This window comes from Panicum virgatum, chromosome 6N (genome assembly GCF_016808335.1).
Source record: "Panicum virgatum strain AP13 chromosome 6N, P.virgatum_v5, whole genome shotgun sequence".
In the NCBI taxonomy this organism is placed as follows: domain Eukaryota; kingdom Viridiplantae; phylum Streptophyta; class Magnoliopsida; order Poales; family Poaceae; genus Panicum; species Panicum virgatum.
The window spans coordinates 30,400,140-30,544,318 of record NC_053150.1 but is presented as its reverse complement, the minus strand read 5'-3'; the positions used below and the strand labels follow the sequence as shown (position 1 = coordinate 30,544,318).

At 46.1% G+C, this 144,179-nt stretch overlaps 4 protein-coding genes, 1 long non-coding RNA gene and 1 pseudogene across 12 annotated transcripts; 4 read left to right on the top strand and 2 right to left on the bottom strand.

Moving 5' to 3' along the window:
* The first annotated feature begins 41,730 nt into the window (after positions 1 to 41,730).
* LOC120679742 (fasciclin-like arabinogalactan protein 6) lies at positions 41,731 to 42,785 on the top strand. The gene has a single exon (XM_039961395.1). The coding sequence runs from the start codon at positions 41,797 to 41,799 to the stop codon at positions 42,586 to 42,588; it is 792 nt and encodes a 263-aa protein (XP_039817329.1). The 5' UTR covers positions 41,731 to 41,796; the 3' UTR covers positions 42,589 to 42,785.
* A 3,316-nt stretch (positions 42,786 to 46,101) lies between these two features.
* On the bottom strand, positions 46,102 to 46,925 carry LOC120680122. The gene is made up of 2 exons (XR_005677481.1): positions 46,671 to 46,925; positions 46,102 to 46,148 (listed from the first exon to the last, which is right to left on the bottom strand). It is a non-coding gene; the product is annotated as an uncharacterized LOC120680122 (long non-coding RNA).
* A 12,829-nt stretch (positions 46,926 to 59,754) lies between these two features.
* LOC120679959 lies at positions 59,755 to 99,258 on the top strand (annotated as a pseudogene).
* A 1,592-nt stretch (positions 99,259 to 100,850) lies between these two features.
* LOC120679308 (OPA3-like protein) lies at positions 100,851 to 105,932 on the top strand. 4 transcript variants are annotated; one of them, XM_039960864.1, is made up of 5 exons: positions 100,863 to 101,216; positions 103,448 to 103,582; positions 103,961 to 104,047; positions 104,696 to 104,890; positions 105,678 to 105,932. In XM_039960864.1, exons 1-4 carry the CDS (start codon positions 101,088 to 101,090, stop codon positions 104,840 to 104,842), a joined length of 498 nt encoding a protein of 165 aa, XP_039816798.1. In that variant the 5' UTR covers positions 100,863 to 101,087; the 3' UTR covers positions 104,843 to 104,890; positions 105,678 to 105,932. The 4 variants fall into 4 exon arrangements, with proteins under 4 accessions (XP_039816802.1, XP_039816801.1, XP_039816798.1 ...); XM_039960865.1 differs by having other exon boundaries at positions 105,647 to 105,932; XM_039960867.1 differs by lacking the exon at positions 105,678 to 105,932 and having other exon boundaries at positions 100,859 to 101,216; positions 104,696 to 105,128.
* A 9,728-nt stretch (positions 105,933 to 115,660) lies between these two features.
* On the bottom strand, positions 115,661 to 123,988 carry LOC120679625. 5 transcript variants are annotated; one of them, XR_005677274.1, is made up of 12 exons: positions 123,665 to 123,988; positions 123,112 to 123,183; positions 121,505 to 122,129; positions 121,003 to 121,071; positions 120,799 to 120,894; positions 120,637 to 120,710; positions 120,405 to 120,511; positions 120,226 to 120,298; positions 117,966 to 118,051; positions 116,185 to 116,351; positions 116,047 to 116,081; positions 115,688 to 115,882 (listed from the first exon to the last, which is right to left on the bottom strand). XR_005677274.1 is itself a non-coding variant. In XM_039961261.1 (11 exons), the coding sequence occupies exons 5-11, from the start codon at positions 120,662 to 120,664 to the stop codon at positions 115,873 to 115,875; spliced, it is 522 nt and encodes a 173-aa protein (XP_039817195.1). In that variant the 5' UTR covers positions 120,665 to 120,894; positions 121,003 to 121,071; positions 121,505 to 122,129; positions 123,112 to 123,183; positions 123,665 to 123,986; the 3' UTR covers positions 115,661 to 115,872. The 5 variants fall into 5 exon arrangements, 1 of the variants encoding a protein (XP_039817195.1); XR_005677275.1 differs by having other exon boundaries at positions 120,641 to 120,710; positions 123,665 to 123,987; XM_039961261.1 differs by having other exon boundaries at positions 115,661 to 115,882; positions 117,966 to 118,071; positions 120,641 to 120,894; positions 123,665 to 123,986.
* Positions 123,989 to 128,010: 4,022 nt separating this feature from the next.
* Positions 128,011 to 130,536, top strand: LOC120679357. Its single transcript, XM_039960927.1, has 8 exons — positions 128,011 to 128,127; positions 128,213 to 128,296; positions 128,552 to 128,791; positions 128,939 to 129,049; positions 129,149 to 129,229; positions 129,340 to 129,455; positions 129,594 to 130,095; positions 130,185 to 130,536. The coding sequence occupies exons 3-7, from the start codon at positions 128,564 to 128,566 to the stop codon at positions 129,835 to 129,837; spliced, it is 780 nt and encodes a 259-aa protein (XP_039816861.1). The 5' UTR covers positions 128,011 to 128,127; positions 128,213 to 128,296; positions 128,552 to 128,563; the 3' UTR covers positions 129,838 to 130,095; positions 130,185 to 130,536.
* Positions 130,537 to 144,179: the final 13,643 nt, after the last annotated feature.

Sequence of the window (144,179 nt, the reverse complement as noted above, 5' to 3'; positions counted from 1 at the left end):
ACTGAGCTTTAACAAGATGATAGAAACTCAAGTAGCTCTTCTTGTCCTAACGTTAACACGGAGAAACTGCCCTGGCAACCGGAAGTAACCCCGAAAGAAAATGTTAGTGCGGTGACCACGCGTGGTGGTAAGACCATGCAAGAGCCACCTTTTCCACAGGATGCAGGAAAGCAGCGGAAGACCGTAATCGCTAGCCATACCGAAGTTGAAGACGAAGTGCAGGCGGAGGCCGTCGAATCCAACACTTATGCCACCCAGGAGGACCCCATGGAACCCCCTAGAACTTCACGGGACTATCACGACACAACTGTCTTACCGTTTCCGGAGCGGATAAGGAAGCCGGTGGCTGACGAATAATTCGGCAAGTTCGTCGAGGTAATAAAGAAGTTGTATGTAAATATACCGCTTCTTGACGCTATGCAGGTAGCCACGTATGCCAAGTATATCAAAGATATTCTTGGAAACAAGCGGACGCTGCCCACCACCGAGGTTGTGCAGTTAACAGAAGAGTGTAGCACTGCTATACTCGATCCTCTCCTGGTGAAGAAGAAAGACCTAGGCTGCCCTACCATCACTTGCTCAATCGAACGCCCTCTGTTACTTAAGAGTGAGCGTCAGTGTCATGACAAAGGTAGTTTATGACAAACTTAACCATCATGCACTTGCCCCTACTGCCATGTGTTTACAGCTAGTGGATCAAACGGTCCGCTACCCCGCGGGAATGGCAGTGAACATTCCGGCAAAAATTCGGAATTTCTTCATTCCCGTCGACTTCGTCGTGCTCGACATGGAAGTCGACACCAAGACGCCGCTCATCCTAGGTAGGTCGTTCTTGAGTACAGCAAACGCTCATATTGATGTTGGAGCTGGAGAAATTCAGCTCAACATCAATGGTCAGAAGGAGAAGTTCGCCTTCAAACCGAAGGTCGAACAATGCTCACAAGTCAAGGAGGTCCACCGGAAAAAGAGACCCGAGAAAGGGGCGAAGAAACCATCGCTTCCCAACATCGAATCCCTCATTGAGTTCATAAAAAGCCTGCGGATTCAGGAGGAGTTAAGAATTCAGGAGGAAGCGAAGTAAATCAAGCTTCGCAATCAAAGGAATGCCAAATGAAGAATCCAGCGTAAGAAATTTCTAGAGTCACAAAAGACAAGTGTCAAAACACCAACCACACCTAAGAAAGAGTGGCGGAAGAAAGTGTCATCACCAAAGACTTCATCTGGCGACGACAATCAAACCAAAGGAATGGAGAGTCCGGCTCCGGACTCTAAACCCGAGCCCTCTCCATGAGGTACGTGGCACATATCCATCATTGCATTGCATATAGGATAGCCAAATTTTTTTGCATAGATTTATTTTCCTCTTGCATAAGCATGTTTGAAATTTAACCAATGCATGTTTAAAATTCAAGAGTTTGCATCCATAGAACTACATAGAAAATCTCAAAAAAATTCGGCCGAGTACCAAGCCGGCCGGCCCCACCTAGGCCGGCCAGCCCCACTTTTTCTTTTCTGGCCAGGAGCAGCAGGGTGTGGGTTCTTTGATTAATCATGAAGCAAAGAGAAAAGGAGGAGCACTGAACGTGCAGGAGGCAGGCCGCCAGGCGCATACAGGCTGGCCGGCCTCTGCCCTCCACTCGAGTCCCATCACCACCAACGAAGGCACATTACCTACAGGTCTAGGGGCATAGGCCATCGGCGTGGCTCGCTGGCCGCCGCGCAGGGGCCGACTGGCCTGGCCTAGGCCGGTCGGCCTAGCCCGGTCGGCCTAGCCTTGGTGCCAGGCCATAAAAGCCGACGAGCTCGACGCCCCTCAGTGCACCAGAAGCTCAGGATCAATTGCCTCAGCCCGAGCTCCATCATTTCCTCTCCCTTCCTTGAGTTTCTTTGCTTGATTTAGCTCTTTTGAGTTGATTAAGTAAAGAACTTAAGTGCTAGCTCACCCCAAAAATAAATAAAACTTGAGTAGTAATTAGTGAAGTTCATAAACCAGAAAACACAAAAATATTTCCCTCCAAATAAAATCATGGCACACTGAACGTTGAACATTTGTGGTGGTTTAACGCCCCGCAAGAACGACTTACACTAAAGCTAACTCTCTTCTTAACTCCTTGTTTCCTTCGGGTATTGCTCGTACTAATCGTTTGCAGGCACCATGCTGAATCAAGCCAAGGAAAAGGTCAAGAAAGTTTTCTCGAGAAGGTCAAGAAGCTCACGGAGTTCGTCTTCTTCCCGGGATAATATGTTAGTCGACTCCGGTCACCGTTCACACGCATCCTGGGAGGAAGAAGAAATTCCCGCAGTCCCACGAAGCTGTTTCCGCATCAGGATCCTGATGATGGTTGAACAAATCGTCGTCAGGAATGCGAACAGAAAGCACTTGAGTTGCTGAAGAGGCAGACTTACGGCCATGCCAAGAGGTTCAAAACCCGCTTCCTCATCATGACAGGACTCATGCAAGACATGAACCAAGCCTTCACTGCCGTTGGATGGGAGAATTCCTCATGTCTCTTACCGTTGAATCATCCGGCACCAAAACTAAAGTTTATTTTCGGATCTTTAACAAACAATTTGAAATGACCCTTCAGTAATTTAGTGGCGCATTGGGTTTTAATAAAAGATGCATCCTTGACCCCAACACACTTGTTGAGCACTATGAGTATGACCGTAGCTCTTGGTGGAGTTTAATCTCAAATGAACCTATGAGTAGTAAGAACATCATAGTCTCAATTCATAATCCTACTCTGTGGTTTCTCGCCAAGCGGCTCGCCATGGTCGTGCATCCTCGCACAGACCTTTGCCTCTGCAGCTTGCCTGAGCTGCAGTGTCTGTACGCTATGTCAAAGAAGATTTGTTTCTCGCCCGTCAGGAGCATCCTCGCTCATTGGTAGAAGATGATTTTGGGCAAAAGCCCCATCGACATAACCTCTCTGGTCACTCGCGTGGCAACGTATGTCAAAGCGATGGAGGGCGCCAAAGTCCCAAAAGCAAGGTGACATGTCGTTGATCCGAAGCAACAAGTTCTCGACGAATCAGACGCGTTAACGAGGATCTACGGGCCTACCAGAGCTACCAAACCACCTCAAGATAGGCCCTTGCACATGTATATCACATGGGGGTCCACCTAGCAGCCACTTGACCGAAAACTGGGCCAAACAGGCCTAGCCCACGGTCGGCGGACCTCCAGGTCGCCCGACCTAGTGGTGACGGCCCACGGGCCCCACCACCTCTTAGATGACACGTGGCGAGGTGCTATTGGTCTTCCATGGTGGTTTGGGTCGGTTCTCGGACGAATGGCTGGTGGCTCCCTCCTATAAATACAAGGGGAAGGGGTGAGAATAGGAACACACACCACACCATCTCTTCTCTTGAGATCTCACTTGAGTGAGAGTAGTCTTAGGGAGTTTAGTAGTAGAGGTACTCAGGAGGGGCGCCGGCAACGGCGCTCTTCTCCAAATCGTACCTCTACAAGAGTGAGGGCGATAGTCGGGGGAAGTGTCGGGCTTGTCGGCGCTCTTCTCCGCTTGTGCTTCGACGGATGCTTATTCGGTTGTAAGTGTTCAAGACTTTCTTTGTTTATTTAGAATTAGAGTTTAGATCGCAAGTTATCATCTCTGCCTTATATTAGTTGATGTGTATGCTAGCGAGTTGCATTTGACTCTAGATTGGGCTCCGGATAGAAAAGGATAATCCAGATCGCCTCTAGAGTTAGTAGGGAAAGGCGTAGACGTGGTGTCTAGGCTGGACTATACCATTCAGTTGTCCGTTAGTCCCACGGTTTGTAGAGGTAGCCGGTAGGTGGTGACAGCCCTGTTCGAGCCTTTTAGTAATCCTCCACGTTCGGATATCGGATAGAGCATTATTACTGGAGGTATCGGTTTGTATAAGCCGGTCGAAACAGATAGCTCGAAGTATAACGACGACGTGATCTCTTCTTCTAAACATAGATTCTAGATTTTAGAAGTCCTCTCTTTCCTATCCTCCTACACCAGTGTGTGTGTCCTTGGACTGTCTGAAATCGTAGGTAGTGTACTCACGTTTCCTTGTGGATACGATACCCTGGAATACTCTTGGGTGAAAGCTACAGCGGTATCCGTGCGCTTGTGGATTTTATTCGTGACGTTACAAAATACCAACAAGCTTTCTAGCACCGTTGCCAGGGAACGGCAGCTACATTATCTTCGGATTCAGTCGTCCTCGTATCTTTTTTCTTTTCTTTCCTTCTACTTGTACCCCCGCTACCCTTGGAGCAGCTATCCTTTCCCTAGCTCTCTACCCCAATGGGCGAGTTCTTTGAGCCATCACCATCTTCCTCATCTAACCATGAACTCGACCCAGGCTTTATAGCCATGGTTCGGAAGCGACCCTTCTCTGGAGAAATTCATGAAGATCCCTATGAGCATTTGCTATAATTCGAGGAACTGTGTTCAGCTCTAGAAATCCTAGGCATGACACAAGAAGCCTTGCGGTGGAAATTATTTCATTTCTCTCTTATAGAGAGGGTGGAGCAATGGTACACCCGCACGATAGGAAATATGAGCGGTGATTGGGAGGAGCTTTGAGATGACATTTGTTACTCGTTGTCATTCACCGAACGCATAGACTCCCTACCGACCGACATCCTCGATTTTGAGCAATTAGAGAAGGAGTCCATAGGTGCAGCATGGGCTAGATTCTCACGCCTTTTGGCATCTATCCCAGACATGTCTATACCCGATGAAGTATCGTTGGAAGTTTTCTACTCGAGTTTAGACATGGAAACTGCCCTAGAGCTTGACGACGCCAGCGGAGGATGGTTCTTACAAGCAAACTCCGGAAGAAGGAAGAGACATCCTAGATAGTTTCTTAGAAGACTCTTGCTTCACTACCGACCATAGTGAACCCTGCCGGGAGGAATCCGCATCGAGCCATGAGAGTCTCTCAACACCCGAATCTGAGCTTTCATCTTTCACATCCCAATATTCGTCTGTTGAGCCCTCTCCCGAACCACGAACACCGAAGGAAGAAGAAATTCAACCTTCAGAGTTCTCTTCCCGATTCGAGGATGATCCTTTAGTAAACATCAGACGCACCTCGAATCTTAGGCACGAGGAGCCTATGAAATCGATGTGTCTTTATGAGACCCTCGATATAATTTCCCGCCATACACCCGCAATTGATTGGTAAAAGGAGGCAAAGCGTGCTTCCGAAGCAATTTGGATTAGCCCAACCTCTACAACCATCCCTTGTTTTATGAAGGGAAATGCCGTAGAAGCCATTCATGACCCTTTTGCTGAGGTTTGCATCATACCCGAGTGCCTTTTGGACACTCTCGTGGGTAACAAGCCTCTAACCCGAACCGACAAGTACTTTAAAAGTCCACCTGGACTGTACTTTGAATGTCGGGGGATTGCAAGGGACGTGCCTATCACCATAGAAAAACTCGAGGTGCATTTAGATTTTTATATCTACGATATCCTCGATTTTGATCTTCTCCTAGGCCTCCCGCTAGAAAAACTTCTGGCATCTCATGGGAGCCTAGATGAAAAGCTTAGGGAAACCGGCTCGGCCACTGCTACTCCTCATCTAAAAAATCTTATGGCCAGGCCTCTTCCCGAGCAAAACCTGCTCAAGGAGACGATGCATACATCTCCGTTCATATCATCCAAGCCTGTTCTCTTGGGAGCTCTAGAACCCTCTGAAGAATACGACTTGGAAGACAGCCTTCACTCTCATGAAGATGAACGATCACCATCATCCTTGAACGAGTTTGAGCCTCTTCCCGCTGGCCTAGAATATGTTGTTCTCGACCACGATCGAGAACCAACATCAAGCTTTCACAATGCATCTCTTGAGATAGAGAATCAATGGGCCATGGAATTCTGTGAGGCGCCGACTCTGGAGTCTAATGAAAAGGATTCCTCAAATAAGCATGGGAATTTCACTTTTGACATACCGCGTAAACCATGCTCATTCAATACAGCTCCAGAGTCAGGCATGCTTAGTGCACCGTGCACACACGAGGACTACAACCAACTTAAGGCCCTCTTCCGCAAAATCTTCAGAAGGTTGGTTGTAGATGTATATGTTTATCGTAAACATTGCAGATTTTGTGGGTGCACCATGGCACTAACCTTGTAGCTAGCTACAACAATTGGTGGTGAAACAATGACCCATCACCAATGATGGCTGCAACAGTTATCATGGTCGAGCTTATGACCAGAAACAAAGCACTGCCGGAAGATAGCCCGGACTATCTTTATTTATTTACTTATTTATTTCCCTTTCAATAAAAAGTAAGGGCATGTTCTAGGATATAGTTTTCCTTCGGGTATTTTTAGTCGCTAACCTTTCCAGGGAAAGATCAAGAAGAATGATGGACAAACAATGCCCACGAATATGAGAGCTACACCAACTACAACACCTTGATATGTCCTGTTGGAGGAACAATTACTGAAGGAGACTTGAACTCTATACACTTGAAGTTTTGCAAACTGCAAGTGTGGGGGAGGTATGTGAGTGCCCCGAATTGCCATGGTGACAATATTATCTCCATCAACAAGATGCCGTGGTAAGTACTCTCAATGTCCTGCTTTTGACATTAAACAAAGTCCTGCCGGGAGGTCGCCCGAGGATCACCAGTTATGTACTCATGCCTATCTCTCTTTGAATAAAGCTCAATCATGTCTCCTTGCTCCCTTTATCTGTTCGCGCATGCTCTAGTTTGAATGTGTTTGTTGCATCACACATTCATAGGCCTTTTAAATCAAGCATGGTATTTGGGTTAAAATGTCCTCTTCAGTCAAACTAGACCTTGTGTCAAGTTTGATTGATGTTCTAGAGTTAATACTTGTATAGATATTGGATGCATATGTGGACTAACCCCTGCAGAAAAATTAAATCCAATCAGGTGAGACATTGATGCTGAATTCAAATGGAAAGGTAAGACAAGGTTTTGGATTAATGTTGCACAACATACTTATGTTGATGCAATCTTAGTTCAGCCTTGCTTGAGTAAGTATCTTGGTGAGATTAAATTTTAGTTTCAATAAATTTTAGGAGCTCCCTGGTTCTTAAAACTGGTAGAGCTATTAGTTTGTTTCCATATTCTTGTTTTCGAATAAGCACCAGGTACAAGAACAAGTGTGTGGGAGATCTCTCAGAACTTTCATGCATATACACTCGAGATCTCCCACAACACGTGCACAACACCGAACGAACCAGAATTCAAAAGGCCAAGACGAATTAGAGTTAGTATTTTGCAGTGGAACACTAGGTTTGGCTGACTTGCACTAGCTCCAATCATCTTCATCGCGACGGTTTGTGCACTCTACCCCTCATACTCTCCCTAACCTCTGAGTTTAAATGAAATCTTGCTTAATCATTAAAACTAAACTCAAAAGGGTATCCTCTGGTTTTGTGCTTCTCTATGATTGGCTTGCATACCTTTTATTCTTTGCTAACCTGAGCTTGTGAATCATATCTTAGGGAACCCATAATTGTTAAGTTGTTGACTAGTGAGATATGATTTGATGGAAGAATCCGTGCTTTATCTGCTTATGTGTCTGGGAAATTTTATCAAAAGAAAAACTTCCATAGCTTTTACAACTCCACGTGCCTGTCCTACCAAAGCCATATGATGATCTTCATGATACAAATCTTACACATATGTGCCTTGTTGTTGCTTTGAGCTTCTTCAAACTTTGTGACCCTAGTGATATGTCTTTCATACTTGTTTGATCAAGATCATGTGCACTCCACCAGCTAACTTCTACACTGGAAGTCAGCTACGCCATTCCATCCATCCACAAAATAAAACTCCATGTTTAATGATCTCTCTCTCTAGTATCCTTCAAATGAGGCATGGGCTATTCAAAAAAGAGAGAGAGAGAGAAAAGATGGCATGCCCAAGAAGCATGACCCAAAAAAAATGGACACATCAATGTCCATGAAAAAAAGAGAGGAAAAATTACATATAGCCATGTCCTCATGTTATCCAAATAAAGGAGAGAGAGCTTCATAAAAGGAGTATTTCATTCCATCATTCACCTTCCACATATGTGCACAATCTTGATCAGCTTGTTTGATTTGTCATCTCCATGGATCCTTTGTTTGATTTTGCGATATATGTGACACAAGTGCTTGTTTGATTTGTCATCTCCATGGATCCTTTGTTTGATTTTGCGATATATGTGACACAAGTGCATGCTTCCATTTCCCTACCATGAGTTCCACATAAGCCATATTTAGAAGTAGGATGAAAACAAGCAATGCCTTGGTGAGGATATATATATATATACACAGTGAGCGACATGAGAGATCCTATGGAGAAGTAAAAGCTATGGTTGGTCTTTGCAAAAATATTTTTAAAACCCCAGACATATGGCAGGAAAGTGGAGGAGACTGAAGTCAATACCGTTTCGCTCTTCAACTTCCCAAGCAATTCATGGTAGACACATCAAAATTCACAAGCAAAGGTAAGGCCTAGAATAATCTGTATGCAGGTGTCATATCATATGAAGTCGGGTCCGCCTTAGTTCTTGCCTTTACTCGAGGACGAGCAAAGAACTAAGTGTGGGGGATCTTATTGACGCTCGCTAACGTCTCATTTCAAGGTTCACCTGGAGCCTGAAATCATGAGAATAAAGTCTCATACCTGCATACGTTATCCAGAAAGAGCCAATTCCACGTTTCATCTTAGAAATATTGCTATACCGGAATTCTGGCAGAAATGCCGGTAAAACAGGCTTCAAGCGTCAAGATACAAACCCGACCATCAGAGCAGGCTATCAGCTCCTGCATGAGCGTAAAAGGATGAGCGTCAACACTAGTGATAGGAGTTATTTCTAACAAATTCCACAGAGTGTTGGTGTATATTTATGTGCAAGTTGCTTATGCTTGGAAATGAGAGGAGAATGCAGTCCCAAAAGCAAGGTGACATGTCGTTGATCCGAAGCAACAAGTTCTCAATGAATCAGATGCATTAACGAGGATCTACGGGCCCACCAGAGCTACCAAACCACCTCAAGACAGGCCCTTGCACATATATATCACATGGGGGTCCACCTAGCAGCCACTTGACCGAAAACTGGGCCAAACAGGCCTAGCCCACGGTCGGCGGACCTCCAGGTCGCCCGACCTAGTGGTGATGGCCCACGGGCCCCACCGCCTCTTAGATGACACGTGGCGAGGTGCTATTGGTCCTCCATGGCGGTTTGGGTCGGTTCTCGGACGAATGGCTGGTGGCTCCCTCCTATAAATACAAGGGGAGGGGTGAGAATAGGAACACACACCACACCATCTCTTCTCTTGAGTTCTCACTTGAGTGAGAGTAGTCTTAGGGAGTTTAGGAGTAGAGGTACTCAGGAGGGGCACCGGCAATGGTGCTCTTCTCCAAATTGTACCTCTACTAGAATGAGGGAGATAGTCGGGGGAGGTGCCGGGCTTGTCGGCGCTCTTCTCCGCTTGTGCCTCGACGGATGCTTATTCGGTTGTAAGTGTTCAAGACTTTCTTTGTTTATTTAGAATTAGAGTTTAGATCGCAAGCTATCATCTCTGCCTTATATTAGTTGATGTGTATGCTAGCGAGTTGCATTTGACTCTAGAGTGGGCTCCGGATAGAAAAGGCTAACCCAGATCTCCTCTAGAGTTAGTAGGGAAAGGCGTAGACGTGGTGTCTAGGCTGGACTATACCATTCAGTTGTCCGTTAGTCCCACGGTTTGTAGAGGTAGCCGGTAGGTGGTGACAGCCCTGTTCGAGCCTTTTAGTAATCCTCCACGTTCGGATATCGGATAGAGAATTATTACTGAAGCTATCGGTTTGTATAAACCGGTCGAAACAGATAGCTCGAAGTATAATGGCGACGTGATCTCTTCTTCTAAACATAGATTATAGATTTTAGAAGTCCTCTCTTTCCTATCCTCCTACACCAGTGTGTGTGTCCTTGGACTGTCTGAACCCGTAGGTAGTGTACTCACATTCCCCTGTGGATACGATACCCTAGAATACTCTTGGGTGAAAGCTATAGCGGTATCAGTGCGCTTGCGGATTTTATTCGTGATGTTACAAAATACCAACAACCGTCACGACGGACGCCCCCGGTTCTTACCTCAGCCCAACCTGGGCCATCCACGCAGAACATGAGCTTCGAGGAGGCATACGGGCATTACACCTATGACCCGTATCAGGCCAGCGGTAGTGAGTTCGCCGGCGGACAAGGATCATACTACCCCGCAGGTATGCATCCATCATATGGTCCATAGGTGGGACCCTCATCATCAACACGATTCAACTATGAGGACCCGATTCTCCAGAGCATCTCCGATCTCTCGAACCACATCAACACCCTTGGCACACAGTAGCAGCAGATGCAGGACACAATGGAACACAACACCCAGCTCACTCAGGAGAGCTGGGGGCTGACGTCCGCCTTGTAGTACGATGTCTCAAATGTCTTCATTCACATGGGGCTGGACTATCAGCAGTTTAATTTGGAGATTTTGGTTGCATGAAGGCATGAGTTTAATTTCCAAAGTCTAAGTTGCTGCGGGATTCGAGATAGCCCAAACTGGAATTTAAGATGCTTGCTCTAGTAGGGAACCCCTTGGAATTCTTTGAAAATTAAAATTCTGGTAAAGGTTTCCCATGGTTAAAATGACCCATCTAGAGCCTTATATTTTTATAAATTGTTTGAGCTATCTGAAGTTACCTTGAGCTTTGTCGAATGGTGCGTCTGCTTCGAGAATAGTACTTGCCATCTACAGGTTTTTATCCCCCACAAACTCATCATTTGCTAGCCCAAAGATATCTGGCCTGTCAATCACCGATTCCGGGTATTAGCATCCACACTTGCCAGACATACTCCCCCGCAATCACAAATCCAATACATCATTCATCCCACAAAGATCTTCCCGATCAGAACTCCAAAGAATTCAAGTTATATCAGCAAGGGAGAGTGAAATTATCTTCTTTTAAAAAAAAGAGAGAAGAGAGAAAGAGAAGTCTACTCTCCATCCCTAAAGAGTTGCAAACTATGGAGTTCAAATAAATTCAAGTGGGAAGCCACCTACTTCATTCCCTCCAAACATTTCATCCTTCATAAGACTTGAATTTGGCTAAGTACCGACCCCGTCGTGGATCACTCTTCAGCTAGGCAATACAGGTGACCAAGTTATGCAAACATCTTCCTACCCACAAACTCCACATACCAGCTTTAGAAGTAGGAAGAAGATGGTCAGATACTTCGACCATGGGTGAGGATCATACACTCTGAGAGACTCGAGAGTACCATTGGGAAACCTAAACCTCTTTTGAAAATCTTGCAAAAACTCCGAGCTGGGAACCTGAACAGGTAGCAGGGGACATTCCAGTGAAGGTTGTTCAGTCCAACAACCGCCCAAGATCAAGGGATAAAAAACGAATACGCCCCATCTTCCAGAACCTTAGGTATGAGCCAACTTTTCATAAGTATAGACGAGAAGAGTAATATGATGTGCACAAGGTACCTCCAGGGGGTAAACATTAACGCAACTCTTGATCCACCGAGCCTCAATTTAAGCTTTGCTCGAGGACGAGCAAACGTTTAAGCTTGGGGGTTGTTGATGGCCATAAATTCACATTCTAGTCGTCAACTTCTCAGGAATAAAATAAGCTTTACACTATGTTCCATTCATATTTTGTTTATTTCTAATGAGTTCCTTGAGTTTTGGATGAGTTTTGATTTCAAGAACAAGTGTACCAAAAATGGACAGAACTGGGCAAAATTCCAGGCCGGGCGGCCTATCCTAGGCCGGCCGGACTGGCACCTCTGAAGACACGACCTCGGCTTTGATCCAGTGGCAATGTGACAAACTCATAATGCCCTGAGTCAAGGATTGGGTCTCAGTTTAATTAGATGGACCGAAAGGCATTGGCATTGATTCAAAGACCCACAAGACAGCCCAAGATCAATTGTAAATCAGTGATCCACCTCCCTGGACAAATCCCAATCGTGGAGTGAAACGCCAATGCAACAGAGGGCCGAGATGGGCCAGAAGGAGGCCAGCCGGCCTCTCCTAGGCCGGCCGGCCTACAACCTCGTGCGTTGAAGCCACGCAATAAAGGCCGACTCTAGGGAGAGATCAGGAGCGTCCAGGAGAAGGCGATGGCCAGATGGCCACGCCCCTAGGCCGGCCGGCCCCACTTGGAAGCCTCTCAGGCTGGGTCTTGGCGTGGAAGTTAAGCTCAACTGCCATAACTGCTTACCACTGACGCCAACTGTTATACCGGCCAGAAACCGACCTTGGAAGCCTATAAATAGAGAACCCATCCATCACTTGTAACACACACATTGGAGCTCTTCTCTCGTCACTTTTACTTTCTAGAGTAGGTTAGTAGCTTGGGAGTTAGAGTCGAGTCGAGCTTGCTCGGGATTCCGGAATTGTCGGAAGTCTGGTATAGCTCTTGTATCTTTCTTTTGACTTTATCAATATAAGTTATCTTCTTTACTTTTCTGAGTCAGCTTTACTTTCTGCTGTCCTTTATCTTCTCGAGTTTGAGTGTTCAGCTCGAGCACGAAAGTTTTCCATTAGCTTAGGCTAAGTTATCTCTCTAGTAATCGGGATCTTATCTTAGGGGTTTTCTTGACCGGACTAGAGTATCTCAAGTTAGTGCTCTAGGTTGAGGGGGATTTCTCTCGAAGGCCTCGAGAGAAATCCTAACACTGAGTGCAGACATGGTGTCTGACCTTAGTGTTAGCTAGAAAGTGTGTTCCACCCCATGGAACCGTTGTGGTAGTCGGTAGGTGGTGACAGCCCTATCCGTCCTTTGTAGTCCACCACGTTCGGGTGTTTTCATAGTAGTAGTGCAGGTTGCCGTTGGACTCCCCTCTCATCTCTTTCTGAAGTCTTTCCTGTTCCAGCCGCCGAAGTAAGCTCTACTTTCCTGAGAACTAGTTAGGTGTTTAGTCTAATCTGGAGAGGCTGGCTTGATAGTTCAGCAGTGTATCAGGTGTCTTTTCTCGCTCGTTGTCCTCCCAGATGCTACCTCTCTAAGGAGTTGAATCTCCATGTGTCACTCGATTATCGGCTGGCCATTTATCTTACCTATTTATCTGGCTCACCCCTGTCTAGTTAGTCAATTGATTAAGCTAGTACGGTTATCACTCGATTTACAATACTCTTTACCATAGTGCTTCCCTGAGGAAAAATATGATACCCTGGAATACTCCAAGGTGAAATGCTACAGCGGTGATTCTGTGCGCTTGCGGAATATCTATTCTATTGGGCATAAGGAAGGCCAACATCGGTAAATGTGTCACCCATTTCTCTCCCATGTGTGTGCCAAATGAAGCTCGCTTGCATGTTTAATATTTTTGCCCAAGCCCACTTGTTTGTTGAATGAGCAAAACCCTAGCTATCCATTTCCTTCCAAACCTGCCGTTGGCGCCCGTGCCTTCGTCACCAGCCCACCCATCGCTCCCAGAAACCTACAGTCGCACCCATTCGAGCCCTTCCCCATCAGAATCCTCCCATGCTTCCCGAGCCCTGCACTTCATTCATCACCAGAGGCCTTCCTCCTCCCATCCGCATCCATCAATTCACGACTCCCTGGTCATGCCCCCGTCAGGCACCGGGGCCCTACCTCCACCGGCTGCTAGGGCCTACCTCGCTGGCCCTATCCCTTGCAGCTACCCTCACCACCGGCTGCCTGGCCCTCCCTCCACTGGCCACCTACCCTACCCCCTGCCGCTGCCCCCACCGCCATCAGCCTGGCCCTTCCTCCATTGAGTGCCTGCCCTGCCCCCTGCAACTGGCCCCAAATCCGCTCAGGTCCCCATTGGCCCCCAAATCGTCCTACTGCACTCGCTGCCGATTAGGCTTCACTAAAGGTATGCTATCCTCTTAACTCATCGGCACTTTGTTCTATTTTGATGCTACTGCTTGAATCTGAGCATTGCTACATCAGTTAGTTCTATTAATTGGTGAATTTGACATCATTTTTTTTGCAAAAATATGCTGAATGCATATGTACCCTTATTATGATTTCTTTAAATTCGAAGTGGAACTGTGATTAGGTAGCACATGTGTTCTTTGATAATGTATTTCTATAAATGTATCATCTATTTAGGTTGGAAAGGATGTTATATTATATGCCATATTGAGGTCTGATCAACCTGTGGCTAAGGGTACAATTATTTCAATTGATCCAAACATTGAGCTAGGAGGTCAATCTCTAGGAAGGCAACATTGTGAAGTTGTTGTGAATGTTGTGCTCAAAAGGGATGCAATTCTGCCTCGCCTCTATGCTGAAATGGAAACAATGGCTGATGCTCATATGATGTCAATTGCGTGCCATACAAGAAAGTAAAAAAGTTAACTTCACTTTGTTTCTCATTTTGCTCTATGATGAGTAACCATAGTTGCTAATTACTAATATTTTTCATAGCTGATGGTTGGCAACAGGGCATCAAAGTCAACACAGGGTATTGCAGGTAATTTATTTTGAATTTACTTTCAACAACAACAAAAAACTGTCTTTTCCTGCCTTGTGTTCAGCATAGCATGTAGTATATTTCCATGCATTCTACCATCTGTTTACTGATGATTTGTCCCAAAATTGTAATAGATGCTACCTTTAGATCACCTGCATTTACATGCGGCTTGAATTTGTAGACATCTTACAGTTTATTCTTTATAGTACCATTAAACTATATCTTGTTGTGCTACAACAACTAGTGTCCTTCAGTAAATCCTACCATTTAATTGTAGCTGTGAAAATGATTGACCATGGATAGATACACAATATAGTATGCCAAATGATAGCATTTTTATTCTTCTTTTGAACTTCTGAAACTTGGGTGGAAGTAAATGTTGATTGAATTGTAACTCCGAATTTTCAGGGACTTCTAGGCGACACTAGAGGAAGGTATGCCCATGGATGCTCTACTATTTTGGATCTCCTAAAGATGAGACATTTTGTAAACAAAAGTAGTAGTGGTTATATATGCAAAGCCAGATATGTGAGATGTGCCAACCAAACTTTATGGTTGTGTGGACACTTAGTCTTTTTGGCTGCTGTGCAATGTTTATGTGTTGGCTGCTATGTACTGTTGAAGTGGAGTTAATAATACAAGCTCAAACCATTATGGCTTCAATGAACATATTTTGAGGAATATATATTGTTTGGTGATCAAAGTGGGCTATATATGTGTGTTTCTATTTAGCGAAATCAATTTTATCTAATGATACATGTGATCTTGTTTGGTTTGATTAATGTTAACTTAATTAGTGTCTACTATAATTAGTGTCAGCTTAATTATTGCCTGATTTGTAAGATCATCTGTCTGCTTCACGTCTAATTGTTTGTCGCTAAAGACAAATGTAGAGTCTAACTGTCAGTCGCCGTAAGTTTTAACAGATAGTCAGTCGGTATATGTATGTCAGTCGGTATTTCTCACTGTAGCGTCGAATAGTCTGTCAGTATAGGCCAGTCCGTTGGTATAAGGTTATACCGACGCCAGATTAAACGACCTAAGAGGTTAGTCGGTATAAGTCTATAGCGATCGATGGTCAGGCACTGATTCGACCTTTGCCGACCAAACTGTAGTCGGCATTTGGGGGGCTGCGGTGTAGTGATGTCTGGGAAATTTTATTTCAAAAAGGAAATCCTCCATAGCTTTACAACTCCTCATGTTTGTCCTACCAAAGCTATATGTCAACCTTCATGATAGAAACTTCATACATATGTGCCTTGTTGTTGCTTTGACCTTAATCAAATTTTGTGACTCTAGCGAAATGCATTTCATACTTGCTTGATCAAGATTGCTGACACTCCATAAGCTAAACTTCTACACTGGAAGTTAGCTATTCCATTCCATCTATCCACAAAATAAAACTCCATGATTGATGATATCTCTCTCTAGTATTCCTCAAAAGAGGCATGGGCTATCTAAACAAAAGAAGAAAAAAGAAAAAAAAAAGAGAGAGAGGACCCATGAAGGTTCTAGTGTAAAAAAATGAAAAAAAATGGACACATGAATGTCGAAGAAAAATAAATATATAAATATAAATAATAATATAGTCATATCCTCATGTTATCCAAATAAATGAGAGAGAGATTCATGAAAGGAGTCTTGTATTGTGAACATCCACCTTCCATACACTTGCACAATCTTGATTAACTTGTATGATTTGTCATCTCTATTGGGTATTTTTAACGATGCGAATTAGATCCGCAAGCGCACGGATACCGTCATAGCTTTCACCCGTGAGTATTCAAGGGTATCATTTCCACAGGGAATGTGTGTGCACTAACTCCTAACTTAGTTGGTCCAAGGACACACCAAGATTAAGTGGCAAGGCTGGAGAGGATTTCTGCGGTAGCACTAAAGATGAGTTAAAGGTCGAACTCTCGGGTAAGACTCGCTTCGGGCACCGGCTTACCCCTGAAATGGTCAGGAGACTCCGGCCAACGGCTCTACACTATATCCGAACGTGGAGGACTACTAAGGACCAATAGGGCTGTCTCCACCTGCGGCCTACCTCACAGACCGTGGGATATAAGGCAAACGAAGGTAACCCTTAGCATAGACACCACGCCTACACTACTGATTACTACTGCATTTTAACTATGTCTGATATCCCGCAGCAAACTACAACACTCTGTATAAATACGGAGCGGCGAACCCACGAGCAAGAGTACTAATCTCACCCATACAAAAGTACTATGCAATACAAGAATCATAAATAGAAACTTACTCATACCAGAGGAAGCCAGCATCCGTAGAGGTACAAGTTGGAGAAGAGCGACGACAGGCCGGCGCCCCTCCGAACTACTCCTCACACTCTTGCTACTCTAAGCACTAGCCTAGGCAGCGCCTCGCCTTTGCAATGGAGCACAAGTTCTACATGATGGTGGTGTGTCAATGGGGGGCTCTCTTCCTCCTTATATAGCCCTCTAAGGGTGGATCTTCGCCTCAGGTTTCGGGGTGGTACCATCCGGGATTGGCATAGGGGATGTTGTAAGCATCTAGGCCCTCAAGGTATGTTTCGGTGATTAATGACAACCATTATTGTGACTAATGAGTTTGTGCAGCTTAATAGATCATTATCGCTCATTTGGTCATATGTCAAAAGAGGCCCCTCAATTTCATTATTCAAAAAGGCAATCTCGGTATTCAACTCAAGATTAAAAAAAGACTAAGGATCTTTCTAGTCCTAAGTGTCGTAAGGTTGAGAAGGACACTTAGGTTAGTATAGGTTTTATAGTTTTGTAGTGATCGCACTATTAAGAGGGGTTAAGGCCAAGTAACTTGAGCATGGACATGGTCAATCAAAAATGGATGCACACTATGGTCACTCAGGTTTCCAGAAGTTCAAATAAGTGGTTTTCAACTTTTATCTCAAGAATATTTGGATTTCATTCAAGACTCAAATCAGAAAAGGCAAAATCAGGAAAAAGTCTATACACCAGTTTAACCGACGCTTTCATTTTTCTATACGTTGGTTAAACGAAGTCAGCGGAGTCTGGACAAGTCAATACACCGGTTAAACCGACGTGTTTCAATTTAACATCGGTGCATTAGTCCAGAGTTGGTTTTTCCAGGGTGTTTCAAGGCTCTATACACCGGTTAAACCGACGCTGTTTGAATTAAGACGTCGGTGCAATTGACCAGTGAGATGGTTTTTCCAAGGATTTCAGAAGTTGTACTCACCGGTTAAACCGACGATAGGTTTGAGTTAACGTCGGTGCAGTTGTCCAGAGACTTGGTTTTTCAGTTGATCAGTGGACAACTACACTCACCGGTTAAACCGATGATACATCGGTTAATCTGCCCAAGTTGTAATGGCTAGTTTTCAGAAGGGGCAGTTTACATTCATCGGTTAAACCGACGCTGGCTATTGGAGGTATGTCGGATTAACCGGCGCTAAGCAGTTTTTTGGCAGCTTTTCTCCAATGGCTCTATTCGTGTGAGCTGCCTATATATACCCCTCCAATGGGTCATTTTGCACACTCTTAACACCAGGCAACATTCATACACTCATACATTGTTGAGAGCCATCTTGAGCTTCATCTTCCACATATTTGTTCATTCAATCAATCAAGAAGCAAGACTAAGGACTTGAGTAGAGAGAAGCTTGTGTGCATCCGTTCTTGGTGATCGGTTCTTGCTCAAGTGAAGGCTCTAGCTTGTTACTCTTGGTGATTGGCAGCACCTAGGCGATCTTGGTTATTGAAGGTGTTTCTTCCGGAGCTTGCCAAGGATTGTGGGAGCCCGAAGAAGGTTGTACGTGGCTTGAGCTCCACCACGCCGGGATGGTGAACGGAGACTCTTAGTGAGCGCCCAAGTCTCGGTGACATGGGAGGTGACAAGACTCTTAGTGAGTGTCACAACGTTGATTAGGGGTGTGTGCCAACACATCGACACCACGGGAAAAAATCCGGTTGTCTCTTGCCCACTCTTTCATTTCAAGCACTTACTTTCATGCAATTATTCATGTGCTTGTCTTTAGAGATCATAACTTAGCTCTACCTTGCTCAGTTTCTTATCTTTGTTAGCTTGTGTAGTTTGCTTAGTTAGCCGGTTGGTGAATTGAGCCTTACTAGCATTGCATAGGTTAAGGTTGCTTTAATTGTTTTAGAAATTTGAAAAAGGCCCAATTCACCCCCCCCTCTTGGTCCATCGATCCTTACAATTGGTATCAAAGCCTCGTTGCTCATTTGGATCATTAGGCTTCACCGCCTAGAGTTATGGCCAAGATGGGTGGTTCGCTGCCTCACTTCGAGGGCAAGAACTTTGTCTATTGGAAAGTTTGCATGGCCGCATACCTTGATGCGATTGCCCCCGAAGTGTGGTTGGCAACAAAGACCGGGTTCACCGGAACTCCCACCACGGAACAACTAAAGTGGAATGCAAAGGCTAGAAATGCAATTTTCGAAGCCATTAGTGAGGAAGTCTTTGCTAGAGTAAATGGCATGGACTTAGCAAGTGATATATGGAAAGAGCTAATTGAAATCCATGAAGGCTCCACAAAAGTCCGTGAACAAAAATATCACTTGTTTAGAGCTAAGTATGATTCTTTTAAGATGCTTGCTCATGAAAATTGCAATGATATGTATTCTTGCTTGAATGTCATTGTCAAGGACATTAATGCTCTTGAAGTTTCTAAAATTGATAGTGGCTCCATTAACCGCAAGATTCTCATGCTCCTTCCGAAGCCCAAGTACAACATTATCAATGCTATGCTTCAAAAGGAGAATCTTGATACAATGGAAGTGGGAGAGCTTGTGGGTGAAATTCGCGCTCATGAAATGGGTATCCTTGGTATGTCCGAAGAGCCAACAACAAGCAAGTCAATTGCTCTCAAAACCAAGGCCAACAAATCCCGCAAGCTCAAGATGGTCAAGCAAGAATCAAGCTCAAGCAATGAAGAAGAAGATCATCATGAAAGCTCATCCGATGATGAAGAAGATGGAGAACTTGCTCTCATCCGAGAAAGTTCACACGCTTGAGCGACAAGATAAACAAGAAGGGTTACAATTTTGACCCTAAAAGAAGAATGTTCCGGCCATGGGGAGATGTCAAGAACAAAACTTGCTACAATTGTGGAGAAAAAGGCCACATCTCTCCCGATTACCCTAAGCCGGACTAGAGAAAGAAGGACAACAAAAGCAAACATCGCCATGATTCAAGCGATGATGAAGAGGATGAAAACAAGAACAAGAACAAGAAGGTTGGGAAGAAGAAGAGCCATGACAAGAAGACCAAGCTCTTCCCAAAGAAGAAAGGGCACACCAAGAGAAGCTTCTTGGTAGAAAAACAAGAGTAGGTGACCGATGTCTCATCAAGCGAAGAGTCAAGTGATGAGGAAGAAGATATCGTCACCATCGCCCTCACCAATGAAGAATCATCGCTACCTCCACCTCCCATGTGCCTCATGGCAAAAGGTAAAACAAAGGTATGTGAGGTGGATAGTGACAATAATAGTGATGAAGAGTTTGACCCTTATGAATTCACTAACCTCATTAATGAGTATACATCCGTTATCAAGAGGGAAAATGGCAAAGTCAAGATTCTTGAGAGCACTCATGCCAAGTTAGAGCTTGCCCACTCCGATTTGCTTGGCAAGTACAATGACTTGCTCAAAAAGCACAATGAGTCAATTGTACTTGCTAAGCAAGTTGAAGAGAGCCACAAAAAGCTTAAACAAGAGCATAGGGAGTTGGCTCACAAATATCAAGAACTTGAATTTGCCTATGAAGCAATTGACCCAAGTCTTGAGAACTTTGTCAATGAAACTATTGAAAAGGTCAATGCTTCTACTTCATCTGATGACCTACTCATTAATGCAAATGCCACTAATATTGTGCCCGAGCTTGTTCCTTCTAGGGAAAAGGAATTGATGGATCAAGTGGCAAGCCTCAAGAGTAGTGTGGAGAAGCTCTCAAGAGGAGAATACATCCACAACAAAATTCTCTTCAACAATGCACGTGACTATGGCAAGAGAGGTCTTGGTTCATTTCCGGAGCCAAATCAAGGCACCACTCCTTCTCCGGAGATCAAGACTAGCTTCATCAAGGAAGTTGGTTCATATTGCCAACATTGCCAAGTCACCGGGCACCACACTAGGGAGTGCACCTTACCATCACGCCCTCTTCCCACTTTACCAAAGAATTACTCATCAATGTTTCAAAATAACCATTTTCTCTTGAGTAAAGTGAAGGGAAAGGTGAAGGCCAAATTCATAGGGAAAATTGCTAAGGAGTCAAAGAAGAAGCTCCCCAAGCAACTTTGGGTCCCAAAAGCTCTTGTCACACATGTGCAAGCCCCAAAGCTTGTTTAGGTTCCTAAAACTCAAAAGTGAATTCTCATGTGTGTAGGTGAACTACAAAGCCGGTGGAAAACATTGGGTACTTGATAGCGGTTGCTCTCAACACATGACCGGCAATGATAGCATGTTCACCACTCTTGAAGACCCCGGAGATCATGAACATGTCACCTATGGTGATAATTCAAGGGGAAAAGTTTTAGGTTTGGGTAGAATAGCAATCTCTAAAGATTTATCTATTTCTAATGTCTTGTTTGTAGAAGCTCTTAGTTTTAATCTTATTTCAATTGCTCAATTGTGTGATCTTGGACTAACGTGTACCTTTGACAAGAATGGTGTTGTAGTAACTCTTGAAGAAGACAAGTCATTGGTATTCACGGGGTTTAGGCATGGCAACATTTATTTGGTGGATTTCTCTTCAAAGCAAACAAGCTCCATGACATGCCTCTTCACCAAGTCGTCTCTTGGGTGGCTTTGGCATAGAAGAATTGCTCATATTGGCATGAGCAACCTCAAGAAAGCCCACAAGAGAGGGATGATCACCGGCTTGAAGGACGTCACTTTTGACAAGAACAAGCTATGTAAAGCATGCCAAGCCGGGAAGCAAGTTGCAACACATCATCCCATCAAGACGATGTTGTCTACCTCCAAGCCGCTCGAGCTACTCCACATGGATCTTTTTGGTCCAACTACATACAAGAGCATTGGTGGTAACCTCTATTGCCTAGTAATCGTTGATGATTTTTCACGTTACATTTGGGTCATGTTTTTAGGCGATAAGGGTGAAACTCCAGAAATATTCAAGACATTTGCAAGAATAGCTCAAAGGGAGTACAACTCCCCAATTGTGAAGATCCGGAGTGACAACGGCACCGAGTTCAAGAATATGAAGATTGAAGAATGGTGCGATGAAGAGGGCATCAAGCATGAGTTCTCCGCCACCTACACGCCTCAACAAAATGGAGTGGTGGAAAGAAAGAACAAGACACTCATCACCCTAGCAAGAGCAATGTTGGATGATTATGGTACGTCCGAGAAGTTTTGGGCTGAAGCAATCAATACGGCGTGTTATGCATCCAACCGAGTGTATCCCCACCGACTCCTCAAGAAAACTCCATATGAGCTCATCACCGGGAAGAAACCAAATATATCCTACTTTCGAGTCTTTGGTTGCAAATGCTTCATCTATAAGAAGAAAAGGCTCGGTAAGTTTGAGAGTAGATGTGATGAAGGTTTCTTTCTTGGTTATGCATCAAACTCCAAAGCATATAGAGTATTCAATCAAACCTCCGGGTTAGTTGAAGAAACATGTGATGTGGAGTTTGATGAATCTAATGGCTCCCAAGAGGAGGTTGTTGGCTATGACAATGTAGGTGATGACGAGATTGATGAAGCATTGAAGAATATGTCCATTGGGGATATCAAGCCGGAAGAGGTGCATGAAGGCAATGATCAAGGAGGAGGACCTTCCTCATCTACACCAAGCACCTCCACGGCGCCCCAAGTGGATGAAGATTAAGAAAAAGATGATCCACTACCTCAAGAAAATGTGCCAACGCCAACACCCCAAGTCCAAGAACAAGAAGAGCAAAATGTTCCACCACAAGCACAAGTCACCCATGATCCACCCCAACAAGCATCCACGCAAGCACCGCTAGTGAAGCATGGTCGCATCTCCAAGGATCATCCAATTGGTCAAATCATTGGTAGTCCTTCCAAGGGAGTAAGAACTCGCTCCAAGCATGCTTCATTTTGCGAATATTACTCGTTTGTTTCTTGTATCGAACCCACTAGCATAGAGGAAGCATTTGAGGACTCGGATTGGGTAATCGCCATGCAAGAAGAATTGAACAACTTCACTCGCAATGAAGTTTGGGTCCTCGAAGCTCCTCCGAAAGACAAGAACATCATCGGCACCAAGTGGGTCTTTCGAAACAAGCAAGATGAACATGGGGTGGTGATATGCAACAAAGCAAGACTTGTGGCAAAAGGGTTTTCTCAAGTTGAAGGTTTGGATTTTGGTGAAACTTTTGCTCCGGTCGCAAGACTTGAAGCTATCCGCATCCTTCTTGCTTACTCTTCACAACATAACATTAAGTTGTATCAAATGGATGTGAAAAGTGCATTCTTAAATGGCGTTATTAACGAACTTGTTTATGTTGAGCAACCTCCCGGGTTTGAAGATCCGAGGAATCATAATCATGTTTATAGGTTGCACAAGGCACTCTATGGGCTCAAACAAGCTCCAAGGGCTTCGTATGAGAGGCTTCGTGACTTCCTAATCATGCAAGGCTTCAAGATCGGGAGGGTGGACACCACTTTGTTCACAAAAGACGTCAACAGGGATCTTTTCATTTGTCAAATTTATGTTGACGATATTATCTTTGGCTCAACTAATGATTCACTAAGCCATGAGTTTGCTACCATGATGTCTAGGGAATTCGAGATGTCCATGATTGGCGAATTGACCTTCTTCCTTGGTTTTCAAGTCAAACAATTAAAGCAAGGGACATTCATCCATCAAGAAAAGTATACTAAAGATATCTTGAAGAAGTTCAAGATGGATGAGTGCAAGCCAATCAAGACACCCATGGCAACCAATGGGCATCTCGACTTGGATGTGGACGGTAAACCGGTTGATCAATCCCTCTATCATTCTATGATAGGGTCTTTGCTTTACCTTACCGCATCTAGGCCCGATATAATGTTTAGTGTGTGCTTGTGTGCCCGCTTTCAAGCAACCCCAAAGGAATCACACCTCTCGGCTGTGAATAGGATCCTTCGGTATCTCAAGCACACCCCAAGCATAGGCTTGTGGTACCCCAAAGGCGCCAGCTTAGATCTCTTGGGATACTCAGATTCGGATTTTGCCGGAAGCCGTGTGGATCGCAAGAGTACCTCCGGGGGTTGCCACTTGCTTGGGCGTTCTCTAGTTTCTTGGTCGAGTAAGAAGCAAAATTCCGTGGCTTTGTCCACTGCGGAAGCGGAATATATAGCGGCCGGTGCATGTTGTGCCCAAATCCTATATATGAAGCAAACCCTTTTGGACTTTGGTATGAAACTAGATAGGATCCCACTCCTTTTATGACAATGAAAGTGCCGTAAAAATTGCCAAGAATCCGGTTCAACACTCTCGCACAAAGCACATTGATATTCGCCATCACTTCTTGCGTGATCACGAAGCCAAAGGAGACATATCTCTTCAAGGTGTGAGATCCGAGGAGCAATTGGCGGATATTTTCACAAAACCATTAGACGAGAGTAGTTTTGTAAGGCAAAGGAATGAGCTTAATGTGCTAGATGCGGCAAACGTCATATAAGTTGCCATGTCATATAGAAAAATGCATACATATAGGACACTTGTCTAACCATGGTAAGATAGTGATGAGCAAGGGTTTAGCTAGAGGTGGTTGTTCACTTGTTTTCCTCTAGGCTTGAAGAAAGGCTCATCATGAAGAGGCTTCCCGTGGGTTCAAACTTGACAAGTAAATCTTAAATTCTTGTTATGCATTTCTTGTCATATAGATGTGCACTTCATGTTTACTTTTACTTTCGCATATGGTTGTAGCTTGCACCATCATTGCATGCGTAAGGGTCACAAAGGAGATCACTTGATGAAAATGAGACTTGTTTCATATACAAGATCTTAATTCATGAAAAGTGAAAAGAGCAAAGTGTTAGGTGCGTTATTGCCTAGTGAGCAATGTCATGATGAGTTTGAAGCTTTCTATCTACAATATTCCTATGACATGGCTCATACATTTTTTTTTGGCGCTTTGTCTCGCTTTGCGGCTATTCCTTGTGTTCAAAAAGAAAAATATTTAAGCTAGTGTGCTATCCTATTTATTTTGAGGGGTAAAGTCGCCTATGCAAGTCCATTAACTTGAGTTTGGTTGAATTTTATAAGTTTATTGGACTTAGCATAGAAGTGTGAGCTGAGTGAAGGTTTTTGGATTCACCGGTTAAACCGATGCTTAAAAGGATTTAACTCATCGGTTTAACCGGCGATACTAAGTTTCAGCCTCAGCTCAGTCAAACCAGGCGTTCAACCGGCGTATACAAATTTCGGAGCATTGGATAAACTGGTGAACGTAACATAGATCTGACCTGTCAATCAAACGGTGTTAGCAGCGTTCAACCGGCGAGTTCAATTTGCATATCGTCGGATCAACCAGCATACAGATGGATGTTGTGCTGAGTCTCGGGTGAACTGCACCGATGCAATCGACCGGTGTTCTAAACCTAGTCATCGGTTTAACCGGCGTTAAGGAAAAACGCGGGCCCACTTGTCATATATGTGTCTTGCTCGTGCAGCCGCCCTCTCTTTCTTCTCTGTTTCGCCCGCGTCCATCCATCTCGAACCGCCGCCGCTCCCTCACCCACCGATCTCGCGCCGCCGCTCGCCCACGCACGCCGCCGTCACCACACACAGCCTAAGCCACCGCCGCTCACTCCGCCCGCTCGCGCCGCTCCACTCCACCGCCACTGCGCGCAGCCTGCACCACCGCTCCGCTCACGCGCCCACGCCCGCGCCGCCACACGCCGCACGTGCGCTGCCGCCACCGTGTGCCTCCACGCCGCCGTCAGGGTCAGAGCCGCCGTTCCTGCACCACATGCCATACACGCAGCAGCACCCTTCGCCGCAGCCGCAGCCGCAGCCACAGCGCCTTCTCGCTCAGTGCTCGCAGGGTGCTCGACGTTTTCCCCGAGCCACTACTTGCGCTGTTTTCGCACCGCGTTCGCTTTCCTGCACTCCTGCGCCACGTTCTAGCCACCGCCAGTCGAGATGGGTCGCGAGAAGATAAAGGGGAAGGAGGTTGTTGCCGAGAAGCCCATCCGCAAGCGGACTCGCGTAGAGAGAAAGGCCGAGAGGGCTGAGATGGTGGCCAAGGCCGCCGAGGAGCAGGCATCAGGCCGTGCTCGCCCGTTCGCGATCAGAGAGTGGCCAGCCAGATGCAGGGGCAGAGGTCAAGGTATGGGCAGTGTCAGAGGTGCCAGGGCCACCAGAGCCACGACCGAGGCAGCAGCAGAGTCAGATCACTCAGTTTCAGCTGCAGAGTCAGATGCAGATTCAGAGGCAGAGCAGTCTGAGCAGTCGCTGGGGCAGGGCACATAGGAGTCACCGACTTTATGACGTTCTGGCCGCACTCGGCAGACGTCCCCAGCAGGAGAGTCCTCTCCGGTGACCGAGCGTCGCACTGGACCGAGGACGCGAGGAGGTCACCAGCCACAGGAGCCTCGCAGGTCCGCAGCAGCAGCAGCAGCTCGTAGAGCCGAGGCCCTAGAGGCCGAGCGCGCAGTGTTCCGTATGGACACTGTTGTGCGTCTGGAGCCAGGTGTGCTGCTCCAGAACTTGACCAAGGCCAATGCGACGAAGGTCAAGAGGCTCAGGTGGAGTGTTGGGGAGGAGGACTGGTTCCCCGTGACCCGTGACAGCAGGGTCGACCGTAGGTTCTGGACGCTTCTTCAAGCCAGTTTCTACGAGACCTACCAGAGGCGAGGCCACAGGATCTTCCCGCACAGAGTGCTTGACTGGGTGTCACTGAGGACAGCCGCAGGGGGAGCAGACGTCAGAGAGCACTTCGCTCACTTCAGAGGCCTACCTAGGTTACTCCAGATAGAGCAGAACAGATATATCGAGGACTGGGTCAGAGTTTTCTATGCCACAGCCTGGATCTCTCCCGAGCGCAGAGCCGTACACTTTGTTTTTGGAGGCCAGGTCTTTGGTCTGTCGAGGGCGACGATTGCAGGGATACTTGGAGTTGATCTAGTTGATGTCTCCCTGCACGAGATGGTATACGGAGACGCAGATCCACCGCGCAGAGCTATGATTGGCGGGATTGCACCTTCTCACGAGGCGATCTCTCAGTGCTTCCGCCAGCCATTTCCAGCGTCGTATGCCAGAGTACCCAGCTTGCTGACCCCAGAGGCATATGCAGTACACATGGCCCTCCGGAGGACTTTGCTACCGAGGAGTGGATATCCAGAGGGGTTTACAGGTTTGCAGCAACTGCTACTACTTCACATCCTCACTCACGAGCCGTTTGATATAGTTGACTTCATTTTGGCTGAGATCGAGGATGTGATCACTGACGGGATGGGGGTCGTGAGGCAGTTCCCCTATGCACACTGGATCAGCTATATTTGTTCGATGAATGTACCAGCAGAGTCACCTGTCAGCAGTGTGTACCGTCAGGATGAGGCTCCCCGGTTCCCAGTTTACCGACCGACAGCACCACAGGACCGGAGGAGGGGCAGACAGGCAGAGAGAGCTGCCATGGCACAGTTGTCGCCTGAGGCACAGGCCCGAGTGGCACAGGAGGATGAGGCACTACTAGCTGCCGAGGCCCAGCTTCCCGGAGGAGATGATGAGATACACTGGTCAGAGATTGAGTCAGACTCCTCCGAGGACGTCGAGTACTTTCCTGCAGTAGCCCCAGCTAGTCACGACCATGAGATAGGGGGGTCCAGAGAGCCAGCCCCAGAGTCACCGGCAGCAACTACAGTCACAGAGTCACAGGTGACTCAGCCGTCCGAGCTCACCTCTCTTCTTCAGCAGCTTGTTACTCAGCAGCGAGAGGACCGGATAGCACAGGAGGAGGCCAGGAGAGCCCATGAGGCTCAGCTTGCAGCGATACAGAGGGAGGCCGCCCGAGAGTGTGCTGCAGCAGAGGAGCGATTTGTCGGCCTTATCGACAGAGTCTCTCAGAGGATAGACGCTCAGTTCCAGCAGATGCAGCAGGGCATGATGGCGATGTTCGGGATGATCACACAGTTGTACACTCACACCGGACTCGCCCCGCAGCAGCCAGGACAGCCAGGCCTTCAGGGTGTTGGAGCACCTCAGCTTGCAGTCACTCCAGCTCCAGCCCCTACTATAGCTCCAGCTACCTCAGCGACACCGGAGACCACGTTCTCGATGTCCGCACTACTTGGGTCTGCCGGTCGTCCACTCTTCTCACCACTGCCAGCGACTTCACTCTTCCAGGAGTCTCCTTCGGCAGTCCAGTCAGTCGCCCTCCCCATCGTACTACAGACACTACCTTCAGGGGGAGGAGGAGAGGGTTCTTTACTTCAGCAGTCGACACAGCCGGCAGCTTCAGCACTTACTACTTCAGATGTTGACACATCTTCTGCTGAGCCGGTTACCACCTCTACGGACCCTCTTCCAGGCAGTGCCAGCACGAGAGCCTCGACGACAGCTACACCCCCAGTCAGTTCAGATCCAGCAGGCAGTTCAGACCAGCAGCTCCCGTCCGTCACAGAGGGCTCTCCGTCCGACGACGACGACGACGACGATCCGGACCGCTTCCTTGCCGTACCTCGATAGCCGGATCAGTAGCTCGCCTTTTTGGTGCTTTGACGCCAAAGGGGGAGAGAGTCAGGGGGAGTTGGAGTCAGGGGGAGGGTAGAGATAGAGAGAGCTCGTAGTTATCAGGGCCTTGATGCTGTTTTATTATCATTTAATGTTAATTCATGGATATGTACATTTGTCGCTTGAGTATGCTGTGGTTTGAGACATATCTATGAATTTCGTTTGAGCCGTTGAGCTCTTTGGTCCTTTTTCGAGTTTGCTTGTGTTTATCCCGTTTTATCTTTCTCGCTCTCTCGTTATTTATGTTTGTGTTGTCATCAATCACCAAAAAAGGGGAGATTGTAAGCATCTAGGCCCTCAAGGTATGTTTCGGTGATTAATGACAACCATTATTGTGACTAATGAGTTTGTGCAGCTTAATAGATCATTATCGCTCATTTGGTCATATGTCAAAAGAGGCCCCTCAATTTCATTATTCAAAAAGGCAATCTCGGTATTCAACTCAAGATTAAAAAAAGACTAAGGATCTTTCTAGTCCTAAGTGTCGTAAGGTTGAGAAGGACACTTAGGTTAGTATAGGTTTTATAGTTTTGTAGTGATCGCACTATTAAGAGGGGTTAAGGCCAAGTAACTTGAGCATGGACATGGTCAATCAAAAATGGATGCACACTATGGTCACTCAGGTTTCCAGAAGTTCAAATAAGTGGTTTTCAACTTTTATCTCAAGAATATTTGGATTTCATTCAAGACTCAAATCAGAAAAGGCAAAATCAGGAAAAAGTCTATACACCAGTTTAACCGATGCTTTCATTTTTCTATACGTTGGTTAAACGAAGTCAGCAGAGTCTGGACAAGTCAATACACCGGTTAAACCGACGTGTTTCAATTTAACATCGGTGCATTAGTCCAGAGTTGGTTTTTCCAGGGTGTTTCAAGGCTCTATACACCGGTTAAACCGACGCTGTTTGAATTAAGACGTCGGTGCAATTGACCAGTGAGATGGTTTTTCCAAGGATTTCAGAAGTTGTACTCACCGGTTAAACCGACGATAGGTTTGAGTTAACGTCGGTGCAGTTGTCCAGAGACTTGGTTTTTCAGTTGATCAGTGGACAACTACACTCACCGGTTAAACCGATGATACATCGGTTAATCTGCCCAAGTTGTAATGGCTAGTTTTCAGAAGGGGCAGTTTACATTCATCGGTTAAACCGACGCTGGCTATTGGAGGTATGTCGGATTAACCGGCGCTAAGCAGTTTTCTGGCAGCTTTTCTCCAATGGCTCTATTCGTGTGAGCTGCCTATATATACCCCTCCAATGGGTCATTTTGCACACTCTTAACACCAGGCAACATTCATACACTCATACATTGTTGAGAGCCATCTTGAGCTTCATCTTCCACATATTTGTTCATTCAATCAATCAAGAAGCAAGACTAAGGACTTGAGTAGAGAGAAGCTTGTGTGCATCCGTTCTTGGTGATCGGTTCTTGCTCAAGTGAAGGCTCTAGCTTGTTACTCTTGGTGATTGGCAGCACCTAGGCGATCTTGGTTATTGAAGGTGTTTCTTCCGGAGCTTCCCAAGGATTGTGGGAGCCCGAAGAAGGTTGTACGTGGCTTGAGCTCCACCACGCCGGGATGGTGAACGGAGACTCTTAGTGAGATCCCAAGTCTCGGTGACATGGGAGGTGACAAGACTCTTAGTGAGTGTCACAACGTGGATTAGGGGTGTGTGCCAACACATCGACACCACGGGAAAAAATCCGGTTGTCTCTTGCCCACTCTTTCATTTCAAGCACTTACTTTCATGCAATTATTCATGTGCTTGTCTTTAGAGATCATAACTTAGCTCTACCTTGCTCAGTTTCTTATCTTTGTTAGCTTGTGTAGTTTGCTTAGTTAGCCGGTTGGTGAATTGAGCCTTACTAGCATTGCATAGGTTAAGGTTGCTTTAATTGTTTTAGAATTTTGAAAAAGGCCCAATTCACCCCCCCCCCTCTTGGTCCATCGATCCTTACAGATGCACAAGGGAACTACAGGAGAAAGTTGGGCCTGATTGAGCCCAGAAAGTGGTCGGGCAACCCAGGGGTACGGCCGGCCCCTATCTGAGGCCGTCAGGCCCCATCTTTGGCCTGTGGACTCCCTGTGGGCTCCCTGTGTTGGCATGTGGGTGTTCCCCGAAAGTTAAGTGGGTTAAGCTTGACAAAGCCTTCGGATCCTTGTGTCTGCTTCTGGCTTTGTTGGAAGTGTGTTTTCTCCTGGGCTTGAGCTGATTTGCTTCTGGATGTGGGCTCTCTAATTCTCATGCTCGTGTAACATGCTCTGAATTGTAGTGTTGGCTTCATTTGAGCATGGTTTCCCTCCATATGCAGACACGGTCTCCTGAAAATGGTCATTCACCAAAACTTGTGGAAATGATTAGTATTAAACTCCTATCTCTAGTTTGGTGTTTGATTTGGCATTGTTCTTTGCCAGAGTTGACGGTCAAATATGACACTTAAGGACCGTCAACAATCTCTATGGATCCACTGTTTGATTTTGCAATATATGTGACACAAGTGCATGCTTCCATTTCTCCTACCATGAGCTCCACATAAGCTATCTTTAGAAATACGATGAAAAAAAGCAATGCTTTGGTGAGGATATATACACACTGAGCGACATGAGAAATCCTATGGAGAAGTAAAGCTATGGTTGGTCTTTTCAAAAATCTTTTCCAAAACTCCTAGTCATATAGCAGGAGTGTGGAGGAGACCGAAGTCATCACTGTTCCACTCTTCAAATTCCCAAACCATGAGGGTAGACACATCAAAATTCACAGGTAAAGGTGAAGTTTACAATAATCTATATGTAGGTGTCATATCAAAAGAAAGTTGGGTCCGCCTTAGTCCTAGCCTTTACTCGAGGACAAGCAAAGGACTAAGTGTGAGGGAACTTGTTGATGCTCAATAATGACCCATTTTAAGTGTCATTTTGAGCTAAAAATCATGAGAATTAAAATCTCATGCCTGCATATTTTACTCAAAAAGGGCCAATTCCGCGTTTCCATTTCAAAATATTACTATTTAGGAATTTGGGCAGAAATGCAGGTAAATCATCATGCTCCAAACTACAAAACCCAACCAGTCAGAGCACGCCGGTTAGCATCCCATGGATCAGAGGGCCCACATACGGGCCACTGTCGAAGCTCCTACATGCCATGTCTAGGCCATCAGCTCCTACATGAACCGCATAGGATACGAGCATCAACATTTGTGGTAGGAGTTATTACTAAAAAATTCCACAAAGTGTTGGTGAATATTTGTGTGCAAGTTGCTTATCCTTGGAAATGGGGAGGGAACACATATTGAGAGCAATGGAAACAGATCATCAATCAAAGGTGACACCCTCTCGACCAATTAGGCATGAGCATGAGGCTCTATGGTCCCACCAGAGGGGTTAGACCGACTTAGGATGGCCGGGCCACGGACAACCAACCTTGGGACCCACTTACTAGTCACCCAGAGAAGTTTGAAGGCGGTTCATGCGACGTGGCGGTCAGCCAACTACCATGGTTGGCCGACCTACCACTAGCCTCGTTCGCCTCGAGCTTCCACATGTTGACTCCTTATTGGCTCTAGAAGGATGTTTTGGGAGGCCCAAGCAACTTCACCGGTGAAACACCCCTGGTTCCCTCCTATAAATATTAGAGGAGGGGATCCAAAATGAGACACACAGCACATCAACTCTTCGCTCTATTTTGGGGGTTTGGGGCTCTCCATGGAGGCTTAGTTCTGCCTAGGTAGAGCTTAGAAATTAGGGAGATAGTGAGGGGAAGTCGGGGAGGCACCAGGTTTTCCGGTGCTCAGCACCCTTCGCCTACTTATACCTCGACGGATGATTATCAATCATAGTAAGTGTTCGTGATCTTATTTGTGCTTTAGCTTCTTAGTTAAGTAGTGCTAGTTCCCTTATTGTTTACTAGATCGGTTGTTCACTAGTATTAGTGGATGCCTCTAGACTAGGACTCCTAATAAAGATGGTTAATCCTATACGACTCTAGAGTTAGTAGAAGATAGTGTAGACATGGTGTCTTGACTAGACTCTACCCTTCGATTGTTGTGACATCCCTCGGTTTGTAGTGGTAGCCTGTAGGTGGTTATAACCCTGTTTTGTGCCATCTTAATCCTCCATGTTCGGGTGTACGATAGTAGCCTTATTATCAGAACTTTTGGTTTTATTCAAGCGAAGCTGATAGCCTGAAGTAAACAACTAGTTAGATCTATCTTACCTTTGATTCTTACCCATAAAAATCCTCTCTACCGCTTACCTCTTTGGTAGTGTGGTGTCCTTGGATGAATTCGAGCCTTAGATAATATACTCACGTTCCTTAGTAGATACGATACTCTGGAATACTCCTGGGTGAAAACTCCGACGATATCTGTGCGCTTGCGGATTTTATTCGTAGCGCTGTGAAACGTCAACAATCACATTAGCAGCACAAGCCTTAGCTTTATGTTTGATGACTCTAGGTGTGTACAAGGCAGTGAGTCACCAAGCAATTAATCCTCATAATATGGACAAAATTCACCACAAGTGGATCAAGCACACATGTATTTGGAAGGCAAGTATATGTGCTTCTTTCATGATCAATGAAAACCAAATAAGGAGTTTAAGACATATTATGGAGAGCAGCCACACAAAATGATAAACAAACCAAATCTGAGTTTTAAATACACCTTTTTCAAGTTGGATTAGTGACATTGAAGTCAAGTGGCATGCTCACAATAAAGCACATTAACCTTGCAATCATGCATATGTTTTTCTACACACATAAAGCCTTGAAAGCAAGTTAGTAGTAAAGACACAAGATATGAAAGAAATGCACTTATGATCAATTTAGACACAAGAGGTGGCTTACTTCATACTTTGGTCAAGCTATTATGAGATAAGGCTGATAAGTCAAAAGTAAGCTCACAGTGCATTTGTTCCAAAAGTATAGCATAAATTGAATGACTTCTTGTCATGTATGAAACCACTGTCATTCCTGAAATATACTCAGATGTGATTTCTTTGGAAATTCGAAACTTATAAGATGTGATACCTGGAACTTCTGGGTTACTCTGGACACATCTTGACTAAGTGTAATCTAAGAATTCTTCACTCTACTTCAATCTTTAATGTTTGTAGATGCTCCATTAAAATGAATAACACACTAACTCCACCACAGAGCTTGTTAAGAGCATCATACGTCATATCTACATAAATTACTCAAATTGATAAAGTGAGCTAAACAGCTTTTATTTGAAATTACACACAACAATCTCAAATATAAGAACCTATAGTTAGCTATAGGAGGTTGTTGACGCTCCTTAGCGCCCCAATTTGTATACCGCAAGCGCACGGTTCGTGTAGCTTTTCCCTTAGAGTATTCCCCCAAGGTTTATCAATCCGTGGATCGACAAAGAACTACCTAAGGTTTTCCATCTAATCTAATGGATCTATCCTAACATGAAGCATTGATTGCATATAAAGGGTAAACCTTTAATAGATATGAGTGATATGTAAAAGTTGATCTCATCCATGAACATAGGCTTAATCATAGCAAAACCAAAGATATGACTAGGCCTATCGTCATCTAGTTGTAGTTCAAGCTAACGAGCGAATAAATCATGCATCTCAATCAAAAGCATCTTTAAACCCAAAATCTCCAATCCGATCCCTCGATACTCCACCTACTTAGTGGCAACGGCCTGTCACGACGCCACCCCTTTCGACAAAAGTACCCTAAAGCAAGTCGAACCCCCTTTGGTAGTTCCGCCATGAACCTCTAGCCACCATGACTACAAGATCATGCTAAGCGATCTATCTCGATAATAGATCTAGGATGAAGCAAACCCAAAGAGAAGAACGAAATCAAAAGAGAGAACATGGTCGCTAATAGATTCGGAAGACATGATTATCATTACTCACATAATAGACTTGTTTGGATCATCACCGCCATGTGCACACCATCGATGAATCCAACTAGCTCATGAACTCCGCCATGGCACAACCACGCAGGGAGGCCACGGCGGCTAGGGTCGGCCTAAGCCATCTCCTAGACAACTTCGAAGACTTGCGGCGGCCGTTGTCTCCCTCCGGTCTTGGCCCTAGGTTTTCGTCGAGTTATGGGTGGATGGATGCTCCGAGTTGAATAAAGTGCGAGCTATTTATAAGCCGAGGAAGCCACCGGTCGAAGGGGAGGCCGAACCGCCTCAGAAACGGGCCAGACCGGCCGGCCGGCCCCCTTTCGGGCTCGCCTCGGTCTCATTTTTCGCGTGCAGACTCCTCGCATCTTCTAGAGTTTATGTCCTTCACGATTGCACCCCTTTTGACGTCGCTATCTTGGAGATATCTTCGAGGAAAGGATAGAATAGGGAATCCTTCCTTAAATTTTCATTTGCTTTGCTTAATCCCGAAGTATCTTGATCTCATCTTCGTGGGCTTGGTCCTTTGGGCTCTCTTGGAGGATGGATGTGCATGAATGGGCTTCGAATCAACATGGGCTTTGGTCCTCCCTTTGGGCTTTGGCCTTCGTCTTTCTTCGTGTTAGCGCTCGATCACGGGCCTCGTCATTTCATGCTTCAAAATAGGCCAAAAACCTGCAAAAACAAAGTTCCTCCAAAATATATGTGCAAGTGTGAAAATGACCAATAATTAGGCCGGGGTTAGGACGGTTAGTGATTTTGATATTAAATTCATGCCATTATCAAGGATAAACAAGGGATAAAGTGGGTACTTAAGGAGCGCCAACATTCCCCCCATGCTTAAACCTTGCTCGTCCTCGAGTAAGTCCAGGAGCTTTGCTTATAAAGAAATCAGCGTTGCCCCTCAATGTCCTCTCTGCACTTAGTCATACATAACAAGACATATTGCTCTCTCAAGTATTTAGCATTTAAGTTCATGTTGTGACCGGCTACTTTTTCATTATGAAAGATAGACTAGCAATTAAAGAACAAGCCACAATAATAAATAAATGCAATGCTCTCAAACTTAAGCGAACTTCAAACATTTACCTTGTTTCATCGTGAAGAGTTTTCAAAAGAATGAATATCAAACATAAGTGAGGTTCTCTTGCAAAAGATCATGGAAATACTCATCTCATCAAGTCGCTCAAGCCTACGTTAGATTGTCTTCAACCTATTCTACTCATATATAAAAGTGGAAGGCTTATGTGGAGCTTGGTAGCTAAAAACAATCCTACCAAAACATTATATCTGCAATATTGTCAAACTAAGAGAGAGATCTATTGGATTTACTGAGACTAGTTAAAAAGGCCATTGGAAAATAATGTTGGAGAGGGAGAAAGATGAAACACACACATTTAGATAGGTGGACATGTGCAAGTGGCAAATGGATGATCCCGAGACACAAATGAAGTACCAATATTGTTGAGAGGGAAAAGTCGGATTTACACCCTCAAACTATCACAAAACTCCGATTTTCAACCTTCAACTACGAAACCAGTTATTATAGGTCATCCATCTGTCAAAACCACGCAAATTTGGCTCTTGGGGTGGTTTTGAATGTGGTTTTATATTTTTAAAAAATTGAAAAATTCTAATTAGATCTAAAAATCGAAACTAATTTATTTAATCATAAATATGAAACTAGTACCAAAACTGTTGTAAAAATATAACCTATCTATTATTGCTCTATTTGAATATTGGTTATTCAAAAATAATGGGCATGACCACAAACAACCAAATATTGTGAACATAAAAAAATGGGATCCAAATAATTTACTTGTATAGTGCCAATAGATAGGTTATATTCTTAGAAAACTTTTGATACCCATTTCCAATTTTTTGACTTAAAATGAATTACTTATGAAGTTTTAGTTTAAATTTTAATATTTTAAATTCTCACAAAATGGAAAACTACCTTCGAAACCAACCTAGCGGCCAAATTTGCTCGGTTTTGACTGTTGGATGGCCTATTCTATCTGATTTTGTAGTTGAATGTTGAAAATTGAAGTTTTGCCACAGTTTGAGGGTGTAAGTCAGACTTTTCCCTTGTTGAGATGAAGCTTTTCTTCAAATTTTCCAAGTCTCCAATGCTTCTCCAAGTACCTGCGGATTCTGTCAAGGATATTTTGGTACCCAAGCCACGTTGGGTCCATAAAGATTAGTCACCAAAGATTTAGAGACCCAAATAGCTCTTGGGCGAGTAGCTGATGAATTTATCATCCTACTTGCACAAGCACCATTTTCTCCTAGGGCTTGTATGAACATTATTGACCAAATCTGGCTTAGAAATGTTACCATTTGGACAATCCTTACCATGATGCCCTTTTCCTCGACATGTGTAACATACTTGTGCTTGATGTTGCTTGCTGGTTTGTTCTCCTTGTTTCTGATAGCCTTCCACTCCATGTACTCTTGAGCTTTCTTGAAGCCTTTGTTCAGCGTGTAGTGGTGTTGCACAGCCATTCCCAAAACTTCCGGTTTATCCAATCTGGAACTTCCATTTTTCGTAGACAACACACTTGACTTGCATGTACATGTTGTCATTTTGTGTCCTTTCATGCAGCAGCCAAAGCATCTACTTTTGGAAAGTCTTCATTGTTTCATGGAGAGTGTTTTCTAGCCTTCTAGCTTGATTGAGCACATTGAACCATAATGTCCCATGTTGGAGCACTTGAAACACTTGATATGATCCACATTCATCGTATTTGCTTGAGGCTTGCTATTGTTTGACTTGTGTACTTGGTTGTATGAGCTTTTCACGGTTGATCCCTTCTCTAACATTTTCACCATGGTTTCACGGTTATCTAGAGAAGGTTGTACAACACTCTTGCCTTTAAACTCTGACAAGTCCTTTGAGAGCCTCTCAACCTCTAGCTTGAGCACTTCATTCTCTTGAACTAAGATATCATTACAATCTTTCATAGTCACTTGCTCAAACAAAGATTGTTTCTCTTTGTTGCAATTTTGTGAGCAAGTATTGTCAATTGGCTGACAAGATTTCATCAGTGTAATCATAACCTCATGAGCTACCGCTAGTATGGAATATGATTCCACAAGCTTTTCATTAGAGCACTTGAGTTCCATATAAAGAGCCTACAAATTCATATATATATGCTTGCTAGTGAGCTCATCCATTTAAACCATGAGGGCTTGATTCCTCTTTTCCACTAGAGTAAGACACTTGATTTCTTCATCTTTCTTATTGAGAAGCTTCTTTTGCCTCTTAATCTCTTGATCTTGATCCATTACTCTTTTCATCATCTCAATCACAGTTGTTCTGACTTTATTTTTCATCTTTCCAAGTTCAAGCATAAATTCCTCGTTATCATCATCACTATCACTATCACTATCTGAGTATGACCTATTTTCATATGTCGCCATAAAGCATTGATGAAGAATAGGCAGAGGTGGATTTATCATTTGATTGACCTCATTCAGCATCATTGTCAAAACTGGAACTTCTGGATTGTGAATCCGAAACTTCCATTTGTTGTGTCAGCAAGAGCATGGTCACTATTTTCTAAAACATTGACCTCTGGATCCCTGATTGATATTACTTATGATATAGTACTCACTGCTGATGATACTAAGCAATCTTCATCATATAAATCCTCGAGTACTTCCCAAGTGAGATGAGCATCATCTTGTACTTCTTCATCTTCAAGGATGGTTTCATTAATTTTTGTACACACAACACTAAACAAATATAGAGTAACCAACGCATTGAGTTGCATTCAATCCAAATCACTTTGATTTTTCCAATCAATTTTATACCTACTTAAATTTGAAGGGAGGATGCTTGCAACTACAACCCGCTCAGCATGTGGACCAAGCGTTCTCAAATGATTAAGTACATGAATAGACCAGGAAGCATAGTTTGAGCCATTACTTACAAGTGGCTCAACGAATACCTCATAGGATATCGACATCATTTCTTCATGGCGGTTAAGTTTTGATGTGAAGCCTAGGTCTAATACCAATTGAAAGGACTGTGATTTCGTCTAAAGAGGGAGGGGTGAATAGTCGCACCTACAAATTTTTACTCAAATGCAGTGGATAAAATTCACTGCCTTCCAAAACTGGAACTTCCGATTTTGCAAATTTGAAACATTTGGATTTTAGGAGAACTGTAGGTGCACTTTGAACTTCCATGTTTTGCAATCTGGAATTTCAGGGTTCACATAGAGCAAAGTGAACACACAAGTACAATGCGAGTTAATGGATACAAGTTCAAACACCAAATGAAGGGTAGACTTAGTGAAGCTTCTTGAGCTGCACAGTACCTACACAGATAAAACAACAATCTTTCCAAGACAACAAATGTCTAATGAAGAGCTCGTCAAAGCCATAAGAAAAAATGAAATATAAATTTGACAAAAGGATTTAATTTAGCGAAGATTAGATTCACCACCATGAATCCTACTCTCCATTGAGAAACTCTTTAGTATGTGAGTCTTTTATTTCGACCTCACTTCCACCGAGTCGGGTCATACTCAAACCACTTCCCCAGTTCACTAAGCTTGCTTCTTCCCTTGCGGAAGAGAATCGCAATCTGCACAAGGTTCACGCGGCTCACCACACGATTGGAAGCTCGCTAGGCAACACCTAGCAATCTAAGAGCCATATCTCCAAAAGCAATAAATGTGAATCACACGATTTCGACCAAACTCAAGTGCTTAAGGTTTGTTGTGCTCTTTGGTGCTCGCAAACAGTCACTCTCTCCAACCCATCATAAAGATATGTCAGGGATTAGGCAATCTCTCAAAGAGAGATTGGGGAGAGCTCGACAATGGCTACCAAGCTTCTTGGGACGACTAGGAATCAACCGAAAGGTGTTTGGAATAGCAGCCCAGCAAGGAAGGGGTCAAAGGGTATAAATAGCTCGTCCCAAAGAAACTATCTGTTAGTTGATAGTTAAAACCTAGAACGTCCGGGTATTCAAACAGACTAGCCACATGTACCAAATCCGAATCTTCTAGATTGGCCCTGGCAGACAAGTTAAATGTGCACGTGAGGATTTTGCGTCTCTCTCAACTTACTTAGGTTACTTGCGCACTGAGACTAAACAAAAGATCATTGTGGTGCATCCCTCTTGATAGTATGACATACCTATACTCAAGTTCAAAGATAAGTTACATTTCAGCCATTTGATCTTCTCTTTTGTATCTCATATCGTGCTTTGATCATTCACAGTCTAAGGAATACCTTCACCTTTGTCTCTTTACTTTGAGCACATCTTCTTTGAGCTAGTGACTTGAACCTTTTGTCTTTGAATGAAATCTACATTTTCTAGTTCAAATCACCATCTTCACATATAATTCTAGAAGGATTGATACAAATATATTCATGACCAAGATTCTTCAAGTTGAACCAAAAGAAAGTTTTCTCACCGTAGCATTAGTCTCTCGGCACAACCGATTGCCCATCTCCAAGCATAGTACTTAGAAATACTATCACTACATCAAACTGGAATTACCTTGGCGGCCAGAAATTTGCTTGGCGGCCGAAATAAAACCGCCAAAAAATATAATGTTTCCTTGGCGGTAACAATGAACAGCCAAAAAATATATTTTCTTGGCTATTTTCATCAGCCGCCAAGGAAACGGTGCCTTTCCTTGGTTGTTTGGCTGAGCTGCCAAGAAAATGGTGTGTTTCTTTGGCTGTTTTGGATAGCTGCCAAGAAACCGATGTGTTTCCTTGCTGCTTCACTGAGCTGCCAAGAAAATAGAGAAGAACACATGCATATTTCATATTTCTCTTTTTAATCTGGAAATAAATTTTGTAATTGGTATTTCTCTCTCATATGAACTCCAAATTTCATGATTATTTTTTCTATAAAGTTTTCTAAAATCATGATCTTTCATTTAATGTCGTCTATTTGTATGTTAATTTTTGTTCTTGGATCTTTTACATATGACTTGTTTTCTTCCATCCAAATAGAGAATATAATAATATATTTTTGCATAAAAATTAGTTTTGTAACTTCAATATTTTTTAATATTATGGTAGAAATAAGATTGTGTCCAATTTGAGGTGCATACGAGTTTAAAAACATTATGGGGTATTCAAATCTCAAAGTTTCAATTAAATTATAAGAACTGTGTGAGAGATGTATCATTTTGAGAACAATGTATGATCTAACATTATTAAAACTATTTAAGTTTTTTATTGAAAGTTTATGAACCAAAAATATATTGCTATTTCAATTTATAGAATTTTATAATCAAACTTAGATACTATTATAATTATTATATGGTAAATTGGAGAAAGGAGTTGGAATTATTCCAATAAAATAGTTGAATTCTTGGCAGCCAGCAGCTAGTTAAATTCAATTTCCTTGGCTCTCTATTTTTGGTGGATTTTGCTTGGCGGTTGGCCGCCAAGGACTATTTTCTTGGCAATTTTGGTACTTTTCTTGGCGGTTTTTGGCCGCCAAGGTTATTCGGGATTCTGGTAGTGTATCTAGGATTCCAACTCTTCATCTTTTTATCGCATAGAGTTTCATTAGGGTGTGTAGGGACCCCTCCATATCATCATTCATCCCTCAAGCAATTCAACCCACCAAACATAACTTAGGATATTACAAATCTCGCAGGCCGAACCTGTCTAAACCCTTGTGTTGCTTGCACATCGCGTTCTTGATATCGGTGACTCCCTGTCTAAACCCTACCATCGTAGGGTATCGCTAGGTGGGCTTGCCAGTAAAACAGTGGCACCCTTCCCCTTCTCAGATTCCATTCTCTTTTCTCGTTTTCCCCCTCTCTCATGTTTTTCGGGGAAATAACATTTTCTTTTCTCGCTAACATTTTCTTTTCCAATTTTTGTATTTCAAATTTTCTTTCATCAATTTATTCTATATTAGAGCAAATTATGCTAAGTGTGATGTTTAGATTATTTATCTTTGTGTTTCTGAGATGTTCTTTTATGACACATATTTCGTACAAAGTATGCTAAAAAGTTATCTCTAGAAGTTGTATTTTTTTATTAAATTTGTATGGCGAACTTATGTGTTAAAGTTGTGTGAGAATTTTTCCGATAACATGCACATGGAAGTTATGTTCATAATTATTAGATTAAAAAAGTTATGCATAAAAATTGTACGTGTCATGAAAATTTTGTTTAAAATTATCCTATAAAAAGTTGATTAGAAAATAGTATAGGTAAAAGTTATGCATATCACAAAAAATGTGCTGAAAAGTTATCATCTGTTAGTTATGCTGAAAAAAGATCAACTAATAGTTATCTAGATAAAAAATTATACATGTTTATAATTTATAACTTTCCGAAATAGAATGTGATGGAGAAAAAAATTCTAGGAAAGGAAATTTGGATGTTGTCTGAAATCGAGCGGGTGCGCTGGCCAATTAGCAGAGGCCATCTAAACTGTGGCCAGCTTATTACACCGTAAAAAATAGCTCCAACTACATTTCACTGTTAGCAGTTGAAGTTTTATGTTGCCGTGTACCCCAGACTCATCACTCACGGAGATGCACCTCCCCTTAGGGGCGAAGCCAGCCTCCTAATCCACCGGTGTCAGCATCTTGTTTTACTGGTGTCATTGACCTTGGATGTAGTAGTTAAACAGTATTTACACTAAATTGACCTGGGGAGTCCCCTACAAAAACCCACCATGGCAGCACCCCACACTGGCTCAGTGTACCCTCAATTCCACAAACCACAGTGTCCCGAACTTCATCACCGAGCAAATGGTCTCTCACACCGCCCTCCCCCTTCTCCTTCTTCCTTTCCTCTTCGCTGCGGCTGCCGACGACCTCGCCCCTGGTCCATCCCCACCCGGCGAGCTCAACCTGACCAGTATCCTTGAAAGTGGCGGGCAGTACTCGACGCTGCTCCGCCTCCTGCAGGCCACCAAGATCTCCGAGCAGCTGACCAGCCAGCTCAAGAACACGTACGACGGCCTGACCTTCTTCGCGCCCAACGACAACGCCTTCACCAAGCTCAAGACCGGTACGCTCAACGGCCTCACCGACCAGCAGAAGATCCAGCTCCTGCTCTACCACGTCCTGCCCCGCTACTACAGCGTCACCACCTTCCAGACGGCCAGCAACCCGCTGCCCACCGAGGCGTCGGGCCCCGGCGGCATGTACAGCGTCAACGTGACCACAACCACCACGAGCCACCTGGTGAACATGTCCACGGGCGTCGTCGACGTGCCCATCAGCAGCACTCTGTCTGCCAAGTTCCCGCTCGCCGTCTACTCCGTCGACGACGTGCTGCTGCCCGTGCAGCTGTTCGGTACGTCTCACAAGGGCAAGGCATCAGCGCCGGCGCCCGCGGGACAGGCCGGTGCAGCGGCTGGGAAGGCGAGCGCGGGGAAGAAGGGTGGTGTCCCGAAGAGCGACGTGGCAGCGGAGCCGTCAGCGGCGGAGGAGGCAGAAGACAGCAACAACGCAGCGGCTGGCAGAGGGAGTGCGGGGTGGACGACCATTGCTGCTTTTGCTCTCATCATGGCCATTGTTAATCTGGTCGGCGCTTGAGAAGTGTATGCTTGCTTATTATTGTCCTTTTGTTTTTCTCGTATTTCACAGTCCATTTACTAAGTTTAGTTACTATGTCCTGGTTTTGTACGTACCATTGTGATTATGATGATATGGTTCACTTGTACTTATTATTCAGAACACCATTGATTGTGTTTCTGAATTTCTAATCAAAAGCCGATTAGTTGTCCGTCAAACTGTAATGAAAAACAAACTATACAGTACATTATCCAGGCCGTCTAATGCACGTTATCTTCAATAACATCCAGCCAGTCATCACATGAGTTGATATGTGTTGCACGAAGGCACTAATGATGATGTGTTGCTGCACAGCTATGCTGCAGCCTCGGCGCCGGCCGAACCCTGAGGCCTGACCGCCTGAGCATCCGTAGAAGCCCAAATGGACCACCCTAATACTGGCCTAAGCTCTAGCTAGCGACTGTTGGCACAATGGTTGAACTCAAAGCTTAGCATAAAAATGTAACAAACACTATGCAAACTTCATGCCATTTAGCTTATGAAATGTATTGTTTGAACCCATTGCTCTACTATTGAGAAATTGCGTAGAATTTTAGCAAACAGATCGAGAGGAAAATAAAGAAAAAAATCTAGTGACCTGGTGCTCTGGCCTCTGGGCTAGATACTGGCTACATCTACAGAAGGTACAATTAATATGTCCACGCCACTAGCTAGCCATCTGCGTGCTCGTGGTGCAGTAGTTGGTGTCAATGGTGCCATCTACAGGTTGCAAGAAAGGATATATATGGTGGAGCCGATGGCTTTGGAGTTATGGAAACGGCCTGTTAAGTGTTAACGTCAAGCTTGTGCGATAGTGGCGGAACTGGAAACAAAGTTAAATGGGGGCCCAACGTCCAACAAACTTAATGATATTTGTATACAAAATTTTTGCAAATTACACTATTGTTTTATTGACCGCTCTAATATACACTAGCTAGTCATAGTATTTATTATTTAATTATGCAATGACAATTCACAAAGAAAAATAGGATCAGGAGTCAATATATCTTGTTCATTTTAGTTTTGTCTTGGTTTCCTACAAAGATTAGGTTTAATTTTAAAAAATCTATTCTATTATGCAGCACAAAATCAACTATGTTTACATAGCATACCGTATGAACAATAAAATATTTATATAGGTTTAAATTGGAGAAATATAGATAGACACCATGGTTTTGATGACTAACACGATCGCATTAGTGGAACAAGTAGGTTTGTTGTTGCCGCCCATCTCAGCTGTTGCTGCCCGCCTACTTTCTGTCAGCGTCTTATCATGCATTCGTGCGATGCTAATTGTGAGATGTGAGTCCACTGGCTCCCTCCACTGAGATCCTGATGAGTTATGACTAGTGAGCAGCCACACATGAAGAACGGAGAGAAATTCCAGGGCTAGAGATCACGGTGGATTGTGGACTTTTGAGGAGCTGAATATATTGTGGGCTAAAGTGGGTTAAAATTAAGAGGTACTTAAAACTTGAGCTAAGATTAAGCTATGATTAAAGGATACTTAAAAACTTAAGCTAAGATTAAACTAAGATTAAAGGATACTTAAAAATTTGAGCTAAAATTAAGATAAGACTAAAAGGTACTTAACAAAAATTATGTTGTTAGGGGGGCCCTGCCAGCCCCCATTCCGCCACTATTGTGCAGCAGCAGTAGATTCCGACAACCAGGGCAAGACTAGGGAGAGAAGGACAATAAATGGCGGGATCAAGCGAGTGTAGGAGCGATTCAAAACTTCATGAAGCGATCGATCCTATCCATCCATCTCAGATCGGACGGCCCACAGAAGCTCAAAAGTCACGGGAACAGTATTCCCTGACTTGCCTTCAGCAAGTCAGGGAATCCCGATTGGTGTAGGAGTACCTGACTAGCTGAGTAGCTGTGTAACAAAATCGAGGAGAGAGTGACAGCCTCATCCAGAGGATTCAAATGACCACGGATTGCAACACATCCGCTAATTGTACATTAATTATATTTAATAGATTCATTTAGAGTTCTAATTGTAACTTATGCAATTAGTTTTATATTAAATTGACATTCGGACATCGAATTGACATTGGAACATTTGATGTGACAACTACTTGAAAAACTAAACGAGGTCTAAGAAAGTAACTTTTGAGGCAGCTAGCCCATGTATAAGTGTACAACACCTGCCTTATTTTCACGCAAACAGAGTGAGTATCCCTCGGGGCACAATGATGCAGCATATGGATAGGCAAGAAAACGGACATTGACCTCCAAGTTCCAACCAACCATCCCTTACAAGTTACAACAGTACCAATACAACAAGGGCAACAAAAGCAAACTTCAGTTATTTCGTCGCCCACAAACAGGGGCACGTTAGCTAAACATTTATCAGGATCTGTCAGTCTAGTCTATCGATCACGTACATACTCCCCTACCTACTGGACGACACATGTGTGGACTGAACGCTATGCTGGCCTGGCAGGCCAGGTAGGGTAGATCCGCGACGTGAATCTTGTCCAAGGTGACGTACGACGCTGGGTTTACGGTGACAGACACGCCTGGCCGGCCGCAGCCACCGGCCAAACTCGGTTTAGACTTTGTTTAGATGTATGCCGTAAAGTTTTTACAAAAAAAATCATTTCACATTTAGAATATTAAATATAGATTAATTATAAAATTAATTATAGAACTCGTCTATAAACTACGATACGAATTTATTAAGACTAATTAATCCATCATTAGCACATATTTACTTTAGCAATTTAGTGTCTAATCATGACTTAATTAGGCTCATTAGATTTGTCTCGTAACTTACAAGCAAACTATGTAATTAGTTTTTTTATTTCAACTTAATTTAATACTTCATGCATGTGTTGTACACATTCAATGTGATAGTTTTGAAATTTTGAATTTTGCATCCAAATTTCACTGCTTGGACCACCACACGGTTCGGCCGCGAAGTTGCGAAGCGAAGGTCCAGTCCTCTATGTGGATCAGTCCTGCCATGCAATTTACCAGGTCAGCGAGACAAGGCCTCTACCAGTCCTATATACGTCCATCAGCGAGACAGGTCAGCGGGAGCCGTCGTGTGTTCAGCGCGCTGTGTTGTCACATGCGCATGCGCCCATGCGCTGCTAGGCATATATATCGCTGGCCCAGCAAAGAAGGTAACGGTGCACCAGACGATGCAAGTCCCAGCGTCGTATGTGCTGCTGGTACCTTGGCGCAGCCTCCCGGCCGGCCCGCTCCTGTTGCTGTCCGGCTCGAGCAAACGACGAGAGCATGTGAAGCAAGGCGGACGGCGCTCGCGAGCTGTAGCGCGGGTGGCCTTGATTGTATTGGCGAGGTAGATAAAAGAGAGAGGACCTTTTGGGAGGAACCAAAAGAGAGAAAATTCTAAGGACTTGGCTGGCCGTAAATTAGCCCATTGTTACGGCCCCTCCATTTTTGGAAATTAGATTGTCCAGTCTGCTATTGTCGCCCCCTCCATTTCTGGCAAAGTCTGATAGTGTTGATTTTTTTTTGCAAGCCCACATCGCTCCATCCATGCAGAGTGGGCCCACACAAGATTCCTGCCAGAAAACACGTCTCAGGTTGGAAAAAAGCGTAGTTTTACAACTGAGAGCGGCAAAATTCAAATCTGATTGTACAGTTGTGTTGGCCTCAACAAAAACTTTAAAACAAGATCTCACTTCAATAGGTTTTGATGTCTTTACAGTGAGAAGCATTTATGTCAAAATTTGAAAGCATATTATGATAACTCATAAGCAATTTAGAACAAATGTACAAGCAAATGAACATGATTCAAAACAACGTTGTTTCTTCACTGAAACAATGCAAATAGAGACGAAATCCCCGTAAAAGTAGCATATTACTTCATAGATAGAACATCCACATAAAGTAGTTCTTCTCATCTCATCGTTGTTTAATTGGTCTTCTCAACCACATCCAAGTAGCATTTTACTTCGTAGACAAAAAATTCATTTAGTGAACAAACTAATGAACTACTCAATTGACTGGCCAAAAGCAAGCAATGATTAAATAATGAAACTAGCAGTAGCATCACCATAGCGTGAAAATGAAAATCCATATACCTGACATCTGAAACCTTGCTGGAGTGCTAATCTGCATACCTACCCAAGCTGATGATGATTGGCATTCTTGCTGTTGCGGTGACAAAACAACTCCTGCCGATGCTGCTACTAAATCAAACAATAGGAATTAAGTTATTGTTATTCCTGTCGCCCTAGAGCAGAGAGGTAAAACTCCAGTAAATTGTACTCCCTCCGTTCCAAATTATAAGCCATTCTAAGAATCTTAGAGAGTCAAAAAATTTCAAGTTTGACCAATTTATACAACAACATAATAACATTTATGATACCAATTAAGTATCATTAGATTCTTTATTAGTTATATTTTCATAGTATACCTATTTGATGTCATAAATCTTTGTGTTTTTCTCTAGAATTTTGGTCAAACTTTGAGATGGTTTGACTCTCCAAGATTCTTGAAATGACTTATAATTTGGAATGGAGGGAGTAGGCAATCCAATCAAGCAGCACAGTGCAAAAAGAAAATAACTAAAGTACCCAAAACTACCCAATAATTGCTAGCATTTTATATGTTGGTAAACTAACTCAGCAAGTTAGTGAGTTAAAATAGGATATTTTTAGAAACTTAAGCAAAGTGTACAAAATTATGATCAAAATAGAGCATGGACAACAACATTTTCAAAAGATAAAAAATGCATCGAATTGCTGCATCATTGGTTTGCATGAGCCTACTCTAACACCAAGCACCAAGCAGTAAGTAAACCGGTATAGGAAGCTGGCAAATCATAGCACAAAATGTTATACTCCCTCCATTCTCAAATATATGACGTTTAGGACAAGTTATTTAGTTCAAAATGAACTAAATAACTTGTCCTAAACGTCATATATTTGAGAATGGAGGGAGTAACTCAAAACTTAAAAGGCATAATTTTGCAATATTGAAATGCTTATAATTCCTAAGTTGTCTATCTGATTTATGATTCATTTGCACAACTATAGTCTTTATATTTTACTAACAAAAAGAGATCCGTTTGTCTCTATTCTGAAGACATATTTCCATGCAAACATGAATTGCCTATATCAAACTAAAAAAATGCATGACTAACCAATTAAAATGTTTATGAATTTTGTCAAAACTGCGTACCTCTCTAACATAAAAAAATCATATATTTAAATCAAAAAGAGCACAGATTGGTTACATCGTCAGTTTGTGTGTATCTACTCTAACACCAAGCACCAAGCAGAAACTAAACTAGTAGAAAGAAATGCCAGATCACCGGACCAAAAAAAGCTACCCAAGAACATAAAGACAAAATTTTACAATCTTGAAACACTTATATTTCCTAATGGTGTATCCTGATTTATGATACATTTATACAAACAAAACAAGATCCATTTATCTATTTTTGAAATCATATTTCCATGCAGATATAAATTGCCCATATTAGACTAAAAAAAGACATAACTAAACAAATTAAAATGATTATAACTTTTGCTAAAACTGCATACTTCTCTAACACAAAAAATCATATATTAAACTAAAAAACATAGATTGGTTGCAACATTGGTTTGCATGAGTCTACTCTAACACCAAGCACCAAGCAGGAACTAGATTAGTAGAAAATAATTACCAGATCATGAGAAACACAAAAGTTGCTACATAAGAACATAAAAGTTACAATTTGATAATCTTGAAATGCATATATTTCCTAAATGGCATATCACCATGAACAACTATAAACATTGGAGTTCTAACCACTACTATGCATAACCATGATAGATAATAATTCGCAGATATGTTCACCATGCAGAATCTTGAAAATAGTAGCTAAATTTACTGGAGTACAAACAACCATATGCTGAAATGCCATCTAAATAAGCATAAACGGAACTTTAACGAACAAATATTTGTTTAAAACATACTGTCTGAAAAATTCATGGAATCGGAGTATGGAACAAACAGTCAAAGATCTTTAATTGGTAACCAGTAAATGACACAGACACATGAAAATCTCTTTTTACCTTGATTTACAAATTCATTTGGTTTGCAGCTACTTCCAGCAGCATGCTGATCATTAGGTTGTGCTGTTGTCCTGGTTGAAGACATTATGTCGGATTGCAGGCCACAACCAAAACAACTTTTGCTCTATTGCAAACCAGGACCGGCCAATAAATGATTAGTACTTGATACTTGATACAAGTAACATGTAGAAATAATTAAGGGCTTAAACTGAAATGACATAGATGATTCCCAATACTGGATTAGTATAAGTTCTGTACCAGCTTGAGACCAGGCCCAGCTATATCCGATTATTCAGCAATTACTAGGAGGTGGTGTGATCATCTTCCACTTCCGGTAGGCACTAAGCATTTACAATCTAAGGCATGCAAAAACTCTTTTCCCTCTTGTTTAAACATGAGAACCGCACCCCCTACCCCAATCACAAATTCACTTATGATTTGTCTCTGCAAATGAAACAAATCTACCCCAAAAAGCAAGTTCACAGAATCCCCCTGCTAAAACATAGAACCAAAAACTGATAACCCACCCTGCTGAAAAAAGAGACTACAATGCCAAAAAAAAGGTGATGGGGATAGCTCACCTGCGATTCTGGCCCGACATTACCCCCAACTAATACCAGCATGCGTGCTCTATTGATGGCCAAGAAAATCAGCAGGTGGTGAGCGTGAGTGTCCCTTCCCCTGTGAACATCTCTAAAAGCAAACGCCACATAAAAAAGACCCAAATCAACACCTCGATTAGGAACATATGAGATGGTTTTTGGATCTGCACGGAAATAAATGAGAGGGAGAGAACACATCTGACTCTAATCTGCTTGTTGCTACAGGTGCAACAACTATCCATAATGTAGTGTCATTGCTTATCTAAAAATGTACGGATTGCGAACCATATTATTGCCTATCTAGAACAATATTATTGCCTGATCCCTACCTATTATTGCCTAAATCAGGTCCATGTTATTTGCCTAATGGTACGATCCTTTAAGTTGAACACATAAAAAAGACAACAAAACTAAAAGATACAATAAGTTGAACACACATATTGTTAAAATAGTGCCAAGATACAACCGTAAAATTGCTATAGCATAATAAAAAAACAGCTTAACCTTTACTTTAAAATGCTAGTAGATAATAGAAAAATTGCTTAACAGAATGCTAGATATCTCAATCATCAGAAAACAATCAGGTAACTCCAAAGCATAAAACTTATTGCTCACTCCATTCAGAATATATACTACTCCAACAAGCGATCAGATAACCTATGAGATAATGGTTTGTTCCAATTTAATAGTTCTAAATCATGTTCTAATCTATTTTTCAATTTTTATGATTATCTTTTAGTACATGGGGAGCAATGTAGTGATATTGGGGCCTTGATCATCCCATTGCTTGAGATATTAGTTTGACTTTTGTTTGTCATGTTTACATGTGTTGATAGCCAAAATTGGCATCAACCAGTCTGACCTGTCCGACCGAGACCGCTCGGGGCACAGTGGCCAGTCCAGCAGAGACCGATCGGTCTAACCGGTGGGTCTGACCAGTCTAAGGGGAGTCCGACTGTAAATAGAGTTCTTTGTAGATTTAGATCTGTAAAAGAGATTCAACATCAACATCAACAAAGCCTTTTAATCCCATGCAAGCTGGGGTAGGCTAGAGTTGAAACCCAACAAAGACCTTTATTCATGGTTCTGGCACGTGAATCGCGGCTTTTCAAGCACTCCTATCCAAGGACAAATCTCTAGGTATACTCCAGTCTTTCAAGTCTCTTCTAATTGTTTCTTCCCATGTCAACTTCGGCCGGCCCCTGCCTCTCCTCATATTACCGTCGTGCTTTAGGATACCACTATGCACTGGTGCCTCTGGCGGTCTCCGTTGGACATGTCCAAACCATCTCAGCCGGTGTTGGATAAGCTTTTCTTCAATTGGTGTTATCCCTAGCCTATCCCGTATATCATCATTTCGAACTCGATCCCTCCTTGTATGCCCACAAATCCAATACAACATGTGCATTTCTGCAACACTTAATTGTTGGACGTGCCGCCTTTTTGTATGCCAACATTCAGCACCATACAACATTGCCGGTCTAATCGCCGTTCTATAAAACTTGCCTTTTAACTTCTGAGGTACCTTCTTGTCACAAAGGACGCCAGATGCTTGGCGCCACTTCATCCATCCCGCTTTGATTCTATGACTAACATCCTCAACAATATCTCCATCTCTCTGTAGCATCGATCCCAAATATCGAAAGGTATCCCTCTTGGGCACTACTTGGTCTTCCAAACTAACATCTCCCTCCTCATGAGTGGCGCACTCAGTTTTAGTCTTGCTAAGTCTAAAACCTTTGGACTCTAGCGTTTGCCACCACAACTCCAGCTTCCTAATTACTCCCGCACGGCTTTCATCAACTAACACGACATCATCAGCGAAAAGCATACACCAAGGAATATCACATTGTCTGTCTCTTGTTACCTCATCCATCACTAGGGCAAAAAGATATGTGCTCAAAGCTGATCCTTGATGTAGTCCTATCTTAATCGGAAAGTCATCTGTGTCACCATCACTTGTTCGGACCCTAGTCATTACATTATTGTACATATCCTTAATGAGGGCCACATACTTTGTTGGGACTTTATGCCTATCCAAAGCCCACCACATCACATTCCGTGGTATCTTGTCATAAGCCTTCTTCAAGTCAATGAAAACCATGTGTAGGTCCTTCTTCTGCTCTCTATACCTCTCCATGACATATCTTATTAGGAAAATTGCTTCTATGGTTGACTTTTCCAGGCATGAAACCAAACTGGTTCATAGTGACCCGCGTCATCCCTCTCAAATGATGCTCAATAACTCTCTCCCATAGCTTCATAGTATGGCTCATCAACTTAATTCTCCGGTAGTTGGTGCAGCTTTGAATATCCCCTTTGTTCTTGTAGATCGGCACCAATATACTCCTTCTCCACTCTTCAGGCATCTTGTTCGACTGAAAAATACGGTTGAAAAGTTTTGTTAGCCAAACTATAGCTATATCACCTAGGCACCTCCACACCTCGACTGGAATACCATCAGGGCCTGTCGCCTTACCTCCTTTCATCCTTTTCAACGCCTCTTTAACCTCAGATTCTTGAATCCTCCTCGCAAAGCGCCTGTTGGTGTCATCAAAAGAGTCATCCAGCTGAAAAGTTGTATTCTCATTATTCCCGTTATACAGTCTGTCAAAATACTCTTGCCATCTAAGTCTGATTTCATCCTCCTTCACCAAGAGCTGATCCATATCGTCCTTAATGCACTTAACCTGGCTGAAGTCCATCGTCTTTCTCTCACGCACCCTTGCGATCCTATAGATGTCCTTCTCTCCTTCCTTTGTATTCAGTCGTTGGTACATATCCTCATAAGCCCGATCCTTCGCCTCACTCACAGCTGATCCATATCTGTAAAAGGGATTCCTTGCAGAATAAGTCCATCCCACCCTATAAATATAAAGGGTCACGGCCGATTGAGAATAATCCAATTGATCAAAACACAATACAATTACTACTTTTTATCGTCTTTACCTTTTCTCCAAAACCTAGCTTTTCCAACCCTCATCTGCTATTCTTCCTTCGTCCTCGCGATGTTTGAAGGCGTTCTAGGTGGCCTGCTGATCCTAGAAGAACCCTACGTGCGGTTGCCCTGACGGGGTCCCTCCCAGGCGAGCGTTCGTTGGCCGTCGCCGATTCTCACCGGCGACCGGTCTGACTGGTCCCTCTGATCGGTCTGACCGCTCCATGCAGGAGGAGCTCCATCGAGCCCCTCCTCGTGCCACTCGATCTAGTGCATTCGTGTGTTGACCCGTAAAAGGCGTCAACAAATTTTATGCCGACTCCGCTGGGGAAGAAAGATCTTGGTTAGCAAAAACCGATCTAATCTACCCTGAAGAAGATGGGCTCTACTATTGAAATCAACAAAGACAACATCATCCCTGCGACTTACGAGCATCTTCTTGAAGATGTCCACCAGAAGCTAGAGGAGCGCAAGAAGAAGCGCGACGAAGAAGATTTACAAGCGGTGCTTGCAAGCATCAAGGTCGACGACGCGGTAAAGTCACCAAGATCAAGGAGATCGACTTCGCTTCTACCTCCACGGATGCATCTACTGAAGTAACACTTGTTGCAAGTGCTCCATCTTCTGGTGTTACTATGGAACAAATTTAGAAATTGCTAGCTGAGTGTGATGTTCATTGGGTTAATTGGCTTAGTTCTAAAGATAGAGAATCAGCTGGTAAGAAACCAAAGATAGCCGATGAACCTCTATTTGTGTCTATTGTTGCTACTTCTGAATTTTATGTTCCTCAACCACCGGCAGCATCTCCTATGAGTCAACCTGAATATGGGATGCCGATGAATTACTTCAGTGGTCAAACTATGACACCCACATACACTGATCCCCTCCCTAATTCGGCCAACATTAGCCGAACAAATGAGCTTGTTGCATACATGCCACTAGTACCCCCAGGAGCTCTATGTCACCTATCGGTCCTATCTCCGATGAGATGTTTGACCGACGTGCAGTGCTAGCAAAACCGGCAGAGACCGGTCGAACTGACTTCCCAGTCCGGTCAGATCGGTTCCTCTCAGCCGATCAGACCGGTCCGACCGGTCCATCCGATCACATTGTTCTAAACCAGCACGAAGTATCTACATCCACACAGCCAAATTCTTCAAGTAGTTTTGATAAAATGCTTGCTGATTATAAGAATGATTTGGCTAATTTTCTTAGAAAGTTTTGGAGTGGATGTTAGAAGCAAAACTCGCACCTACCAAAAGTCGTATCCCACTTCATTTGATTCGGTTGCATACCCTGCTGGTTTTAGGTTACCTGAATTTGTTAAATTCAGTGGGGAAGATACTAGAAGTACTTTTGAGCATATTAGTTGGTATCTTGCCCAATTAGAGAAGTTGGTTCGATAAACAAGTTGAAAGTGCGCTTGTTTTCTTTATTTTTAACTGGAACCGCTTTCTCATGGTTTTCTTCTTTGGCACCTAATTCCATTGGCTCATGGGAACAATTAGAGCAAAAGTTCCATGAGCACTTTTTCTGTGGACATGATGAGCTTTAAATTGTCTCACTTGACATCGGTTAGACAGTTGCGTGATGAATCTGTCAATGATTACATAAGAAGATTCCATGATACAAAAAACTGATGCTTTAGTGTGAATATTACAGAAAAGGATTTAGCATGTTTGGTTTCAAATGGCTTACGCTCTCACATTAAAGAAAGATTAGAGGGCTATGATTTCTTTACTATTACTCAAGTGCATTAGAGAGCTTTGGCTATAGAAAACCGAAGCAAAGAGTCTCAAGAGTCTCATAGGCATCATCATTCTAGTTTGCATGCTTTAGATTGCAATTCAGATTGTTCGGACGATTAGTCTAATGATGTATATGCTGCTGAGTTTGTTTGGCCATCTAAAGCCAAACCATTTACTTGTTCTGCTCTTAAGCCGATTCACAAAAATCGGCAAGAAGAAAAATTTACTTTTGATGTATCCAAATGTGAAAGGATATTTGATGAGTTATATAGAATTGGATACATCAAGATGTCACATACTATACCGCCGCTTGAAGAATTGAAGCAGTGAGCATATTGAAAATTTCATAATACTTTTTCACATGCTACCAATGATTGCAATGTATTGCGTAGGCAAATTCAATTAGTCATTAATGAAGGATAATTGGTTATTCCTACCATGCAGGTTGATCAGAACCCCTTTCCAGTGCATATGTTGGAATTGAAGAATTCTAAAGTGCTAGTTCGGTCGAATCAAGCCGAATCAACGAAAGGAAAAAATGTGATTGTTGGTGACGAAAGGCCCGAAAAGAAGCTGACACAGAAGACCCCTGAAGCCACAACTTCAACACTCCGGGGGCAAGACAAGAAGAAAAAGTCCAACAACATGTCAACCGGTCGGACCGGCTCCAATGGCGGTCGGACCGGTGCGCCCAGTAAATCTGAGAATACCTCCAAAAACAAGACAAGGTCGAGCTTTAAGGAACTCTTGGCCAAATACGAGAAGGAGGGGATTGCTTAGAGACAGAAGAGGCGACCGAGCAAAGTCAAGGATACGGAGCCATCATCGAAACATCAAGAGCGATCGGGTCAAGGTAATTATGCTTCATTTAGTGGACCGATTGCTCCGTGGTATTGCTGGTATCCTTACTTTTATACGCTCATGGATTATAGTAGGATGCATATACAATCATATTATATTCAGTATCCTCCTATGTATTCAAATCATGCTTCCTGACAAAGACCGGTTGTTGTTAGCAATAATCTGGTCAAAAAAGATGTTGGTTGCAGCAAAGCCGATGAGAAGAGTGTGAAGCAAGATTCAAAGTATTTACAGTCGAGGTGGTGTCCCTCAAACTTGTCTCATACTCAGAAGCGAAGGCTGCAACATTTGCGCAAAAAAATCAATGGAGCAACAAGTGGAGGTGGTGCCAGAAAGGTCAACTAACATGAAGAAGGTGTGGCGGCTGAAACAAGTTGTTTCTACATAAACTTGAATAGAGCAAGTTATGGCCGATAGTTATTTATCGCCCTAAGTAGAAATAATGGCGGATGTAATATTAATTATCGCCCTTAGACAATTTTGGCTCAGAAGAATATTTTTTGGCAAACAAACTTTACCAAAAAAAATAGGGAGGCATATGTTGACAGCCAAAATTGGCATCAACCGGTCTGACCAGTCCGACCGAGCAGTCTGACCGGTCGGGGCACTGTGGCCAGTCCGGCAAAAAGCTGACCGGTCTGACCGGTGGGTCTGACCAGTCTAAGGGGAGTCCGACTGTAATTAGAGTTCTTTGTAGGTTTAGATCTGTAAAAGGGATTCCTTGCGGGATAAGTCCATCCCACCCTATAAATATAAAGGGTCACGGCCGATTGAGAATAATCCAATTGATCAAAACACAATACAATTACTATTTTTTATCGTCTTTACCTTTTCTCCAAACCCTACCTTTTCCAACCCTCATCTACTATTCTTCCTTCGTCCCCGCGACTTTTGAAGGCGTTTTAGGTGGCCTGCCGATCCTAGAAGAATCCTACGTGTGCCTGCCCTGACAGGGTCCCTCCCGGGCAAGCATTCGTCGGCCGTCGCCGATTCTCACCGGCGACCGATCTGATCGGTCCCTCTGACCGGTCTGACCGCTCCACGCAGGAGGAGCTGCATCGAGCCCCTCCTCGCGCCGCGCGATCTAGCGCATTCATGTGTTGACCCATAAAAGGTGTCAACAATGTGGTAACCTATTGCAGATTCTCAGGCTGTTCTATTGCAGCTGTTGTGTGGTTCGTTAGTACACAGTGAAAGCTAAAGAACCCAAGACAAGGTTACTGCAGTCTCAATTTCTGTTCAATGTAAATGTTTGCTAAGCAAGATGCTATAATCGACGTGTTTCAGGTGTTGTGTCAAATGGGATGAAGAGAACTTGAATGACATTGAGTCAAACAAACCAGAAAGAGAGAAGATCAACGAGCCCAAGACACCTTACCACCCAATGAGCAATGAAGATGAAGGTATGTAATCTGTGTTTTGCACACTGAATCCACATTCTTGCTTTCTGTAAATGCAACCACTAGAAATTCTTAGATGTCATGAATCTGATTATCCACTCTGATGGGTAGGGTCTGCTTCACCATTACAACTAAGTGAAGAGTTGGTGGATAAATCTTCTAATGCTGAAGCCATCAAGACTGCTCACTCTGAGATTACTACCAATATTTTCCCACCAAATTTATGTGGCAAATGAGTTGTGAGAACGTACAGACGTTGCTGCAGCTCTGCCTCCTCGAGCACGCCCGCCAGCGCGTCCGGCGCCGCGAACTCCGTCATGCTCGTCATCCACCCTGCACCGCGCCACCGCTCGGATTTGTGCCTCGTCACTCCAGCCACTGCAACACACGTCCACGCCGTGCCTCTGGATCTCTGCTCACAGTGGGAAAATTGTGAGATTGTCAACAACATTGCTTAATAATCTGTACTCTTATGCCTAGATAGAGAACACATTATTGTTTACAGGGGAACAAGGCAGAGGACGAGACCAACGATGAATGCGATGTAGAGGGGCCATTGCGGCCACCAGTTCCTCGCTGTCGGCAGCCTCGTTCGACCTCCTCGAATGCGTGCGGAATGGGGGCATTCACCACGCCTCCCGCCGCATTCACCACACTCATCGGGCACGACGTTGAGGCTGATGCCGCCACCGCCGCCCTGCTCCTCCCTCGCCGCAGCTACGGGGCCGAGCGCTCCAGTTGCTGCTAGAGAAGCACACTACCAGGCTCCTCCCCGCGGGTGGGGTCCTCGAGCACGGCGAGCGGCCACACTAGTTGGGCACGACTGATGCCGCCGCCACCACCCTCCTCCCTCGCCGCAGCACCGCACTACTACAATTCTGGATTTTGCGAAGCACTCGAAAAAAAGACCTATGAGGCATTTGTACACAAAAAGAAAACGCCTCTAATGCCCAGCATTAACAGAGGCATTTGTTTCCTATTAACTGAGGCGTTCTTGTGTCCGTCTCAGTTAATCAATTAACAAAGGCGTCCGTTTCCTATTAACAAAGGCGTTCTTGTGTCCGCCTCAGTTAATCGATTAACTATATAAAGCCCACCTCAGAAAAAATAGGACCAGCCCGTTGGCCCAGAAAGCCCGATTGCAAGCACACACATATATATAGATAGGATTAGGGTTTTGATTCATTTCTCTCCCCCTCTCTCCCTCTCCACCACCCTTAGCCGTCGGCGCCTCCCCTCCCTCTCTCCCTCCCCCCGCAGACTCTCCCTCTACTCTCTCTCCCTCCCCGTCTCTCTCTCCCGCAGATCCGCGCCAAGGGCGGACGGCGGCGGGCCCTCCCTCCCCGGCAGCTTCCTCGACCGGCCGTCTGCCACCCGCCGCCCTGCCGCCCCGGCCGCCTGGGCGACGGGCTCCACAGGTTGGGACTCCACGCCGGCGGCGCGCCACACGGCCGCGCCGAAGCCGGTCAGGCGCGGCGTCCAGGAGGACGCTGGAGGAGGTCACGCCGCGGTGGATGACGAGCGGCACGGCGCGGCGGTGCAGGTGCTCGACGGCGTGCGCCGCGCCCAGCAGCGCCCGGACACGCGCCACCCAGGACGCCGTCACTGGGGACGACGAGGACGCCCGCCGGCCGTGCAGGTGGTCGCGGAGGGATCCGTTGCTTGCGTAGGTGGTGACCAAGGGGCGGCCGAGGGCGGCGGCGCGGCAGGTGGTGGACGGCGGGCGGCCGCGGTCCTCAGATGGGCTCGGCGGGCTCGCCTGTTTTTTATTTTTATTTTTTAGATTAACATAGGCGTGCACAAGAACGCCTCTGAAAATGTTCCATTTATAGTGACTATAGCTCTGAGCCGTTTTGGAAAAACGCATCTGAAAATCTAAAATGCACGCCTCCGAAAATAAAAATTGTAGTAGTGCTGGGGCCGAGCGCTGCAGATGCGTCCTCGTAGGGCTGCAGCGGCTGGAGCAGCGCACTGCCGGTCTCCTCCCCGCAGGCGGGGTCCTCGTCGACGTGGCCCACGGCTCCCGCCGGCTTGAGCAGCAGCGGCTCCGTGGCCGCCTCGCGCACGGCAAGGGCGGTACCCTGCTCAGCCGTCTCGGCGCAGCCCGCGGCCCTTGCCGGCTTGAGCAGCGGTTCCGAGGCCTCCTCACGGTCGACTATGGCATGGAGCGCCTGTGACGGAAGGTCGACGGGACGTCGCGCCGGCACCGAGGGCCACCAGGAGGCATCAGACTACGGCAATCAGCGGGATGGGGTATGGGGGGAAGTGGAGGGATGGGGGAAGAGAGGTGGAGGAAGACTAATAGCAACCGCACACAGAAGATAAAGTTTGGTGGCGTTGGTGGTTGTGGGCCCAGCAGCCAGCACAATGCTAGCTCGGTGCGGGTGCGGGTGCGGGTGCGTCAGGGTCGGGGAACTGGGAGGCGGCCGTGCAGACGCACTAGCGTACAACCGGCTGATACGTAGTCTTTACCTATATATAATATCTATGCACACACATATGTATTATATTGGATCAAAATCTCTTATTTTCGGCTTATAACTCAACCCAACGCGTCTTAGAGCATTGCCCTCCTCAGCCCTCCATGTTTTCCACTCGAGCAAGCTCACTGGCCATAGCTGACAACCCACATCTACCACCCCGCCCGGCTAATTCATCCACGCTAGAGAAGCATTGACACAGACACTGCCACCTCCCGCTGTTGAGCGAGACCCCATCGGAGCTCACGCGTCATGTCCTTTCTTCCCCTAAACCCTTTAGCTATGCTTCTTATCATTATTTGTGTCGTTGTTGCCATATGAATATGACAAGCTTCTGCCATAGCCATTATCAGATTCTTTCTGCTCGCCGAGCTTCGCGGCAACCTCCATTGCCACGAGCGACCACCCCACACCGAGTTCCCACCTCCGCGCCGCCACAACCTTAATCCTCCCTAAATCCGCATTAAATTTTAATTCAAAAGTTTATTAAATTAAACATTCATAAGTAATATTTAATATATTTCAAAATTGATCAAAAAGAACCTGATTTGAAATAAAAACCAAATGAAATTCATGGTTCATGATAATTGACCGAAAAGAACACGGTTTTGGAAATTGGGGAGAAAGATAGAGGGTAGGAGACAATTTTTTACAAGCCATTAAAAAAATTTCTAATTCCATTCGTACCATTAAAATTGTTCTCGCTCACAACCAGCCATCAACCCATTCTACAGTCGACCGTGAGTTCCCAACCTCACGGTCGATTCAACTCCCACTCCCATCCCACTTGCTCTTGCCATCTCTCCTTTCTCTTTTCCCCTTTCTCACCCCCCTCCATTTTCTCCGGAGGAGGTGCCCTCCAGCGCCGCGCCCGCCACCTTGGCCCGGCCGCGCCTGCCGCGGCCTCTCCACCGCCCGGCTCTGGCTACCCCTACGGCCCCGGCGCCGGGCGAGCTGGAGGCTACGGCGCCTCGCCGCCGTTCAGCTCTTCCCCCACCCCCTCCGCCCCACCCTACGGCGACAAGCCCCCCAAGGAAGGCAAGACCTCCTCCTCTTCCTCCTCCTCCTCCTCCTCCGCGCCGCCCTACTACGGCGCCCCGTCCTCCTCCCAGCCCTACGGCGGCGGCGGCGGCGGAGGCTACGGAGGTGCTCACATAAAACCCGAGGAGATGCTGGCCATGTTCCCCAAACTCCCCAAGCAATTTCCATTTCTACCACCACTCTTCTCCTCGCAGCGCGCACCAACCAGCCGCCGCCTACTACCACTCCGCCTCCTCATGGCCTCCCCCACGGCCGGCGACGCCCCCTCGTGGCGCCCGCGCCGGCGGCCGGCGCGACGGACGCGACCCTCGCCGCCGCGACCGCAGTGCCGGATCCGGACGCGGAGTTCGGGTTCCAGCGCCCGGAGGTCGGGAAGGAGAATCTGGCCGGGACGGTGGGGTTCCACGAGCGCCACGTGTTCCTCTGTTACAAGGGCCCGGAGGTGTGGCCGTCCCACCTCAAGGCCGCCGAGTCCGACCGCCTCCCCCGCCTCCTCGCCACCGCAATCAAGGCCCGCAAACCAAACCTGAAGAAGACCGTGAGCATCTGTCTTTTCTCCGCGTGGTTTTTGTTCTGCTCTGGAGTTTGCTGGTTATGTACTGTGATTTGGTGTTTGTTACGTATTTGGTTAGATTTTTGGTAGTTGATTTTTGCTGGAAGTGCGAACTGGAAGCTGGTGATTTTGATTTTGAGCGTAGTTTTGTCAAGTGTTCAACTAGCTCGAGCTATCTGGTGATTTATTGTAGTTTCGTTTATGACTTTGTCTGCATATGGCAAGGCTAGTTCATGTGGGGGTTTTATAGTCCTTGCTCACTGATGAGTCGATTTATTTAGTGCTTTGGCGGATGTGTTGTTTGCTTGTTATTATGATTTTCGTTTGTGAACTAGCCATAGAATCTGGATGGATCTATCTTTATGTAGCTTAGCGATGTTGATATTTTGATGCTTTATGCTAGTTCTAAGTGCAATTTATTGTCTGCATCTAGAATGCCTTGGTTCTTTTCGCCTCATTTGTAGCTAGGGAATTGATGAAGATTTGCTCTTATTGATATATTAGTATATTCTGTTCGGTATTTGAATCGTGGCCTGGGGTTTGAGCTTGGCATATGATTGACTTTGTTCTAGATTTAGTTGCAGACTTGCAGTTTGGCGCTTTTGCTTTCAATTTATATGTTCTGGTTTTGGTTAAGTGGACACAAGTGCCCATGAATTATTTGATTTAACACACCCATCTGCCAATTTGGATGGTGCTTACATGTTTTGTATCCATTTTGGTATTCAGATCCTAACATTTAAAATGTATTTGCACATGAAACTTATATGGCCCCTCTGTATGGTTATTTGCTGATTTTATGGTTCCTTCTGGATCCTTGTCATGAATCGTGTTTTAGTAGTTTCTGTAGGACACCTGAAACGTGCTTTGCGCATTTTTGGACATGGCCCAGGAATTCACTTGAACACTAGTGAGCTCTGCGAGTCTAGATTTTCATTCTGGTTTAGTTTTTATTCGCTAACTCTATATGTTCTTTGTTTTTTAAAAAAAGTTCGCTGCCAGGAAAAGGTTGTAATTGAATTCAGTAGGTTTTTGCTAATAAATTTTGTTTATTGCTAATGACTGGTATATTCTACCATGACACAGACCAAATTGACCATCTGTGAAGGAGAAGATGGCACTGAGTCATCTAATGGAGATGTGTTGATCTTTCCAGATATGATCAGATACAAGTAAGCTGCAAGCCTTCTAACCAATAAGCTTTTTAGGCTTTTAAAGCCAACTGCTTCTTATTTTTCAATCTGTAACATAATGCTTTGCAGAGGTCTGACTCATTTTGACGTCGACAACTTTGTTGAAGAAGTACTTGTGAAGGATACTGAGTGGCTTCCTGGATCTCCTGAGGCTATCAGCGAGTCCTATGTCTTTGTTTGCTGCGATGCAAGCAGGGACAAAAGTCAAAGGTGTGGTGTTTGTGGACCTGCTTTGATTAAAAGGTTCAAGGAAGAGATAAGTGGGTTGGGACTTGACAGTTAGGTGGCTGTCAGTGCATGCTCACACGTGGGAGGTCACAAGTATGCAGGGAAATGTCATCATTTTCAGGTCTGATGGCAAGGGAGAAGTGACTGGCCATTGGTAACGACTGTAACCGACGTAACATTAACTCGTCATTCCCTCTGCATTGTGCGATTTTTCTTTTGCAGATGCATATTCTTGCTTTCTTATAATCCAATTCATTCTTACTACATATTACTATTCTAGGTACGGCTATGTTGTTTCTGATGATGTGCCTGTCTTGTTGCATAAACATATTGGACAAGGAGAAATTGTGGACCACCTGTGGAGGTATGCTCCTCGAACTGTTGCTGTACTCATTTCTTTACACCATGGGTTGAGAACTTGAATGGTTGGGATGTTTTTACATATCATTTATATCATATGACGTAGAGTCATGAATGACTAGAAACATGACAATTGCCAGCCTATTATATATTTCTTTTTTTATCCTAGGAACTGCATGCTTTATGCAAACATGTGTTACAGATTAGCGTCCTAGATTGATTGCAGTCTTAAAGTATTACTGTTAGTAATCTAATAGATCTTTTTAGCAATTAAATTAGTTTGAACATATATCATAATAATGTTTATTGTTGGAGTCTTCATTTGATTCATTTGTCGTGCATTAAACTAAATTGGTTCAAGACAATGAACTATTTGCAATCATGAAGTTGTGTTCTTGTATAATGGATTTTTTGTTCAGGCATGCTCATGGACATGAAGATGATTTCCTATATTATCTCATTTGTATTTCAAGTCCTTACTAAATTATATATTCTTCTTGGCCTGAGTTTATCAAGAATTTCCAACTGATTAGGGTGACTAACTGATTAGGGTCAGTCACGTCTACCTGCCATACTCGGCCCAATTGATTAGGGCCAATCACATCAACTTGCCATACTTTGGCCCAACTGATTAGGGCCAGTCACGTCAACTTGTCATACTTGACCCAACTGATTAGGGCTAGTCACGTCATCCTAGGCCCAACTGATTAGGGCCAATCATGTCATCTTGCCATACCCGGCCCAACCAGTTAGGGTGATCTGGGTTTTAGAGTTTGACTCTGTTACCATATGTTTGGAATTTTAGTATATATATAAAGGTTGACTTGTCATACTAGGCCCAACTGATTAGGGTCAATCACGTCCACCCTTCAAACTCCCCCACCCCCAAACCCCTCACACACACACTCACATGTTTTTATATTTTTTCAATCCATTAGATTTGCATGGAGAAGTTCTGCAAAGGCAAACTAATTGCTTTCTTTTCCAATATATCTTTCCTTTTTTGGACAAGTTTATGTAATATGAGTAATTTTCTATAAATTTTTCCTATAAAAAGATTTCCATCTAATAATTTTTTCACTATCTGCAATTTTTTGAAAACCTTTTTCATATCTAAAGTTTTTCGTATCTATCTGAACTAACAAAGTTCGCCATGTGCATTCTTTTTTTTCTTGAAAACTTTTTTCAATCCATTAGTTTGCATGGACCAGTTCTGCAAATGCAAAGTAATTGTTGTCTTCTCTAATATATATATATATATATATATATATATATATATTTATCTATTTATTTATTTATTTATTTATTTTATGGACATGTTTATGTAATATATGAGTAATTTTCTATAAATTTTTTCCTGTAAAAAGATATACATATAATTATTTTTTTCACTTTATCTGATTTTTTATTGAAAACTTTTTTCCATACCTAAATTTCTTCGTATTTATCTGGACAAACAAAGTTTCCATTTTGCAGTCTTTTTTTCCTGAAAACTTTTTTCCATTTGCACTAACTTTTTTCAACTTTTTAGTATATATCAAGGTTGAGATGCCATACTTGTGTCCAACTGATTAAGGCCAATCACATCCACCTGCCATACTCGGTCCAACTGATTAGGGCCCGTTATTTTCAAACCAGTCATACTCGTCCCAACTGATTAGGCCTAGTCACGTCAACCTGTCATACTTGGCCCAACTGATTAGGGCCATTCACATCATTCTGCCACACTCGGCCCAACTGATTAGGGTCATTCACATCATCCTGCCATACTCGTCCCAACCAGTTAGGGTGGTCTGGGTTTCAGGGTTCCACTCCATCACCATATAATTTGCCTACCGGGTTTTTAGTATATATCTGAAGCGTCCCCTCATAAGAGAAGACTTAAATGTGATACAAAACACCAGTCCCAGGAGGCTGATGCCACATTTATTACATCAGATGGTTCAAAACCGTACAAACCTTGGAGGACACTCGATACAGATAATGATAATAATTAACCAAGCTACAACATAACACCAGACCACAAACCACATGGGGTCTAGCACGGGCTCAGAGTATTGCGACAGCGGAGGCATCTCAACAGGGACGGTTCCACAGGCAAGGTTGGGTGTAGAACGATAACCCTACTCAGCGTCGTCTGGCACGAAGTCTGGGTCTTCTTCTGTAAAAAGTAAGAGTGGGGTGAGTACAAACGTACTCAGAAAGTCCAACCACACCCATGGAGGGGGGTTACATCAGAATAACATGCATAGGTAAATCAAGGATAAGGTTGCGGTTCAGTTTGCAGAAAAAGATATTTTATGCAGAGGTCTATTTAACAGAAAACCTTTTTGAAATCGGTTTTTGAAGTAACACGGAGTTCAAGTTTTAAACTGCTACCAGACTCCCCGTCCGTCGTAGCACATGGCACAACTGCCGGACACAAATCCAAAACAACTCACACCGGCCCATCCCAAGAAACACTAGTTATGTGACCACACCGTAACTCGCCCAATACCGTGGGCACGGCTATTCGAATAGATTCTTAACTCTGCAGAGGTGTGCAACTTTACCCACAAGTAGGATACCACAACTCGAACACCGTCGTGTCGGTGTAGATCCCAACATAGCCATTACCCACCTTAGCTAAGCCTGACTAGCCATCATGAGATTCACCAAGGGGTCATCGACCTAACTCTGAGGTATAACCGGGGTATAAGTCACACTGAGCATATCCCTTCTCCTTGGTCACCCGTTGCTCTCTGCCCTCCTGATGGCTATCACACCAACTAGTGGGATTTATGCTACGTCGTTGCCCATACAACGGTCGAGTGGTTTGCACGATAGTGGAGTTAGGTGAGATGACACACCAACTCGGTCCTTAGACACGACAAGATGGATATCTCCCTCCTTTGCCCTGCCATAACGGCACGAGCACACCAAATGGCAAATCCGTATAAATGCCATCCATCCCGTCAAGACTTTCTTTACAAAAACACCACATTTATCCCATCCCACATGCACACATTTTCTTTATAAATAGTATTATGAGTAAAGTCCTAGCGTTCTAGTATCAATTAACGTCCAAGCAAAATCAGACATTAATCTAGGTGGTCAAGGAATGGTCATCACAGATCAAGGGGTAGCTATCCAACTGTGTTTTCATGCAAGCAAAACGTATGCAATTTTATAAAACAGGCCATTGGGTTGTGTTTATAAAAACTAGGACAGAAACATGCATCAAAGGATGGGATTGAACTTGCCGTCTTCGTAGCCTTCGGGGAAGTCTTGTCCTTCGGGCTCGGGGTCGTGGAACTGATCCTCGTTCCTTTGCTCGCAGTACTGCTCGTTGATGGGCTCTCCTTCGTTCACTCCGTGGTCTACGACGCAAACAAACAAGCACACAATCAAGACATAGAAATAAAAGTTTTATCGATGAGCTCAAATCGGGAACACATAAAATATGGAGCATGGAGTAAGGTTTTCGAGTGGATTCCTGATGGTAGGGCTGAAACTGAGTTAAGAGATACTTGGTAAAGTTTCGGGTTGATCAGAGGTTGTTTGGTTCATGAAATAATAGGTTAATCAAAGGTTTAGGAGTTAATAATGATATAGGGACCTATTTGTAATTATATTTTGGGAAGGCAAGGGCTTGGTTCGTATTTTAGAAACTTCTTGGGTTATTCAAAAAAAAGTCAGGGGCTTGATTATAAATGTTTTCTCATGAGAGAAGGGTTTACTTCGAATTATGTTAAAGGAGGGGTTCTATTTGCAAAAGCATCAAGAGGTGGAAGGGCTCTTAAGGAAATAAAAGAAAAGGGGGGGGGGTTTTGGGCATAATTGCCCTTCTTCTTCCCCCTCCTCGCGACCAGAACAGGGGAGAGGGGGGCGGCGCCTGGCGCCGGCGATTCGGCGGCGTGGGGGCTTGGCGGCGGCTCGGAGTAGGGGAAAAAGGGATGGTGGGATGTGGGGGATTGATTCCCCCGCTCACCTCGGCTCGGGGCGTAGCGAGGAGGCGGGCCAGCGTGGGCAGGCGGTGGCGGCACTAGCGGCGTGCGGTGGCAGCGCTGTGAGGTGTGAGGTGAGGCGGTGGTGGCCGGGGAGGCTTGGGTGTGGAGGAGCGGCGCCGGTGGGGGCCTTTTATAGCCGATGTAGGTCGGTTGGGGGGGGGCGTGGCCAGTGGCCGCGGCGTGGTCACCCGGCGAGCTCCGCGGGCTCCATTAATGGCGATTGGCGGCTTGATTCGCGGCGTACAGGGGCGACAAGACCGCTTGGCAGCGGCGAGCGGCGCGCCGGCCACTGTGGCACGTGGGGTGGGCCGGGCACCTGTGCGCGTCGCCAAGCGGCGTGAGCGGCGAGGCGGCGGCCTGGCGGTGGCGCAAGCGGCGAGCGGCGCGGCGGCTGGCCCGGCCGCGTGGAGCACGCATGGTACGGGCGTGCGAGCGGGGCGTGTCGTGGCGCGCGCAGGCGACAGCGTGGCGTGGCACGCCGGGGCTCAGTGCACGCGAGCAAGTCTGGCAGCGCTCGCGCGGCGGGGCAGGCGAACTGGGCCGAGGCGCGTGCGGTGGCGGGCTGAGCAGCGGGCGGCGCGACGGTGCACGTGGGCACGCACGCGGGCGGAGCCGTGGTCAGAGCAGAGCGTCAGCGGCGGGTTTGGCGCGGCTCGGGCGCGGCGAGCGCTTGGCCCAGGGACGGCTTGGCACGGCGCGGTGCACGGCCGGGGAGGCGTGCGCGGGAGGGGGCGGTCGGGAGCGGGGTGCTCGGAGCGGGAGGCGGGGTGCGGCTCGGGGGCGAGCGGGGGAGGGAGCCGGCCTGGCGGGTCTCGGGGCAAGCGGGAGCGAGGCAGAGGAGGGAGAAAGGAAGGAGGGTAGAGAGAGAAAAGAAAAAGGAAAAAGAGAAAAGGGGAAAAAGAAATGGAAAAGAAAAAGAAAAAGAAATAGAGGAAAAGAAAATGGGAGGGAGGGAAAGGAAAAGGAGGGAGGGGGGGCGGTGCGCGCCAGCGGCGACTGCGGCCGCGGTCGGCCACGTGGGTGCGGGCCACGGGAGATGGGGCACGCGGTCAGGAGGGGGAAAGGAAAAAGGAGAGAAGGGAAAAGAGGGGGCGGGATTCGCGGTGGCCGGTCACGACGCGTCGCGTTGGATGGGAAAGAGATGGGACGTGGATTGAATTCGGGTGTCGGGTTGTTCGGGAGAGGCTCTGGGGATTAGGGTTCAGGGTTTGAGTCGAGCTCAACGACAAAAACAACTTTAGCGCATGATTTATTTTGGTGAGTTTTCGGGATGTTACAATATCAATGTTGACCTGCCATATTCGCCCCAACTGATTAGGGCCAATCACGCCCATCTCACACTCGTCTCAACTAATTAGGGCCAATCACGCCCATCTGTCATACTCGACCCAACTGATTAGGGATAGTCACGTCCATCTGCCACAGTCGACCCAACTGATTAGGGCATGTCACGTCCATTTGCCATAATCGAACCAACTGATTAGGTCCAGTCACGTATATCTACATACCCGACACAACTGATTAGGGCCAGTGATGTTCATCTGCCATACTCGACCCAACTGATTAGGGCTAGTCACGTCCATCTGCCATACTCGAACCAACTTATTAGGGCCAGTCACATCTATCTACACACCCGGCCCAACTGATTAGGGCCAGTCACGTCCATCTACCATACTCGACCCAACTGATTAGGGCCAGTCACGTCCATCTGCCATACTCGACCCAACTGATTAGGGCCAGTCCATTTGCCATACTCGACCCAACTGATTAGGGTCAGTCAAGTCCATCTGCCATACTCGGCCCAACTGATTAGGGCCAGTCACATCTACCTACCATACTCAACCCAACTGATTAGGGCTAGTCACATCCATCTGTCATACTCGACCCAACTGATTAGAGCCGTTCATGTCCATCTTCCGTACTCGAACCAACTGATTAGGGCTAGTCACATCCATCTGCCATACTTGAACCAACTGATTAGGGCTAGTCACGTGTATCTACCATACCCGACCAAACTGATTAGGGCCAGTCACGCCCATTTGCCATACTCGACCCAACTGATTAGGGCCAGTCACGTCCATCTGCCATACTCGACCCAACTGATTAGGGCCAGTCATGTCCATCAGCCATACTCGACCCAACTGATTACGGCCAGTCACGTCCATCTGCCATACTCCACCCAACTGATTAGGGCCAGTCACATCCATCTACCATACTCGACCCAACTGATTAGGGCCAGTCACGTCCATCTGTCATCCTCGACCCAACTAATTAGGGCCATTCATGTCCATCTTCCATACTCGAACCAACTGATTAGGGCTAGTCACGTCCATCTGCCATACTCGAACCAACTGATTAGGGCTAGTCACGTATATCTACCATACCCGACCAAACTGATTAGGGCCAGTCACGTCCATCTGCCATACTCGACCCAACTGATTAGGGCCAGTCACGTCCATCTACCATACTCAACCCAACCGATTAGGGCCAGTCACGTCCATCTGCCATACTCGACCCAATCGATTAGGGCCAGTCGCGTCTATCTACCGTACCCGACCCAACCGATTAGGGCCAATCACGTACACCTACCATACTCGACCCAAACTAATTAGGGCCAATCACGTGCACCTGCCATAATTGGGCCAACTGATTAGGGCCAGTCATTTTCAACCACTCATACTCAAAAAGTTTATTTCATATTTTTTTATATCAAATTTTTTTCTTTTCGAATATTTCCACAATGAACATTTTCTTTTATTTTGAATTTTTGTTCTCAAATAATGTTTCTAAATATTTTTCTTTTCAAAAATTTTCATCACAAATTTTGTTTCCAAAACTTTTCAAGATGAAGTTTTTATGTTTCTTTGGACTTGTGCTCTCAGTGTTTGGCCCCAAAATTTATTTACTTTTTATTTTGAATTTAATTTTTTTCCTCCTATTTTTCTTATCTCCATTTTTGTAATCAAATGAAGTCTTTTTTTCTAAAAAGTTTCCTAGATAAATGTTTTATAAAAACGTTACTAGGGAAGTTTTATATGAAAAAATTATTTAGAAAAGTCGTCTATATAAGTTACTAATAGGGTTTCGCCATGCCGGGGCGGGACCCCCATGGTTCCGCTCGTCATTGGGGAGGCAGGTTGTCGGTACCCCAGGACCGGGGTACCCCCTCTTGCTGTGTCTAGGCAAGGGTCTCGTAGTTATCCTTAACTACGCCCTGACGGCCGAACAGCCGGACCCCTGTGGTCCGGAGCCCTACTCTCCCGGCAAACGGCCCGGACCCTATTCCCGCTTGCGGAAGGTCCAGTGGTGCCACGTGTCCCGGAGGAGGTAGCCCTCAGCCAAAACAGCTGGGGGCCCCAGACCTCGCAGGGAGTACCGGACCCCCGCCGGGTCCCGGATCCCCATATACTATCCGACACCCCACCTGGGCTGGTCCGGAGCCCACACGTGTCCGCAGGTGTGGGCACGCGCGCGGAGCCGCATGGCTTCCACTGGAAGACTCGCCGACCTACCGCATTCAATGCGGTAGGCGAAAGTGAGCTCTGCCACAGCAGAGCCCGAGGCGGCTTTTGCCAGGTTGCACTATTGGTCTCGTGTACCAAGGTGCACAGTGCAGTCGTTGGCACCGCCCACGCCACATATGTCAGTCTACTATGCCAGTTGGACGTGACGGCTCGGCTTCGCCCATTATGACGCCTACACGGCAGCCTTGACAGACTACACCGCAAGCTACATTGCCCCAACGGGCGCCTCGCCGATGGGGCAAATAAAGACTCCCCTCGGTCAGAGAGTCTACAGGGCGATGAAGCTTATCCAGGAAGAGATTCTCAGCCGCTGTAGCTCCATAGAAGCTTTCTGCGCAGAATACTATACATCCACGTTAGACCCACCTGTCGGGGTCTGAACGCCTGTGACGCGTCCCCTTGGTCTATAAAAGGGAGACGCTTGCTAGAGGAAGATTCAAGTCCCGGCTGGGCAGAGGATAGACTCATTCATACTAAGAGCAATACATCTCACAGTGGACGTAGGGTATTACGCTCCGGTGGCCCGAACCACTCTAAACCTGAGTGTTCTTGCGTTCTTGCCCCCAAACTAGATCGGCCTAATCGCTTAGCACTTTCCCGAGTACTTTCCCTCTGGGATTAGGCGGGTGCGTTCCGCCACCCGGCAGTGGGTACCCCCAAAAGCCCACGACATTTGGCGCCGTCCGTGGGGAAGGTGCAGGCGTTGGCTAGATGTCCAGGCTTTTAAGGCTGAGCTCATCCTCTGCAACGTATTCGACGAGAAGATGAAGAGGGGCATGGCGTCACCAATGCCGCATGCCACGGCGCTGAGACGACGATGCCCTCGGTGCGGCGGCGCACGGCAGCGGCGCCTGCTGTGCGTCGCCACTACGACACCTCAGAGCTGGCGCGGCAGCGCGCAGCAGAAACACCTGTTGTGCGTCACCCTACAACACCTCTACGTTGGCTCAAGGTTTTCTCTCAAGCAACCACCAGGACTCCCCTGCGACGGCATGGCATCGGCTCAAGGCTTTCTCTCAATATGAAGCCTGGAGCCGACCGCTGTGGTCCGGGGGAAGTCTACAGTCGTCTCCTCCCTCGCCAGGACCGAGTCTCTCCCGGTGCTGCTGCAGACAGGATCCCGCCACCAGGCACGGGGGCCTAACGCCAGCACCAAGGTCAAGCCGGCAAACGACCACCCTTCTCCACGCTCCGTGCTCATCCAAATGAGCACCCAGCTCGTGATGAGCGATCATCGGGCTGGCTTTCGGCGGCAGATGGCGGCGGCTGGGCCACTCCCATTCAAAGCCAAAAATTCGTCTCCATCCTACCTAGGCATATGACAGTTCTTAGGAAGGGAAGGGCCCCCGACCTCCCGAGGTGATGCTGGATTATGTAGTTCAGGCACATCCAGGATGCCTTCGCCTCCGACGACTGTTGAGAACTCAAAGGTGGCAATTCCACTCCGGTTGGGAATATGCATGCCTTACAGAAGGCGGCCGTAGGTTACCCCTAGATAGGACTAAGAGAGTGCATCCTTGTAATAACATGGTGCCTGCGTGTGGTCCGGAGCGGTAAAGGTCCGCCCTTGTAAACCCGATCTCTGACTTCATCGCACAAACAGGCAACGCCAGCAAGTGGTCCAGAGCGGTAGAGGTCCGGCCTCGTAATCCCGACCTCTGATGTACACCACGATAACCACAATAAAGGAGAATTGCTTTCTCAGTCTTATCTGAACTTTACCTTGGTTACACTTATCCATTTTTGTTTAACTGTGTCTTTCTCCCAAACGGAGTCTTTTCTTTAGTTACTAACGATCCAAGTTGAGTTGCTGGCTTGTGGTCAGGTGGGGACACCCCTTCTAGCTGGAAGGAAGTTCGGACCCCTAGGGACCTGATCAGGAGAAGTGGTGCCCGTATCCTGGGGTAGAGAAGCTTCGCGTAGCTTAGCCTGGTAATGTACCCTAAGCCTATATACTTCACTACCCTGTTACGAGTCCCCTAGTATCCGAGACTGCTGTCCCTAGATGTCCCGGGCTCCTTTCTAGTATAAGGCCTGGTTTCCTACACCTTGCTGCAAGGTCCGGTGGCGTAATTCATGGGATTGTCAGCAATGACTCAAAGTCCACTCCGGTGGCCCACTCCGGCGGAGACCGCTCGCCACGGTCGACTCAAAGTCCACTCCGGTGGCCCGCTCCGGCGGAGACCGCTCGCCACGGTCTCTCAAAGTCCACTCCAGTAGCCCGCTCCGGCGGAGACCGCTCGCCACGGTCGACTTAAAGTCCGCTCCGGTGGCCCGCTCCGGCGGAGACCGCTCACCACGGTCGCTCAAAGTCCACTCTGGTGGCCCGCTCCGGCGGAGACCGCTCGCCACGGTCGACTCAAGTCCACTCCGGTGGCCCGCTTCGGTGGAGACCGCTCGCCACGGTCGCTCAAAGTCCACTCCGGTGGCCCGCTCCGGCGGAGACCGCTCGCCACGGTCGACTCAAGTCCACTCCGGTGGCATGCTCCAACGGAGACCGCTCGCCACGGTCACCTGGATCCAGGTACAGGGAAGTGGTGCATGCTCCCTGGGCGGTCCGAGGTCCGTGCAGCTGCTTAGGTTGGTTCCGTACCCTAAGTCTGCACCTTCGCCGCCCTACGGAGAGCGCTCTAGTACCTGAACCAGGCAACATGTGCTCCGGCCTTTAGGGGGTCCGGACCACCCGCTCGCGACATGAGCACGCCAACACAGTCAAGTTGCGCTAGAACGCGTCAAGATAATGGCCCCACCTGCGGGTCCGTACCTCCACCGAGGTGGGCCCGAGGGCCACTGTCGGTACCCAGGACCGGGGTACCCCCTCTTGCTGTGTCTAGGCAAGGGTCACGTAGTTATCCTTAACTATGCCCTGACAGTCGAACAGCCAGACCCCTGTGGTCCGGAGCCCTACTCTCCCGGCAAACGGCCCGGACCCGCTTCCCGCTTGCGGAAGGTCCGGTGGTGCCACGTGTCCCGGAGGAGGTAGCCCGCAGGCAAAACAGCTGGGGGCCCCGGACCTCCCAGGGAGTACCGGACCCCCGCCGGGTCCCGGATCCCCATATACTATCTGACACCCCGCCTGGGCTGGTCCGGAGCCCACACATGTCCGCAAGTGTGGGCACGCGCGCGGAGCCGCGTGGCTTCCACTGGAAGACTCGCCTACCTACCACATTCAATGCGGTAGGTAGAAGTGCGCTCTGCCACAGCAGAGCCCGAGGCGGCTTTTGCCAGGTTGCACTGTTGGTCGCGTGTACCAAGGCACACAGTGCAGTCGCTGGCACCGCCCACGCCGCGTATGTCAGTCTAATATGCCAGTTGGACGTGACGGCTCGGCTTCGCTGTAACACCCGGTTTATAAAAGAACATAAACCGAGCAATCATATACGTGCCAGGATCAAGTCACACGTATATACAACAGAATGAACAGTATATCATAGCACATATCACGTAAAAAGACATAATAAAGCGAATACGAATGTTATTTACTACAATAATGACAAAATGTCTGATACAGCGGAAGCGAAGTACAAAATACGATAAAAGCTCTCCGAAGCTGAAGCAGGGCGCCACAGGGACGTCGACTGGGAGACGAAGCACCTAGAAGTCCTCGTAGTCCTGGTAGCGCTGGACGAACTCCCTCGTGTCGGCAGGAACTGAGCAGCAGTAGCGTAGCCAAGAGGAAAAAGTAGAGAAGAGGCAAGAGTGAGTACACAACTTGTACTCAACAAGTATAACACAAACTATGAGGCTCTAGGCTGGCTGACTCAACTGCATTAGCTTTTAAGTGTTGGCAAAATTTTATTAAAACTATTTACTACGAGTTGATGAATTACCATTAACCCAGTTACATAGTAATTAATCAGAATTAATCATACTACTACTGAGAACCATACCAAAACCAAGCCACTAAGGTAAACCCCGAGAAGCACCTCCCTCGTCGGAAGGAGATAACTTCACTAATCAAAAGGAGGATCTGGGCCGCTCATAACCGTGAGCACGGCTAGTATACCAGTTTTACACTCTGCAGAGGTTGCACATCTTTACCCACAAGTCGTGAGCTACGCCAGTTGTTCATCACACTTCCTTAGGTGAGATGGCCAGCGACTCACTACGAGGCCTTTAAAAAGAATCTCGTTGGTAAGGCGTAACCGCGAGAGTTAGGTCGGCGACGATGGGGCCCACCTCCGGGGGTACAAGCACAGGAGCGCAATCCAAGCACAGACCAAGCCGGAGGAGCAGGGACCATTGAAGCTTGCTACTCTTGCCCCGCAGGTAAGTTACTCCAAACCAAAAAGATCTAGTTATTACGCCAAGTCTATCCCATTCTAGCCTTGTGGTAGCGCTGTTGTCCCAGGTTGTCGCTCTATGAACCGGTCCTTATGGAGAGTGGCCAACCAAGCACTAAGCACCGTGCTGGCCCCCTGAACCATGTTTCTAACAAAAGCCAATTTTAACGAGACGTGAGCCACTCAAGCCACACAGAGTGCCACTCTCAGGATTAGATTCAAGTAAACCATTAATCAAATTAATTAAAAAGGACCAGAGTGTGTTATAGCGCAGCAACCTAGCACAACTAACCAAAATGCAACCCAAGGATATATATAAAGGATATAAACTGGCTAGGAAGTCCTTATAGGCATACAGTATTAAAATGCAGTATGAAAATGTATTTAAAAGTGATGGGTTGTTCATGTTACACTTGCCTTCCTCGTACTGCTCCTGCTGCTGCTCAAAGTGCTCGGAAGACGGCTGCTCCGGGTACTGGTACTGAGGCTCCTCAGACGGATCAACGTCTACTCACGAACACATGGCCAAAACAATGCACAGGAATAAGCATTCAAGCAAACACTAACAAAAACTAAGAAACAATACATCAATACATAAAAACAGCGCACAAAACTACTCTAGAACTATTCTACGCGTTACAACGATCGCGTGGACATAAAGAACGCTAAAAACGGAGTTAAAACGCGTTTTCTAGGCTAAAAACAAGTTCTAGGGGCTTATTTGTAAGAAAACTGAAGTTCCAGGGGCTTTTCTGCTAAAACCGAGGACTAAAACGCAATTACTGAAAAGATCCAGGGGCTAACACGCAAAAGGACTAAGCCTGGACGGCGGTTTCAAAACTGGGAAAACCCAGGGGCTAAAACGTTAAAACTAGGACCTCTACGTAATTATTTTTCAAAAGGGCTGGACTGCGGGTTGATTTCAACAGAACCGGGGGTCTCTTTAGCAAAAGGGGCGGGCCGAACCGGTATCTTCGGATCTGATCCGTTGGATCGAGATCCGGCGGATTAGATCGAACCGGTACGCGATCTAATCGCGTCCGTCCGCGACGGATCGTGCGGTCCAGGGAGATTGGGCGCGCAGGGGCGGCGGCGCGATACCGCCGGCGAGGAATCCCGCGGCGGCGCTCGTCGGGGGCTCACCGGAGCTAGCAATTCCGGCACTCCGGGGGTCATTTCGACCCGGGTCTGGGTCGGGAAGGTTCGTTGCGCGATGCGTGAACCACCTAGGGCATCAACTGGGCTTGGCGGGGCTCGAGGCGGTGTGCTCGCCGGCGATGGCGGCTCTGCGGCGCAGGGCTTGCCGGCGAGAGGCGTGAAGGCCACTCTTGGCGCGGGTTGTGGTGCAAAGAGGGTGCTCGTGCGCGTGCGGGGTCAGGGCGAGCCCAAGCCAGGGACACGCGGGACTGGGGTGGTCTGCAGAAGGCCCGCCACGGCGGAGCAAAGTCGTGCGCGGCGGCTGAGCGCCGGCGCACTGTGTCCCGGCTGTAGGAGTGGCCTAAGGGCTAAGAAAACTAGCCTAAAAGGGAGAGGGGGTCTGGGCGGTGCTCACCGTGGGCCTGGATCGGGCGAGGGAGCGGCGTAGGGTGGCCGGCGACGAGGACCGGCGGCGAGGTCGTTACGGGCTCGTGGAGGAGGAGAAGCGGAGGGTCTTCGGGCGTCCCAGGCTTCACGGATCGGTGCGCGGGGTTCCTGCGGAGAGGTTACAGGGGTCAGTGCGGCCTGTGGCTCGCCGGCGGCTAGGAAATCAAGCGAGCGGCGCGTCTTACCGGCGGCGACTCTCCGGGCAGAAATCAACGGCGAGAGGGCTGATTTCGGGGCTTGGGCAGCGGCGGCGGCGTGGATGGGATGCGCAGGGGTGCGGGGTGGGGTTAAGAAGGGCAGGGCCGAGAATCTCGGCGTGCGCGCCCGCGGGGAAAGGATCGCCGGGATTGTGGCCGGGGATTTCGGCCAGGGGGCGGGGTTGTTGCGCTGCGGCAGGGGTGGAGCTGGCAGGCGGGACCCACTGGTCAGCGGGCGGCGCGCGCGGTGCGGGCGAAGTCAGGGGGGACGCGGGGCGAGCGTCGCGCGGCGAGGCAGGCCGGGCGCGGGAAGAGCTGGGCTGCGGGGAGCGGGCGGAGGCAGGCCGCGGCTGGCAGGCCGGGTCGCGAGCTGGGCCGAGCGGTGCGGGTGGAAGCGGCCCAAGCGGGGAAGAGGCTGGATCGGAAGAAGGAGGGGAGTGGGCCGCGGCAAGGGTTGGGCCGACTTGGGCTGCTGAGATGGGCTGGGCCCATGCGGGAGAAAAAGGGCCACGGGCAAGGGATGGGCTGGACTGGGCTTTCTATTTAACTGGTTTTTCTTTCTATTTTCTATTTCTCTCCTTTCTAAATCTAATTCAAACAAAGTTTGAATTCAAATTTGAATTTGAATTCAAACCACACTCAAACAATTAAAGCTATGCACCAGCATGAATGCAACCCAAATTTTAAACCTATGGTAAAATTTTAATTACTTAAGCAACAAAATTGAATTAAATGCCAACTAAACACAATAAACCTTAGAAAATTATCTAAAGCCAATTAATTTATTAATAAATACTGAAGTTTAAAAATAGGGTGTTACATACCCTACCCCCTTAAAGAAATCTCGTCCCGAGATTTAGCTGGGCTGGCTAGCAAAGAGATCCGGATATGTCTTCTTCAACTCATCTTCTCGCTCCCAAGTAGCCTCAGCTTCACTGTGATGACTCCACTGAACTCTGCACATCTTGATGCGCTTGTTCCGAGTAACCCTCTCTGACGTCTCCAGAATCTTCACCGGATGCTCAGTATAAGTCAGATCCTCCCGGACATCTACTCCATCCAGGGGTGCCTGCTCCTCGGGTACTCGCAAACACCTCTTCAGCTGAGATATATGGAAGACATCATGAACTCCCGAGAGACTGAGAGGTAACTCCAGGCGATAAGCAACTTCGCCTTTCCGCTCTAGCACCTTGAATGGCCCCACATACCGAGGTGCTAACTTCCCTTTGACATTGAATCTGCGGATTCCTCTCATCGGAGACACCTTCAGGTACACATAATCACCAACACTGAAAGTCAGGTCTCTCCGTTTGCCATCAGCATAGCTCTTCTGCCTGCTCTGTGCAATCCTCAGATTTTCTCGCACAGCCTGAACCATCTGCTCTGCATCATCTATGATCTCAGGACCGAAGAGCTGCTTTTCACCAATCTGATCCCAATAGAGAGGAGTCCTGCACTTTCTGCCATACAATGCCTCAAAGGGAGACTTCTTCAGACTGGCCTGATAGCTGTTGTTATATGAGAACTCAGCAAATGACAGGCACTTATCCCAACTAGTACCATACTGAATAGCACAAGCTCTCAGCATATCTTCCAACACTTGGTTGGTTCTCTCTGTCTGCCCATCTGTCTGAGGGTGATAAGCTGTACTGAAACGCAGCTTCGTATCCAATGAGTCATGGAGCTGCTCCCAGAAACGAGAAGTGAACTGAGACCCTCTGTCAGATATGATCTTCTTGGGCACACCATGCAAGCAGACAATCCGAGAGATGTACAACTCTGCAAGTCTAGCACCGGAGTAAGTAGTGTTCACTGGAATGAAGTGAGCAACCTTCGTCAGACGATCCACTACTACCAAAATGGAGTTGTACCCTTTCTGAGTACGAGGCAATCCAACTATGAAATCCATCGTGATCTCCTCCCATTTCCACTCTGGAATCTTCAAAGGCTGTAATAAACCTGCTGGCCTCTGATGCTCAGCCTTGACACGCTGACAGGTGTCACAAATAGCCACGTACTCTGCCACTGAACGCTTCATCCCATACCACCAGAAACGTTCCTTCAGATCATAGTACATCTTCGTGCTGCCCGGATGAATAGAGTATGCTGTATCATGGGCCTCACTCAGAATCAACTTCCGAAGATCATGCACATCGGGCACGCAGATCCGGTTCTTGTACCACAAAGTACCCTGATCATCCTCTCTGAAATGAGGAGCCTTGCCCTTCTTGAGCAACTCACGGATCTCCTGCAGCTTCTCATCATCTTTCTGATGCTGCCTGATCTCTGACTCTAGAGTCGGTACTGCCTCAAAAGTTGCACTGGAGGTATGATGCAAGAAACCCAGACTCAACTGCTCGAACTCCTCGCATAACTCTGGAGGCATCTGGAAAGCCACGGCCATGTTGACATAACTTCTTCTGCTCAGAGCATCTGCTACAACATTGGCCTTGCCCGGGTGATAGTGAATCTCCAGATCATAGTCCTTGACCAACTCTAGCCATCTTCTCTGCCGCATGTTCAGCTCATTCTGCATGAAAATATACTTGAGGCTCTTGTGATCAGTGTAGATATCACACCGCTGCCCATACAAGTAATGCCTCCAAATCTTCAGAGCATGCACAACTGCGGCTAACTCAAGATCATGAGTAGGATAATTCAGCTCATGCCGACGTAACTGCCGTGAAGCATAAGCTATCACTCTGCCCTCCTGCATTAGAACACACCCAAGACCATCCTTCGAAGCATCACAATATACCGTGAACCTCTTCGTCTGGTCTGGCAGAGTCAGGACTGGCGCCGTAGTCAACCTTTTCTTCAGCTCATCAAAGGCCATCTGACGCTCATCAGTCCATACAAAAGCCACATTCTTCTCTAGCAAGGAAGTCAAAGGCTTCGCGATCTTGGAGAAATTCTCAATGAACCTCCGATAATATCCTGCTAAGCCCAAGAAAGATCTGACTTCCTTCACTGTCTGTGGTGTCTCCCACTCGAGCACATCCTTCACCTTGCTCGGATCAACAGCAATGCCTCCCTGAGAGATAACATGACCGAGGAATGGAACCTCGTCAATCCAGAACTCGCACTTGCTGAACTTGGCATACAGCTGATGCTCTCTCAATCTCTGCAATACGAGTCTCAAATGCTCCTCATGCTCTTCTTCTGTCTTGGAGAAGATCAGAATATCATCAATGAAAATCACCACGAAGACATCCAGATAATCCATGAAGACCATGTTCATCAGATGCATGAAGAAAGCCGGGGCATTAGTCAAGCCGAAGGACATGACTGTATACTCATATAGCCCGTACTTGCAGGTGAATGCCGTCTTCGGAATATCCCCAGGACGGATCCTCAGCTGAAAATATCCCGAACGAAGATCAATCTTCGAGAATATACGAGCACCTCGAAGCAAATCGAAGAGATCCTCAATACGGGGCAGTGGATGCTTGTTCTTGATAGTGACTGCATTCAGCTCCCGATAATCCACACACATCCTCTTCGAGCCATCCTTCTTATCTACCAGCAACAATGGAAAAGCCCAAGGAGAGAAGCTGCGACGGATATAGCCCTTGGCTAGCAACTCATCAATAGTCTTCTTAACTTCTTCATGCTCTATAGGTGCCATACGGTAGGGCCGCTTTGCAATAGGAGCTGTGCCAGGCAAGAGATCAATACAAAACTCAATGGCGTGTTCAGGCGGCATACCTGGCAAATCATCCGGAAAGACATCCGGGAATTCAGACACCACGCGAATACCGTCCGTGGGTCTAGCCTCCATCTGATGAAGAAATCCCGAAGGCTCTACTGCACTGATAACAACCTCTTGGCCACTGGAAGCTGATAGCAAGACTGTCCTCTGAGCACAATCTATCCGAACTCCCCATTTGGCCAGAGTCTCCATTCCCAGAATGACATCAATGCCCTTGGTGTCTAGCACCATAAGATCAGTACAGAACTCTACTCCCCTCAAAGAAACACTGACTCTCGGGCAGTAAGTATGAGACCTCAACTGTCCTCCCGGTGAAGATACTAATAGGCACCTCTTTAATGTGCTAGTATGAATACCATGATGCTCGACAAAAGACTGAGTAATGAAGGAATGCGTAGCACCAGTATCAAAAAGCACTGTAGCTGGATATGAATTAACCATGAACGTACCAATAACCACGTTGGGAGCCTCGGCCGCTGACTCGGCCGTCACGTGGTTCACCCTGCCCTGTGCTGGCGCCCTGGGCTGAGCTGGGCGTCCCTGCTGTCCCGCCTGCGCCTTCCGGGGGCAAGCGTTGGCGTAGTGCCCCGGCTGGCCGCAGTGAAAGCAGGTGCGAGGAGGTCCCTGAGCCTGCTGTCCGGTAGGAGCTGCCGGACGTGGAGCCTGCGGTGCCGGTGGAGCTGGTGGAGCACGAGCCGGAGGTGCTGGTAACCTCGGGCCCTGACCTGCCTGCTGCTGTCGAGGCGGGTACTGCTGCGGTGGCCTCTACTGGTACTGCTGAGGAGGCCGGTACTGAGGCTGGTACTGCTGGGGCTGCTGGAGTCGAGGACGAGTGTTGCTGCCGGAAGCAACGGGGACAACCTTCCTCTTCTTGTCCTCCATCTCCAGGTGCTTACGCTCAGTGTTGAGCGCACTGTCAACCAGATGGTTGAAGTCGTCGAAGCGGAGGTTGAGCAGCGCGTACTGGAGGTAGTCCTCAAGACCCTCCATGAAGTGCTCCTGCTTCTTGCGGTCATCCGCAACCTCGGCAGGGGCGTAGCGAGCCAGCTGAAGAAAGCGATCACGATACTCCGTGACCGACATAGTCCCCTGAATTCACAAAGACAGATAGATATCGGAAGATTAACTCAAGATTCATAAGGATAGAACAAGGGGCATTAGCTCAAAAGAAAACGCTGAATGATTATACTTAAGATTACCTGCTTCAGTGCAAGGAACTCCTTCTGCTTCATCTTCATAACGCCCGCGGGGACGTTGTGGCTACGGAAACGCTCCCTGAACTGGAGCCAGGTAAGAGACTCACGGTCGTGAACTGGGTGGGACTCCCACCAGTCCAAAGCTGCCCCTCGCAGCTGTCCTGCTGCGTACAAGACGCGCTCACGATCATCGCACTGGGCGATGTCCAGCTGACGCTCCACTGCACGGAGCCAGTCGTCAGCCTGAAGAGGGTCGGACGTGTGAGAGAACGTCGGCGGGTGACCCCTCAGGAACTCAGCACGCCTGTCGCGAGGCTGCGGCGGTGGAGGAGGCGGAGGCTGAGTGTGGGCGTGCTGAAGAGCCTGAACAGTGTTGTTCAGGGTAGCCATCATCTGCATCTGGAGCTGGAAGTACTGCTCCGGAGTCAAAGGCGGCGGCATCGGGATCCCAGTACCCTGGTTGTTCTGACCCTGCTGCTGGCCAGAACCGGAACCGGTGCTCCTGGTGTTCACCATCTGATTTGAACAAAAGATTTCACGAGTAAGGATATTGCAGGAATAAATTCAGATGGATATGATAACTTTTTGCGGAAAAAGACTCAGCCATGATAAAGTAGACAAGATAGAGTTGACTGTTTTACCCCCAACGATCTAACTCATTTTATTAATTAGTTAACTTTAACATCTGAGTGATTTTCTTTAAACAAATTTAAGCTACTAAGCTATGCAATCATTCAAAAATCCAAATCAACCATGTAGCATAATAACAAGCAGACAATTTTCACAACTTAGCCGAGTTTAGCAATAGACTCGACTAACACAACGCGTCGCAGAACGTGCTATCGTGTTATTATAAAAAGGTTACCTAGCTAACTCATGGGGGTCAGATGACTGATTCAGGCCAAAATCTACGAAACTATTCTTCAGAGAGAGAAATCAAGGCAAGAAGGGTAAAAAGTCAAAGAAATCAAGGGGTATAATAGTAAAATAGTTTCAGCAGACAAGGATTGGTGAGAAGAAGTCCTAAAACTCGACCAGTTCTATCTAGGCTTCGTCCTACAGTCGATATGGCTCTGATACCACTCTGTAACACCCGGTTTATAAAAGAACATAAACCGAGCAATCATATACGTGCCAGGATCAAGTCACACGTATATACAACAGAATGAACAGTATATCATAGCACATATCACGTAAAAAGACATAATAAAGCGAATACGAATGTTATTTACTACAATAATGACAAAATGTCTGATACAGCGGAAGCGAAGTACAAAATACGATAAAAGCTCTCCGAAGCTGAAGCAGGGCGCCACAGGGACGTCGACTGGGAGACGAAGCACCTAGAAGTCCTCGTAGTCCTGGTAGCGCTGGACGAACTCCCTCGTGTCGGCAGGAACTGAGCAGCAGTAGCGTAGCCAAGAGGAAAAAGTAGAGAAGAGGCAAGAGTGAGTACACAACTTGTACTCAACAAGTATAACACAAACTATGAGGCTCTAGGCTGGCTGACTCAACTGCATTAGCTTTTAAGTGTTGGCAAAATTTTATTAAAACTATTTACTACGAGTTGATGAATTACCATTAACCCAGTTACATAGTAATTAATCAGAATTAATCATACTACTACTGAGAACCATACCAAAACCAAGCCACTAAGGTAAACCCCGAGAAGCACCTCCCTCGTCGGAAGGAGATAACTTCACTAATCAAAAGGAGGATCTGGGCCGCTCATAACCGTGAGCACGGCTAGTATACCAGTTTTACACTCTGCAGAGGTTGCACATCTTTGCCCACAAGTCGTGAGCTACGCCAGTTGTTCATCACACTTCCTTAGGTGAGATGGCCAGCGACTCACTACGAGGCCTTTAAAAAGAATCTCGTTGGTAAGGCGTAACCGCGAGAGTTAGGTCGGCGACGATGGGGCCCACCTCCGGGGGTACAAGCACAGGAGCGCAATCCAAGCACAGACCAAGCCGGAGGAGCAGGGACCATTGAAGCTTGCTACTCTTGCCCCGCAGGTAAGTTACTCCAAACCAAAAAGATCTAGTTATTACGCCAAGTCTATCCCATTCTAGCCTTGTGGTAGCGCTGTTGTCCCAGGTTGTCGCTCTATGAACCGGTCCTTATGGAGAGTGGCCAACCAAGCACTAAGCACCGTGCTGGCCCCCTGAACCATGTTTCTAACAAAAGCCAATTTTAACGAGACGTGAGCCACTCAAGCCACACAGAGTGCCACTCTCAGGATTAGATTCAAGTAAACCATTAATCAAATTAATTAAAAAGGACCAGAGTGTGTTATAGCGCAGCAACCTAGCACAACTAACCAAAATGCAACCCAAGGATATATATAAAGGATATAAACTGGCTAGGAAGTCCTTATAGGCATACAGTATTAAAATGCAGTATGAAAATGTATTTAAAAGTGATGGGTTGTTCATGTTACACTTGCCTTCCTTGTACTGCTCCTGCTGCTGCTCAAAGTGCTCGGAAGACGGCTGCTCCGGGTACTGGTACTGAGGCTCCTCAGACGGATCAACGTCTACTCACGAACACATGGCCAAAACAATGCACAGGAATAAGCATTCAAGCAAACACTAACAAAAACTAAGAAACAATACATCAATACATAAAAACAGCGCACAAAACTACTCTAGAACTATTCTACGCGTTACAACGATCGCGTGGACATAAAGAACGCTAAAAACGGAGTTAAAACGCGTTTTCTAGGCTAAAAACAAGTTCTAGGGGCTTATTTGTAAGAAAACTGAAGTTCCAGGGGCTTTTCTGCTAAAACCGAGGACTAAAACGCAATTACTGAAAAGATCCAGGGGCTAACACGCAAAAGGACTAAGCCTGGACGGCGGTTTCAAAACTGGGAAAACCCAGGGGCTAAAACGTTAAAACTAGGACCTCTACGTAATTATTTTTCAAAAGGGCTGGACTGCGGGTTGATTTCAACAGAACCGGGGGTCTCTTTAGCAAAAGGGGCGGGCCGAACCGGTATCTTCGGATCTGATCCGTTGGATCGAGATCCGGCGGATTAGATCGAACCGGTACGCGATCTAATCGCGTCCGTCCGCGACGGATCGTGCGGTCCAGGGAGATTGGGCGCGCAGGGGCGGCGGCGCGATACCGCCGGCGAGGAATCCCGCGGCGGCGCTCGTCGGGGGCTCACCGGAGCTAGCAATTCCGGCACTCCGGGGGTCATTTCGACCCGGGTCTGGGTCGGGAAGGTTCGTTGCGCGATGCGTGAACCACCTAGGGCATCAACTGGGCTTGGCGGGGCTCGAGGCGGTGTGCTCGCCGGCGATGGCGGCTCTGCGGCGCAGGGCTTGCCGGCGAGAGGCGTGAAGGCCACTCTTGGCGCGGGTTGTGGTGCAAAGAGGGTGCTCGTGCGCGTGCGGGGTCAGGGCGAGCCCAAGCCAGGGACACGCGGGACTGGGGTGGTCTGCAGAAGGCCCGCCACGGCGGAGCAAAGTCGTGCGCGGCGGCTGAGCGCCGGCGCACTGTGTCCCGGCTGTAGGAGTGGCCTAAGGGCTAAGAAAACTAGCCTAAAAGGGAGAGGGGGTCTGGGCGGTGCTCACCGTGGGCCTGGATCGGGCGAGGGAGCGGCGTAGGGTGGCCGGCGACGAGGACCGGCGGCGAGGTCGTTACGGGCTCGTGGAGGAGGAGAAGCGGAGGGTCTTCGGGCGTCCCAGGCTTCACGGATCGGTGCGCGGGGTTCCTGTGGAGAGGTTACAGGGGTCAGTGCGGCCTGTGGCTCGCCGGCGGCTAGGAAATCAAGCGAGCGGCGCGTCTTACCGGCGGCGACTCTCCGGGCAGAAATCAACGGCGAGAGGGCTGATTTCGGGGCTTGGGCAGCGGCGGCGGCGTGGATGGGATGCGCAGGGGTGCGGGCTGGGGTTAAGAAGGGTTCGGCCGAGAATCTCGGCGTGCGCGCCCGCGGGGAAAGGATCGCCGGGATTGTGGCCGGGGATTTCGGCCAGGGGGCGGGGTTGTTGCGCTGCGGCAGGGGTGGAGCTGGCAGGCGGGACCCACTGGTCAGCGGGCGGCGCGCGCGGTGCGGGCGAAGTCAGGGGGGACGCGGGGCGAGCGTCGCGCGGCGAGGCAGGCCGGGCGCGGGAAGAGCTGGGCTGCGGGGAGCGGGCGGAGGCACCCCCTGTCATGGACTGGGCGGTTAACACCAGGTGCGGGCATCGCTTGGGTTCCAGCGACGGTTCCGGGGCGCGCCAGTTGGGTCTGGCTACATAAAGGGATGAACCGCATACCGCGATTACTTTCCCGCATTCGCCTTCTTCCTTCCAACCTTTGCGCCCCTTTGCCTTCAAGCTTCCTCGCCCCTTGCTCCCCCGCGTAGATTGCTCCTCACCCTCTCCGGAGAAATGGCATCCCTTGCTCATCCCCGCCATTTCCAGACTGAAGAAGAGCTGAGCACAGTGCGCCGCCTACTTGGGTGGAGTGCTCAGGAGACTGCTTGGGGGATTCGAGCAGGCTCGGTTCCCCTCGGCAACCTGCGCGCCGGTGAGTTTGTGCTATTCGTCTCACACATCTCCACCGGCTTGGGGCTGCCGATCTCCTCCTTCCTGCTGCTGCTGGAAGATTTCGGCCTCCAGCTTCAACACCTCACGCCGCACTCCATCCTCTTGACGGCCATCTTCGTGCACCTGTGCGAGATGTTCGTGGGGGTGCGGCCCTGCGTCCTCCTCTTCCACCACTTCTTCCAGTTAGTGAAGTCCGGAAAGAGCAAAGACGAAGTGGGGGCATACTATTTCCAAACGAGGAGCGACCTGCGGTCGCCGTACATCCCCAGGCTCAATGGCGGGAAGTGGGAGGAGTGGCGCAAGGAGTGGGTCATCGCCACCACTGAAGCCAACGAGCGCCTGGTCATGCCGACCGAGGGACCCGCCTCCGACCGTCTATCCTGGAGGACCAAGCCAACCCTACCGCTGGATTTCGACTCCGTGCTAGGCAAGATCAGGTCGCTGGCGGAGAGCGGCCTCACCTCGCTGCACGTACTCGGAGATTTCCTGAAGCACCGGATTGCTCCCCTGAAACAGCGGCCGCATCCTGCTTGGAGCTTCACCGGCCTCAACGACTATAGCAGGACCCATCGCGGAGAGGGGAGCGACCTGACCCAGGAAGCCTTGGAGGTCCTGGTGCGGGCGGTGACGGGGGAAGTCTTCATCCCGGAGCACCTAATCCTCCCCCAGGGCGTCGTCCCCCTCTGCGAGGACTCGCGCCTGAGGACCGCGGTGCTGGCTACCCTGTCGACTCTCGACGACGGTGGGCTGGCTGCACGCCAGACCGGAGGCGACCTGGACCGTGGGCTCCGGATTCCTGGTGTGTCCGGGGATCAAGCCATGCCGAGCGCCGCCGGGTCCGGCCCCACTACCAAGGGCAAGCAAGCCATGGCCGGCAGCTCTGCCACGAGCGGTTCCAGCCAGGCCCGGAGCAGCTCCGGCGCGTCGTCGGGAGAAGCAGGCCGGCACAGGTTACACAGGGGTGACGGGACCCCAGTCACGGAGTCCGCTGCGAAGCGTCAGAGGACCGCTGCGGGCAATGGCTAGGGTAGCTCGCGGGTCCTCCGGCCCTCGCGGGTCCTCCGGGGTGACCGCGCCGCCACCATCACCGCCGAGAGATAGCTCCCTCCGGCAGCAACAACAACAGCAAGAGCAGCCTCGAGTTACGCCTTCGTCGCCACCACGGGAGTACCAGCAGCAGCAGAAGCAGTCGTCGAGCCTCCATGGTCGCTGGAGACCCGATGCTTCAGGGTTAGTGTTATTCTGTTCACTCCCCTTATTCTAGGTGCTCTGTTTTTTGCTGAAGGCTTTTTCTCTTTGTTTGCTAGGGCTCCTCGCCCAAATAGTTCTTCCGCTGCCGCTGGTCCGTCAGCGGGTGTCCAGGCGACAGTGGCCTCGGAGACGACGGCGGGTGCGACGGCTTCCGCTAGCCCAGTGGTGCCCGACACGGCGGCGGCGGGTGCGCCGACGTCAGGCGCTGTTGCGCCCGACGCTACGGCAGCGGATGCGCCAGTGCCAGGAGCGGCTGCACCCGATGCGGTGGCAGCGGATGCGCCAGTGCCAGGCGCAGCCACTCCAAATGCGGTGGCCCCTGAGGCTTCGGCTACGGCGACTGTCGCGCCGACACCGGACTTGGCGTCGGCGAGCGCAGCGGCGACGGGCGCGGCAACAACAAGCACAGCGGCAGCGGGTGCGGCAACTGTGAGCTCCTCGGCTCCCGAGGTCCCAACGCCTGTACCGGACGTCCCCTCTGCCAGTGTTCAACCTACGGAAGAGCTGGAGGAGGTCTCTGGCAGGCGACCCCTGCAGGGTCTCCCGGAGGAGGAAGTGGCTCCTCCCCTTCCTCGAGTGCTGGTCCAGTTCCGGCGGTCGATAGAGGAGGCAACCTCTTCCGCCGAGGCAGCCTTCCGGTGGTTGTGGGCGGCTCTAGAGAGCGAGCGCCAGCGTCTCTTCGACTGGCACACCCGCCTGGAGGCACACACGAAGGCCGAAGCCTCCCATGCTGCGGAAACTCGGTCCAAACTCAAGGCCGACCAAGAGGCCTACCAAGCCAACCTTCGGAAGGTGTTCGACCGGGAGTTCATAGTGTCGAGCCGGGAAAAAACTCTAGCGCAGTGGGAGGAAGCTTTTGCCCAGGAGTTGGCCAGCTTCGCGGCTCAGCGGTCCGATCTTGAGACTTGCCTGGCGGCCCAGCGGTCCGAGCTTGATACTCACGGCTAGGGTCTCGAGGTCCGGAAGCAGGAGCTCGACAATCTCTCTGCGACTCTACAGGGATGGTGCGAGCAGCTGCAAGAGAGGGCCAGCAAGCTGGCTGTTGCTGAGGCGGAGCTGGAGGAGGACCGGAAGTCCCTCGATAAGCAGGAGTCCCACGCCGCCAACATGGAGAAGCAGCACAGAGGAAGGCTGAACTCAAAGAGAGGTCCCGCGAGGTAGAGGCGACCAAGGCAGCTCTAGACAGCCGGGTCCAGGAGGCGGTCCGGAAGCTCCAGGAGGACCAGCGCGTGGGGGCCCAGCGAATCGCTGACTGGGCGACCGAAGCGAGCTTAGCACTGGTGCCACTTGGAATGAGCCCAATCCAAGTGGCGGAGCCGCCAGCTTCGATTGTTGACGCCCTCCCAGTGTTAAACTCCGCTTCGGATAGGCTCCGACGTCTGGAGCCGGTCCTTGCTGGCCAGCTTGAAGCCAAGGGCCACGAGCTGATCCGGATGGTGGCGGAGCACATCCTGACCTGCCTTCGGAGCCACGATCCGGTCATCTCGCTAGCCCCTGTGGTCGATGGTCTTGTGGCGGAGATGGAGGCCGCCGCTCGGGACAGCGTGCGAGAGGTCGTCGACTTCGTGGCCGCCTACTTCAAGCAGGAACCTGCAGACTCCTGAGCTGCACATTGTACCCCTTCTTTTTTTTGCGTTATGTAACAAACATTGTACCAGTTGAAATTTTAATAAAGGAAAAAAGTTCAACTTAGCTGTTTGTCAGTTGCTGTGGTTGCGGTATGCAGCACCCCTACGCCCTGGCCCCCTGGCAGATAGGTTCAGTTGTAAGGACCTATCTGCCATCGGAGCCACAGAAGATACTCCGGACTCCCGTATGAGGTTGGGCAAGCGTTCTTAGGCGTGTAGGTGTAGCATAGGTTGCAAGCCGAGCGAGAGTCTTGTTCCCTGTGTAGCAGAAAGAACTACAGAGAGGAGAATTAACTTGTCTGTATGGCAGTAATGATACTGTAACATAGCTGTTTGACGCATGCAGGATCGATCCTTGGTGTCTGGCTCAAAGCAAACGCCCCAGGCCCCCTCGGAGACAGGCTCAGATGTTTTGAGTGTGTCTACCACAGAGACTGGACCTCGATCTGTATGAAGCCTTTAAAGCGGATGCTGGGACCCCCTGGTAGGTAAGCTCAATGATTTGAGACTAGCTACCACCAGTCAAGGCTTCACCTGCATACCACTCAAAGTTACAGCTTAGTAGTAGGCCCGCAGGACCTAATCTGGACCGGCCCCCAGGCTAGTACGTGGTCCGGAGATCCATATGCACAGGTCCAGGAAGTTCAGTGCTTGTTATAGAGTGGTGGAGTGTGCAGGCTTAGGGTGCGGAACCAGGCTAAGGCGCCACACAGGACTCTGGCCCACTCTAGGAAACAACACGACTATTCCGGACCTGGCTCTGACACTCCAGACCCTTCCTAGCAGTGGGTGAGGTCATCTTGTCATATTCGATCCTTTAAGATATGGAGCTGGACATGCCGTGTAGGACTTAGGAAGCCAACTCCTGAGCTAGAACGAGGTCCGGGCCCCTAATTACCCAGCTTCAGGTACTAGAGCACTTGTTACAGGGTGGTAGAGTGTGTAGGCTTTGGGTACGGAACCGGCTAAGCGGCTACACAGGACTCCGGACCACCCCAGCAAACAAGCACCCCCTCTCCAGAGCAGGTCCCTAGGGGTCCGGACCCCTCTCCTAGCAGCAAGAGGGTCCAGACCTGTACGGTAGTCCAGCAACTCAATTCAGATCTTAGTTGTAGCGACTAGAGTGAAAGTCCGCGCGGGGGTTAGAAAAGTAAAACCTCGAGAATCGAAATGCGAAATAGAATTTTGACACAAAGACAGAACCGGGGCAAATTTTTCCTTTGCAACTTGATATACATGACTTGCGCGATGAATGCCAGAGGCCGGGTTTACGAGGGCGGACCTCTACCACTCTAGGCCACGCGTTAATGCTTGCCGACGGTGCGATGGATGCCAGAGGTCGGGTTTACGAGGGCGGACCCCAACCGCTCTAGGCCGCACACTGACTCCATCTTATTACAAAAGAAAAATTCATTTCCCCGTTCTGCCTAAGTGTAGAACTTACGCAGATGCTCTATGTTCCATGGGTTGGGCAGCGGTACTCCATCTTCTGTGGCAAGACGAACGCATCTGGGCCGGCATACTTCTGTAACCTTGAAGGGCCCCTCCCAGCTGGGGGAGAGTTTGTGGAGCCCTGCACGGTTCAGGATCCTCCTCAGGACGAGGTCGCCAGCCCGGAGCTCCCTACTGTGCACGAACCGCTGATGATAGCACCTGAGCGCCTGGTTGTAGCGTGCATTTCGGATTGCTGCACGCCACCTTCGTTCATCAACGAAGTCCACATCATCGCGCCGCAGTTGTTCCTGCATGGATTCGTCAAAAGCCTGGACCCGTGGTGAGCCCAGGTGAATTTCTGGGGGAAGGCATGCTTCAGCCCCGTAGACTAGGAAGAATGGAGTCTCCCCGGTGGCTCAGTTGGGTGTGGTCCGGTTGCCCCATAGTACGTACGGAAACTCGTCAACCCATTTGGCACCATGCTTCTTCAAGCAGTTGTAGGTGCGGGTCTTGAGTCCCCTGAGGATCTCTGCATTCGCTCTCTCAACCTATCCATTGCTGCGGGGATGTGCCACGGACGTAAAGAATAGCTGGATGCCGATGTCCTCGCAGTACTCCTGGAAGAGTCTGCTTTTGAATTGGGTCCCGTTGTCCGCAATGATGCGGTTTGGGACGCCAAATCTGCACACAATGGACTTGAGGAATGCGACTGCTGACTTTTTGGTGATGTCCACCACAGGGGTAACCTCCGGCCACTTTGTGAACTTGTCGATGGCGACGTAGACGAACCGGTACCCGCCGACGGCCTGGGGGAATGGCCCCAGGATATCCACGCCCCACACGGCGAATGGCCATGAGAGCGGGATCATTTGTAGAGCTTGAGCCGGTGTGTGTATTTGCTTTGCATGGAACTGGCATGCTTTGCAGGACTTTACCAGCTCAGCCGCATCCTGGAGTGCTGTTGGTCAGTAGAAGCCATGCCGAAAGGCCTTGCCAACAAGCGTGCGAGATGAGGAATGACTTCCACACTCGCCTCCTTGGACCTCCGCGAGCAACTCGTGGCCCTCTTCCTGGGAATGCACCGCATGAGGATACCATTAGTGCCACGGTGGTAGAGATCCCCTTCTACCACCGCGTAGCGTTTAGCCAATCGTACTATGCGCTCAGCGGACACATCATTATCAAGAAGGATATTGTCTTTCAGGTAGTCCCGGATCTCGGAGATCCATGCATCGGGAGCTCCCTGAGCAGGTTGGAGTGGCTCTATGCGGTCTCCAGGATCCTCGACAGAGCTCACAACCCAGGGCGGGCACCACAGGTGGTATGCCACCGTGACCGCTAGCTTTGAGGTGCTAGCTTGATCCCCTTCACCCAGCTCAGCAGGCTGGGCGGTGGGTCTCAGCAGCCGTCTTTCGAAGATGCCCTCAGGCATGGATGCCCAGGTAGATGCTCTCGTGGAGAGATCATCTGCTGCTGTGTTGAGTTCGCGGGGAACATGTTGCAGTTCCAAGACGTCGAAGTCCTTCTCGAGCTTCCTCATGTGGATGAGGTATGCCGTGAGCTGGGGATTATTGCAGCTACAATCCTCTCGGACCTGCTTGATGATTAGCTGAGAGTCCCCCTTCACCAGAAGTTGCCGGACCCCCAGAGACAGGGCGTGTGTTAGGCCAAAGATCAGAGCTTCGTACTCCGCCATGTTGTTGGTGGCCTTGAACTCAAGGTGCACCATGTACTTCAGCTGATCTCCATTTGAGTCGATGAGGACCACACCAGCTTCAGCCCACTTCTTGCGGACGGACCCGTCGAAGAAGAGTGTCTAGTGGGGCTCGGTGAAGACTGGTGTCCTGATTTCCGGCTCCGGGGGTCCGGCGTTAAAGTCCGGTCCCCCAGAATTGCTTGGGGAAGGAGTCCATTCCGCTATGAAATCAGCCAGGATCTGACTCTTGACTGCATGGCGAGGCTGGAAGTCCAGCTGGAACTCAGCCAATTCTGCTGCCCACTTGGCGATATTGCCCGTGGCGTTGGAGTTGTGCAGGACGGCTCTTAGCGGGTAAGAGGTCACTACGACAACTCGGTGTGCCTGAAAGTAGTGGCGTAGTTTCCTGGACGCAATAAGTATTGCACAGATAAGCTTATGCATCTCAAGATACCTGGTCTTCGCCTCGTAAAGGACTTCGCTGACATAGTAGACTGGCTTTTGGATGGTCCGGACCCTGGTTACCGGGTCCGGCTCGCCCTTATCCACCACGTCAGGTCCTTGGGCCCCCAGTGGTTCTGGGTTCCCACTGGGACGAGGCTCCTCCGGACCCCCTTGTCTGGGGTCCGGACCTTCAGACAGAGGTGAGGCTGACGGGCCCCCATGTCTGGGGTCCGGCTCACCCTCCTTGGCTGGGGAGACCCTGGTGTCCCCCAGGCGAGCTTGCTCCGTCCTCTCGGCGACCAGCACCATGCTGACCGCCTCTGCAGACGCAGCAAGATACAGAAACAATGTCTCACCGGGCTCTGGAGCCACCAATACTGGCAGTGAGGTGAGATGCTGCTTCAGCTCCTGAAAGGCTTGTTCAGCCTCTTCGATCCAAGAGAATGGACCGGACCTCCAAAATAGCTTGAAGAAAGGGAGGGCCCTCTCAGCCAGCCTCGATATGAAGCGGCTAAGAGTGGCGAGAGATCCAGTAAGCTTCTGGACATCCTTGATGCGGCCAGCAGGCCTCATTGTTTCGATCGCCTTGATCTTAGCTGGGTTTGCCTCAATGCCTCGATGTGAGACCAGGAAACCCAGCAACTTCCCTGCCGAGACACCGAAGATGCACTTCTCGAGATTCAGCTTCGTGCGCGTGGTGCGTAGCCGGTCGAAGACGAGGGACAGGTCCTCAACTAGTGTTGACCGTACCTTAGTCTTGACCACAATGTCATCAACATACACCTCAACAATATCTCTAATTAGATTACAGAAGATTTTGTTCATAGCTCGTACAAACGTGGGTAAGGCATTCCGTAGACCATATGGTATAACAATATAGCAATAAAGCCCATCTACTGTTACAAAAGCAGTATGCTTCCTATCCTCTCTAGACATCTGAATCTGGTGGAAACCAGAGTATGCATCTAAGAAAGACAAAAGGTCACACCCGGAGGTGGAGTCCACAATCTGATCGATACGTGGAAGAGGATAGGTGTCTCTAGGACATGCCTTGTTGAGGCTGGTGTAGTCGATGCACATCCGAAGCTTCCCGTTGGCCTTTGGGACGACGACCGGGTTGGCCAACCACTCAGGGTGGTGGACCTCCTCGATGAAGCCTACGTGCAGGAGCTTGCGGACTTCTTCACAGATGAAGTTCTGCCGCTCCACGGACTGCTTCCGAGGCTTCTGGCGCACTGGTGTGGCGTCAAGGTAGATCCTCAGATTGTGCTCGATCACTTCCCTAGGGATCCCGGGCATCTGTGACGGTTCCCAGGCAAACACATCCACATTTGCTCAGAGGAAAGTGATGAGCGCGTCTTCCTATTTCTCCTCCAGGTTTCCCGCGATGCGGGTGGTCCTGGTGGAGTCCGCTCCGATCTACACCGTCTTCACGGGAACATCGTCCGGATGAGACGGATGAACCTTAGGTGCCTTTGCAGGCACCCTGGGTTGCGAGGTGGATGGGTCCTCCTCGGAATGTGCAGCCTCTGCCGCCAGAGCATGCAATCTCTCGACTGCAGCGACGGCAGCAGTGCGGTCACCCTGCACGGTGAGGACACCGGCAGGGGAAGGCATCTTCAGGACCAAATACCCGTAATGGGCAATGGCCATGAAGCGGTAAAGAGATGGCCGGCCAATGATGGCGTTGAACGGGAGGTTCACCTCCGCAATATCGAACTGAACGCTCTCTGTGCGGAATTTCTCCTCGGTCCTGAATGTGACCGGCAGTGTGATGCTCCCCAGAGGGAACACCGGATGTGGGCCCACTCTGGAGAATGGGCGAGAGGGAGTCAGCTTGGACTCCGGGATCTGCAGCTGCTTGAATGCTGCATAGCTGATGACGTTGAGGCCGGCCCCACCGTCGATCAGCACGTGATAGAGCTTCACATTGGATATGACAGGGGCGGTGAATAGAGGTAGTACACCGGCCCCAGCCATATTCTCCAGGCAGTCGGATGGCCCGAAAGAGATGGTGGTGTTCATCCACCTTTGGTGCGGCGCCGCCTTCGAGACCCCCGGCTTCACCGAAAGAACCTCTCGGCGAAGGGTCTTCACGTCCCGCCAAGAGACAAGCTCCCAGCTTCCGTCGTACATTACGTACAGCTTCTTGCGGCGGTCGTCGTTGTCGGAGTCGGAGTTGTCGTCGTGGTACACGCCCTTCAGCTCCCGAGCAGGGGATTGGTACCCCAGCTCCTTCTCCTCGGCTGTGGCCCCGCTGTCGGAGGCTTTCTCCTTGCCAGGTCGCTGGCGAGGAGGGGGTGAGCTGTCCTTAGAGGAGTGCTCACGCCGCCCACTGACCCGCTTCGCGAGCTTCTGGATCTCGCGGCAGTCAGCGGCGCTGTGGCGAGCGGTGGGATGCACTGGGCATGAACCTCCACTGCCACCTTGCGGGCGAGGGCGTTTGTCATGCGCATTCTGGCCCCCAGCCGCTGCCGCATCAGCCGGTGCCGCTGCTGCAACGGCCGGAGCACCGGGTTGCAACTCCCCGCGACTCCGGTTCTTGTTCTTCTTCTTTTTACCTCTGCCCTGGGCGGCAGCACCGGAGCCACCAGCTTTGGCGTCTCCATCTTGGTGGGCTGAGTGCCATGCGCGGCCCTCAGCAGCCCTGGCACACTTGTCTGCCAGGGAGAAAAGCGTAGTGACGCTTTCCACTTCGTGCGTCGCCAGCTTCTCGAGCATCTTCTCATCACATACCCCCTGACGGAAAGCAGTGATAATAGACGCGTCAGAGATACGAGGAATTGTACCCCATACCTTGGTGAAGCGCAAAATGAATGCCCAGAGTGTCTCTCCGGGTTTCTGCCTCACAGCGTGGAGGTGGGCCTCCACACCATGCTACTGGTACGCACTGGCGAAGTTCGCAGTGAACCTTGCACAGAGCTCTTCCCAAGACTGGATCATCCCAGGAGTGAGGTTCATGAGCCAAGTCCAGGCTGGCCCAGACAAGGCTACATGAAAGTAGCTCGCCATGATGGCATTGTTACCACCAGCTGCTGTGATGGCGGTAACGTACACCTGCAGGAATTCCGACGGATTAGTGGTACCATCGTACTTCTCCGGCAGGTGCGGGCGGAACTTGGACGGCCATGCCACCGCAAGGAGGTGCTTCGCCAGCGCAGCACAGCCCACCCCAGCCACCGGGGCGCCCAACTGTATCCGGGCATTCAACGGAGGCATGGGTGCCACCACGTCCAAGTCGGCATTGAGGTTGCGGCCCTCAATGTTGAGACGGCGCTCTCGCGCCCTCTCCACGGAGAGGCGGGTGTCCTCACCTGCGCGCCTGCGGTTGAGCTCCGCCCGCAGGTCTTCTGTTCGTGCACCCCCTCACTATGGGGGAGCGCACGGACGCCGACGCGCCGCCCTGGCGCCGGTGGTAGGGTACCACCGCATTGACATGCGGAGGTCATTGCCCAGTCCTTGCAGAACTGGGGAAGGCCTGAGCTAGATAGAGGAGACGGTCAACGTCGTCCCGCCACTGCCTCAGGGCGTCTGGCGAGGCTGCAGCAGCCGGTGGGTTGCGAAGCAACTCCCTAGCCGCCGCCAGCGCTCCGCCGCTCGCAGCATGTGAGGGGGCCCTTGACGGGCGCCCAGACTCTTGCCGGCGAGCAGCGCGTGCTACCGCCGACGGTGACTGCTCCACGGGCACGGTTGCCCCTGGAGCAGGAACACGAGAGGCGTGTGGTGTGGAGGACGCCACACCCTCCGTCATCTCCACGTCGTCCACCCGAACCATGGAGACGAGCAAGAGATGAACTGAAACCAGCTATAGTTCCCCTACTTGGCGCGCCAAATGTCGTGGTGTGGCTAACCACAGCCGGGTGGCGGAATGCACCCGCCTAAGCCCAGAGGGTGAGTACTCGGGGGTTAGTTAGGATTAGTTCGATCTCGCTCAGGAACACGATGAACACAGCAGGTTTAGAGTGGTTCGGGCCGCCGGAGCGTAATACCCTACGTCCACTGTGTGCTGTATTGCTCAAGACTGAAGAGTTGGAGCTGAGTTCAGTGTGTGTCTATGGGTCCTCCCTCCAGCCCCTGCCCTGTACAGCGGGCGCCTCCCTCTTATATCTCAAGGGAGACGCGTACACGGCCGTTGGGTCCCCGACAGGTGCGCCCAACGATGTAGTACAAAATAACTTACTGTTCATATATTACGGCGTCGCAGGCGAAGGAGATCTCTCTCCTAGATTTCCTTGCCTGCTCCTGGAATCCCCCGTTCAGCATGTCCAGGCGCTGTCTTATCGAAGCGGCGCCAGGCGTAGCCAGCGGCGTCGCCAGCCACGTAGCTGAACGGGCCGTGTAGCTTGCGGCGTAGGCGGCATGATGGAAAAGTGTCATGGCGTCGTATCCAATTAATGCGGCAGACGGCTCTGCGCGGGTGCTGCGCAGGCGGCTGCACTGTGTACCTCAGTAAAATGCGGTCTACAGTGAGGCCTGACAAAGGCTGCCCCGCGTGCCGCGGCGGCAGGACACGCCTCAACCACCCGCATTGAATGCGGTGGGTGGGCGAGTCTTCCAGCGGAAGACTCGCGCCTGCGCCCGCGGAACACGTGGTGGCTCCGGACCCCCCTGCAGTATGTTAGCTCTACGCGCGTGGGAGGTCCGGACGGGCGTGAGGAGGTTCCGGACCCCTGTGGGAGGTCCGGGATCTCGGTGGTTGGCTCGAAGCTTCCCTTTCTCAGAGACACGTGGCATCTCCGGACCCGTCCCAGAGCGGGGAGTGGGTCCGGGGCCGTTGGCCCGGTGAGGTAAGAGCCTGACTTGTGGACCCCGGTTGCTCCGCCTTTTACCACGTAGTTACGGATGACTACGTGGGTCCTGTCTTACTACAGTAGAAGTGGGTATCCTTACTGCAGGGTACCGACATGGGTTGACTGTCATTCCTGATGCAAGCTGCTGATGTGGTGGTGGGAGCGGTGACGGCGGCGGTTGGTGTTAAGCTCTAACCGCAGGATGTGGTCGTTTGGAGTGCAGCGACGCGAGCCGGACCTCTGAGCGGCCAAATCTGAGCGGGGTCCTGTGCTCGGCGGAGTGCCGGATCTAGTTCGCCGGAGAGAATGCATTCTATGCGCAGCGTTCCATTGATGGCGACAACGTGGATCTTCAACGGGGTGTGCTGATGCCCTGGCGGAGAAGCATGGGGACATGGCAACGAGTGGTGGAGGCAGTATGGTGACCGGTGAGCGTCGCGGCAGTCTGGAGGATGGCACTTGTCTTAGTGCAGCGCAGGAAGAAATCCTCGGTGAGCCAACGCACCTTGCTTACTTTCCCTTTCTACATCTTCTATTCTCACGATTGCTGGCTGAATGGTCCTTTGTTGGCTGCTGATTGGAAACAATTAGTTTTGCATTTGGCTGTTTATGAATACTAGTCAGGTTGGCGCGCGTAGCGCGCCTATATCAAAAACGTGGTCCTAAAATATTAATAGAAAGATATTATCTGTTACTATGTTCGAAGCAACATTGTATTGATGTATTGAGTTGGATCTAAAAATTAAAGTTAAGCGGCATAGTAGTTTTGTGTCTAAGAGCGTGCAATCTCAAGCATTGTAGTTTAGAGGTACATGTAATTTTTTCTTAGGATTTTTTTTGTGTCAGTAGGTATAGCTTAATTACTTTAGTAGGAAAAAAAGTAAGATTAGAAATGAATGAACAATTTAATTATATTTTGTGGGTTTACGAAGGGAAATCAAAATCCAAGAAGTAGTACAACTACCACATGTAGATGTAGTATACAAAGTTTAGTTATTATTTTTGTATGTAGAAAGTAGTTAAATATATTTTGTATTGTCAAATAATGGAAGGAAAATATTTTTTAAGATAAAGAGACTAAGTTAATAGAATCGTGGGCCCCACGTGGGTCCCGCCTGAATAGTACGTGGGCCCCACGTGGGTCCCGCCTGAATAGTACGTGGGTCCCACGTGAATAGTATGTGGGACCCGCATGAACAGTGCACCGGCCCCGCGTGGGGCCACGCCTCACGAGCACGCGCCGATTCTTGGCCCTTTAGTATATGTATATGTACTCAATTAGTAGAATTACAGCTATGCTTGGAACAGACATGCCCTGTGGACATACTGCAGGCAGCAACTCTCTAACACACTAGACTGCTATGTAGATGAAAGACCTCGGCCACTCGTTCAGAAATGGAAAAGAAAATAGCTAACCACCTGCAGAGCTTTACAAGCCCATCGTTATAATCACCACCCCTCATGTTTGTTACAAAATAGGTTCAGATTTGGCACGAATTTCTGTGCTATTAGTGGCAAACAGTTGCCTATCACTAAACTTTCTAGTAGTTTTTTTTTGTTACCAATACCGTCTCCTATCATGTTAAGGGAATAATTGAATTCCAAACCTGACATTTGCCACAAGCATCATCAACAAGGGACTGAGATCTCAAAACCATATGTTGCGGCATGACTTTACAATTACTCATTTAATTACACTCTGAGATGTTAAACCAACTCATTTTGGAATGCCAATATTTCCAGGGTTGCAGACTTGCAATAAGCTTGTTTACTTACCTGTTGATTCAGGTTGTCAGAAGTGCTCATGACACATTACTTACTCAAGCTAGCTTGCTCCTGTTCTGATTCAAGCTTGGTTCGAGCTTCAGCATTTCTTTATACTCAACAGTGTGGTTAGTTCTCGATTTAATCCTATGTATGCTCCACTTTGTTTTTCTATCAGATTTTTTGCAAGATGTTTTATATGAGTTATTGTATGGAAGGGTAGTTGCTGAATTTCATAAGTAGACTGGATCTTACTCGATCTTCAGTTGAGTTTTTATGGCATATTTTTTCTATGGAAGAGTAGCACTCAGCTTTTCACAAGTTGGACTTGAGTCTACTTAATATTTATACAAAATCATATAATAGGTTTAAACCAAAATTTCTCAATAATTTGTTAGGAGAGTTTGCTAAAAAAAAGTTCTATGCCTGAATGACCTTCATAAGTTTTATCAGTTGAAAAGGTTTCCTACAAGAAGTCTTCGGAAGAGTTCTAAAGGAATTAGTTTTTCCATGAAAAAAGTTTAATAAGAAAGTTTCATTTCATAAGTTTTTCATTAAAAAGATTTCTAGAAAGATTTAAAAAAGTTTGCTAAATTTGCTAGCAAATATTTTTAACCTAAGTTTAATTAGAAGTTATTTACAAAAGTTTGGTTGTAAGTTATTTGTGAAAGTTCTTCTAGAAAATTCTTCTATAAAGATTTTTTAAAAGTTTTTCAATAGTTTTCTTCATAAAGTTTTAGGTGAAATAATTTTTGTCCAAATTTTCTAAATAAGTTTTCAAGAAACAAATACTTTATTTTCACTTTTTTGTTATGCAGAAATGATAGTGGTGTTTAAGCTCTACAACTTCTGTTAGTACTGGGAACAATCTTTGTACGCCCAACTTTTTACATACACAACTTTTTTTAATGCAGATTTTTTTTCTTTTATCGTGTTTCACATGGTTTTTTATTCATAACATTTTTCCTTTTATTTTTTCAGGGCATCTTAAGGAAGGACCCAAAGAATATTTTTTGCTGCCCGCCGCTGCAGATATTTTTGAGAATATTTTTTTGTCGCCATGTGATAACTTTTGTTAACATATGTTTATTCGAACACAACATTTTTTGTTTTTTCAATTTCTTGATATTCTTTTTTGTTCCAGCAAAATATATAAAAGATATTTATATCAGCCCTACCCCACCTCATCTCTTTAATTTTTATTTATTCTTTTTCATACAGTTTAAAGCTGTTGCAGCAAAAAACATTTTTGACATTTAAAATTTTTTACCAAAAATTTTTCATGACACCATCTGACAATATTTTGAAAAAAAATTGTAGCAAGAAATATTTCTCTTTAAAGTTTTTCTACTCCAATATAACAGAATAAAATTTGAAATTAAAATTTACTTTTATTTTCACTTCCCCCACCCAAATATTATACCCATTTCCCACGCCCGAAAAGATGTAGATCGCCAAAAGAGAATGCACCACATGCAAATAGCTAATCGATTGGTAGCAGTGAATGCGATTCCCAAAATTTCCGCAAAGAGAATGGTCCAGCGCTGCAGCATTATACTTAAAAGCGAAAGATTCTCTTGTGTCGGAGATCGACCGGAAGCAAGGAATGTTACGGGCGACCGCAAATTACAAGTTCTTCCATCAACCTAACTTTGTTTGGACTCACGTGCCACTGCCCTTAGATTTTGGTGGAACGACAGCTAACGAAAGCTTAAAATGTTTCTTTTGCCCCTCACATCGGTCTTCTTCCTCGCTGGGTCGTAGTGCGGCGCGTGCCGCTCGTAGTACGCCGCCACCAGTGGAGGCGCACCTCCACGCCGCAGTCCGCCACCAGGACGAGGTTGCCAGCCTCGGCGCCTCCCGCCGCCTGCGGCTCCTGCTCCGTCGTCGACCAAATAGCGGCGGCGGTGGCAAGGGAATCCCCTTCCAGGGGCATGGCGCGCTTGCCGGCGGCCGTGGCTGGGGGAGCCATGGATTGGAGGTGGGGGTTTCTACTTTCTCGGTGTGGGGATATGGGGATTTGGCCGGCAGGTAGGAGCGAGCTGCAGCTCCGGCTGGCGCTCCAATGCAAGGTGTCACTCTAGGGCGCAGCTCCGGCCCGCGTGCGACACAACTCTGGCCCGCACTCTGCCTCCCCTCCTGCTGCCGTCAGATTCCGGCAGCCAGATCCTAGCGCCGCCTGTCCTCCGCTCCCTCCCTCCCTCTTGTCTTCTCCTCTGCTCCCCGGCGGAGCGTGGCGGAGGTGCAGTCCTAGCGCGGGTGGGCGGATCGGTGCGCGCCGCCGCGAGAGGGAGGAGCAGGGGCGGGTCCGTGACCGCGACACGCGGCACGACGCCACGCCACTCTGCCCTGCCGCTCGCCGCGCGACTCTGCCCCGCCCCACTCTGCTCCGCCTCGATGCCACACCGCACGCCTCCGCGGCGCGCTGCGCTGCTGCCTCCTCACCTTCTCTGCGCTACCTGCTCCTGGTGGTTGGCGTATTGCCGGCTCGCTCCCGGCCGCCGCCACGTACTACCACCCCGCCACTGCCGCGTCCGCCTCGTCGACCACCTGCCAGCGCCCCGCAATGCGCCATGACCAGCTCTGCTATCTGCACACGCACGCACGCCGGTGTCGCTATTTCGGTGTCGCACACGCATGCACTTACTTGTCCTCTGATACTGATACTTCAAAATGAGTCTGACCGATAGTCAACGTGACAGAGTTGGACGGCAATGGTATGGAAGTCTAGAGAAAATTGGGCTAGTGGTTGGGTAAGAGCTCGAATTTTTTTAGTGGTACAGATGGAATTGAGAAAATCGTTGGACGGCTGCAGGACTGAAACACCTGCTTGGAATCTCCCAAACCCGGCTCCCGATCTCAACGAAACCCTAAGCAGTGAAGGCCCCGGTAGCTGCCGTTACCTTCGATCTGGCGATCTCCCTTATTCCGAAGACAGCAACTCGGCTGAAGGCGGAGGAGAAAGCAGGCGCCAGGTAGCCGCCGCCGGAGCAGGAGAAGATGATACTCCCGGTGGCGAAGCTCGGGACGCTGTTGCTGAAGACGATGTCGAAGCCCATCGCAACCAGGCTCAAGACGGAGGCCAGCCGCCACCCCAAGTTCCGGCAGCTCATCATCAGCCTCGCGCAGGTGCCCCTGCTGCCCATCCCCCATTTCCCCTTGCCGTAGCTCGGGATACGGGCTGGATTTGGCGGCTGTGTAGGTGTTGCGATTCTGAGTTCTGTGATTGTCTGATTTAGTTTAGCTCACCGAATCCTGGACCGATGGCCAAGGGTAGGGGGTCTAGTCACTGTCATCAAATCTTGGATACTCGTTCTTGTTTGGAAGCTTGTTAGGCGTTATTCAGATCGTTTTTGCTAGCTGGTACCTTGGTTGGTGCTGATTTATCAAATCTTGGATATTTGTTCTGGTTTAGAAGCTTGCTAAGTGTTATTCAGGTATGTATACGAGGAACCCGGTTTGTTCTCTGGGGCCGTAGCTCACTGATAAAGGGCACGGTCGAATTATACAGTTACTGAGTTTCAGATGGATCCGGAGCATGGTCGCACATGATGTTGTTTTCCTAGATTAGATGTACCTCTAAACTAAGTAACATGCCCATCTAAGGTTTGGGGGTATTGACAGTTAACAACATATCCATCAATATGTGCATGTTTGGAAGCTGAATTGATCACTTCATTTTAGAGAGACACCCTCATTTGAATCCAGCAGTCCAAAATATAGGAAGGGAAAACAGACAAGAATTGTGGTAATTGTATAATTGTACGATTTTAGTGTAAGCACTAAAATGAGCTGTGCTAATGTATTCGACTGTAGGAGAGTTAAGTCAATGTAGAGGCCTTCAAATGATCGATTAGGTACTAGATTCCTAACCCTAAAATGATTTCAGAGATAGATACCCAAAGAAAATTCCATGACCTTAGGCCTTATGCTTAATTTTCTTGAATTGTGCTAACTCTATTCTTTGTTCCTTTGCTCCAACGGGCTACAGAGGAAATTTTCCATAAAGGAATATGTTCCCATTAAATTTCTTTAAACCTCCTACATTTGAATAGGTGAACATGAGAAGTCATCAGCTTTACAGGGTTTCAAACTTGTTAACCAATAGTCCAGAACAACGTGAAAATGTGATAAAAGTGGTAGTTCCATTTCTCACCAATTAGAAGTAGCATCTAAATGGCCATTTTGCTGGGATAACTGTTTTCAGGCTTGATCGCCTGTAGATGCAATATAAATAAAATTGGGAACTCCACTTTGTGTAATCCTGATTATTATACTTTTACTACAGAAAATTTGTCAACTTAAAACAAGTACCAGCGTGGGATTTTTATCATTTGCAGTGTACATATTCTTTATATTTAACCTTAAATTTGATGATCTATTGAGTACTAGTTGAGATATGTATTCACCTGCTGCCATTCAAGATGCTGGAACTAAAGTTTGATCTAGAAAGCAAAACACATAAAAATGAAAAATATATGATTTCCAGTATTACTACGTTGGCAATTACTGTGAGGGCTGCCGGGAAATTACACAGTAAAAGAGATCATGTTTTCTATTCTCTGTTCTTTAAATTCTTGTTGGCTAAGTTTCATTTCCTACATCATGCACAGAACCAACAAGTGCAAGATCTCATAGGAATCATTTAGTATGTTAGTCAGTTTTTTTTGACATGATGTATGTGGAGATTTCATAAAAGGATAGATTTATAAATCTTGATCTGTAAATTAAAGCATAGTATACATTAAAATATTCAAAATTTAAAATCCCAGATTGAATGTTAATTGTTCTCAGTCCTCGCCCCATAACCAGCTCTATCATTTTGAGAGAACATTGGAGATAACAATAGAAAATAGCATCTGAATAACAGACAGATTGTTTCATGAGCCACTTGTTTGTTTTAGTAGATTGACATGGTGTGCTAAAATAGAAAATCAAATTAATTCGGGGATAGAAGTGCATTCCATGCACCATAAACCCAAAACACCTGATTGTTGACAGAATAATTTTGAAAGTTTGATCAGTATACTAGTCTGATTTAGTGGATTCGGTGAAATAATGAGTCATCGATGTCCAGGCCGTACAGGTGGGGAAAATAGATGGGCACACGGAAAGCATCGCCTTGGCCCTTATGCCTTACTTTGTCTTGTTTAGATGCTTTCTGTTTTCTTAGTCACCTTACTTAGCATCTGCGTTAATCTTAATCCTGTGCACTTAATAGCTTATAAATTAAGATAAAACTTTCTTACATCCATCCACTCAAAATTTTGTAATCTCATTTTTTATTTTTTGACTTTCCTATTCCATCATTTATTTAGATGACCTTTCTGGACATATTACATATACAACTTCTTTTGTAGGCAAATCACCGCATCTCCACAAACATCCAAAGAAGAGTCTATGGTCATGCAACTAATGTTGAGATTCGTCCGTTGAATGAGGAGAAGGCTGTTCAAGCTGCTGCCGATCTTATTGGGGAGCTCTTCGTTTTCTCGGTACTCACTATGTCGAAGCTAAATATGTATTCTAAAACCTGCTGCGTGTTTTCCTTGATTCTCGTGATATACATCAGTTATAAAATTTCTATTTTCACTTTTTCTAATTACGATTCTGCTAGTGCAATGCAAGCCTATAATTTACCCCAATGGCCCGATAATATATGAGCTTATCTACAAATTGGCAATACTGTCGTGCAAACAAGAGTTATCCAGCCCCTTGTTCATAGGACTTTAGTTCACTTAATGTATTTTTTCCTTGAATACACAGGAGAGCATTTAACTGAATGTATTTTTTTCACGAATACGCAGGAGAGCTTGGTTATTTGTTTTTTTGCTTTAGTCATTTTCTAAACTTTAGCAAACCTTGTATAGTAGGTTGCTGGAGCTGCCGTAATTTTTGAGGTGCAAAGAAGTGCAAGGTCAGAGGCCCGAAAAGAGGAGGCCCGTAAAAATGAAATTGAGGTAATAACCCTCAGTCCATGATTTGTGTATTGCCTGTTTCTCCACATGTTCCAGCTAATTGAATAGTTAATACATGTATGATCTTGAAATTGAATACCAATTTTTTCACAGAATTTCTTGCTGTGTCAAACATTAAATTTATCAACCAAAAAAACAATAGCAGTTTGTCTGTCTAAATGCTCGGGAACATTTCCGAATGAGCCCTTGAACAATTGTTTGTTACCTTGACTGAAAATTGCAATGATCTAGTAGCCTGCCTGGCCTTAACTGATTTGGAACAAGCGTCGTGTAAGGTATCATTCTTTCCAGGTTAACCAAATCAGTCAGAACCACAAGGATTTAGTAGGCTACTTGTTTTGTCAAAACAGCAAATTGTTCTTAACTAATTTGGAACAAACGTCCCTGAAGGCATCATGATTTCCAGCCAGGTTATCCAAATCAGTCAGAACCACAAGGATTTATTAGTCTGCTTCTAAGCTTGACACGTCATATTTTTAGTTTTGATGAGTACAACATTAAGTTCTCATCTTATAACAGAGAGTTATTCAATAATCTTTTATTTTAGCAAGTATTAGCTCACTAATCTATATTGCCTACTAATGTGAAAAATTCATAAATTCTTATGAGAGTGTTGTGTCAATCTTGAAGGCAATAAGGCAAAAGGAGGATCAGCTGGCTGAAGAGATATTGACTATGAAGCAGAAACTTAGTGAGTTGGAGCGCCTCGCCAACTCTCGAGGTCTCTCTGGACTGTTCAGGAGCAGCAGTGTGCCAGACCAAATAAAGCCCACATGACCAGTTTGTTTGACTGGAACAAAATTACCCTTAATGGAATCTAACCAGGTGAATCGACAATACTCCTGCCCTGTTTTTTTGAAGCTCCCATCATGTGGGTCGCGTGTGTTATCCCCACTGACCATTATGGGAGATCCCATCGATAGTTCTTCAGGGGTTCAAAACAGCAGAGTTTCTTTCTGCATTTATCAACTTGGTTCCACAAGCTTGTCGTGGAAATTGCTCAAAATGTTTGTAGCAACACTCATCCAGATGTCATGTTGTGGAAAGTTCCTTTTCTATCTAGCATTCTAGCGATTCAGTTTACCAAATAAACTGGGTAGACAAATGCACTGGCGCCATGTATCACCAGACAGACTATCTGACGTAAAACTCGATCAGCAAGGAAGGACGTCCCCACTGACTTTGCTCTAAGAAGGGGCTCACTGTCACTGGCCGTGGCAGGAACCTCACCAGCGTCTGCTTCTTTGGCAATCTGGGACTCATCTGCACAGTTGCGCAGGGAGGTGAGCAGATAATGCAGCACCAAGGGCTCGAGCTGTGGATGCTTCACCACTGAGCTACAAGCTCATCACCCACCAATACGCTTCAGCGTGCAACCATAATATGCCAGACCTTCCAGTATGTTGGGAGGGGGGGGGGGTTGATAAAGGGCCTTAGTTAGGGTTCCTATTTTATAAAATTGATTAATAATACTTAAGGTTCAAGTTGGATCGTGAAGTGAGCATTAGAACCATGATTTGTTACCACCCTACTTGAAAGTGGCCCTTCAAACTAACCATATCCTCCAATGTTTTTATTCAGCCTTCACTGTTCATTCTTTCGGCGTGTGCAGCTTCATGTTGACAATCCTCCAGCTTCACTCCGTCGTACAGAGTTTCAGCACCGATCATTCAGCTTATTGAATCTTCCTGGCATACAGCTTGTTCAATAATCGGTGTGTACAAAATTCTTCTAACTGGACCTTCCAGCAGGTATAACTTCTTTAGAGACTTGTCCACTTCAGTCTAAACTTTGTCCCAGTAGCTTCAGTGGCTTGTCTTGTATTACATTCATGAGACCGGCTGAAGTATATTATGCTTGACAAGTATTTTACTTAGTCCCATTGACTATAGTGTTACTCAATCACCAAGAAACAGTATGGCCGAACTACGCAAGATTCGGTACTATGTGTTCAAAGACCAAAACAACTTACACTAGCAATAGACTTACAGACATCTAGCTGAAGATAGCCAAAGAGAAGAAATGTGCTAGGTAAAACGTTACACCTGGATAGCATAGTCTGCAGACCGCAGAGTTGGACAGTCCGAACTCGTAGGTCTCTCTCTCTCTCTCTCTCTTGCCTAATGCATAGAGAAGTTGATGCTGAACTAGGGCCCTGTTTGGATTTTAGGGGTAAAGATTTACCCAAAGGTAAATGTTTTACACCTCACATTTGCCTCTAACTAATTTACCCCCTGGGATGTTTGGATTTAGGGGTAAAATGAGGATAAAAGTAGTTGAAAATAGCAATCAATGCCTCTCATGTATCCAATTTTACCCCAATTTGACACCCTCTAAGGGGTAAAGGGGTAAAGAGGGGGCCAATGGGTAAAGGGGCACATTTACCCTACATGTTTGGATTTTTAGGGGTAAATGGAAGGCAAATTTACCCCTTTTACTCTTTTACCCCACCATCCAAACATGGCCTAGATTCAAGGATCACAACCAAACACATCGTGTGCCTTCTTGAGAAAGAAAGGCTCCAACGTACCAAGATATTATGAAGATCTTCCTGCAGGAAACGTGCCAAACTCATCCTCATCCTCAATTTCCTCAATTTTATAGAGTTTGTACATAGCGTGTGGCTGCAGTACTTTTGGCCTTTGGGCACAAGGCTGCCACACACGGGACAACAACACGGTGGTGTTTCCTAAACGACTAACCTATAGGCTGCATCTATCACAGACACGTGGGCCCAGACCCACGCGTTCGAGACCTAGGAGTATGTTAGGCCTTCCGCAGTGTAGAGTGAAGCTTGAAACAAAAATCAGGACCCACCATAAAAAGTAAGCTTCGCTCCTCAACTCCTGCAATGTGAAGGCTTCACTAGCGGTGCTTGTAATCTGTGCAAAGTACCACGTCTCCCGCTCTTTCAAGCACTTAGGGAAGGAAGCCGGTACACAACAATAATTTTTTTAAGGAGTTAGCATCGGTGCAAAAACTTTCACCGCTCAGTTTTTCTAGCGCAGGCATCGCATGCCACAGTGTGGGAAGTGATGCTAATTTCTTCTCTCTCTATTTCAAGTTTCACTGTAGAGAACATTGTGGAGGGCCTTAGAGGATCTCGTTCCCCAAATTTCCCCGGTGCGAAGACAGTTCCTATTCGCGTGCACCTTCCCAAGATGAGATGCCGACGACGCGGTTGGCGGCAGTTCACAAGCGGGGTCTTGATGATGGTTTTTTTCAAGACGCCCAAGCACTGTTGAATGCTTCCGCATGCCAAGACGTTCACGTGCCGTAGCTCCATCGACGCCGCCGCGTGAGACCTACAGTGGGTGGCCGGATTGTCGTGGTACACCGTACACATCGCGCAATGTTGACGCCAGCAATCACATGGCAGCGTGGATGCACGCGCCGTCGATGGAGGAGCTCCCTACATAGGTTGTCGTTCAGATCGCGGGCCACGTCATGGCGATGTCAGGGTGGCCCATGGCCGACCTTCGCAGCCTACGGGTGACGTGCCGCTTCATGCGCTGTGTGGCCAATGACTGCACCATCGGCCAGCGCATACATCAGTGCTAGTCTTATTGAGAATGTCATCAACACAGTTATCAAGACTGAAAATTTAAAAACTGTGCCAGTGGAGTGTCATGGTGATGACACTTCTCTCACATTTCATTACACTCCTCTCTCCTTTCTTCTCATACTATTGGTACATGTTAGTAAATTTAATGTCCATGACACTTCTATAACACTCCCACTGAAATTGGCCTAGGTATGGAATGACTGCGATGGCTACGTCACCCTCGTTGCACACCTGACCGACAATGGCAACCCGGAGGCCTATCCCATCACTAAGGCCTATCACACCGGACTACGATGGACAACGCCTTCTCTAAGGGACACGCCTGAGGTCCAGCCATGCATCGTCAAGCTCTCCCGCGCCCCCGAACGCGGGCAGAATGTGGAGGCCTATGTTGCCGCCATCCTCCTCTTCAGATTTTCTATATCCAGGCGTAGATTTTCTATCATCCACATCTCCCGCTAAGTCTGTATTTGAATATCCTTCTATTTCTAAAGATTCTGATTTTTTATATGTCAGCATGATGCCTATTGTATCCCTCACATAGCGCAAAGATTTCTTCACCAATTTTTAGTGCTCCATGCCTGGATTACTCTTGTATTTGCCAAGTACCCTGGTAACAAAACTTAAGTCAGGGCATGTGCACACTTGTGCATACTGTAAGCTTCCGACAGTTGAGCATAAGGCACTGCCTTCATTTGTTCGAGCTCATACTTATTCTTGGCACACTAATGTTTCCCGAAACTATCGCCCTTGACTATTGGAGCAGGTGTGGGCTTGCTCACATGCATATCTATTTCTTTAATATCTTTTCTAAGTATGCCTTCTGTGATAATGCTAACACCCCATTTCTTCTATCTCGATGAATCTCAATTCCTAAAACGAACGAAGCTTCACCAAGGTCTTTCATATCAAACTTTGAGGACAAGAATTTCTGTCTCCAGTAGTAGATCAACATCACTGCTACCTAGCAAAATGTCATCCACATACAGGATGAGGAAAATAAATTTCTCGTTCTTGAACTTTGCATAAATACAATTGTCCTCTTCATTTTTTTAAATCCAAACTTTCGTATTGTCTCATCAAATTTCAAATACCACTGCCTTGAGGTTTGTTTTTAAGCCATAAATCAATTTCTTCAGGCGGCACCCTAAATTTTCTTTGACTTCCATGACAAAATCTTTCGGCTGCGCTATGTAGACATTTTCGTACAAATCCGTCGTCTTCACATCCATCTAATGCAATTCTACATCATATTGTGCCACCAAGACCATTATTATTCTGAAAGAATTTTTACACGGGATCGAGGAAAAGGTATTATTGTAATCTATCCCTTCTCTTTGCGTAAATTCTTTCGCCACAAGTCACGCTTTATATCTTTCTATGTTCCCTTTGGAGTCACATTTCATCTTTTAGACCCATTTGCAGCCTACTGTTTTGTCTCCTTCAGGAATTTCTTCTAAGTCCCAAACTTTATTGGCACTCATAGATTTCATTTCATCTTACATGGCTGCAGTCCACTTGGATGAATTCATGCTTCTCATGGCTTCTTCAAAAGAGGTGGGATCATCCTTTGTGGTCATTGGAAATAGCCGCTTTTCTAATTCTTTGTGGCCTACTAGGGGCCACTGCAACTGGCATTTCTTGAACAGGAGGTTGCTGCTGCTCCCCCTCATTCATGGCAACGGGTTCTATTGGATCCTGAGGAATAGGTTCCTCATTTTCATTTGCTGCCACGTCAGGAGAACTGACAACAGGCATTGGCACTGCAGTTTCTTGCCCTATCGATGTCGCAACCACAGGCAACAAGAAATAGGGCTCTTGAGTCATCGGGGCGCTTCTCTTCAAGGTCAATATTCCTAGCTACGATGCTCCCTCTGATCATCTGATCTTCTAGGAAGGCAGCGTATCTTGTTTCTACAAACTCCATGTGTCTGTTCGGACAGTAGAAGAGGTATCCTTTAGATTTTTCTAGATAGCCAATAAAATGGCAACTGACTATCTTGGGATCTAATTTCCTAATGTTTGGATTAAATACTTTAGCCTCAATTGGACAGCCCCACACGCGAAAATAATTATGTGAGGGTTCTCTTCATGTCCATAATTGATACAGTGTTTTCGGCACCGATTGACTTGGCACACGATTAAGAATGCAAATGGCAATTTTTAGCGCCTCCATCCACAAGTTAATCGGTAGTGTGGAGTAGCTCATCATACTTCTTACCATATCCATTAGGGTACGGTTTCTTCTTTCCGCTACTCTGTTCTGCTGAGGCTCGCCCGGTGTTGAATACCGGGCAACTATGTCATTTTCCATAAGGAACCTTGCAAAAGGTCCAGGAACTTGTCTATAGGGGGTGTGCCGACTGTAGTACTCCCCCCCCCACGGTTGGATCTCACTATCTTAATCTTTAAATCATGTTGATTTTCTACTTCTGCTTTAAATATCTTGAATTTATCCAACACTTCTAATCGCTCTTTGATTGGATAAATGTAGCTGTAATGCGAATAATCGTCTGTAAATGTTATGAATGAATCATAACCATCCATAGTAGTGAGAGGGAATGGTCCACATATATCTGTGTGAATTATTTCTAGAATTTCCGCACTTTGTTTGGCATCTTTCTTTATTTTCTTAGCAATTTTTTTAATGCAATCATACATTGTTCTAATACTGAAAATTCTAATGGCGGAATAATTGATGCTTTCATTAAGCGATCTATTCTCCCCCTCGAAATATGGCCTAAGCAACAGTGCCATAATTTCGACGAGATTGCATCAATTTGTTTTTGTTTCTTTGTAACATTATCAGATGAGGTGGAATTCTTATTCTCAGAAAATACAATATTCTCAGAAAGCAAGTATAACTTGTCTTGTCGGAAGGCAAGACCAACACATTCTTTATTAACTTGTATCTCACACTTGGCATCACCAAAATGACAATCAATAGAGTCATCATCTAATCTCGATACACTTATTAAGTTTCTTTGCAAAGACGGTACATAAAGAACATCTCTAAGACAAAGTACAAAACCACTATGTAATTCTAAATTAAATTCTGCAATGGCTTCGACTGGCGCTTCTACTCTATTGACAACTTTAATGCTTCTTGCACCTCTCTGCTGGGTCCTCCTCATACTTGATCCCTGTATGGAATTAGCAATATGAACAGTTGCACCTGAGTCAATCCATCAAGTAGATTTATCATAACTTAAATACAGGGATTCATCTACAAAGGTAATGGTGCCCTCACCTTGTACCCAACATTTCTTGATGAATTGGGGGCAGTCTCTCTTGTAATGCACTCTCTGCTTGCATTCTAGGCATTGATCCATTTCAACTGGGAATTTAGACCAATCCTTCTGCTGAGGTGCCTTGGAAGAGCCACTCTCCTTCTGATTTCTGCCAGGTGGGAAAAGTCTCTTGTTGTTCTGGAAGTTCTTCTTCTTGTGTTGGACATTGAAAACAAGCTGACCACCACTGGCGGCCTTGAGCATGTCTTCTTCCTGAACACACATGGCAATCAGCTTTTCTAAGTCCCATTCTTCAGTCTAAGTGTTGTAATTGACATGAAAAGTTGAAAATTTCTTGGGAAGAGACTTGAACACCAACTGAACAATGAATGGATCTGGTAAGGGCATGTTTATTGTCTTGAGCTTGTTTGCCATGTGGCTCATTTCTAGAATGTTCTCTAATGCCGCCGCCAGTATATTTCTTAGTCACAAGCTGCTCAGTCAAAGTAGCAGCATAAGCCTTGGAGGAGCCAATGAACTGACTTTTCACCTTTGCTAGATATTCAGTAGCAATGGCACATTCTGGAATTGCCCCTCTTATACCATATGAAATGGAACCTTTGATGATCATCAGGCACTTGTGGTTGGAATTGTTCCAACGTGCCCTCTCAATGTCAAATTTGGTCCAAGCAGTATCATAGTTCTTCTCACGAATAGCCCATGCATCGGCTGCTTCATTCTGGGCCCACACGAGCTTTGCTGGTTCTTTCGGTGCTGACATTGAGATGACCAAATCTATATCAGCCATCGCCAGAGCAATCTCAAGCTTCTGGACTCATTTCCTATAGTTCTGGCCATTTAATTCAGGAATTTCATTCACATATGACATAGCATTGGATCCTGAAATTAAAATTCAGAAAAGTGAGGACAAATTCAAGATAACAATAATTGCACGTTTAAATTTAACATTAGTCAAAATTCAAACATACAATATTCTGTGCATTAAATCTAAATCACCTTTGGGCAGAGATAGAAAAAATGCATAAAGACATTTCTAGACAAGATTATAATATTGCAATATCAACTTTGGTCAGAAATTACAATATCATAATTTATAAAAAAATTCTGAATTCAAAGCAAATTCTATGTTTCTCTATATCAATTATCTCGTTGGTTCAAATTAAGATAGAGAAACAATTATAGTTCTTCGCAGCGGAAATATGTAAAAAAATTTAAATATTCAGAAGCAAATTTATGTGCTCTTGGTTCTAAAATAATTTACACTAGGTCCAAATTCAAATTCTAGACAAAATCTTATCAAATTCAAACTTAAAAACACTTCTGAATAAAGAAACAACAAAAAAATTCTCATAGTTTCTTTTGGCCCGTGGCCACTTTCGGCCTGCGGTCCACTTGGCGCCAAACCCCTCCCCCGCGTCCAGGCCACAACTTGGGCTTGGGCCCGGAATTCGGCCTCGGCCAAGACCCCACCTAGGCCGGATTCGGCCCGTCGGCCGTCGGGGCACCGCAGACCGTCGGATCTGATCCGACGGCTGCCCGGCCTTTTCGCCGGATAAAAAACCGGACCCCGGTCGCATCCCCTTGAAACCCCTTCCTTCTTTCTCTGTCGAGCATCCGGAGGTGCCGCCGGTGGCGGCCGGCGGCGGGGAAGGAGGCGGCGCTGCCGCGGCTACCTCACCCGCGCGCATGGTTGCCCGAGGGCGAGCATGCGGCTGTCGAGGTGGCCGCGGGTGGCGCCCTGTTCTCAGTCCGTGTCGGGTCCCACATGCGTCTACGCGACGGCGAGCGGCGGGCGATTTCTTGAGCGCGTGCAGACAAGCGACGGCGTGAGGGCTCTGAGCTGCGCGAATGCGGTAGTTCTTGGCCTGGAAGGTGAGCCCCCCCCAATTATTCTTGTTCTAGGGTTAGGGTTCCTGAATCTGAAGTTTTTTTTGGTTTTCTCAATTCGAACGAAATCATCTCCATCTAAATGCTTTTATGCCCAAAAACACCCGATTTATGCACTAGATCGGCTCTGATACCATTGTTAGGTTCTAGAATTCTAGATTTACACAAGATCGAGGTCTTTGTGTATAGATCGGGTATGGAGAGCTGGTTCTAATCATAGATATACAAGTACATCATGAGTTCTTGACTAAATCTAATACAAGAGTGAGAGAGAGAGAGGGGGAGAAATCAACCGGATCCGGTGGCAGCAGGAGGCGGGATGGAGGCACTAGCGCCTATGGACGTCATGGCTGTGATGGCGGCGAGGAACTCCGAGTCGGTGAAGAGCGGATCCGGCGGTGGTGACGATCGGCGTGGATGTCGGTGACCCTTGGGTCGCCACCTGGACCGGTCGGTGGCAGGCGCGGTGGAGCACGTCGGGGAGGCGGTGTTGGCGTCGACGGAGCTTCCGTCGCCACTGCGCGCCCTCTAGATCAGGTTAGGGTTTAGGATTGTAGGTGGGGACTGCGGCAACGATGAACATTGGTACTCGAGCCATAGGGTCCCCACGCCCTCTATATAGCGCATCGCGACGGGGGCCCACTAACCACATATAGGTTGGGCGTGTTAGAAGCGACGGCGAAACAAATGACAAAGAATAGAAAGATCAAACCGAAGGAAGACACGAGATTTAACGTGGAAAACCCCTCCAATGCGAATGGTAAAAACCACGGGCGCCAGCCAGTAAGAACTTCACTATATCGAGTGTGTTTACAACGTCTAGCGGCGGCTTACTACAGGAATCAATAAACTGTGGAGCAAACCCTAATCAAGGGTATACGTACCGTACCGCAGGGGGGCTCCGCCCCCCACACCCCCCAGGCATCCCTGGCTTGGGCTTCTGCAATGGGCCACTTCCTCCTCCGCTACGCTCCGGCCCAAGCCTCCCGGCGACGGGCCTCCACTCCGTCGGGAGTTGGCTTTTTTCTTGTACAGAATTTGGATCACAATATAACAGGACGCCCCCGATGAGGCCGCAAGTTCAAGGCCCGATCGGTGAGAGATGAATCCAACATTTGGCACGATGCTGGTGACGTGCGGCGGCCGCGTGCTTGTGGATGGAGCGAGCAGGCCTCTACGGCGTCCAGGTCCTGACGCACGACGGCCGAGACGCCGAGGCTGAGGAGGTGGAAGCAAGAGGCGCGCATGGCCATCTGCCCATCTCCATGGTTGGTTGGTTATTTTTATTTTTTATTTCACAGTTGGTTGGAGTAATGCACCGCCGCGGTGCCGCTCTGGCCTCGTTTAGTTGTCCGTATAAAGTTGTAAAAAGGAAATCTTTGCACATTTGAAGTATTAAATATAGACTAATCACAAAACTAATTATAGAACTCGTATGTAAACTAAGAGACGAATCTAATAAACCTAATTAATTCAACATTAGAGTATATGTACTGTAGCAATTTAGTGTATGATTATAGCCTAATTAGGCTTATTAGATTCGTTTCGCAATTTGCAAACAAACTATGCAATTCATTTTTTATTTCGTAAAGATTTAATACTCCAAGCATGTAAAATTCTATTTCGATTGGATAGATTTAGAATTTTGAATTTCGCAACTAAATAAAGCCACTGTGCAAGACAAGGGTCAATGGATGCGAAACCATGACGATCGGATCAGCGCATTCTACAGGAGAGGTTGGTACGCGCCAGGACAACAAAGAAAAATGACGCCCGTGCCCTTCACCTCCCATACATATGCATTGCGTGCTCTCTATAAGGCGTGCTCCAACGGTGCCCCGTATGCCTCCCCCCACCCCATATCGGGGGAGCTATAGGGGGAAATCCGATCCAACGGTTCCCCTATAGCTCCCCCTATATACGGGGGGAGTTGAAACTCCCCCCACATATAGAGTGAGTTCCAACTCTCCCTATATCTCTAATCACATCTTTTCTTCATGATATTAATCCCGTTTGAGCCCCGTAACATGATGATAATGCGTATTATGACAGTACAAATATTGTATGATTTTTTTTAAAAATTCAAAAACGTTAAATAAATAGTTAGTTAACGAGTGATAGTATATAAGGGGAATAAATATGGGGGAATGGTTGGAGAGAAAAAGTTATAGGGAGAGGAATTTTTTGGAGGGAGATAGTAAAATATAGTAATTAATATGTTTGGGGGGAGTTAGATGAGGAGAATGATGGGTATATGTATGGGAGCTGTCCGCCGGTGCCGTACTGCCGTGCGTGCCTATCCCCAGGCTCGCGCGGTCAATTCTAATTTGCGGGCGCCCGCTAGATTGAGGTGGTACGGTCAATTCTTGGACAGCTCCACCTTTCCGTTTTTGGTATATGTGTGGATTCCACATTAATTCTCTTTCCCTTTTCATGTTTCGCTTTGCTGCGATCCTGGGCGCGCGGAAACAAATAAAATTGGCTATGGGCCCCCGTTGAAATGTGACCAACGTGAACGGAGAATGTTTTTCAGATGCTATTTTTTTTCGGGATGTGGAATAATTGGGTGTAAAATATGGGTGGGGGGAGTGAAAATAAAAGTAGCTTTTAACAAAATATTATATTGAAAAAACTAGAAAACTAAATATTGGTGTATAATATAAATTTATTGAAAAAAATAATTACTTCCATAAACTTTTGATGGAAAATGTTTTATCGAAACAAAATTGTACAGGAAACATAATATCGAAAAAATATTTAGAGAAAACAATTATTTAAGAACAAATTGAGTGGTAGAAAAAAAATATTTTGAGTAAAAAATATGTTGAATACAAAATATTGCGAGCTTAAAAAAGGGAGGTGGTAAAGTTTTAGACAGAAGACTTTTGAAGATAGATAATAAAAATGTGAAGCGAGCAATTACGTGAAGAGGAAAAAATATTACTGTCACAAAATAAAAACTATAGAAAAACTTTACAACGATAGTGGTTAACTTTTTCTTAACTCACAATACAGTGCGATATTTTTTTACCAAACAAAAAAAGAAATAAAAAATAAAAATCTTTGGTTTTCCTTGAATTTTGCTTGAGCTTGTTCTTGCCTTTTTACCAATGGCTGCGAGAGAAAAAAATAAAAAAAATGTGTCAGGTACGGGCTGGGGTGCTTTTTTGAAAGGCCTAGGAAAATGAATTACTAGAGAATATGAGAAAAAGTTTTAGAACATTAAAAAAACAATCAAATTTTTTTAGATACAACATGCGTGTGCTGGGGTACTGTACCTTCTCCCTTGTGTGCTGTTTTCCAAAATTATATCCTAGTTTTTTTAAGAAAAAATGAAAGGGAATAAGTGAGATAACTTACAGGATTAGATAAAAAATACTGCAAGAAAGAAAAATAATTAAACAGTCTAGATTTACATGTTGGTGCAGCACATTCTTAATCTGACGACAAATTGGAGGAAAAATCTTCATCCAAATCATGTACTCTGTCGCTCCCAGCCGAGCACTTGGGGAGGGGGCTTTTTGTTGTTGCAAGCTGCAACATGGTTCAACCTTCGCAATTCTTTTCTTGTACGCTTTGCACCCTGAAAAAAATAACAAAAGAAACATGAATTAGGCTTGCTAACATAAAAATTTTTGCAGCAAAAATAATGGAAGCAATTTGCATATTTCAAGGCTCGCAAAGGTTTGTACAAAGACTCGAAACGTGCAGTCACGGACTCATTCACACCAGAAGAGTTTGAAAGGTGGTGGTTTGAAGTGCTGGACAAGTATGAAGCCCAGTGGAAATAACAGAATCAACTACCTATACAATATCAGGAGTTATTGGGTGCCAGCGTACTTCATGCATAGTTTCTATCCGTTTTCAAGCACAACAGGTAGAAGTGAAAGCACAAACTCAATGTTCAAAGGCTATGTTGCTCATAAAGACACTATAGTTAACTTCTTTGGTGCTTATGAAAACATTCAAGAAAAGAATTTGTCAACGCTAGAATGGTGCAGATTCAATTCAGAAGTGAAAACTCCTAGTCATTGGTCATATAATGCACTTGAAGACAGTGCATCGACAATTTACACCAATGCAACTTTTAGAAAAATGCAAGTAGAGTTCAAGAACAGCACAACATGCGGGGTGAATGAGATAGAAAAAGGTATGCTCTTTGAAGTGAGAAGGAAGACAGAATACAGTGATGTTGAATTTCAAAAAGATTTGTATACTATTGAAGTGTGTGAGAACAGACAGATATTCAAATGCTCATGTAGGAAGCCAGATAGGGATGGCATTCATTGCTGTCATGTGTTGAAAATTGCAGAGTGTTTGGACTTGTTGGTGATCCCACAAAGCTTTGTAAAGTATAGGTGGACAAAAGCAGCAGACCTAGATATTGCTCTACGTACTGGACAATAGCTTATAATTGGTGGGAGTAAGGCAAGTGAGGCCGTACAATATTGCATAACGATGGCAGATGTGTCACAATATTGCTCGTCGATAGCAGGGGATCCAAGGTCGTTTGAGGTTTTTACAAAGGAATTTGTTGAATTGAAAAAAAAAGAGTTGATGAATCAATCAAGAAAGGTGGTGCAACAAAGCAAACTACAAACATAAACACTGAAGGCGGTTCAGGTGAAGCTGCTACTGGTGTGCAAGAATCAAATCAGGCATATAAAAAGATCCTCTCATAGTAGTGAACAAAAAGAAGAACACAAAAAGAAGGAAGCCAATGGGCGAAATAATTGAGAAAGAAATGAAGGATAAAGAAGCAAAACTTGCTAAGAAGAAAAGGGTGCCTGTTAAGAGATGTGGGCAGTGTAGAAGTGAGCTGCATGACAAAAAATCATGTCCAGAACTAGGAAAACAACAACTTCTTCCACAGGTGAATTTTTTCCCAGAGTAAAAAATAAATTCAAAATGGGAAAAATATTAAAAAATGTATCTAACTTTTTATGTTGAAAACACAAATGTGCAGGCTATACTAAAGAGGGTTGTGAAGATTACCAGGCAAAATCCCGTGGTGCAGACATAAGAACATGATACAAAGACTGTGGACAGTACAATGTGGGGGGGACTATCCTAGGGGGATTATTATTATGATACTAAAGTACTGCAGCAGCTACAAAAAAGAAGGATATTACATCATTTTTATTTCCTAATTTCCTAAGTATATACAATGTAAAAACATGATGTTACGGTGGCATACCTTTTTCACTGTCTATGAGTTTCTTCACGGGAGGGAGAATCTTGGTGTTTCCTTTGTGGCAAAGGATGTACATTGCTGCTTTAACCCTGTAGTTGTAGATTTGTTTCTTAAAAAAAATCACAAAACAAAGGGTAGGGGGAGGGGGATCAATGGATGCCAGAACAAGGAAGGAGGGATATGAGGAAAAATATTTTTATAGAAAAAACATTATTTTGAAATAATTCGTAGCAATAAATATTTTATTTCACCCAGAAAACTTATGTAGACAAAAATTTAATCGTGAAAACTTATGTAACAAAGCATACATTTCCTGAAAACATTTCAAGTGAGCTTTTTTTATGATTTATCTAGAAAACTTTTCTATAAAATGCCATGCTGAAAAAACTTTTTAGAAGTTAACAGACGACATATCCAAACTTTTGTGCAAAAAGTTTTGTAGAACATTATATAACTTCAGATAACAAATTTGTAGTAATATAAGATTTTAACCAAAAAATATAAAAAATGTACATAGTTGCGAAAGAAAGTAATGAGAAAAATAAGGGTGGAAAAAAACAAGTTATAAAATTTGTGAAAAAATTACAGGAAAAAATTTTGATGAGAAAAAACAATTTGAAAGATACACTTTTAAATATACATATGTTACCAAACAAAAAGTAATTTAGTGGGAAAAATGATGATAAAACTTTTGAGCAAATTAGAAAGAAAATATTTGCGAAAAATATGTTAGAATTATGTTAGAAGCAAATTTTGACTTAAAAATAGATTTCTAAAACAACTACCGAAGAGAAAAAAAGAAACAAAAAATAATGTGCAATTTTTTAAAAAAATTGATTGCGCAAATTTTTGAACAAAAATTATTTTAGTATGGCAGGATGACGTGACTGGCCCTAATCAGTTAGGCCGAATATGACAGGTTGACGTGACTGACCCTAATCAGTTGGAACGAGTATAACTGGTTGATAATGATTGGCCCTAATTAGTTGGCCCAAGTATGGCAAGAGGACGTGATTGGCCCTAATTAGTTGGGATAAGTATGACAAGTCAACCTTGATATATACTAAAATCCAAGCATATGGTGGCGGAATGACGTGACTAGCTCTAATCAGTTGGGACAAGTATGACACGTTGACGTGACTGGCCCTAATCAGTTGGGACAGGTATGGCAAGTTGATTTGGTTGGCCCTAATGACTTGGGTCGAGTATGGCAGGTGGACATGATTGACACTAATCAGTTGGGACAAGTATGACAAGTCAACCTTGATATATATACTAAAATAAAAGTATATCATGACAAAGTCGAACGCTAAAAACCCAGACTACCCTAACTAGTTGGGCCGAGTATGGCAGGATGACATGATTGGCCCTAATCAGTTAGGTCGAGTATGGCAGGATGACGTGACTGGCACTAATTAGTTGGACCAAGTATGGTAGTTTGACGTGACGGGCCCTAATCAGTTGGGACAAGTATGGCAAGTTGATGTGATTGGCCCTAATCAATTGGGCCGAGTATGGTAGGTGGACATGACTGACCCTAATCAGTTGGAAAAGTATGGCAAGTCAATCTTGATATATACTAAAAATGCAAGCATATGGTGATGGAGTCGAACCCTAAAAACCCAGACAACCCTAACTGGTTGAGCCGAGTATGGTGTGATGACGTGATTGGCCCTAATTAGTTGGGCCGAGTATGACAGGTCGACGTGACTGGACCTAATCAGTAGGGGCGTGTATGGCTTGTTGAAAATGATTGACTGGAAAGAACTTTGATAAATGACTTACCAACCAAACTTTTGTTAATAACTTTTAATTGAACTTACATAAAAGATATTTGCTAGCAAATATGTTTTATCAACTAAAAAACCAAAATTCTGAAGGAATAAGTTTATTCGTATAAATATTTGTTGATACTATAATATATAAGCTTTATACAGAGTAACTTTGGCAAAAAAAATATATTTTAGAGGTTGTATGAATAAAACTTGTACTAGACAAAAATAGTTTACTGAAAAAAATTTGTCCTGGAATGCTATGTACAAGTGATTAACAAACTACTATCATTTGTAACGTGCATGTAAATCATCAAGTAGTAGTAGAATACAGAGAAAAATAAGGAAGTGTAAAAATGGTATAGGACACACTCATCACTCATACTAGTACTACTGTATATAAGTTAGGAACAAGGTTCTTTTGAAAAAAAGTAGACAGGGAAAATGATTCTTTTGATGTAATATATGTGCAGTAAAGAAAAAAAATGTACATTATCAATATGGGCGACTCTTCTCCCGTCCCAGGAACTCATAAAATTCATAACGAAAATGCCACAATCACAGCTGTGAGAAATAAACAAAAAAAAGAGAGATAAGAAAAAACAAAAAAATCATAGCTGTGATGGGGTAAGCAATAATAACAAAATGGGGGCAGGAAGGGGGGGTTTACTTGGTGTCCTGTTGCGGAGAATCTTGGTAAGCTGTGGTAAAATCCTTGATTTTCAAACCAGCCTCAGGGCCATAGAATGCTTCAAATACCAGCTCAAAATTTTGCCTCTATGATGCGCAGTGAGAAAAAGGGGGGAGTTAAAAAAGTTTAAAACTATTACAGGAGAAAAATTGACTAAAAAATGTGACATTTAGTATGGCTCTGGAAGTCTGTGCAAAAGAAAAGAAGATACCTACAACAGTTGTAGTAACTCCCCTCATCTCATTTGTTACTTTAGTCGAACTCAATACATCAAACCTGTTATCTCTATGATTCCAAGGGATGACTTTATGAATGATTCTACTTCTGGATGAGTAACTTCACCACAGAAAACACGGAGAGACAGGGGCATTACTTTCCTAGCAGACTCAAAATTTATGGGATCTCCCTGAGCAGATTCTGAAGATGTATGTTTCGGATCTGGAGTTTTCAAAATGAAAACCGGCTCACCCTAGTCATAAGAGATGGAAAAAAGAAAAACAGATTTAGTAAAGAAAGGCTCAATGCTCATATGTTTAAAAGGAATTTAAAAACTTGTTTGAATCATTAATACACGTACAGGTTGCCCATCACTATTAGCATCTTTGCCTCCAGGTAAAGGTTTCCTGGGTGAGTCAGCAGATTTGAGCTGGGTAGTATTTCAAGAAACAAACAAAAATGAATTCATTTATCTAGGAGAAAAATAAATTTAAGTAATATTGTCAGAGCTGGGTAGTATTTGGAGAAACAAAAAAATGAATTCAATTATATAGGAGGAAAAAAAATTAAGTAATATGCAAAAAAAAATACATGTATATGGTTTTTGTTAAAATGAGCCTCAGAATAATATGCAATTGCTTTGTCATCCCACACACAAATGTGTGGGTTTGTATCCTGAGCAATATCATTTTCAATGTCCATATGTTCAAAGTAAGCAGCCTGTATGCAAATTATAAAATGGAAAAGGGAGAAAGAGTGAGGCCGTCAGAAAAAAGGTCTCTCACTTTTAAAAAAAATGAGAAACTTCATTACTGCAGCGAGTGTAAGAAAAAAAGGGAGGATATGGAATAGGGAAATCTAACCACTAAAATGAAAACACATCCAGCAAGTGTCTCCTTTCCGCTGCTATTACCCTTGCATAGATTGGAATGAAAACTGACAATTCCAAGATGGAGGAACTCAGAAACTGCACTGCACCAGTCAAAAGATCTGATATCTTTTACAACAGAAAGAGCCTCATAGTAATGGTGGCTTGCATGACAATTACTAGATGGGCATAGAAAGATCCCCAGAGCAATGAGAAGAAAAATCCTAGCGAACTTGTCGCCAACACAATCAGCATTGACCATAGCAATGAGATCATCGTTTTTAGCTGCCTGTTTTGACTGACTTGTGTCCTTGAGTATGATAGCCTTTGCAGAGCTCGAAGATATTGTTGGGACTTTCTTGCCAGTGAAAGGAATGCCAAAGAATTTGATGCACTGTGTTGGGATCAATAGAAAAAGCTTTGCCACCAGGGAGCTTTACAGACTTGGTTCTTTGATCATAACGATTTGCCAGCCATATAACTAGACTGGTTGGAACAGATGTGTAACTCAGAAAGAGAATGGACCCAAAAACACAAGATATAACAATTTCCTTCTGCTTCTTAGACAACCTCTCGACAAATCTTGTCTTCTTGGAAAGTGAGAAGTTAGAGCTAAATTACTGTAAATGGAAGATGTTTAAGAAAAGCATCAGACCTTATGAGCAAAAAATGTGGAAATAAGATGACTTAGGGATAAACTTTTAGAGCAAAAAATTTAAGTGAGTACAAAGAAAAATGTCCATTCAACTATACTAATCAGATAGAACTTGTCCATAGAAAAACTTATATACACAAAACTTTTAAGACACTTCTGTGGTTCTGTAAATGATAAGAAAACTTATGCTCCTTGCATACAGAACTTGTTGATTAAAAAATTAACTAACACGAGACAAACTTTTGTTGGGAAGAAATAAATTATGTTGAAGAGTGAGGAAAAAAATAGTTTAGTGGAGAAACTTTTTGATGAAAAAAAATGTCAAATAGAAAAGTTGTTCATCGATGGTATAAAAGTTTGTGTGAACAGAAGAAATAAAATCTGTCATTGTCAAAAAAATGATAACATAGTATAGGATAACTTTTACAGGAGAACTTTTACAGCTGCGAGTTTAGTAGATGAAAACTTTTATGATCATATAAAAGGTTAAAAGAATTTTGTTCGAAAGTTATCAACCAAAAAAAAAAAGATGGCGGCCATATACATAACATATCAGTAGAAAAAATTAACTAACACATAAAAAACTTTACTGCTAAGGTCTCCTAAACCTTGTTATAAATTTACTGCTAAAGTCTCCTAAGGCCATATGTAGGCGCGTGAAAAAAAAATTAAAAGTTGTTGTTGAGGGGCGCGGGCACATACTAAACATTCTTTCAAATTCATTGGCACTGACAATCTTGAAGAGCCGCCATCACTGGTGCTTGTGTGCTCATCTTCCAGGTATAAAAAGGTACAAAAATGTGGAAGGGGGGAGGTGTTACATTACTTACTACGTCCCGGTAAAAAAAATCATACACACAACATAAAAAAATGGACAACATGATCATTCAGAAAGTAATGGAAAAAAGGTGCACTGGGAGATAATATGGGAAAAAAGTAATACTAACTCTGGAGGTTTGCTTCGATCTTTTATCTTCATTACTTGATCGGACACCTTCTGAATCTGTATTGTCATCCATCTATTGTACAAGAAAGAAAATGAAAAAAGTTCAATGATATGTGAAGTTAATACAACTAAAAAAGGTGTTTGAAAACCTCTATATCTCTGCATTCCTATTTCATTGCTTTGTCATTCAAAAGTTCAATGATCTGTGAAGATAATACAGCTACCGGAAAATAACTTAAAACAAAAACTAATGTGGATTGGCTATGTTTGACTACCATGAATCCATACAGACGATACTGGTGCTCTACTTTTCCTATGCAATACTGGTACTCTACTTTTCATATGCAGAGTAACACGATCTGTAACATCCCCCCACCCCACCCCTAAAAATCACGCCGCCGCCGAGGTCTTCGGCGCCTACCCCACGTCTCGCATGGCGCAACATGTGACAGCCAGAGAGGACCTAATCGAATCACATCACATCACACCTCCATCCTCCACCCCACATAACCCAGGAACCCTAATCGAATTGAAAAGAGACAGGAAAAACTTACCGGTGAAAAGAGATGATGGATGCGACGGAACCGGCGGCACCGCACCACCCTCCGTCGAAATGATAGGAATCCGGCATAAGAACCAGGGCGGATACGAAGGGATTGGAAGAACAGAAGAAGAAGGGCCGCGTGCTGGGGAAGGAAGTGAAAAAGAGGAACGGTTTGATACGGGTCTGTATTCGTGAGGAGTAAATGAGACTGGTAAGCGCCGGCAAACCTGGGGAAAAATAAAGAAAATAGAAAAAGCCCGCCAAGAAAAAAAATCGAAACCCCAAAAATCTGGGCGCACGGGACCGTGGCATCTGGGAGGGGCACTGCTGCGCTGGTGCTGGCGGAATAAAAAATGGAAAGGTGGCGCATGCAGTCCGTTGCACCGAAAAGGAAAAGAGACGCGCGGTCGGATCGACCGCAAGTTAGAAAATGTCCGGGCGATTGTAGAATTAGCATTGGTGGCTCGCGCGCGCAAGCTCACTTCACTTGTGATCGGTGTAGCCTCTCGTCTTTCATCGGTAATGCCTAATGCGTTCCGGAGCAGGGCGCTTCTACCCGGATCCACTGGTTGTTTCAGCTGCCGTCGATTCTCAAATCAACCGAGATGAGATGACAGCAAAATTAGAAGCGGACGAGAAGAAATGCAAAACAACAGCAGTGATGGATGTTCAAATCTCTGCAGTAGCAAACATTATTTATTTTGCACATGTGCAGAGTGGGTCTTTAATTTCCTGAGAGGCATATATATAGGCTATATATATGTCTAATGTGCCCAGTAACACAAGGAATCCAAGGGATAAGACATTACCGATATGACGATGAACCACGTTTTAGATGTTGCAATACCTTCCATTATGCTACGCTAATATTTGGCTTATGACAAAACCTAAACTAAATGAGTAGATGGCCAACATTTAGGAAACTAAAGTAGGGCATTAATGTTTTTTTTGTTACAGGTACGTTTCCTCAAATATCTACTTGTGCAGCGCAAGGAAATTAAATAAACAACCACATGGTTAATGTTACATTACCTTTGCTCAAACTTTACAATAACTGACCGCTTCACCTATTTTCAATTTCATACATTGGTTGCGCTGCAACGAAAATCCTCTGCACGCTCCTTGACGACAAGCTAATAATGTGGAGTGTTTGCAAAAGTGAGTTGGGCTTCGGCACTCAGGCGCCGGGAACAGCTTTTGCCCTCTGCACCTGTGCAGAATGCAACCAGGCAGTGGAGGGTAGCACCGTCATTTTGTCTCTGTACTGGCCCAACGAACGAACATCTCTGATCTGATCGTATTGCGTGCCGTCCTTCAGTCTTCAGCACGGTATTTCTTGGCATGTGTCACGACATGCTGTTTTATATAGTTGTGCGTACTCAGTAGCTTAATTTGTCGCATGGAGTGAAGCTGTCGAAGGAAGAGATGTTGAGGTTCTAGTATTCCACTGGAGTTCCTTTTTCACAGAGCAATCCTTCGATGAGCAGAGCGTATCTGTGCTTCAAAGTCTCCGTGAATAAACGTGACATGTGTGTTTTTCTCTTTTTCAAACAGATGCTACGCACGATGAATACTCGTATCTTGGAACAGTAATATATGGAGCACAATGCAAGTCCTGCTTTTTCCAGGATGTGACATGTAATATATGGAGCACAATGCCAGGACGTGACATGGGGTTTTTCCAGGAGACCATCACCCAACAGCAGTTGAACTACACAAAAACTATTTTTTCCAAATGAACATACGATACAACCACCCTATTTGATTGGCTTTTTGGCTTTGGCTGTAAGTCACAGCTCCAAAAAGCTCAACTAAACACACTCTTAATTCTTCTCACCCCTTCTTCTTCTGGCATGAGCCCCTGCACCACCCTCGCGCGTTAAACCCCATTCGTGGTTCCCTCCCCATCCCGCATCAACCACAAAAACCCACCCCACCCCCATGGCATCACCGTCTATATCCATGTTCGAGCCCCCACCGCCTCCTCGCCCTCGGCCGTTGGTGGCTCGCTCCTGTGCTAGCGCCTGTCGAGTCTGGGGAGATGGATGATCTGTTGACACCCAAAATTAGTAAAATTCAGGTTTGCTGGACAATCTGAGCAAACTGGTCAGATTGATTATTTAAACCAGCAGACTGGTCTGTGTAATATCGTCAAATTGCCAATTGAACTGCACAATTGCATATATCTTGTCGAGACGATCGAAATGCATATATAAACCGTCCAATTTGGAGTCTAGACGAGGAAGCTATGCCTCTAGGAAGACCTGCACCTGAGTCTAACCGATCAAACCGGTATAAGGGCGATCAGACAGTTGGTGGACCGGTCAAACCGGTCTATGCAGATCAATCCAATCTAAGAGTTGTATTTTGACACAAGATATGTATGGGTTTCGACTCCCAACGAGTACAGACCATCCCACCATATATTTATGAAGGGCCAAAGCCGACAGAGAAACCCAATCGAATCAATCTACTATGCATCTACTTTCTACAAAAAACATGTTCAATAAAATGCCAATAAGATCCCAAAAGTTACATAAAAATATATTTAGGCTCATATGTTCTCTTGTAGCCCATTTCTTGGAGATTGATAAAAAAATTCAATATCTTTTAAGGACAGTTCAATATTATTTCTCCAAATTACCACATAATAATTACAGTGATATCTAAATTTTGTCAGAAAATGCTACAAATTGACATGATCATATATTTTTTATCCATAAGTGTGCCATAAATCTTAAATAGTTTTAGTAAAGTTGGACCGTACATTATTCATAAATGATACATCTCTCATATAGTTTCATATAACTCAACTGAAACTTGAGATTTGAATACCCTTATAATATTTTTAAACTCGTATACACCTCTAATTTGAACACAACCTTATGTTTAACATAATATTAGAAAATACCAAGTTACTTTACAATTGTTATTCAAAAACATATTTTTTCTATTATCTTCTTTGGTGTTAGAAAATAAGCATATGAAAAAGATGCAAAAAATAGCAATTTACATACAAATAGATGCTATCAAATAAGAGATGCCGATTTTCAGAAAAATCAGAAAAAAGAGGTTGTGTGTTACACCATATAAAAATGATTGGATGCAACCGCTTTCAAAATTATAGCTGTGGAAGAGGGCATCGCATTTGTTGGTGAAATCTGGGTTTCAATGTTCGCTGCCTACCTGTGCATCATTTTTTTTATTCAAAGCATCTCTTGTAGCGTAGTGGTTGAGCCCTTTTGCTTTTTAGACAGGTCATGGGTTCGATCTCTTGTCACATTTTTTTATCGCCAATTTTTCCCCTAATCGCATTCCTTTTTTTTTGTCTAGTCAATTCTTTTTTGTTGAGGGCCTCTTAGGTTTTCTTATCGCCAATTATTTCCCCCAATCGCAGGCATACTATATATGGAGAGGCTGCGGGAGTATTTTTTTTTTCTTCATCACACACATACAAAACAAAGGCACCTTATTTCTTTCTTATTTCCTACTTAGCACAACACCCATGTTTTCTAAGAAAAAAAGTAATGCATCTTATTTTTTTAAAATTAAGCTAATAATGAAATAGGACTATCAAAAGAGAATGTATGGAGTATTAAGAAATACACGATGGAATAATAGAACAAAATTAATATAAATTATTACTCATGTATACTCTATGGTATGTTTGCTGACCTAGCTAGATCTTATGCTATCCTAAAGCCTCCTCCAAAGGAGTGGTGAAGTCGCCAGTGGACGTGGAGGAGAGAGAGGTATGAGCCTATGAGGAACAGGCCCAGGTACAGCTTCGTGAAGCGTGTGTATGTGAGATGAATGCGTATGAGATAGGTGACTAAGTTCTCGCTAGCGAGAGCTTTTTCGCACTGTTGATTGAATAAAATATACCTTCACCAGACGATGTCGCCCATCGTTAGAGGAGGCCCATCGTTAAAGGAACCAGGGCAAGCGTGTTGACCTTGGAGGTTGTGCTTATCAATGACATCCTTAAGCACTACTGTCAAAAAAGTATAGCACTTACTTCATAGATCAGCAAAGCACGTACGGGGCTCAAGACCTAGTGATCAATGGATGGCCGGAGTCTGCATCATCCTCGCAAGTGGAACTATGCGTCGTATCTACGACGTGGCTAATTACGTCCCTCCTCCCTTTCACTCTTCTACGTTTTGTGCGATCTTGAACATTGACCGCGTAAGAAGTAGTTTAGAGTGAGTAGCTCAAAGCTGAAAAGGAATCTCTCTTAATGTTAGTCTAAGTTAACACTTTTTACTGTACAAGCTACCATGAGAAATCCTAGTACTATTGCTACTTTACTACTCCTTTATGACCCACCCAAGTCGTCGTCGGAATGAACAATTTCAGGATGCTGGTATAAAGGGGTGTAAAGGACCTGGATGCAGCTCCGAAGTTCTGAGATTCTCTCATCTACCAGCTCTCACATATATACCGTGGACAATCTGAGCGTTACCTATGATTGTAAGTCTTAAACTCGTTAAAAGTTTTTTTCTCTCTTTGGAGTTGGATAATTACTGCCCCTTGGCTTTTATTTTCCGTTTTTCAGGTAAACCTTTCAGTCAACAATAATTATCTTCATAGTAGGTGCTGCAATATGTTGCATGTCTGAATTTTCAGCTGATATAACGAGGTAAAATGCTTATTACACAAATCGGATGTACCACCCAGTTTAGAAGACCGCTTATAGTTCTACACCTTAGCTCCTACCACGATGTGGGATGTGCCTACTTAAACATCATAATCATTTTGTTTAACAAATACTTACTCATAATCATACTTAGCGCCTCAATTAATTTTAGCCATTATGTTAGTTCAACTTTTGCCCAATTGATTCTATCTTTTATTTTGGACTAGCAAGACTAACATCTACTTCTGATCTTCCTAGTGAATAGTCAGAATGAAACTAAATCCACTCCTTGCGGTATTGTCTGCGGCAGCAATCGGATTCTTCATCGGCGTTTCTTTTCCTGTACAAATCACACCAAAGGTGAATCCCTTCAGCTTTGGTGATGGGAACTGCACCTTCGTTGCCAGCTACCTACTTGGCAGATTCTCGACGCCGATCAGAAACGACACTTCTACTGTGGACAGGACTCCACTCCTGCAGTCAAATGCTAGTTCAGAGGTACAACTCTGAACTTGTTGACAGTTCAATTGATTTCCTATATGGATAGGTATTCAGCAGTTTGCTGAAATTGAAAGAATCCAGTTATACAAGCCTCAGACAGTCACCACTTAATATGCTTAATTTTTTTCTAATTATTTGCTGCAGAAGTTTGTTGCACCGGCAAAGCCGCCGAAAGGCGCGGAGAGGCTACCACCAAACGTCGTAGTTGGAGAGTCTGATCTTCACATGCGCCGGCTGTGGGGACACCCGCGTGAGGTCGCTGGTTTCACCGTCGTTACGCTTAGAACTATGACCTTACCGAATTGAGTGTTTTTTCATGGCGTCTCTGACTGAACTTGTGGGATCAATGAGCAGGACACCCCCACTCGCAAGTACCTTTTGGTGCTGACAGTTGGTTACAGTGACAAGGTCAACGTTAACGCCACTGTTCACAAGGTGGGAAAGTAATCAATTTCTTGTTATGTTCCCAGATTATTTTCAGTGATCTGTAAACTGAACAATATCATGGCCGCCGCCTTGCGAATGCTATTTGGATTGTCGTGCAGTTCTCTGAAAATTTTGACGTGTTGCTGTTCCACTATGACGGGCACACGACGGAGTGGGACGAATTCGAGTGGTCCAAGCAGGCCGTCCATGTCAGCGCCAGGAAGCAGGCCAAGTGGTGAGGAGCAGCAACCAGTATGTTTGTGCACATATGCAATGTACTACGGCACCAATGCTAGTTCATCCATCTCGTTGAGATCAGCTATTACATTGTTAACACTGAACAATATATAAGTTGTAACGAAATGCGGCGTAGGTGGTACGCCAAGAGGTTCATGCACCCAAGCATCGTGGCGCCGTATGAGTACATCTTCATCTGGGACCAGGACCTCGGCTCCGAGACCTTCGACGCGGAGGAGTACATCAAGATTGTGAGGAAGCACGGGCTGGAGATCTCGCAGCCGGGCATGGACATCACCCGGGGGGTGAAGACCTACGACATCAACGTCAGGAGGAACGACACCGAGATACACACGCAAGTGTTTCCTTTTATTAACTAGCTAGCTAGCTAGCCACAAGTACTGGTATCTATCTTAATTATGCTCCAGTTTGCTAATATACGAAGCATTGATTCTATGCACAGGTCGACGTCTGCCGGCAAGTGCAGTGACGACGTGCACAAGCGGCCGTGCAGCGCGTTCGTGGAGGTGAACGCGCCCGTCTTCACGAGGGAGGCATGGGCGTGCGTCTGGCACATGATCCAGAACGACCTCGTCCATGGCTGGGGTCTCGATTGGAACTTCTGGAGATGCGTCGACGTGAGAACCAACTCGATCAGAATTATCACCTGTTCTGTTCATCTCCTTGCTGTCCAACTGCTGTAGATATATAACTTGCGCGCGTGCAGGAGCCTGAGAAGCAGATCGGCATCGTGGACGCGCAGTACGTGGCGCATCACCGGGGGTTTACGCTGGGGAACCCGGGCAACGAAACCTTGGATGGAAGCCGCCGCAAGGTGCGGCTCCGGGCGTCGGCGGAGTTCGGCATGTTCAAAGCAAGATTGCACAACGCGGACAAGGCCCAGGCAGCAGCTCTTCTTGCCCAATCGGATGCAGCCCCGCGCGATCAGAGTCATCGTTAGGGAGAGATGTGATTGAGTTACACATATATGCCCCTAAATAATTATTGACGTCGGCTAGGGTGCAAATTAATTGGTGATCCTTAAATGCACCTTCAACTTTTTTTATATACTATTTTTTTAAAAAAATGACTTCACTTTGAAGAAATTGTACAAATATTTGAACTAATTTAAAGAGGGTTGGAAGTGCATCTAAAGCATTTCGAAGAGACTAGTTAAAACTTGTTGGCTAGATAAAAAGAGGAAGTTGTTCGACGAATTGCTCCCTGTCGCCAGACCCGCCTCGGTTCGCGCCTTCAACAAGCTCCTCACCGTCGTCTCTCGCTCCCAGGGAAGGGGCTCCTCAACCTCTGCGCTCGTAGATGTCTCAGCACACCATGGTGAGACTGAGAGCTGCATCCCCCTTGGCGTCTGACCATGGATTTCTGCGCATCTGATCCTCCTTCTGGTCTGCATCATCCCTTCTCCAAGTATGTCTTCATCTCTCCTAGATCCTGCTCCTGGTGTTGAATTCTCCAATAAGGTACGATCTCGTCTCGGTGTCCTCGGAACCTCATGTCACACCCGGTTTCAAAGGCAAAACCAGATGCAAATATTACATGTGCGCCAGGATCAAAATTTACACACATGTAACGACTCAGTGAATACCAAAAGATAGTGCCAAAACATAAAGAGAGTATTATAATTATTACATGACCGAAAGTCTCATAAACTAAACAAATAAGCGAGTACTAGCAGCGGAAATAACACGGACGTCTCCACAGGCAATCGACTGGAAGCACGCTCGCCTAGAACTCGTCGAAATCTCCAGGGAAATCCTCAAATCTCTCGTCTGAGCAGCAGTCCGGGTAGTGTAGATGCAAATAAATAAACACAAGCGTGAGCAGTTGTACTCAGCAAGAGGAGAATAGTATAATAAACATGCAAGGCTTTATATGTGGAAAGGCTGATGGGTTTAAGCAGTTAGCATTTTAGTTGGTCAAATTTTATTAAGCAACTTAATTACTAGCAAGTATAAGTGTATACCATCCCACAATTAATGTAAAGCATACTCAACATAAATTAAATGCACAATTTAAGTCCATCTTCCATAGTTTACTCATGTGAGGGTCCAGGCTGCTCATGACCTTGAGCACGGCTAACCGGTTAGTTTTACACTCTGCAGAGATGGCACATCTTTACCCACAAGTCGTGTTTCCCATGTTGCCCGAGTTTGCAAAGACCTTAAACACTTCCTTTGGTGAGTGGCTAGGGATTCACTACGAGGTCTTTACAAAGATTCCCTAGTGTGGACTGCTCGCTAGGTCACATGAACAACGTAGTGTATAAAGCTCCCTTAAGAGTAACGTGTCTTAGCTAAGCCCACAACCCAAACGAACAGGTCTATACACCAACTACCGACACCCCCTAGCCCTTTTAAGGTAAAGCATATCGCATACTAAGGTTTCTAATTAATTGACCAAGCCAGAGCCATATAGCCTTGTGGTTGCACTATAGTCCTGAGTGGTCGCTCCATGTTCCGATTAATATTTATGGTTTTGTAATTGAATCATCACAGTTGAACATAGAGCATAAATAAGTATTCATGTTGTTTAATACCATCCCAGTTAAGCAAACTAAGCAGCATCTACCATCAAAATTAATTAAGTAACCCGGCTGCAAGGTAAGGGTAAAAGAATCTAGTCATCCTTGGTAGGAACCCATCAAAATTAATGCAAGCAATAAATAAACAATGTAATTAAAATTCATGTTGTATAGGTAAAGCGGGTATGCATCAAGGACACTTGCCTTCCACAGGATCCGAAAGCTGCTCAGAGTCTTCAAAGCCTTCACCTTCAGCAAACTCCTCGAACTGCTCGTTCTCTACGCATCACACAATGGTACATACAAGCACACAAAGAATAAAATAATAAAACAGTACACCAATCAATATAAACAGAGATAAAACAGTTAAAAACAGGTTCTACACGTCACAACGATCAAAATGGTACCAAGAACGCTAAAAATGGAGTTAAAACGCTAAAGATACGCTAAAAACGGTGTTACATGGGCTTATTTGTGAGAAAGACAGTTAAAACGGGCTAAACAGCAATAAACCAGGGACTAAAACACAATTTTATATAAAAACACGAGGGCCAACATGTAAAAACATGAATTTGGATGGCGGGTTCTATATTAGAAAAGATCAGGGGGTTTTCTGTAAGAAAATGGACTAAGACAGAATTATTTTTGAAAACAAGAGGACGGCGGGTTGATTTAGTAAAAACTAAGGGGTTTTGTGCAAAAGGACAGCAACTGACCGGAGGGGGTTCGGTTGACTGAGATTGGATCGGATCTGCGCCATTGATCTTTGATCGGGCGGCTGGAATCGGATCAGGGCGGCCGGCGGCGGCAGCTGACGCCGGCGAGCGGCGGCGCGCCATGCCCGCGGCGGGGGCTCACCGGAGCAGCGGCTTCTCGGCGCTACGGTGCGCTAAAAATTGCGCGGAGAGGCTCTGGAGATCAAGCACGAGGCGGGGAAACCAAAGCGGGGGTCGCGGGCGGCGACCGGGCAGCGGCGGCGCTCCGACAAGTGCGGGAGGGCTCGTGTGGGCACAAAACAAAGGCAAACCGGAGAGGGAAAGAATAAGTAGCTCACCACGAAACCCACCACGCTAGCCAAACGGCCGGAGGAGGAGCGAGGCGGCGGATCGACGGTGGCGCAGAGGTGCCCAGGCGGCGGCGGCGGAGCACGTGCTTGCACAGAGCGAAACAAGAAAGCGGCTAGGGTTGAGCGGGGGCGGGAACACGGGGAGAAAAAGGGCAACGCGGGCAGCTGGGCTAGGCCGAGTCGGCCTCGGCGTGTGGGTCCGCGGGCCCAGGTGTAGATCAGAGTCCCGGCCGAACCCGGCAGGAGGAGGAAGGTGGGACTGACGGGTGGGGTCACCCGGTCAGTGAGAGAAACAGGAGTGAGGGAGGGAAAAAGAAAAACGGTCCGACTTGGGCCGTGGAGCAAAAGAGAGGGAACAACTGGGCCGGCGGAGAAAGAAAAAAGAAGAGGCTGGTGCGGTGAACTAGCAACGGCTCAAGAAGAGAAGGAAAACCGAAAAAGAAAAAGAAAAGAGGTAAAGGAAAAAGAAAAAGGGTTTTTAACGCCCAGAAATTGAAATAAATTCATAGAAAATAGATAAAAGCTTCAGAAAAATTTGAAAATTTTCTGGGAACTTCATAAACTCAAACACAATCATACAAAAATAAAATATGCACTAGCATGAATGCAACAAATTAAATTGGAGCCTATGGTGAGTTTTAAATATTGCAAAATTAATTCCTTTTGACTCTAAAAATTAAATAGCTATTGTGAACAGTTTCAGAAGTAAATTTTAGGGTGTTACACCTCATCATCTCCTGATGATGCCCATAGTTTCTGGCTATTGCATCTTTCGCTCACTCTAAACTAAAATTGGATGAGAAAAATGTTGGCCTTATTCTCCAATCAGTTCTTGGAGGTTTTGCTATGGTTGAGATCAAAGATTGGGTTTTCAAGTTCATAGTTTTTTCTCGTGAGGTGGGACTCATGATTTATAACTTTGGCATCATTTCTGATGCATCTTTCAAAGTTGCATTCTTTCTCTGGAATGAGCGTGGCCTCCACCTTGCTGAATCTTTCATCTCAGCTTTTCTTGGTACCAACTTTCATTGGATAGAGGTTCGTTCAAAAAAGAAATCTTATGCTGATGCTGTTCGTTCTTCACCACCCCTTTCCAGTGCTAATCGCATTCTGTTGGGTACTTCACTACCTAAGAAATCATTTGTCTTCAGTCGCCTTAACACAGATGATTTTTGAAAAAAACATTCTTCAGTCAGACCTTCATGCGAAGAACACACTGACCCGAAAATCTAGCTTGAATCTTGATTTAAATTTGAACTCAAAACCTCCAATAAATGGCCAAGGAAACCTCCCAAATCTTCGCTCTCCATCAATCAGGCCCATTGGGCCACCATGCACTCGCTGTCTTTCCTATAAGCGTGGTCGGCCCATGTGTAGCAACAGTGTCTGTTGCACCTCTTATTTCAGATTGGGACATGTTGCACTCTCCTGCAGATTTCAGCCTCGGTTCCCGGGATTGCTCCGATCAGGTAGCTTGCCTTCCTTCCCGATCATTGATGACCCTTGTAATTCCAGTACCTGGTTTTCTACCCAACAATAACTGACATCTGGGCCGAGTGGAAGCAAGCCACTGATTTTCCCCTCTTTTGGTCATCTTGCTCAAGCGCTTCTTGGTTTGGAACCAAGAAACCCTTCCTCTTCCATCGCCTAGGGGCCTCCGCCTCCTCAATCTATCGCTGATCGCTCCAACATTTTCACTCATCTTTTGCAGCATCCACCCCAGCAACATCCGCCGCCCACCCAAGCTTGCTCACCCCCTGCTTGGCACCCTAGCTCAGATAATCAGCAGACCTCATCGGCGACTCCTGTTCATCTGCAAGCCACAGCTTCTCCATTGGATTCAATGGCTTACCGCTTCATCGATCCTACTCCCTTTCTGCCTAGAGGGGCTAATCGAGTCCATGTTGAAGGAAGAAAGCCCATGTTCGGGTAGTGCTTGGTCATGCAAGGCGGCACAACAACGACCTCGCTATCGTCACCATCGACCCCCTCCCAGCTGAGCAGGTATCATTTTAGTCTATGAGAGACTTGGTTGATGATTTTCTCTGCAACCATCGAAAATTGGATTTAGAAGTATTTAGTCATGTCCTCATGGTCAGCTTATGTGAGGCTTAACTTTTATCATGATAGAGATTTCCTCATTCAGAATAGCCCACACAACTATGGAAATTACCACTTGAGTTTTAAGGCCCATAATAGAGGTTGAAACAACAGAACCACAATGATGAACTATGATGTCTGGCTTATGATTTTAGGGTTTAACATTGACTACTGGGAACAAAAGGATACAGAAAAGGCTATCTCTAACTTTGGAACACTGCTAGTGTGGGAAGAGGACCCAAATCACCTTGCCGGGATCATTATCAAAGCCAGAGTTGTTGACTCAACTGAAATTCCGTGGTTCCTAATCTGTTCTGAGGGTGAAAATTTTGAGGGAGATTCCTGGACTGCCCAATGCGAAATTCTTCAGGTCACTCCACTAGGTGGTGGGCCACTTCATGAAGATGAACCCCCCAATGGGCAAGAAGACATTCAGCCCAACCTCTTTGAGTTTTTTGGGTTTGGCCAGCCTATTAACAACCCAGTCAATGGCCCACAGAATGATCTGGGTAATGAGGCTAATGTCAACAATGGGGTTAATGTTGCTAATGATGCTAATCAGACAATGGAGGCTGAAGGTTGGGGGCTTTGGCCTGAACAGGATGTTAATGGCCCTGTGTTACCAGCAGCAAATAACTTTGTGAATGTTCCTATTCAGCAACAGCAAGGAGAAGCCTTTTTAGAGCTCAATGATCTTTTGCAGGCCCCACAAGATCAGGCTAATGTGATTGATCTCAATGCTCCACTAGAAGATGATTTGGGAGGAATTGATGACCTTGTTCAGATTGCTGAGAATCTAGATGCAGAGCTTGTTTTTGGTCCACATACTGAAGACATTATCAATGAGAATGTTCCATCAGAGGGGTCTGATGATGACATGGAGCAAGACCCCCAGCCTCCAGCAAATCATGTTGAAGTTTTTCTATCAGCAGAGCAGATAAATCCTGATGAAATCCAGCCTGAAGAACCGATGAATGGACCTGAAGATGAGAACTTTGTTCATGAGGAGAAAATTCATCTTGGTTTTGTTGAATTGCATGAACCAGTGGCTAATCCTATATTTAGTTCTTTGGAGTACAGTTATCTGCACCTTCCTCAGAGATCCAACCCTAAATCTGTCAGGCTTTTGGCCAATTTTTTTAATTCCAACTCTGCAAATGTATCAATGATGATCCCACATCATTGGTTGACTTCTTCACTGCTTTGCTAGCCAATCCCACAAGTTTTAATTAGGCCAAGCAGTTTCTTGCTTCTCAGGCTTGGAATTTTATGGGAGACATGGCCACTGGGGTTAAGTTCACACTGCCTAAAGAATACCCTGTCATACCTTCCTCATTCTGCTACAAAGAATTGCGCAATCCTGATACTTCATCCACTTTACTTGAGGCTGCTGAATCTGAAATCAGCACACCCCCCTTGAACAGCAAATGCAAGGATGTGGAGGAGCAAGAAAATTCTCCCAGCGCACCAATCAGTGAGCTTAAGCAAAGAGCTTCTCCTTCTACTGGCCCCTGGTCCAAAACATTTCTGGAAAAAGCAGATCAGTTAAAATATGACACAATAGTGGAAGACCCTCTTAAAAGAAGAAGCGAAAGAATGCAACATCTCAGAAAGGGCTTCAAGGACCCCCAATGTTCCTCCAAAAACTACCTTGGCTGCAATGTTGAGCCACCTACTCTCTCTCCTTATATCACAAAAAATCTGGGAAACACTTTCTGTAAGATTGATGAGAGTAAGCTCACTGAAACGGCTTTACTTAAGAAGAAGAAAGTTACTGTGTCTGTCCCTGGTGGAAAGAAGACACAGAAGAAGAAACCTGCACCTGGTGGAAAAAATGATGAAGAACCCAAGAAGGATGCCAAGATGCCAAAGAAATAAAATGGATCTCAAAAGGACTCCCTTAGCTCCATGGAGTCACAGTTATTTTGTTCTAGCCTTTCTTATCTGTCATGCAATGCATTCTGTCATGTTACCTTTATTTCTCTTGTATCTTGTTTATGTAAGAGCCCCTTCCTCTATCTTTTGGTCTCATGGATAATCTCCCTTCTCATAGAACTTGGAAAGTCCTAAGTTGGAATGTTCGTGGATTGAACTCTGATAAGAAATGGAATGCTATTCGTGATCAAATTTCTAAATCTAACTGTGATATAGTCAGTCTACAAGAGACAAAAAGGGATAATTTTGATATTAGTTTTATAAAACAAGTTCTGCCCGGCTGGTTTTGATTCATTCGAATTTCTGTCGTCTTTGGGTAACTCTTGTGGGGTTATTACCATTTGGAAATCACACTTGTTTAAAGGAAGCCTTGCTTTTAGCAATGAATTCGGAATTACAATTGAATTCACTTCGAATCATAATGCACTGGATTGGATTTTAACCAATATCTATGCCCCTTGTACCTCTGTCGGAAAAATAGAGTTTGCAGATTAGCTTAAAAGTATTGAAATGACTGATGATGTTCACTGGCTTTTAGTTGGGGATTTTAATCTTATGAGATCCTATGAGAATAGAAATTGACCCGGTGGTGACATCAACGAAATGTTCCTTTTTAACGAGGCCATCAGTGCCCTGGGTCTAGTAGAACTTCCTCTCCATGGTCAGAAATTCACATGGTCAAACAAACAGTCTCCACCGAACGTTTAGACTGGTTTTTTACTTCCATTTCTTGACTACCATTCTGCCAGATACATTTGTGTCTACCCTATGTATGGAGACCTTAGAACATGTTCCTTGTTTGGTGACTATTGGCACTAATATCCCCAAGAGTGGGACTTTCAGGTTTGAAAATTACCTAATGGAACATGACAACTTTATGGAGATTGTGCAACATGGTTGGTCCATTCCTACTGTGCACACGGATAAAGCAAAAATTATCTCTGGCAAATTTAAGAATCTGAGAAGAGTCATAAAGGCCTGGCAAGCAAATATCTCAAGCCTCAAAAGTGAATATTAATAATGTAAAGCTCATTTTATCATTTATGAACATGCTCGAGGAATTTAGAGATTTGTCAATTTCAGAGTGGAATTTCAGAGCTCTTGTTGAGGAAAAGTTTATTCAGCTGTTTAAACAACAAAAAATCTACTGGAAGCAACGTGGCACCATTAAATGGGTTACCAAAGGTGATGTTGGGACAAAAAAATTTCATGCAAATGCCACTATCAAGCACAGGGAAAATCTTATCACATATATTGAAGACCAAAATGGTGAGATGTAAACATCCCACAGTGTGAAGGCTGACATTCTTTGGGGTTCCTTTAAAGATAGGCTTGGCCAATCAGTATTTCAGTCCATGTCTTTAGACCTAAGCACACTTCTGCAGGCCTCCACTCAACTTGGCTGCCTTGAAGAGCCATTTACCACTATTGAAATTGATAATGTTATAAAGGAACTCCCAGAAGACAAATCTCCAGGCCCAGATGGTTTCAATATAGATTTTTGTGAAAAGATGTGGGCCAATTATTAAGAAAGACTTTTATAACTTATGTCAAGCTTTCTTTGATGGTGAGATCTTCCTTCAGAGCATAAATGGCTCCCACATAGCTCTCATTCCAAAAGTTGATGGTGCTACCAAAGCCTTAGATTTCAGGCCTATTTCTCTTCTAAATACTTCTATGAAAATCATTACAAAATTGCTGGCAAATAGACTATAGAGGGTTATTCAATCAATCATTCAAAAAAACCCAGTATGGCTTTATCAGAACAAGAACTATACAAGACTGTGTAGCCTTGGCAATAGAATATCTGCATTTATGTCACAAATCCAGGAAGGAAGTTGTTATTCTTAAATTAGACTTTACAAAGGCTTTTGACATGATAGAGCACCAATCCATGCTCTCAATCATGGAGCAGAAAGGTTTTCGCCCAAAATGGATTAATTGGATGAAGCTCATCTTCTCTTCAGGAACATCATCTCTTCTATTAAATGGTGTGCCAGGGAAAACAATTCATTGTAGAAGAGCAAGGCAAGGTGACCCTCTTTCTCCACTTCTATTTGTCATTGCAGCCGATCTCCTACAGAGTGTGCTAAATCGGGAAAAAAGTTTAGGTCACCTGCAACTACTTATATCTCTGCATCATACACAAGACTTCCCTGTTGTACAGTATGCAGATGACACTTTGATCTTCATGGAACCTGATCCTGTACAGCTAACACACCTAAAGCATATTCTACAAAGCTTTTCCTCCTCTACAGGTTTAAGTGTCAATTACAATAAATCAATGATGGTGCCAATAAACCTTGAGCCTGACAGAACATAGTTCCTGGCCCAGACTTTTGGATGTTCCATTGGTACTCTTCCTTTTTCCTACTTAGGTATGCCTCTGGATCTCTCCAAGCCTAAAATAGCAGATTTTCTCCCTTTTGTGTCAATATGTGAAAAAAGACTGAAGTGTACCTTAGCTTTGCTTTCACAACCTGGAAGACTAGAGATCACAAATGCAATTTTTTCAGCCCTGCTCATGTACTATATGAGTACATTCCAGCTCCACAAAATAGTTATCAAGCAAATAGACAAATACAGAAAGCATTGTCTATGGAGAGGAGCTGATATAAATGCTAAAAATCCACCAAAAGCTGCTTAGAGCATGGTATGTTTGCCAGAAAAAGAAGGAGGTTTGGGAGTTCGTAATCTCAAAACCCAGAATGAGGCTCTCCTTCTGAAACACTTGCATATATTTTATAACAGAGCTGATATCCCTTGGGCGCATCTCATTTGGGAGCAACACTACAATGCTGGAAATTTGCCTGACACAAAGAGAAAAGGGTCCTTTTGGTGGAAAGATATTACCAAACTTTTGCTCTCATTTAAAGAAATGGCTATGGTGCGCATAAATGATGGTGCAACATGTCTCTTTTGGGAGGATCTGTGGCAAAATAGGGTTCCTACTCAACATTTCCCAGAACTCTTCTCTTTTGCTAAGAAAAGAAATATTTCCCTTAGGACTGCAAAAGGTGCTAATGGGCCAGTGTTGGAGCTCCTTAAGTATCTATTTTATCCCCTGTTTAACTTTGATAATGGCATGATTTTAATATCAAAATCACTAACCATCCTAACCTCGGCCCGATTATTGGTCGTTTTCGCATTTGCACATATATTTTGGAGGTACTTCGTTTTTGCAGGTTTTTGACCAATTTTGGAGCATGAAATGACGAGGCCCATGATCACACAATATCACGAATAAAGACAAAGGCCAAAGCCCAAGCAAAGGACCAAAGGCCATGATGACTAGAAGCCCGTTCATGCACATCCACCCTCCAATGAAGCCCAAAGGACAAAGCCCACAAGATGAGATTGAGATACTTCGGGGCTAAGCAAAGCAAATAGAGATTTAAGGAAGGATTCTCCGTCCTATCCTTTCGCTCGAAGAAATCTCGAAGATAACGACGTCGAACGGGGTGCAATCGTGAAAGGTATAAACTCCAGAAGACTCCAGAAGACTTGGGGAGAAAGAAGGACGCGGGACGGCGAGAAAATGGGCCAGGCCGGCCGGCCTGGGCCCATTGAGCCGGCCGGCCCCGGCCCTTATCAGGGAGTCTCGACCTCCCCTTCGACGTAGGGTTTCCTGAGGCTATTTAAAGACCCCTCCCCCAAGGCTCACACAGAAAATCATTCGGGAGACGACGCCAAGGAGCAGAGAAGATAGAGGGACACTTCTCGGAGAGCCGAGGGTCGTGCTAGTTGTCTAGGGGCCTCCCTAGCCGATGTGGGAACCTTGCAAGGAAGACCACGTCAGAGTTCTGGAGCTAGGGTCATCAAGATCATTGTAGGGCCCCGGTTGTGATCTTGTGATGTACAATCATTCATGGTGAAGTTACTTGTGATTCCGAATTTTTAGCGACCATGTTTTCTCTTTTGAATTCGTTCTTTTCTTTGGGTTTGCTTCATCCTAGATCTATTATCGAGATAGATCGCTTAGCATGATCTTGTAGTCATAGTGGCTAGAGGTTCATGGCGGAACTACCAAAGGGGGTTCGACTTGCTTCAGGGTGCTTTCGTCCAAAGGGGGGCATCGTGACAGGGCGTTGCTTTAGTAGATGGGGTATCGAAGGATCGGATTGGAGATTTTGGGTTTAAAGATGCTTTTCATTGAGATTCACATCTATCTTGCTTCACTACATCTGGCTTGAACTACAACATATGCATGATCTAGGTGATCTAGATTGGTTATCTCTAACTTTCTCTTGCTACCTTCGGTGTTTGCTGTTTTTCGTAGATTAGATTCGTTTTACACGATCTCAACACAAATGATTCTCTATGTTAGTAGATTGTTTCTTGTATCTTTGGTTCTGTGGATTGATAAACCTTGGGGGAATACTCTAAGGGAAAAGCTACATGATCCGTGCGCTTGCGGTATATAAATTGGGGCGCTAAGGAGCGTCAACAAGCTTTTCTGGCGCCGTTGCCGGGGAACCATCGATTTAAGATCCAATCTTGCTTGCATTCGTAAATATTTATTTTTCTTGATTTTTCTTTTTTTGACGTTTTAGATCTCTTATTTTTTTGTGCTAACTAAAAAAACGGATCTATTCCACAAAAATGAATCTAATCTAGAGTTTGCTTTATTTTGCTTTATTTTTCTTTTATGTTTTAGATCTTGTATATTAATCTTTTAGATCTCGTATATATTTTTCTTTTCACTAACCCCTAACAGGAGATGGACGGGAGCCTCTCCAACAAACCCGAAAATTTTATGGATGATCCAGAAAAAATTTACAGGCAAAGGAGACGAGATGCACGATCAAGGAAGCTGGAACTAGTAGATCCAAAAGAAGTCGCCGGTTCATCGTCTTCACCTCAAGCGACTCCACCAACAAGTCCAAAGGAGGCGCCATTTCACCGAGGGATAGCGCTACCGGAGTAGGAGCGTACGATCGGAGAGCTATGCACTCCGGACATTCGGGACTTGCCGATCCAAAATCTCGACAACATCGGAGTTCCATTCGAGATCAAGACTTCAATCATAAGGATGGTGCAAAGCTCGCACTTCACTGGAAAAGAAGACGCTAATCTACATCTTCAAGCGTTCCTCCAACTATGCCGCACCTTCGACATGCAAGGGATGACTCAAGATCAAATGAGAGCGAGGCTCTTTCCGTTCTCTCTACTTGGGAGAGCGCTGCAATGGTTTCATTCTCTACCGGCACACACGGTGCAAAATTGGAGGTCCTTGATGAAGGAGTTCATGATGGAGTTCTACTCGCCGGGCAAGACCCAAATTTTGCGCAACAAGATTGCTACATTCGTGCAAGGCTCGACGGAGACTATTGTGGAAGCCTATGAGCGCGTCAACGACTACATCCGCGCCGTACCTCATCACAAGTTCTCAAGGGAAGATGTGGTCCAAAAGTTCTATCAAGGCCTCACTACTGCATCAAGGGGGATTATTGACGCATCGGCAGGAGGATCGATCATTGAGCTCACGCCGACTCAAGTTTTTAAGCTATTCAAAAAGGTGGCGGACAATGACGCATGGGCATTATCGGGGCACCTACAACCACTCCACGCCGTGGGCGCCGCGAAGAGTGTATTGCAAGTGGAATGTGAAGAAGTGCTAGAAGGGAAGATCGACTCGCTCATGAGAAGGTTGGAGAAGATGGAAGTGGAAAAGAGAGAAGCCCAAGCTATTGATTTGAAGGCGGCCGAAGCAAGGTCTACATGTGAAGAATGTGGAGAGTACGGCCATGTCCAAAAGAATTGCCCGGAGGAAGCCAAGATGCTTGACTACATGAAGAAGGGAGAATGGATCCCGCAACCCAACTTCCGCTGCGGGCAAGGTAGACCTCAATTTAATGCAAGCTCTTCCATTCAAAACTCGGTGCCTCTTCGTATACAATTGAAGGAGTTCATGGAGGAGCAAGGCAAGATCAACAAGGACACCATCACCAAGTTCAAGGCTATGGACAAGATCTTGGAGAACATTGGTGGCAAGGTGACGGAGGTCGGGAGCTCTAACCTTCAAGTACTCAACATGATGAAGATGCTAGAAACACAAGTAGCACAGCTCGCCGGACGCTTATCTGGCAACGAAGGAAAATTGCCCAGGCAACCTCAAGGTCCGGAGACCGTTAAGGCAATTCAAACTCGCTCGGGAAAGGAGACCGAAGAACCCGAACATGCGGCGGGAGCAAGGAAGCCTAAGCCAAGAGTTGAAGTGGAGACCATCATCAAGGAGAAGGCGCCTACTCCTACGTCAGAGATAGTCACCGAAGAGCCGGAGTTTGAAATAGATGATATAGACACCAAGATTCTACCGCCAAGGCCATGATACCGCAAAGGTAAACATGAAGATGAGCAATTCAAAAAATTTGTTGACATGGTACGTAGGTTGAGCATCAACATGCCGCTCTTGGACGCTCTACAAGTTCCAACATATTCTCGCTACTTCAAAGACATCATGGGAAACAAGCACGAGATACCGCCAAGCACCGTCAAGCTAACCGAGGAGTGTAGTGCGGCAATCGCTAATGAAGCTCCTGAGAAGAAGAGGGACCCCAGATGTCCTACCATCCCGTGTTCCATTGGATCTCTTATGTTCGGAAGAGCACTTTGTGATATCGGCGCAAGTGTGAGCGTCATGCCAAAGAACGTGTTCGAGAAGCTAAGCTTACCGGAGCCAGAGCCCACCGCCATGTGCCTAGAGTTAGCGGACAATTCTGTTCGCTATCCTTTGGGAATCGCCGAAGACGTGCCTGTGAAGATTGGAGAACACTTAGTCCTCGTTGACTTTGTGATTCTCGATATGGGAGAAGGGAGCAAGGAACCTCTCATACTTGGGAGGCCTTTCCTCAAGACCGCAAGGGCGAGCATCGACGTTGGCAAGGGGGAGATCAAGTTCGACATCAATGGCACCACAAGCGAGTTCAAGTTTCGTCCACGCCTCGAGGTATGCAACATGATCAATATCAAATATGTTCCGCCTCACCGCCGTGTCACCAAGGAGAAGCTGAAGAAAGAAGAGGAGCCGAACAAGAAGGAAGCGAAGAAGGAGAAAGAAGTCATCGCGCCCATCGCGA

Coding starts and splice junctions, on each gene's coding strand:
- LOC120679742 (XM_039961395.1), top strand. CDS start 41,797: ATGGTCTCTCACACCGCCCTCCCCCTTCTCCTTCTTCCTTTCCTCTTC.
- LOC120679308 (XM_039960864.1), top strand. CDS start 101,088: ATGATACTCCCGGTGGCGAAGCTCGGGACGCTGTTGCTGAAGACGATG. Junction 103,583..103,960: donor GGGAGCTCTTCGTTTTCTCG/GTACTCACTATG, acceptor CTTGTATAGTAG/GTTGCTGGAGCTGCCGTAAT. Junction 104,048..104,695: donor CCCGTAAAAATGAAATTGAG/GTAATAACCCTC, acceptor TCAATCTTGAAG/GCAATAAGGCAAAAGGAGGA.
- LOC120679625 (XM_039961261.1), bottom strand. CDS start 120,664: ATGAGGGGAGTTACTACAACTGTT. Junction 120,512..120,640: donor GGGGAGTTACTACAACTGTT/GTAGGTATCTTC, acceptor TGCGCATCATAG/AGGCAAAATTTTGAGCTGGT. Junction 116,352..117,965: donor ACTCATAGACAGTGAAAAAG/GTATGCCACCGT, acceptor TATTTTTTTCAG/GGTGCAAAGCGTACAAGAAA.
- LOC120679357 (XM_039960927.1), top strand. CDS start 128,564: ATGAAACTAAATCCACTCCTTGCGGTATTGTCTGCGGCAGCAATCGGA. Junction 128,792..128,938: donor AGTCAAATGCTAGTTCAGAG/GTACAACTCTGA, acceptor TATTTGCTGCAG/AAGTTTGTTGCACCGGCAAA. Junction 129,456..129,593: donor GCCAGGAAGCAGGCCAAGTG/GTGAGGAGCAGC, acceptor AATGCGGCGTAG/GTGGTACGCCAAGAGGTTCA.